The sequence below is a fragment of the Falco peregrinus genome, chromosome 5 (assembly GCF_023634155.1).
Source record: "Falco peregrinus isolate bFalPer1 chromosome 5, bFalPer1.pri, whole genome shotgun sequence".
NCBI classification, from domain to species: domain Eukaryota; kingdom Metazoa; phylum Chordata; class Aves; order Falconiformes; family Falconidae; genus Falco; species Falco peregrinus.
This window is the reverse complement of record NC_073725.1, coordinates 37337021-37458916: the sequence shown is the minus strand read 5'-3', so window position 1 is coordinate 37458916 and position 121896 is coordinate 37337021. Positions and strand designations below refer to the sequence as shown.

The 121896-nt window shown below is 39.3% G+C and overlaps 1 protein-coding gene across 2 annotated transcripts; it reads right to left on the bottom strand.

Annotated features, from left to right (window-relative positions):
• Positions 1-372: 372 nt before the first annotated feature.
• SLC25A13 (solute carrier family 25 member 13) lies at positions 373-101915 on the bottom strand. 2 transcript variants are annotated; one of them, XM_055804707.1, is made up of 19 exons: positions 101831-101874; positions 99567-99581; positions 77844-77897; positions 73699-73841; positions 67020-67135; positions 51246-51385; positions 44484-44630; positions 42760-42898; positions 41813-41906; positions 41557-41641; positions 39287-39371; positions 38677-38835; positions 31977-32029; positions 30853-30933; positions 18461-18601; positions 6569-6707; positions 2658-2816; positions 2487-2577; positions 373-1589 (listed from the first exon to the last, which is right to left on the bottom strand). In XM_055804707.1, the coding sequence occupies exons 1-19, from the start codon at positions 101840-101842 to the stop codon at positions 1400-1402; spliced, it is 2043 nt and encodes a 680-aa protein (XP_055660682.1). In that variant the 5' UTR covers positions 101843-101874; the 3' UTR covers positions 373-1399. The 2 variants fall into 2 exon arrangements, with proteins under 2 accessions (XP_055660682.1, XP_055660683.1); XM_055804708.1 differs by lacking the exon at positions 99567-99581 and having other exon boundaries at positions 101831-101915.
• Between the last annotated feature and the right edge of the window lie 19981 nt (positions 101916-121896).

Here is a 121896-nt window from a genome sequence, read left to right as displayed (position 1 = left end):
CACCCGCCCCCAAGCAGACAATGCTTCCTGGTCTTAAGATGCATCACAGAAGACACCCAACAGTACCTTCAGCTGACTAGGTAGTCAGACTCTTCAAAACCCATTAACCTCCCCCACAAAGCAGAGGTCAAAATATCAAAGCTTACGTCAATCCTGTTTTCACCTGAGGAAAAATGTCTTTTTTCAGTAACATTTACACCAACAGATGTCTTTTCTACACAGGGGTATTCAGGTAATTTGTTCTTAAGCTGCAGGTGTTTTTATAGCCTACACATCAAAGTATTAACTTTATCTTAAACTAAGTTTATAACTGGAGTTGAACAGGACATTTGATGTACTATGCTGTTTCTGTAACAGAATACCATGTGTGCATCTGTTTGAAACATTTATTTCTATCTTCATAAATACATAATCTTCTAAACACTGTGCAAGGCACCAAAAAATTAAGTAAAATCTTTTCTTTTAGAGTATTTTAATCTCTTTTGACTCAATGAAGTAAATAAGAATCTGAAACCACCTATTTGCCAATTACAAGCCAGCAGTTAAGGCAGGTACCATTGATACAGTGCATGAATTTTCTATTGCAGATATTTAAACAAGCAGCGTTTTACTATAGAGTGCATATACAAACTGAATTCCAAACACCAGCAACCCAAGATAGGCACCTAGTTATGAAACTTCCTTGTATGTGTAGTAGAATGCCAAAAGTTCTGCCGTAAAGTGCAAAGACCATGGACAATAACACTTTCTTCTGAGCATTTTGATACCAGTAACATAATACAATGGCTAAACATTTACAAATGTGGTTTCCATTACAAAAACATGTTCCACATAAAAGCTTCATAATACAATCCAGAAACAGAACTTGTGCGTGTACATATTTAAAAAGTTGAAGCTGTACTGGCATACATAGGTACCGGGTATGTATTTGCTGACCTCTACAGATACACACTAAGTTCATAACCAATTTACACGTACAGTCAAGATAATTCCACTTTGAGCACCGTGACATCCACTGAGTTCTTCCATTTGAATGACGATGTGTAGCATCCGCCCTGCTCATCTGCAGCTGAGCATTGCCTGTAAAATGATCTGGTTCGCAGCTCTCACCCAGCCCTCCCCAATAAACGGAACCTAAAATTAGTGTCTTCCCAACACAAGCACATGTCAGATGTGGACAAATACATTCATGGTCCCAAACTTAAAACAACTGGTAAGAATTTCACAGTGATCTGGTTAAGGAAGCACAAAGACAAATGATTACATTTAAGATGAAAACTGCCCTAAAACTCAAATGAAGCTAAACTGTTACATGATGAGAAGCTAAAGGAACAAAGTATTAACCAATTAGAAAAGTGGCTCTGTCCCAACTAATAGCAAAAAACCTACAGCAATAAACTTAGGGTCCTACTGCTGCAGCAGCCTTTGAGGTAGGTGGCGATGGCTTAAATCGAGGTAGGTAAAGTCCAAACTTGTTTTCGATCCCTGCAAAAGTGGCAACTGCCAGTTTGTAACCACCAACATGGTCAGGGTTAGGAGCAGGGAGCGTGATCCTAGATTTAGGAACTGGCTCTGATCCAGCTGGTTTTCTGCAAAATAATAAAAATGAGAAATTAATTTCCACAGAGTAAAAGTAGTATTCACAAAAATCTCCTCCATAAAGTAAAGTGAAGGAGACATCTGAGCGTATCTCTCAGTAACTAACTAAATTAAATGCTACAACGTCATGAGAAATGCCCTGTTTTAAAACCTTCCAGAACAGTTAGGAGCCTCCGTGTTGATTTAACTATGGTCAAATCCAAATAAGATTTGTAATGCGTTAATCTAAACTGCATTGTGGGGGAGGAGGGGTTCCTAAGTCTCTGCTACAGTGCACAACCACTCCAGGAGCCTAGCAAAGTCTAAGTAATTTTTGTGATGGCTTTCGAACTACTGTCCCCAAAGACTCATGAACAGTCTGCACCTGCTCCTGGGATCACATTCAACAGCAATATACACATCCATCTGTATCATCAGCAAAGGCAGGAGGCAGAGCTGAAGCTCCAACAAATAGGTTTTGGACTTGGTGACACACCTATAGACTGTTTTGGATGTCAAATGTCCTGCCTAATCAGGCACTCAGATCCTCTACCAAACTAATGAGGACTAATGCAGAGCACAGTCTAACCTGGCAGGCATGACATTTCCCCTGCAGTTATATCCCCAGCCAATTATTTAGCCTCTCACCGTCTCTGTTGACACTAACACAGGTCCCCAGCTTGAAACTGTGATACAAAATGCGGTAATGTCTTGCTGTGAAACAGGTACTGGAATATCATCCTAACTTCCACCAGCGTAGCGTGGCATAAATAAAATTTACAAAGCCTTTGCAACGTGTCCTCTGTAATAGCAAGACCCTGACTCTGACGTGTCAAGGAGCACCAAGAGCCACACAGAACCAAGTGCAGCTTCAAGGTCCCAAGCAGGTTCAGCGAGAACATACTTACACTCCCCCGAAGTCCACGTAAAACCATCTCTGCAGCAGCTCGTAAGTCACCAGAGTAACGCCAAACTGAGGAGAAGATCGAAACACACGAGCTTGAAAGAAAAGAAAAGAGTTCCTAAGTGACAAAAAACACGATTAGAAATTGCTTACTAATCCAAGCTCTTTTACACACCTCCTGCTCCTTTCCACAGAGCTTTTGGACCTTCCTCTCGAAGGATCTTCGCAAAGCAGTCTACAACACCGCTGTAGGTGGTCTGTCCTGCCCGGGCTGCCACCTGTAGCCTTGTTTTGATTACATCTGCAGGGGTCACCAGAGAGGCTGCAGGCATACCTACACAACACAAAAATCATCAGGTGGGTACCACTGACTTGCCACATACGCTACACACCTCATTTACCCAGGGACAGCTGTGCTTTGTGTCCTCACATCAGGAGAATCCAACAACATCTCATTTAAGCAGAAGCTGCAAAGGAAAACAAGCCACAAGAGGCAGCCGCTGTGGCTGTGGCTTCACCCGGAGAGAGCTTCTCCTAGAGGAACAACCGTATCACGTGCTTCCTGCCGAGCTGGGAGGCATGGGCTGGATTTTTCAGCACTAACCAGAAGCTTGCATAGTTAATAAAGCAGAAAGTTTTTGGAGGTGAGGTCGATCTTTCCCTTTCCTTTTCATGCCTCTCTGTGGTTCCTGGCATTCTGGTTGCACACTGTGCTAGAATAGCCTGTACACGTGCACACACACACCCCACCCTGCAGTAATGTCACCGAGAACTAGATAATGCTGTGCATGCTCAGCAAGGCATGAGAGCTAAGGTTTAGAAAAAAGGGTCATTCTTCTCATTAGGGATGGCAGACTGCTCAGCTGCAAAGCCACAGCTGACATCCTCAGCAGAACACTTGGAGAAAGATTTAAATTTACCCTGGCAGATAATCTTCTGAAAGCAAAAAAATCCAAATTACCAATGGGTGGTATTTCTAAAATCATTCCTATCCAAACTGGGGCTGCCCATGTTTAGAATTGAGGAAAAAAAAAAAAAAAAAAAAAAAAAAAAAAAGCTGCCGCTCCCCCTCCCCCTCCCCCCCCGCAAAAAAAGCACTAAGACTGTACCCAGAAGACACTGTCTCTTACGGTTTTATTACTTTTCCATTCTGCATCTGTTCCAAACCAACTTGGTCAGACATAGATGCATAAATCTCCTTTGCTTTCTTTTTTTTAGGCTTCATAATTCTGTAACAACTTTTGTCCAAACCAGCGTGGTCTGGCTGCAAGCACCAGAGCACTCTTCCTGCAGACTGCTCTGAGAGACGTAAGTGTGTGCGTATCACCAAAATAAGAACCCCTCCGCCTCTCCCAGACCCCCCAAAATAACGCACACGCTGAACTTGCACAGTTGTCAGTCTGGCAGGCAAGTGCTAAAACCCAGTAAAGGTTTCTGAACTCCAGAAATGTTGAAATTCCTCTTTGCTCAGCCTTACCCACACCAGGATATTGGTTGAGTCTCCAATTTAAAGCCGTACTTTTGCCCTTCAGAAGCCAACCAGTGTTTTCAAGGAAAACCAAAGGACGTACTTAGAAACAGTTCTGCTTACTACACATTGACTTCCATCTCCTTATTACTGAGGATATTTTGCAGTTAAAGATGTTTTTAATCCTGCTTTTAGGAGCTATGTGTACAGGACAAAAGACTTTACAGACAAAAGTTTACAGGTCTCTGCTGTGAGGAACTTACAATCAAACAGAGACAAATGGCACAGCAGGAGCTTACAATAAAAAAAGGAGGAGTGAGGGGAGGAGAAGGAAGTTCACGGAGGCAATAAGCAGATGGAGCAAATCAAGGAGAGATCCTGTAGCTGATATTAGGATTATCTCAGAAAACACCATGGCACAGCAGGTTGAGACATCTGGTGAACACTGAAAACCAGAAGCAGATCAAGCTAGATAACATGCATGTTGCGTATGTCCCTAACAGCAATGAAAAGGAAGAAAACAGACCCAGCAAAAGCAACACCCACTGGCAAAAGACGCAGGTGCGTATCTGAGCACGGCCAGCGTGAATGTGCCATTACCACAGGCTGTGGAAAGGCCGTGTTTCCCACACCCAGGCGGAGCTCATGCACACATCTGAAGTCTGACGACCAGGTGAGATTGCCGGCCAGAGCAGAGACATCAGCCCAGAGACCAAGCCAGCGTTTCAGAGATCGCGGGTTTCGTTTTGTCTTCCCCTTGACTTTCCTGTGGCAATACTGCGGACACATACAACCCCACCACGCTTTACTTGTACCCAATAAAACAAATTCCTTGGTTTTGTAAACAGTACGATGAGTGCTGTATCTTTAACAGTGTAATTTGCTCATGAGAGTTAACCTAGGATGGGATTCACAGGAAGCACTGGATAAAATTCACGTTATAGCTAGTTTGGTAAGCCGTATCAGCAACAATAAAGACTGCTTCTGTGCCTGAACTTCAAAGGGATGGTTATCTCAGTCTGCAATCACCTGACAATAGCTAGAAAGAGAAAAATAGGAAAATCTAAGAAATTACTTGGCTTAAAAATGCCAGCTTATGTTTCAAGTCTGTAAATATGATCTAAAGTTCAAAAATTGTTTTGTTCCATTAAAATGGGTGAGAAATAAGCTGGCTGTAAGCTCCTGTTGGGGGGCTTGGGGGCTGGCTCTGGTTTGGGGTGGGGGAGGGGAGAAGACAAGGGGGTTTTAAGCACCAGTCATTTGAACACAGCTGGTTCTCCTGGTGCCAGGTCAATTCCTTTGGACTACGAGCTACTGAATACACAGCTATGTGCTTCAACACGACAAACTACTTCTTAAGGCCAGATACTGGCGATAAAAGGTCCCTGTTCCTCAACAGACATAGCCCCATGTACAATCCTGATAAAGAACAGTTTCCCCAGGGAGAAGAAAGCTTAAAACCAAATGAGAAAACATAGCCAGACCACCTATCTGCAATGGATTCATGCCACTCCATCATTTTTCTCACCTGGCAGTTGCAGCAGCCTGTCAGAGGCCATGCTGGAGGAAGAACTTGGCTGCAGCTTGGTGAGACCAAGCAGACCTCGATGAACACGATGGAAATACCCCCTGATGTGAGCCCTCTGGCTTGCTACACACTCCCCCAAAGGTCCTGTTGCACAAATTTTCAAGCCCATTTGTTTCCTAAGGGGAAAACCCTGGACACAGCAGTACTCTCAAGCTGCCCTCTCTAGGAAGCAGCTACTAAACGGTGCTCCCCTTTGGGTGTAGAAACTGGGCGCCGTGCCAGGGACCAGCTACACATAGACACAGAAGCAAGCTGAGGCTAAAAAGTGTGTCTCTGACTTTTCCCTTAGGCTTTGGTGCACTCCAGTTAAATCTGTGACAAGTTAAGCATGGTTTGGGTCTCTTATCTGCTCTGCAGAAGACTAAACTAAGAAAGTGCTCAAGATGACACTCAGCACCTCTGTCAGATCTAGGTACACTAGGAATCGGCAACCTGTGGCACAGCAGAAATGTTTTCGAACTTTTCTGTTTTGTTTCATATTTTAAAAAAGCGGTAAGGGTAAAATCCTCATGAAACCAAGTAACTGCACAGGATACCGTGGGTAGCAAGTAATTGTTGTCGTTTTGTCACACTTTATGTCACCGTGTTTGGACAGCTATACTGCCAGCATGGCTTTTGGACTCTATATACCAAAATTCAAGAGTCTTCTGATCCTAAAGAAGTTCACAAATGACATGATTTTATTTATAAACCTCTTCAACAAAACTTTACCAGTCAGTCAGACACAAACAAAAACCAGCACAGTAACTTCAATAGGAATGATGATACGTGTTAACAAAACATCAGCACTTAAATCTTTCCCGTTCTTTTGCCTCCTGAACATTATGGTTATACCAAGAACTTAACAGTGTCTTTATTTTTAACCCCAATTCACTCTACAGCATGGTAGATGTCTGTTATTTAGGCACAATATTGAAAAATACAGTATAATTGCATATAGTTCGTCAGAGCTTTTCTAAGTTCTCACTGCCATAACTATTGCACTGCAGATGCAATATAGTGCCATGCAACAAGAAATTTGGGCACTTACCAGCTATTGATCCAGCTAAGAGCAGGTTTCCAGGGCTAACCCTCCCATCTTCATTTGCAAATGAAGCTTTCAAATGAGCATAACAGGGGAAGTAAATAGCAGAGAAGGGGATGTCACGCAAAAAACATGCCTTAGCACCCTGTGTTGAAAAAGAGAACAAGTTTTGAGAATATGCAAATTTAACACTATGGATTACAAACAGCAGAGAGCAGAGCAACATTGTATTTTTTTTTTGTTTTGTTTTGTTGCAAAGGGCTTATAGAAAAAGCAATTTCTTCTCTCAGAATTTTGAGATCCATGTTTTTCACCCTGCTGAGGAGACTCTGTATTGTTTCTTGGTTCAGTAATTTCTGTCATTGTATTTATCTTGTCTACTTGTTCTCCCTCACTCCCTAGTACTGTAGTTATTTGCTGATAATAGAGAAAATGTCATGTGTTGGAGTAAACTCTGATAACACCTTTGCAGAATTTTAAATAGTTCACACTGTAGCTGTGCACATGTAGTGGGAGTTCAAGATGTGTCTGAAGTAGACTGAGCCACAGGACAGGTCTGTCACCTCTCATTCCCACTTACAGTAAGTACTTTAAGGAAGATAGTGCTTAGTCCATGCATCTATGCAGATGCTGCAATTGCTAATGCAACATGTATCAAGGGAGAGAGGGAAAGAAAGAGCATAGGGACCTACCACAGAAAAGTGACAGGATTATTTACTTGTGATTTTTAAAGTACAAGCTATCTAGGGTACAGTTTGTTCCAAGTTTCAGTTCTTACTGTTGAATTTGCCCTGCTATCAAGTTGTGTAAGCAGTACAAACAGCCATCAAAGTTACCAGTAATGCATCTGGTTTCAAAACTTAAGAGGGTGGAAAATAGGTAAGGAAAGTTTTGGGGTAGTGGCAAGCAATCAACTCTGTTCCAAGCAGGGGGCAAAGCAAAAAAGCCACTAGGGGAGGTCAACCAAAATAAGATACCAAATAATACCCATGCTCTAACAGCAGAAGGGACTTGCACTCTGCCTTTCCTCAATATGGAGATTCAGAGGACGCCAGAGCCCGAACACACCAGGACTGAGACCAGCAGGAAGGCACAAACAGGAGGTAGCTTCATAAAATGGGTAAAATCTTTCAAGCTCGATCAAGAAATGGTTCACGGATGAACCTAAGCCTCTTCTCTTTGAAGTAAGGGTGGAGTCACGGTGAAACTGCTCGAGGTACATCCATAAGCCCTCCTGGGGTGCCCTTGTTACTGTACTTATCTTGTATACAGATCTACTGGGGCCGTGGCTGAGCACCAGACATTTCACAGGTGACATGCTAATATCCACAGAATTTAATTAAATATAATGATATGCCTGGACATATCTGTAAGCTTAGCTGGTACTATAACACCAGTTAAAATATAGTGCTTATTCAAGTCGGATGCTGGTTACCAAGCAAAGACACCAGAGCTGCAAGGTATCAGGACAACTGAAAAGCTGCCTTTCAGCAAGGCAAGGCAGGGGCGGGCGAGCGGGAGGTGTGGCAGGAAAACCAGGTCCTGCGAGCCAGTTCATGGGAGATGCTAATAAGTGCAGCCTGCAGTCAGAGAATGCCTCTGAGAAAATAAAGATTTCTCTAAAAACAGCCATTAGATCTTCTAGTAAGACCTTCTGTGTCACTGACTCACTGAACGCAGTGAGCGCGTCGTGCTCTGCTCCAGCCCCAGCTGCTCTCCACCACGCTGCCTCAGGTTATTCCTTGACATTTTCAGACCAAGAAGGGACTGCCTCCCCTGACAATCCCTTCGTAGGTTGATGACCCTGCTGTTCAGACCCTTTGCCTTGTTGCTCAGCTGGATCTGTCTGATTTATGCTGCCAGTCACTGGTTCTCGTTATGCCTTCCCAGATACACTAAGGGAGATGCCGCAGAGGAACCTGATGCGCTGCTGTTGCAGCCGCTCCGCTGCTCGCCTGCATGGAATGGCATGATCAGCCGCGGAACAAAGTGATGCTGGGCTGGATTCTCCTCATAAAGTTACCTGCAAAGCCCACACACTTTACCTTGAGGGCACAGAGATGGTAAAACCTTTGTATTGTATTCACCAGAGACACAAGAGTTCTGGCCTCTCGGTGCACAACAGAAGCCCATTTTACAGTTTACTTTTAACCTTCACATAAAAAGAAAAGACCAGGGGTTTACCAAGTTCTGTATGAAAAAACAATGTTTTAACGACCAAATGTCTGCACTGTATTTTATCTCACAGAAAAAAATCGTGAAACTCACTAATGAAACATTCACAGACCAACACGGTTTCTTCAGAAATTTATTTTTAGAGCATGCTTTTCCTCAGAACAAATCTCCTTGCTGCCTTTGCCCTCAGGGCACGTTACTTTTATTTTCTTGGCAATGCTGTCATTAAACACTGCACGCATTTTTCCCTCTGCACTTTTTTCATACCCTGAGATACCTCGACAAAAGTTAAAATAACTTACGGAAATCAATAAACTCCAAACGTGAGCAACTCTTAACTCAACCCGAGCTGCTAATATTCCTCCCCCTTCATTAACAGGCTCTTTTTCATGGGGCAGAAACAGCATACTGTTAGTATTGCTAATAATGTATGTTCAGGTACACAGGGAGGGAGGGATGATCCATGAACTTGGTTGGCTCAGCATAAACAAAACCTGGATCAAAACTCGGGTCCACTTTAATAATAACGCAGCTTGGCTCCAGGCCAGCATCGCAACAGTCTAAAGTTTCCCCCCATCGTTCAGTTTAAAGTCTGGGAAAGCAAGTTTAAAAGCAGGCCTCATTTAACTTCAAGTTATTCATCCGCAACCAGCCTAGGCCAATTAGGAAGGCTTAGGGAGATCGGCCACAGTATCTTGAAAAGCAAAAGAAACATTTATTTTACTTCCCGCACCTTTTTGATGTGGACAACATGCTGAAAGCCAAAAGGAGTTTTAATCAATCCCCAGAAAGCTGTAGGGATCATCTGCCGAGTTTCTTCTGGCAGCCAAGGTGCAGACCTGCCAGGCATGAAATTGTTGGGAGATCCTACACACCACGACATGTGCCTCCCTCACACAACAGCCAGTTGGCTCCCATCTTCAATCTCTTTAATAACCTTAAAGCTCTTAATCTCGGCTAGTATCTCACTGAATAAACCAGCAGAGGAAAAAAAACCCCGATTGTCAAAGATTCGGCTAAATAAGCCCAAGTCAGTGCCGGGGCAGGTTCTTTAGCATGCTAATTCCTGCTTATACCAGCTCTACCTGCAAATAAGGCTCTAAACAAACTATTTCTATTACAAGGGGAGGGTAATTATACTGACAAAGGCACCTCTGTGTCGGGTTGGGCAGAAGGAGCCGGCAGGTCTGGGAGACGCAGGCTTAACCTAGTCTCCTGCAGTGAATGCACATTGTCTAGTGCAGGGGGGAAAATGCCAGACTGGGGGGACCTAGCAGCATTCAAGACAACAGTGGTGCACCTTGTCTGAGAGGGTTATTTAATGCTTCTGGCACCTGTACTTACAGCCACCCCCTCTTTTTCTCCTTTACAGGTTTAGAATTTATTTGGCATGTGTAATTGTTATTTTGATCCTATAGCTACAAACAATAGGCAGCATGTCATTTCTTGATCATTTTGCATTCTTCTTGGGTTTTACTACAGACTTAACCCTTTGGAATCGGAGCCCTAACAGCACCTAACAGGTTTTGTAACAGTTAGTCAAATATTACTGGCATTTGCTTTCAAGGACTGTAATTTTTTCTACTGTAAAACGACATTACCTTAAAAGCTGCTTTAGTGTTTTATTCACATATATTTACACCAACCAAATATGAAACTGATTTAGCACAAAGTTAGAGGAATAAAATGCTGATTTGAAAAGTTGTGCCAGCAATTCAGATTCCATTTGCAGACAAAAATTATAGTCTTCTTACCTGGAAGGGCTTTTTTGTTTGTTTGTTTTCAAAGAAAAATTCTGAAGAGCACATTCCCATGTATGAGAACACAGTCATAAATAGGCATGGTGGATGCAAATTAACATAACTCAAAACTTCTACTACTCCGTTTCATATGTTCATCATCCTGCTGTAAACCCACAAATTCAAGAGGTGAAAAACCTCAGCTGTTATCAAAGCAACCACGTGGGAGCTTGGTACACATCCTGTCACCTGAGATTACACTTTCCAGCTCAACACACCAGAAGCCTTATGAAGTTGTCAAAAATAAAAGAGAGACTTCTGAAAGCTTTTCTGACTAGTTTTGGAAATGCAAACTGTGTTGGCCATATCAACCAAAGCACAAATCTGAGCTAAATACCTTCTAGTAATTGTAATCATAAACATTACCACAACCAATATATCCTTTCCTCAAGGATTCATTAACTACCGTATTATTTACCGTCATCTTGGGAGCACAGAACAACTTTGCTGTACAAAATTATGGAGTGGCGCTGTCTGTTAGGCTGTAAAGCACCATTCAGAATGATTACTTATAAAAAGAGTAATATTTTATTAAACTTTTTGTGGCAGATATTATATGGAGATGAGTTTCTATGATGTACAAAATTAGTAGGTGTACAATGTGTACTTACATGAGCACTTTAAAGAAGTCTTTCAAAACCAATACCATATAAATTCAACTGACTTTAATGGGACTTTATGCATATTACTGCGTAAGATAGGCAGAAGACAGAAACTGTATTAGCTAATCTTGTAAGATTATGTCAATATGTAACTGTGACCAGAAATTAAATAAAATCTATTAAAATACTGAAAACTAGAAATGCGTCCTTTCCCATTTCTGCCAACACAAATGACATTTTGCGTTAGGTTAAATGATATCTTCCCTGACTGGGATATGTTGTCTCTGTATTATTAGGAGTTGCTGTCATCTCCAGAACATCTGTAGCTAAAGAATTTACTAGTTGTAAGTTTTCATGCCCTGGTGCTTTCATAGCAGCAATTACTGGCAGAAAGAAGACAAACAGAGGAAACAAATTCCTTCTGCAAAAGTGCTGTTATGTGCCTCGCCAAAGGAGCAGCTGGGTTTTGAGAAGTATAATGCTTTAAAATACTTATTTACACAAGTAGCTCAGAAATTTAAACAAAGGCAGAAAAAAATATTTGCTTTCTAGCTTTAAAGAACTACAGGGGTTCAACCCAGCAGTTAGCCTAACGAGCTGTATGTGTCAAATCTTTTTATTGCTGGAATTAACAGGCATTTTATTTCTAAGCTGCGTATCGTTACAGAATTGCTAGTATCTGAACACCCAGTGAAGGCGCAGTGAATCTGGGAGGAAGTTTTGACTTTAAATTGTTCTACTTACTATGATGGACAATTAGTTGAAGTGAAAAAATCTTTGTTTTTCCAGTCCCCCTGGTCTTTAGTTCTTTGGGAGGGAAGGAAGAGAAGGAGAGGAGATCTAAAACATCTGACCTGAAACTCTATGCATCATTATAGTAATTTTCCTTCAAATAAAAACTAATTTTAGAGTTACAAAGGTACACCAGGATAATACTGATCTTCCTGGACAGTCTCCTCTAAGCACTAGGATGGTCTATTCCACTGTGCAGAAGGTTGAGCAACCATGTCAGAAGGCCAGCATGGATGAACAGGGAACTCATGATTGAACTCAAATGCAGAAAGTAAAAAGAAAACAGAGGTGGGCATGGGCTGCCCGGGAGAAATACTGAACCACTGCTTGGGCATGCAGAAAATGAGTCAGAAAAGCCAAGGGTCAGCTGGAGTTCCATCTAGTAAGCAATGTGAAGGGGGAGTAAAATGGGTTTCTGTAAGCACACCAGCAGCAAAACGACAACTAAACAAATTGTGAGGCTGTTGCTCAATGGGGGTAGGAAACCTAGCTACAAAAGTACATGGAAAAGGCAGAGAAATTACTTTCACCCTGGTTTTTACTAGTAAAATCTGTCCTCAACCCTCTCAGCTCCACAAGCTTACCAGGAAAGTCGGCAGAAGCAAAGCACTACGTACAGACAGAGCACTTAAGCCATCTGCACATACACAATCCGTGAGACCAGAAGAGATACCTGTGGTGGTGCTGAGATAGCTGGCTGGTGTCACTGTGAGGCAGTCATTACCTTCAAAAGGTCGTCAGCCAAGAGGGTTCTGATGACTGGAACAAGGCAAACCACACCCGTCTTGAAGAAAAGGAGGAAGGAAGATCTGGGAAACTACAAGCTGTTTGGGCACACCTCTGTCCCCGGGAGGTTTATGGAGCAAATGCTCTTGGAAGCCATTTCCAAGCATATGGAGGGCAAGAGAGAGATTGGGAAAAACCAATATGGATTTACCAAATCACGGCTGACCAACCTGTTTGCCAGACCTGTGGATGAGGGGACAGCAGTGGATCTTGCACGCCTTGACTATAAGCAAGACTTTTGGGATGGTCTGCCATAGTACCTTCACAGCTAAATCAGTGGAGCAGGAACTGCACTCTCGGTGGATTAGCGGATGAGACTGAATCAGGGCAGCAGCTAGTGTGCTACAGGGCAAGGCTGCTATCCAGAGACACCATCAGAGGATGGAGAAATAGGATGACAAGAACATCATGAAGTTGAAATTAGCAAATGCAAAGTCCTGCATCTGGACTGGAATAGTCCTATGCAGCAGTACAGGTTGAGGCTGAGTGGCCAGAAAGCCGCTTTGGAGAAAAGATCTGGAGGGTACTGGTGGGAAAATTGAGTATGGGTCAGCAACGCCTCTCTGCAGTGAAGACAGACAGCTGCCCCCTGGGCTGTAGTAGCAAGGGTGCAAGGGAAGTGATTATTCCCCTCCACTCAGCACTGGTTAGACCACACCTGCAGTCCTGTGTCCAGTTCTGGTCTCTCCCTTACAAGAAAGATGTTGCCACACTGGAGCGAGTCCAGTGCAGGGCTGACAAGCCAGCTGGGTAGCCTACGGTGTTATGAGGAGAAGCCAAGGGAACTTGGTGTGCTCAACTCCAAGAAGAGCAAGCTGTGGGGAGACCTTATTGCTCTCTTCAGCTACTTAAAGGGAGGGTGCAGGGAAGACAACTCTTCTTGGAAGTGCACAGTGGAAGGACTAGAGGCAATGGACAGAAGCTGGAACATGGCCAGTTCTAATTAGCCATTAGAAAAAGGGTGAGGGGTTTTTGAGTTATTTTGTTTGTTTTAAACCGCGAAGGTGGTCAAATACTGAGTTGAGTTGCCCAGATGACCTCCAGACTGGCTTTCAACGCAAATTGTTCTGATTCTAACATCAAGTCTGCAAGTAGAGCGCAGCACAGGTGTCTGCACAGTACTACTGTGAATTGTTTTGTGTCACTGGCACAGCAGAGCATCACACTAACATACCAATGAATGACCCAAAAGAATATTAATCTCACTAATAGAGAGGGGCACCAAAACTATGCAAAGCCAGCTTCTCAGTGATCCTCAAATGGCTATTAATTTGGACTACAATGCTGGGATAATTATGATCATAATCAATACAAGATTCACTCAGCTGAATGCAAAAAGGGTTTACATAGCATTTCCTTTGTGAATTTGTTGACATGAGACATAAGATTTATTTCTCCATGCCTTGGTTTTCTCTATTAATGCAAAATGGGAACATTGACATTACCTATATCGGGGTGTGTGGGCATTTTATTTTAAAATCCATACAAGGTGCTCCACAGGCAGAAATTAATACAAAATAGAAGAATTCAAACAACAAGCAGTAGATCTTATTAAGACACGCAGGAATTTGCCTTATGAAGCTAAGACCAATATAGGTAATTCTTCACATCTTCTGGCTGTAGTTACAATTAACGGAAGTACATTCCTCCTCGCCGACTACTATATGGAAGACTTACAGATTTTCACCCAAATTTCAGCATAAAAGATTCACAGGAACTAAGCAGAGCATGCTGCATTGATGTGTGGTGGTAAGAACAGCTTTCAAGATGATTTATTTCTGGACTGGGGAAAGAGAATTTTCACTGCAGTCCTTGCAATGCAGTAAAGGAACAGCACCAAAGCAGAGCAAGAAACAGAAAAGCCAGCGTGCAGCAGACTGGATGGCTTGTTCTGATTTAAGAGGTTTGTAACAACACAGAAGTAAACTCACATTGATGAGCAATGGAAACATTTCAGCTCGGCTACGAGCATGCAGACTGGTCATCACAAAAAACCAACTGCTTAAAAATATCAGGGCTCCCATTTTGAAAAATTATCATTATGATACTATTAGTTACAAGTTAACATCATGCCTTCTGGGCTCCAACTTCCTCTTAAATATGTGATATCCCTCCATTTATTCCATCTTCATAAGAAGCCTACTTTCTCCGCTGCCGGCAGTACAGACAAATCATTGATCCTTGCTCTCTGTGGATTTCGCCAGCTCACCATCAGGTTGAGGGAATGCCTTTTCTTCCCATCTCAACACAAGAGCTTTAAGGAAATGCTGTAAGCAACAGAGGATCCTGTCCCTCTGCACAGCTTCTCATACTATCCTGCCCTACTTGGCTTCATCTACACAGTGGCCATCTTCACCTTTTCCAGGGACACATCACCTGATAATCATTAATCAAGATATCAGAAGTTTATTATTTGGGTGGTCGGTGGTGGAAACTGCTGTAGTAAACTGCAGTCAACCCTTCTTAGAGCAGTTTTACAAGAATTTCTAGCAAGTCAAGTAGAAAAGGAGGAACATTATGGTCTTGAACCAAAACTGATGCAATAATTCATTTTTGTTGGCTTTGCTTTCTTTTGGTCACAAAAGAAAGAAAAAAAAATCCAGAAAATATGTAATTCAGGCCATACCAAACAGAAAAACATGAAAACAAAAATAATTCGTTGTCAACAATGAAATGAAATATTACATTTAAATTTTGGGTTGTTAAACTTTTTTTTTTTAAGAAAACTTATGGGGGGGGCGGGGAGAAGACATCAATTTATTTCAAATTAAAATCCCTGAAATGAAAAGTCTACAGAATTTTGCTTTCAACACTTGCAAAAGTAATTTAATCAGTTGGTCTGAAATCATGGCTAAGATAGACCAGTGTTTAAATAGCTGGCATACTTACATGAAGGCCCATTAAGTCCACAAACAAACTTTCAAGATCTACAAATAAAACTGTTTTCTAAACCAAGTATCTATTCTGTTCTTCTGCAGCAGTATGCATCGAGTTTTACTTAGATTACTAAAATAAGTACATTCAGAGCTTGAGATACAAGCCGTGTGTCTTGAAAAACAAAAGACAAGGCTAAAACAAAGACTTAAGATGCAAATGAGAGTTGCTCACATTAGAGTGAACAGCATGAAAAGTACTGATATACACAAAATCCTCATTCCTGTTTTAGTTTTAAAGCTAATTTGACTCATTAAGAGTAAGCATTCTAAATTTACTGAGACATTTCAGTTCTCATTAGTAGAACACTTATTATTTGATGGTCACTTGGTCATTATATTCATTAAATTAATCTACTAGAAGCAGCACCGAAGAAGGTAGCACCTATGAAATCTAGCCTCGTCTGAACTTCATTTTAAACCATTGATGTCTCTGGGTAGCATTTACTGGGGCTGGTGACTTTGATGAATGAGTTATCCCTGTCTGGCCTCACCAACGCTGCCAGCTTCAGCACAAGCATTCAGGAGGACTGGTTTTGCCTCTAACACCACTGTTCCACAAGCACCTCAAGGCAGTATAAAATTCCTCTGATACAGACTGATGGGTTCCCCATGCCGGGAAGCCACTCCTCCCTTTGCCTGGGTACAACCATCCTGAGGAGCTACAGAGCTGGTCTGGGTTCAAAATAAAGTAAGCCATAAGGAGGAAGAAGCTTTAGTTCTAACGCGTTAACTGTTCCAGATCATTGTGTGGCTACACCAACACTGCTGCTGGCATATGGGAGAGGGGCAGATAGGATTGCCATTGTTTTTTTGGCTGCAGTGCCAAAGTGTTTGGTGGACAACAGCACAAACCTGCCCAGTGACAGAGCTGGCCGTGACTAAGGGTGCACTTGGACGCACAAGCCTTCTGACATGGCCTGTGCTCTGCTGGGTGTATAACCGTGATCGCCAGGTTAAATTCTCTAGTTTTGTCAGATCACTCAAGTTTTTGTAGGCAATGGATCCAAACCGGATATACAAATGGACATAAACATAAGGAACAGGGTGGAGGGGAAGACAGACAGAGAGAGAGAGAGAGAGAGAACAAAAGAGTAAAACCAAAACCCTTCTGTGGCTTTTCTTGTGGAGGTAAATAGACTTAATGAATGAACCAACGAAATGCGTAGCTTGTGATTAAATAACTGCCTGTTTCGATGCAGCATAGTGCTGTAACCAGCTCCTGTTCAGGTGTATTCCTTACAAACATTCATCAATTATCTACTCTAGAAAACAGAAATAATTCATAATAAGACCCAAGACATTAATGCCATTTAAAAATGGAAAAATGGAGCAAATTCTGCTCAGCCATCAAAGCAGGTATTCAGAAAAAAACCCAATTAAAAATGCTAATTTTAGTAAGTCTTTCTCATTTTATGTTTCATTTTTACTAGTCCAAGTAAAAGTCAGTAGCTGCCCTCCATTCCTGCACAGTCTCAGGGATGCAGACTGTTTACCATAGCCATGTTTTCACTTGTAAATGTTGACCCAATCAACACCATAATGTCATTTACTAGGAGTTTACACAATAGCATCAGCTTCAGTAAAACACCTAAAAAAATTAGCAAGTCAATTTAAAGGCAAAACCAACTCCCCATTAAATCTTATTCAGACCTGCAACTTCTCTCCAGGCCAAAACATACATACATCTGCTCGAAGGCAGACTTGCTCTTTGTAATGTTAACAGAACAGTTTAAAAGAACGGGATGCCTAAAAATGGAGATAGAATTTATATATTTGGAGGAGGGGGACAGGGCTTATTTGGTGGTTTTCAAAGCATCTTCAATTTAGGTTACACTGCTGTAAATAAGAAACAGAGGAACACTGCCTGCTGCACTGGAAATACTGGGACAAAAATGGTAGTGTGAAAGCTTTCTACCAAGACGTAAGCTGCAGAATCTGAAGAAAGATCACACGGTGCCCTGCAGTATATGGCATTCATTACAACTTTTTTTTCAATACTGTGTGTAATTGCTATCTCAAAGTACTCCAAGAACTTTCATACTCCCCCACATCTAGTCTCCTTCATCTAAAAGTAGAAGGCAGTATGTTAATCCTTTAAATGATTTGCAATATACATCCTATTAGATTCAACAGAAGATGTTTCTAATCCTGTTGCAGTTTAACGTTAAACCTAACTTTGTTTCAACATATTTACGCGTCTATGTGAGGACAGTAAAGTAGAAAGCAGAACTGTTGAGTTTGTAGTATACACTTGTAAAAGCAGCTTTTCCTGATATTATTTGTGGCAATGTTCTTCTAAAGTAGCAAGAAGAAACTTGCTTTAGGAGCTTATTTTTATGTTGGGCTCACTGTCTGTATTTCTTTGCTATTTTTGCGCTGCAATTAATTCCCCATCACCAAATTAACAATGACAGCTGGGAAAGTTGCTGATTCAGACACAAAAAAGCAAAAGCACAGCTCCAAAACTGTAAGCTCTATATCATGAAGCAGATGAAAATAGGTTTATTTTTGCACCAGGCAGAACATCAGGAATCACAAAATAATCATCAATAAACAATACTTACACCTCACAAAGTGAGAAAAGAAATCTTAGTCAGATCCACAGGAACCACAGGCTCAAAAACACAAGACAGTTTCTTCCATAAGTTAGAAATGAAAAATGAGGATATAGTATCACATAATAAGGAAGAATTTCTTAAAAAGTACAATTATGTCTACCTATGAAAGTCTGTGAGAACAATGAAATGATCCCATGATTTGAAACATTCATAATTTGTTTTAATTCATGTATATATTAAAAAAACATACCTTGTAGAGACCAAAAAAGCCTAAATCCCGTAATACAGTGAGGGCACTAACTCGTGGACCAGTAGTAATTTCTCCAGCCACCTGTAATCGAATCTTGACAATTTCCAGTGGATTGGTAAAGATCACTTGAGAACCTCCAGCCTGAAATTAGAAGTGGAAGACAATACATTAACTCGCTACATTATTTGCAGTGTACATCCATCCCATTAAATTCAAGAGAAGACATTTTTAATCCTGCTGCAGTCAGTCAAGCTATTAGCAGACAAGAGTTTTAGTATTAATTAATCAACTGCAGCTCACAAGGTAAGAAACCTACCCCCTCAAGAGATGAGTTGTCAGGAAAACCAGAGAGGAAGCAGGTCAGCCACTGCAGCACTCTGCAGTATTCAGACAGACACGAGTTCAATTCTTGTTGCAAGGATACATTCCCCAACACCAAGTTATGCAACACTGACAACCAAGAACATCGTAATGCAAGTAATGAAGTGAAAGGAAGAATTAGTAACTTAAGTAAAGAAACTGAGATGTGCATGCCAGTACACAGAAAGTGAAAACGTACCACTGAAGAGTAAAAGTCTGGCAGAAGCTTTTTCAGTTTTGGCGTGAGTTCACAAAACAAAGAACAAATGGATTCCAAAGACCAGAACTGCAGATATATTGTGCTTTTTTTTCAGACCCCACTGAACTACCGGTTTCAGTGTCGTTAAATGCTGTTTGATTCAAGAGTCTTGAGCTCCACATCATTTGTGCACCAAGTAATAAGGAAAAGAAAGTCTACAGACTGAAGGATTCTGTTAATCAAGAACCGCTAGATGCTTTTAACATGTCAGCCTTGGCTGTCAGGTTGAGAAGACATCACTCAAACAAGTTTGAAAATTAGATTTGAAACACAACAGTGGCCAGCATTTCAAACTCCCCACTAGTTCTTGTAAAGTTCATTTAATTCACAATATGTAATTGAGGGCATATCCTTTCTGTTATACTGACAGATCCCGTTAAAAATTTGAAATGAGAAAAAAAAGGTAACATGAAAGTTACCTAAGTGTGTGAAAAAAAAATACTCATTCAAACTCCATCTGGCCAAAATTCAGCCGTGTCATTCTAACTTCTGTTAATGTCTTAATTATGTGGCCCAACAGCTATGCCCTTCTCTAGGTTCTGAAATCACAAAAACTATGCAAAGGGCAACCCTCACCCTCACCACAACAAAAAAAACTTTTTCTAGTTTTTTTCTAGAAGGTAATGACTAAAGTGAAATAGGCTGCATTTAAAAGCATTTGCATCTAGCCATGTCTACTATGTAAACACCATGTGCACATCTTTTTTAAATTATCCAAATGTTAAAAGAATTAATCATAGCTCAGATTAACTATCATTCAAAATAAAAAAATATGCGCAGTAATATGGTTTAAATAATGTGCTGAAGAAATGGCAAATCGCACGAACAACTATTCTTGTCTACCACTTAGACTGAGCGTACACGGTGTGGTTACAAATTAAAGTCTTTACATAACCCCCAAAATATCCCAAATGTTTCCTATTTCGACCAGAAGAAGTATGCTCTTGTGTAACTCAACGGGTTTTGACTTTCAAATTGGCATAATTTAATTTAACTGCTTTTACCAAACCAGAATCCTGGTACATATATAACTGCTATTCTTGTTGCCATCAGAAATTAGGCTGATAAACTATTTGGCACATACATGACTTCAGTTTTGCCCTTAAAATGAAATATATTAAGTAACTAAGTATTCAAAATAAAAAATGATCTTTTACTTGTCTACTCATCTAGCAAAGTCTCAAAATAATGAAAAAATCCTGGAAAGGTCCTTATGGTGAATTACAGATTCCTACATAATAAACATTTTAGTCTATGTATTATAAATATTAAGTGTTCCCACATGCCATCACACATATTTTCTTCTTAAAAGGATAAAATCCCAACTGCAGGTGATAAAAGTACATTTGCAAGTTTGCTATACCACAGCCCTCCTATACTACTTAAAAACTCATACCAACTGACCTATATTAGCACAAATAAACTACTTTCCCTCAGTATGATATTCTTGCAGTTCATTGTGCCATGATTCCATGGGAAGTGCTCCTTTAATTTTCACTACGGGAAAACCATATTAAGACGTAAAAGATGTAATAATAATAATAATAACAACAACAACAACAATAAACAATGCACCAAAACACTGAGCACTTTAAGAATCTATTAAAATGTTTATAAGTGTATGCTATAGTTAAAGACAGGAAATAGAAACATATCTGATTTTAATGGAGAAAAAGGGGAAATAATTTCTGACTTTAAACAAATGGCAAGTATTTCAGGTCCTAGCACATGTAATTGTTTATGGTTGCATCTCCAACCCAGCTGCATTGACACTTGCAGTATTAGATATTTGTGGCTTTGCGTAAGTGACACAAGACTTCCTCTGCTTCAGCTTTCTATTTGAAAAATGGGGATGCAATTATCTACCCACCTCACACAATCAAGTTTGCTGCATTCAAATTTCTATGAGACCTGCATGCACTACACATTACTAAAAAGGCTACCAATTTTGCTGCCTGCAAAGCAGGTCTGAAGAAAGACAATGGAAATTTCCAATGAAGTCTCGCTACAAAACTGTCCAGGTGCTAGCCCAGAACTCCCTGAACAACCTTTGTCCTCCTCTGAATTTGATCAAACATACACTAAAAAAATCAAATGGTGAATAACTGAGGGTGATGAGCCAGACAACACCTGACAGAGGGTCTTGGTAGGAGGGTTTCTACCACCTGCCTGCTTTGTGATGGAGAGGAAGGCTGGTTTATCAGCCTGTGCTGAGGCTTTTTTAGCAGTAACAAGTACAGTCGCCTGGTGGGGAGCTTTTATCACTCTGTTATTCAACCATCAATGCTGGCAACTACAGCTCCTTACCCTCAAAATGGGGGAGAAGCAACTGGAGACGGCTACTGTACTCTTTAATGAAATGATTTCTTGCTTATCTAGTACTGGTAACTCCTATTGTGTCATTCATCACCACAGTGTGCAAGTGTCTCATAAATATTAATGGTATTTCCTCCCAGTGCTCCTGTGAGGAAAGTACAATGACTCTAGTTTTACAAGAAGGGGATTTGAGGTAAAGAGGTTAATTGTATGTGTGTGCATCCCCCTCGCTCAAACACACACAACTTGTAAGTCTCCAGATACCCTGATCTCCAAATCAGTAGCTTGAATCACAATAGCATGGCTTCTGTCTTCTGAGTTTTTGCATATGCAATGAAAGAAATCTCATCAATCTATTTTTTTTCCAGTCTCTTCAAGGTGCTGGTATAAACTGTTATGGAAAAAACAGACAAAACATCAGCTCATCATAGCACCCTGCTCATTCATTCTGTTTGGCCAAAGGTTGAAGAACATTGCCTTCTTGTTTGCTAACTTTTGCAGTTGAAAGTGTATCTCATTTTAAGATTTTTGACTATGTTCTCAAAGGTCAGGATTTGAAAACTATGAGGCCAGAATACACATAGTTTAAGCTCAGGTTGCTCAAGCTTAATAATTTCTCCACTAAGTGTCACAAATACCAGCCTCATCAACAGTTTATATTAAGAGTTTCCAGTAGCAGCAGTTTTCTGTACTGAAGTTACAAACTTGAATAACCTCAACTCTGAATTCCTTATCACCTTTTACAATCATTTTTTAAAGAAACAAATGATCTGACTGTAAAAGCAAATCTATTACTTTTCAATTATTATCATGTGATTAAAATAAAAATGGCAATTCTGAGTTATTTATAGGAGTAGATACCTAGAGGTACTGCACAGATAGTTATCTATAAGGGCCCACAAAGGGCCCATATGATTCTGAAAGAATTTAACATTTGACCTAATCTCAAGCACTTACAGTCTTGTTTAATATAACCAAGAAAATAAAAGGGAAATACCTCCGTCATTCAAGAACTTCTCATACACACATAGCTAGAAATCTGCATGCTTATAAAATGTTCAATGTGTTTTAACACACAGCTAGCTATGCATACACACACATGAATTTTTTAAAACAAGCTTTCTTCTTTTTTTTCTTTTATTTTTGCACTTCTTCAACTCTGTACTTGGTATGATATCACCCAACACCTCTCGATGGCAGTATAGTCTTGTACAGTAATACAGTACTGTCTATCACATGCCTCCTTCTACTTTCTTACTTTACTGAACAGAAAAGGGAAGTAGAAATAGTTGAGGTATTTTTTTTTGTCCATGGGGAAATAAAACTCACTCTGTAGTGAAAAACAAATAGTTTAATAACTACCACTTAACAACACTCCAGTTTAAGAAGTCAGAATGGTTTCTACTTCTTCACATGTTCAAATCACTTTGTAATAAACTTTACTGGAAAATAAACAGATTTTCACCCCCTTCATTACACTAAGACAAGAAATTCCTGTTCTTTTTAAGGTTACTGCATTTTGTGCCTTTACAAGATTAGATAAGAAATGAGCACACAGGATGACCCTCTTATGGCTTTCACATCTCCATTTGAAAGCTTTGGTGTAGGTTCTGAAGAGCTTGCAATTGCTTGCAATTGAGGAAGAAAATTCTGTTTTCCATCCCAGAAGTACTAGATTCTTCTCCTTTCATCACTACTGACCATCAACTGTTCTTGTGCCTCGAATTAACCTTATTACCTACTTCAAATCATAGCCTTCTTCCTGTTCATTCAGGGTCAGCCTAGATCTTTCTTCTGCATCCCATCCAACTTGTCATATGTCACATTTAAGGTTTCAGGGATGAATAAAGGATTACTACTGCTATTAGAGTGTTAATATTTCCCAACAATATCACCCAGGGATAGCAATTATGACAATTAATGGCAACCATTAAAATACATAAGCAACATATTATATAATTATCCAAACTCAACCTTTGCAAAAGAAATAGTCTACAATGTCTCGGTTACTCATTCAGCCTACAAAAAGACAAGCAGGTGCAAGTTCCAAAATTTTTAGACAACTCTTTATTACATTCAGTCATACTGAATATCACACATGGTCCCAGGCCCTTACTCCTTGCCAGTTGCCAGATGCAGCTTGTTTTCCTGTGCATTTGCTAGCATCCATTAATTCTAATTAAAGTCAAAGTTCCTAAAGTGCTGAGCATTGTAAGACACAAAATAAAGGTTGTTCCCTGTCATAAGAAAAGATCTAAATTAAAAATGCACTCAAAGGGATGCAAGAATGGAAGAATTACCATCCTCATTTTATAATAAAAGGCAACGAAGACATAGATTCAACGATTTACCACAAAATCACATATTAACTCTACAACAGAACACAGCTTAGAAGCCAGATTTACGGAGTGCCACTGCAGTGCTTTAAAAAAGTCTTGGTGTTTGCATGGCAAAAGATCCCAAGAGCATCAGATGAATTACGTTGAGCTGCTGCAGAAGTGATTTAGCTATGGACTTGCCTGTTACCAGAAAATCCACCGAGTAACAGACATCTGTCCAAAGTAGCTGTTTTTCTTACAGATTTCAAGGGTTTCAAAAAAACCTTAATTACATGGTGCTGTATGTCAAAGATAAAACACACTGGGTTCTCAAAAGCTTGGTTCTATGTTAACTTTTTTTTTTTTTCCAATAAAGCCAGGCTTCAAAAATCCAGACAAGCCATCTCATGCTATTTTGTGTCCTCTTCTCTGTGGTCCTATCTATACAGGATTCTGATTATGCTCTTTAGCAATGGGAGTTCATATAGTAAATACCTTTTCTTCAGATCACGAGGAGATTTCCTGAGCCCTCAGTCATCTACTTTTCACTACCTTGACCAGCCCAGCACAGAAACAGCTTTCATGCAGAACAGTGTTTCTCTCCAGCTAATCTTTCTTGCCTTCTGAGGACAGCCTTCTCTTGATCTGGCTAAGGTTTTACTTTGGGCAGCTCAAGCAGCAAATGCTGATAGAATTGCAGAGTCTTGTTAACATCCAAGTGTACATAAAATGTAAAGCAAGCTCCTTCAAATGCTCACATAAAAGTGCTCATAAATAGAACTGCAATTAGTCTGAACAGAAGAACGTTTCTGCTACTGCTTCAGACAGATTTCCAAGACTCGGATACAAGTTGTGACGATTGTCCTATAATAGTATATTAATGACCTGGCTAAACAGAAACAAACAGGGCTATGGTTTGTTTATAAGCACTGATCAAGTCCGCAGTGGGAAAAAAATTAAAATTGTAGATTTGATATTTTTCACGTTATAGCTAATTCACCTCTCAGAAGCCTAGCCAAAAAATCAAAGTGGAGTCTACTTGATTGTCATTATAAAAGCAATTAAGTTACAGTCCTGTCAAATATGTTAACATTTGGCTCTGTCTGCTCTACTTGTCTATTTTGACTAGTTGTAGAATCATTTAATGATTTACAGACCTTTCAAGCCTTAAGACATGGTAGCTGTATTAAAACTGCGACCCATTATTTCTTGGTCACATCATAAATTACTGTGACACCATAAATATCTTCCTTTTTCTCCTAGAAAGCTAGATTTTAATTCCTGATTTGAGTTTGAGGCTTTGTTTTTTGGTGGTTTTTTTGAACCTGCACTGGTAAACACTAAAATATTTTACTGCCAGTAAAAGAAGTAGTAATAGGAGAAAGGGATGTGTAATAAAATATAATTGTCAAAAAAAAACCCCAAAAACTTTTGAACTGTAATGTATGCTTATTTAAAATTCTGCAGTCATTATTTCTAATATAATAGGAAAAAAAAACCCACGTTTCAAATGGAAAGAATAGTAAATATGCCTGTTGGAAAAAAATAGGCTTTTTAAGAGTTCGGAATTGCTCAGTTCTGCGATCAGAAACATACCAACCTAAAAGCTATGCATTCCTCCTTGGTTTACAGTTTGAAAATTTTATTCTCTCTCTTTTTTTTTTTTTTTTTTTTTTTTTTAATGGAGAAGGGAAATGAAAAGGAAGAGGGGAGGGCAAGCAAAAGGGGAAAGCACCTCAATTTATTATGGGAAAATACCCTTGGAAAAAAAATAAAATTAACTAATCCAAAAGCAAAATTCAAACCACAGGGAAATCATGTTCTGCATAACTCCTTACTCCTTTCAGGAAAGGCCAGTTTAAACAGGTATGACTGGGTGAAAATTTCAGCAAACTGTATTTTGAAATATTCAGACCTGCAAGGAAATATGGGCTGAGGTCAAAGAAAAGCAGGATCTCTACAACAGGAACTTCCCCACCCTTTGGTACAAGCTCTTGGAAGGGCTATCATATTACTGTATGATCCTTCCCAAACTTCACTGTAAGACTTACATCTAAGATCAGCTGAAAATTAATCAGAGACAATTAAAACAGAGCAGTGTTGATATACAATGGATTTGCAAACATGAAGTTAAATTTAAGCCCATATCTAGCTGGTTTTTTTTTGTATCAAAGGTTTACAATTAGTTTACATTCTTTTCAGTATGCTGAAAATAACTACAGTTACAGTGGTTCAGAGGAGAAAAAGACACTTAAAAAATACCTAATTAATTACAGTATATTTTGTTACAATATATTAATTATATTAAATACTTTAAATCTAATTAATTTAACAACATAAATTTTATGTAAAAAGAAAATTGCTTTAAATTTAATCCAGGAGGAAAAAAAAGTATTAGGAGCTGCTGAATCTTCCCTTAAACAAGAAACATGAATGTTAGGCTTTTACACATGCAGGTAGAAGTCCCCTTGAAAGTAAGGGAAGTTAGATACCCTGACTGCAGGGAGAATAGACCTCTGAGAATAAATCTGTTAAAAGTTCAAGGTATGTATGCCATTTGCTTTCAAAGCCAATATGAGCAATCATCAAGAAGACCATCACGACTTAACTACCTCAATAAATGATACCAAAACTTTTCTGTGTGATACCAGTTCTTTTCTTTTCTTTTCTTTCAGATACACAAGGAGAGATTTTTTTTTCCCCTGGCATACATAAATGCTCAGTTTCATTTTACCCATAGCTCACCCTCCCTTGCCAAACAGAACAGAATTTTATCAGATTTATGTTTCTGAGTAATGAAAGCAAGAATGACACCTTCAGTCTCCTTTAGCCTACAGCTCTGAAATGTCATTTTTTGCAAACAAGAAGTGTGGGAATTACAGTCCATGTACCCTCTGCCTCTACTGAGATGCCACAGAGAAAATGCAGCTCAGATGTGGACTTACCTTTATTACTCTCTGAAACATAAAATAAATGTTATAAGTAGCTTAATAAAACCATTTGCACTTGATCAGTTATTTGGCACGATTCATCTGGAATTTCACATAGTATTCCTTTATAAAAATTAATTCTAGGCAAGATTTTGCACCTTCTAAATGAACTCCATCTTAACTGTATCTGATTTTTACGTTCCATAGCAGAGCTGATGTTGTCCAAGCAGGTCCAATATGTTTTAACTTTATTACGATTACTATAAAGTCTCTAGAAACATGCCTAAAATTGTCTTGACAACTTAAATAGAAGCAGATCTGTACGGGGTCTGTAATTGTACTGTGCTACATGATTTAAACTGGCTAATAGTGAGCACACACTGAGCAGCTGGGAAGGAAAAGACTGTGTGTGCTCAAAAAGAGGAGGGAGAGCAGAAGGAAAGGTTAATAAAGCAAAATGTTTTTCTCTTTTCTTGCTGAAATTAAGCCTCCGATCTACCTATGTAATCGTATCACTGTATGCAGACAAGGCAACATATATTATATAGCTTTTTTCTTTTTAGTTACGCTATAATACTTCCAGTTTTCTTAATATTTTGTGTGTTTTATGATCACTCTTTATTTCGCATCTTTGCATCTCTTTCCCAGTTACTTCCACACAATGTAAATCTTTCAATTAAATGTGGAACTGCTTTATTTAAGGAACTAAGTAAAATGACTGTCTCATCTAAAAGCTTAAGTGTTAAAGGCAATACCTCAAAATCCCAAAAATATTATTTTACAAACTCAAGCTTTCAATTGGTTAATATAACTCAAAAAATAAGAATAATGAGCAGTGCCGTATCAAAAAATCTGGTGACTTTTAACAGAAGCTTTTAAGTGAATTAAGTTTAAAGGAAGCAAGCAGCTAATCTCGGTATGACTAGTTATTATTTTTTATTTAAAATATAAAATGAACTGAAAAACAATGTAAAAAAAGCTTACAGAAACTTCAGAATTATTGCCGCTCTAAAAAAAAAAGATTTCAAGTTTTATTTACAGCTTACTCAAGATCATCCTTTTATTAAAGAATCCCTGAAGGTAAGTTACAGCATTAGCAGAAATGAAACCTAGCATATTTGTGCACTTTTTCATTCAAGGAGACTAAGTCAGATTTGTGGTTCAGATGCTCAGCAGATCCTAGCTCTACAGTATCGTTACACTATGTCTTGGAACTGAAGCTTTTTACTAGTCTAATAACAATAAGGGCTATATAGGATCCACATGAGTGATGGAAGTGCTAAATGAACAGCAAAGACCAGAGTTCATGGTGGGTGTCGGGCATTGTTCTGGAATCTGGAAGTTACATGAATTTGTATGGGTAACAAATACCACAGTCAACAGGAAAATTTCTTACAAACAAAGGAGATGGAAATTCAGAGTTAACAATGTTCATAACAACCCTCCCTAAGATCCTGTATAAACATATAAAGGTTATAAATACTTTTAAGTATATTCTTGGGGGTCTCACAAAAAATAACTTCAACCGACTTATCACTTTCATCTTCACACAATAAAAAGCTATGAAACAGGCTGTTAACTGAACTAAGTGCCACAAGGTCACGAAGCAAAAGATCTATTTTCTTCTTTCTTTTTTTTTGTTAGGGAGAGAAAACAGTTTACAAAACAGAAAAAGACTTGTTCAAATGAAACAATCAGCTTTAGTTACAAGTGCAAAAGTCAGTCATGGGTACTAATTCTCAGTAATTATGATGCAAAGTGAACTCCTTGGGGACTCAAAAGTCAATGCCTGGCAATGGTTGGGCAAACAGCAGAGTGGAGCTACTCGGGTGATACTGACCCCTTCAAAGCCCTTTGTGTTACTGAACAACCTAAGCCATCCAAGCATCTGCTCAGTTCCTCCCTTTCTTAGGTATTAATGCTATACTGTACTCACAGGGTTGGTATTTAAAACATCAAAATCTAAAATGCATCCCAGCACAAAGCTATTGCATAGGCCATGAATACACTCCCAGGAAACAAAAGCACAGAAGAAGGACAATTTAACATGTGTTTGTAACACAATCACAGCTGAGAATTGGATGTGGAGAGCGGAAGGTAATAGGGCATGTGTCTTTTATAAAATTCATCTTAATTGGCTGCCCCTTTTTAGACTCTAACACATCACACACTCCTGTCTTCTTGCCTCTCACGTAAGTGATTACTACATCGTGAAATGAGGTAAAAATCGAAGGCTGAAAATTTTCAAAACCATTCAACGGTGTCCTTACTGTTCCCACAGTGAAATCACACGTTTCACGTTGGCCTAAATGGGGACAAAAAGTTAGCCCAATACAATGCTGAAAGCTACAGGAAAAAGCCTGTCTTTTCACCTTATATTTTATGCATATATTTACACCATGAGAGAAAAATTCACCCCAAAAAACTAGGCAACACTTGTAATGAGAGTCTCTGTTGCTAGTCTGAATTGGGTTTAAAATTACAAAAAAAGCCCAAAGACCACCTGCAGAAAAGGCAAGTTGCAACCCATCTACCTGGCACTGGACTATGCCCTTAAGTGGAGCGCTCCAGTTAAAAGAAAACTCAGGGCATTCTGCCACTGCACGTCTACTGCTACAACTTTATGCAGCATCTCATTGTTAATATGTATTTCAAATACCAAATAGGACAAGCCAACATTTACAGCACATTTAAAATATGTCTCAAACCACCTATCTCTTAAAGCAGATCCTTAGTTTACAATGAACTACTGGCAAAAAGCTTGCTGCAGCATTCTCATGAATGACAGGTCTCTGTAAAGAGTGCTTTTTGTACTGCATTAAAAAATTCACAGCAGTCTGTAAAAATAAAAACTCTAGATCAAATGACATTTTAAATGAAAATTTTGCTGAATTCTCTATGGCTGCTATGTTCATGAGACTTTTTATTAGTGTAAGGGGCAAATACTTTTTACTCTGCAAGCACTTTATTGCATTTTTCCTTCATTTACAGCATGCTTTTTATTTAGGGCTTTAGAGACCCACATTCTTCTCTCCCTCCCCTTCTTTTTTTTCCTCCCCTGAATGCTCCTAAAGTTACAGAACAAGGGGATCCTACCTGGCAGTCTACAACAGGTCAATGATCAAACAGAAGGAGCAGTGAGACAGCAGCCAAATCCTGCCCCATCTCCTGAGAATTACAGAAAGCCAGGGCTTCTCAGCCTGCAATGCAACTGAGCCACTGCACCCTGAGGCTCAGATAATCATAGTATGCTCTCTGCAAGCACATACAGCACAAATCTCCGCACCCAGTGAGGTTAAGACACAAGCATTTGTTTTTAAGTTGCTGCTCTCTGTAGTTTTTGACACAGGTAGAAGCTGCTTGAAAATGTGACCTCATCTGTCTTATGACAGCAGAAACAAAGATAGATTGAAAATATACCAAAATTGCTGTGCCCCAGTGATCAAAGCTGGTTTAAATAAACAGTGTTCTTTATCTCTAAAGTGCACTGGTCTTTGAACAACTATTCATTTTACCTAAAGTATTTACATTTGCCTGAACAAAATCAATACACCAGATAAAGTAAGCTGTAATATGAACAGACAGAACTAGACCAAACCATGAAGTATTATCATTTACCCAGTAATATGCCAGTTGTTCATTAAGATACTACTTTGTGCAAGCAAAACACTCTTAAATACTTAGCGGGTTTTAAATACAGCCTACACTCAGGAATGCATTATGTACTGAGTTAACATTACACAGCCTACGTCTGCTATGAACTCAAAGAAGCATGAGTAGTTTTTGCCATTTCAAAAAGCCAGTATCACTGCAAAAAGTGAAAATTAGTGGGTGCAATAACACATCAGGAAAGAAGTGACGTGGCAGAGTGGGTGCCACAAAGTAGTAACTAATTATTAACTTCTGGAAAGGTTAGCATGAATCCTCTTCAGGCCGTAAGCTACAACCAACATGAATAAAGACACATTCTTTATTAAGGAAACAAACTCTAAGCTGTGAGAATTATACAGTGCAGTTAAAAGGCACGATGCACAGAAACATTTACCCTTTCATCAAGAACGGCTGGCCTATCTAGGAAAGAATTGAGATGCTCTAGTAGAGTCTGCTCTTGAACCAGATCTGTGGTTAAACAGAAGCCTTAGTCCGCACAGTTAATCTTACACAGTGCACTTTCATCAATCTCATATGAAGGAAATGAAAGATACTTACACAGCCACCAGCAAGAATTTCTGCAGCCAGTGGGACAGAGCCATCTTTAGTCATAAACTTATCTCTCACAAAATCATTAACCTTAAAAAACAAACATTTATGAAAGGAAAGATGATAAATTAAAGGGTCGGAGAAAACACTCATCAGCTGCAAATTGTGTGCAACTGATACATCCATGAAGATAACAAACTAACAGATATCAAACAAGTCTTAGATTTTATTTGAAATACTGTAAAGCTGACTACATTTTTCTAACAAAGATATGCAGCATAATTCAAACAATTATTATTGGAAAACAGTAACAATCGCTAATGAAAGAATAAAATTATCTGAAAATTAATGATAAAATAATTTCAGATTTTAGAAATGCTCATTACATTTACAAATGTAAATGTAATTTCAAATCAATATTAGAATTTTCAATAATAAATTTTAACACAGTAGTAATTCAATTAATAGTATTAAGTACCTTTCTTTTTTTTAAATGCATCCTACTAGCTTTGGTGAACACTAGCTTATCAGTGAATAACCAATACATTAGGACTGGGTTATAATAAGAAATTCTTCAGTGCCTTAAAATCATTCAAGAAACAACAAAATTACAGAAGTAAAACACTTACAGGGAAAAAAAAAGCATGCAAGCAAGTTCCTTTCTTACCAAGACTTCACTACATGCTCATATTATCTCTTATTGCGCTAGATTTAAACATACAGGACCCACATGGAGATAAAAAAAAAAGCCCTGCAAGTCCCATAAATAATTACTCATTTTTGCTATGAAAAGAAACCAAAGGCCTGTGCTATTTACAAACAAGCAGACGAGCTGAACAAGTTGAATAAGCTTGTTATATTTTGAAGCGAGTCCAAAACTAAGTTTTCAGTAAGATTCTTAAACTGTACAAGCATATATCTGCATGTGACTTGTATGCCACTGTTCACAAATCAGACGCACACAGTTGCTTTGTGCTTTTTGTAATTAAGTTTGCATCAAGCAAAAAATGATAGAATACACTCTACCATGTTTCTGACACATTAAGGATAAAAAAAATCCTTAACACACTAATTGTACTTAGAAGAACTTTACGATGTGGAGAAATGTGAAAACAATCCATTTGCAAACTTACAGTAAGTTTTATGGCCTTCTCCGGTGCTACTCCTAATAGCTGTGGTAACAGACCTGCAACATGGAAACAGAGAATTCAATTCTTTGAGTAACTTGGTTTTAACTAAACAAATCAACAAATACACGTAAAGATCACCACGCAGAAACAGCCAATTTTTACAGTAATTTTGTGTTACTATATTTAATGACAGTACTTAAACATTCAATTTTGAAAACAAACGTTGTGCCACCCCTTCAAGTGCTACCACTGCCTATATGTATTTGTTACTTTAGCTTTTTTAAATCTGTGATATTAGCTTACTTTACACTTAAACATTAATACAGATTTGCCAACTACATTTCAGTACTCTGTCCTAAACCAACATCTATTTTCTGCATCTTCACACAAAAATTAAGAATTACTGATTAATTTTGTGAGACACACGATGCATTCAATGCAGATCGTGAGCGCAGTACCTTTTTCTGGCAAAACCAATGGCATTAGATGGCAGGACCCAAGAGGATAGGAATCAAAATAATGCAAAACATTCAAACATGTATGACTGCATTCTTGAGCTCTTTGCCCAGCAAACTCAACAGTTCTTAAAACAAAAAAAGTTTTTCCCCAGGTATGGAATTTCCTATTTTGTTGTGTTAGAAGTGATGCACTACAGAACTGGAAGCGGGAATCTCCATCAGCTTCACTTGCTTGAAGTGAACGGTTGATACTTTGTGAATTTTTGGAAAACACAACCTACAAATACGCAAAGCTTACCAACTAAGTCTGGGGCTAGAATGGTGTTGGCAAGCATTCATCAGCATGAAGAAACTAGGGCACTATTCAGAAATGCAAAAAAATCACCTTAGCTAGAGTTCCTGATGCAGACCCCCTTTGTTTTAATAACTCAGGCAGCACCTTTGGGTACCTTCTACAAAACCTGGCGTTTTCACCTCTCCATGGTTTTATTTTTGGGGAAAGCTGCCAATCAAGGTTTCAGCTCTTAAGAGCTAATGTGCCAAAAAGCCTTTTCCTGAAGAGCTAAATGTCAGACTAAGAAAGAGAAAAAACATATGTGCACTGGATTAGTGTATTATTCCATCCTGCTATGATCCATCAGCTTCACTGGTTACTACTGATGCTCTTAATAAGGAAATGAACTTGGAGAATATAACTATTTGGCTTGTGGCAACAGGAGGGCCAGTCATATTTATATACTAATGCCTTTAAAATTTTGCACCTGTATTAACATTTTTGTTTTTCAAGTGCCAAAAAGAGTAATTAATTGCATATACAGCTGATACACATACACATCTAACATTTGCCCAAGACAGCTATGTTGATATGGCTGAATATTCAAACAAAAGAATACACTAACACCCAGTTCATACACAGTTGCTCAAAAAAAGAGATTCTGCAGAGTAAGTTAAATTCCAAGATTTGAATTTCTCAGTTTTAGTTGCACAGGTGACTTGAATTCAGACTTCAGTAAAAAACCATTAAGACAGTCAAAACTGTGTAATTAAATATTATGTTTTCTGTAGCACTATGAAGAAAACACAAGGACATACAATGAATAGCATTTTTTTTTTCCGTTTTAGCCTTATACAGACAAAATTATCTTTGTAACTGCTATGATACTTACACCTTACTATAGGACATGTATAGCTTTGTACAGACATTATGGATAATGAATCTGTATCTTCAGAGATTCCATTTACTTTACAAGCACACTATCTGATCCTAAACCTAATCCAGTAGAATTAGAGCAGGTCTGTAAGCAGACATGTCATTCCAAAAGAAGCTGGAGATCATAAATTTTAAAATCACGTATGCATGTATTACTATACCTAAGCTGTATATAACATGACTTTGAAGTTACATCGTATCAAATAAATTACAGAAAAAGACATTCTAAAATATCAAGATACAAAATCATAAAAATAGTCCAGTTGGAGATCTGTATGAACCTCTAGTTTTGGAAGCAACATAAGCAAGAGAAATTTTCACTAGATTGATCTGAAGATGGCCTTTTTACTATTTCTCATTTTTCAGCTCCTAAGACTTTGCATTTCTAAAGGCATTTGTAAAATCACAGGAAAAACATGTTTATCTTGGCACAAGTTATTTTTTCCCCATATGCTCCATTCCTTTTGAACTCAAATCTGAATGAAACTGGTACAACTCAAACCTTTCCATAAAACTTTAATGTAGAAGAGAAAGATTAAACAGAAAAGGCAGATGTTACAACACCCCCAAGAAAAACCACCCCCAAAACCCCAACTGAACAATCAAAACTCCAGCGCATTTTCTCTTTTTTTTCTCCCTACTGCACACAGAATTTTGGTATATATTTAGCATTATATATCCAGCAGCTTAGGAAGGTAGAGGGACTATTCATCTGCCCTCATACCTATGTAATAAAGCCATCTGTAAGTGGTACCTGTGCATTCTAGAGGTTATGACCATCCAAACTAAATTCTCTTTTCTTTATTGTTTTGATGGGAGCCCTGAAACACTGTTGAAAGATTTCTGAACATGATAAAGGTGGTAAGTTTTGGAAGGAAGAAAGCACATCAAGGTACACATATGAAAATGTCATTTTTCTGTTGGGGTTATTCTGACATGCTAGAAATTTTTCAGTGTTACTATTCATTAGGAGATCAGCAATATGACACATACACAGATGTAGGACAGGCTTAGAAACATCTGACAGTGTCTCAAAAATGTTATTCTCTGATGCTATAAGTGGCATACGTTTCATTTTGCAGATAGGCAGCCTGCTAGTACAGTACACAGTAAACATGTTATTCAACCCATTTTCATATATCCAAGGCTTTTTAGTAGCAATTACCATGCACCACTTCATATTTGACACACTGTGTAGCAGGACTCTATGGGAAGGTGAAGGTATATGGGAGAGAGAGCACTAAGAACTGTATTCTGTTTACGACATCATACAAGTTACTTTCTGAAACCAGTCTAAATACATTGTGAATATACATGCAACAGCTCATCCAGCCCAGCTGTAGTGCTTGCATCTAGTAAAAAAAAAAAAAATATCTTATTTGGCTGAAGTATTTTTTCAGACATCTAACACTGAAACTTCAGTTTTACACTGTGCAACAGATGTGATTTCCCTTTCATATTAGAAAAAAATGACTGACTGAAGGAGTTGTTGCTCAGTGTAGATAAAATATTTGAAAAAATCTGGACATCTGATAGAAAGGTGGTAATGGAACATTGCCACATTTTTCTATTACAGGATTCACATGAGAAACTGGACAATTAATCACCAGTTGCCATTCAAGCACAGCTCCCTCAACTGGAAATGGAAATTTCCTGAATTTTGTGCTCTGACTTGGGTAGGAGTAGGCTTGTACTTCCTTTCTACAGAAACGGTACTTCACTGCATACTTCTGGAGGAAAGCTTCTGCCATGGTCTTGTATCATTAGCATGGGAATCCAGCAGTCATAATGAAGCTGGATGATGAATGAATGATTAAAATCTAAGATGAGATGGCATGTGGAGTCACTGCAGTGCTAGAAGCACCATCAGAAGAAATTAACAAGTTCTTTAACAGTTAATGATCACCGGTGACAGTGTCTTCCACGGCATTTCCTGTCTTTTTCGTCCTCTGGGAGAAGTGGCATTAACAGCATGGCTACTGAACATTTTCATGAACTACATTTTATCTCTGGTACTTAAATTTCTCATAAAATTTCTATCAAGTATAGGTGAAATTACTAGATGCATTGCCTAAGACTGTGAATTATTCTGTGACTCATCAGATGGACTTCTGATTAAAGTTATTATTAAGAAATGTAGGTGACCTCATCAGTTGGAAGAGATGTTGACAAATCACAGCTTCCAAAATGTTCATATATTTGCATATATATAAATATTGTGATTTTCTAAATACGTATTTCAGGTATAAATGTAGACACAACAGTAAATTATAGGTATATGAGATGTGTAGTCTTTTCAGCCATGCTGAGAAAGAGACAGATTAAAAATTTAGTTCAGATGTACACTCTTGAAAAAAAAAAGTATCTAACAACACAGCATTCAAAAAAAGCATATTTTAAAGATTCTACAGAGGTTTATATCATGTTTGGGTTTGGTGGTTTGTTTTTTTTTTTTAATCAATGTATCTTCCCAGTGGAAAGACTGATTTCCTTAGAAACGAACTGATATTAAACAAAATTTAGTCGTCTCTTCATATCCACAAGATGGTGTAATTTATCCTTATCTGAAATGGTGGTTTAGAACATGGTGGGTTTGTCCTTTGAAAGTTTGGAATAAAATAACGATACAAAATAGAAAAACCAGTTCACAGGATGAAAATATGTGCCTTGTATCAAAAATATGTGAAATGGCTGAGTTCAGAGTAGGGCTTATAATTCCTGCTTGCTTTCTTGCAGTGCGTCGTGACAAAGGGACCACTGCTCCAAATGTTTCTACTGTATTTTTTAAAAGGCTTGTATCACTATTCAGCTAAGTGGCAGAACTCTACCAATGACTACTCCCTCCTCCAGTGGGGACAAACCCCCACATTTACTTAACTGTGAATACACCACAGTGTAAGAAAGAGCACCAGTTACCCATGAGCAGCATAAAGTAATGCGCTCTGTAGTTTGTCTTACCTAGTGTAGTATTTAAGCCCAGAGCAAGATGATTCTCACTGTAAGTTTACTGCATTAAATTGGGTCAAGATATAAAAAGTTCCTTTCAAATTTTCTTGTCCTTTCAAGCTTAACTGGAAACCTTTATTCTGCACTCTATTGCTCAGCCTTCTCCCACATTACCTCCTTAGAAAGCAAGCAACAGCCCGAATTTGTAGAACTGCACAGAGGAAGCTCCAGATTTTCAAGCAGCTTTCTCTATTTGACTCTTTAAAAAGAGAAGTTAAATAAGGGTGCCCTTCAAACAGAGAATCTGCAGAAACATAGGTCTCAATTTGCCTCTGAAATGATGGTGTTCTTTGCCATCACGCGATTTCTACTATATAATCCAGAAATGAGATTATTGCCCAGGGCTTAGAAATTCAGCTCCACCAAAGTGAGATTTCACTATTCCATACTCCTTGGAAGCCTGAAAAGTAGTAAAGGGGATGGGGAATGGGAGGATAAGCTATACTAACAAAGGTTCCATATTTGCCAATGAAAAAATCGTTCCAAAACCAAGACAAGTAAATGGGAGTTAAGAATAAGCATTTATGACATTTCTGAAGGGTTTTTTTCCAGGTGGAAAAAAAATCACTGTGCTTCAGAGTTTTGGTAAGACAGAAACACATAACAGTGGAATTATGCATATCTATTTTTTCAGGATCCTGGAAAAAGCAGTCATCCATTTGCAGGGAATACATTTTGTTCTTTAGCCAATAACTGGGACTTTTTATGATTCTGATTGCTCTAATTCTTACAAAATAGAAACCATGTCAATACTCTTCATTAAATTATTAGGCCTACTCAAAAAATTGCCTCAAACTCAGTCAATAATAACTGAGCGTTCCCATCTCCAATTGTGCTGAAATAATTACAAAGTCTGTATTTTGCAGAGGAGCTACTTAGCCAACCTCCAGTAACTTGGGTCATACGTTAGAGTGCACATGTATCACACCACTTACTTTTAATGTTGTTTCACATGTTGTCTTACAAACTGTTACTTTTTTTCAGGTGCATATAGCTTTGCCAGATCAGAACGATATTTTACTGAAATCCTCCATTCTTTATTTCTGACTCAACTGCTTTTAGCAATTAATTTCTGTCATTACAATATTCTTATTTTCAAAAGTTAAAAGAAGTTTCTAAGCAAGCGGGCTAACAATGAGGTCACTAACAGAAGTTTCAAATCCTCCCCCATGAATATGCCAGAGGGGAATAAGAGATCTCAATAACTGGGATACCAGAAATATAACTTGCTTTACCTCTGTGACAGAGAAGAACTGTAGTCTCATGCAGTAGTTCATAATTCCTTATGAATACTCCTGTATTATCTGAACTTACAACATTGATGCCATAACTGGGACAAGGACAAAATAAATCAAAAAAGCCACCATGTAACTGCAAGCACTTACCTAAGATACCCAAAGTGAGGATGATTTACATCCTGAATAGAGTAAATGAGCTTTTGGAGCTTTCCCCATTGACTACAAGGGGAGTTTGGAGCAGCTAACTTCGTCATTGTGTGTATTGGTTACGTATATAAACCTAAGTGGGTTGAAACCCAGTTAATCTCTCTGGCTGACTTAACAGTGACAAGCTAAGAAGAGGTATACATAAGACTTGACGACTGTTCGCAATGATTAGTGAAGCACATGCAACTGGTTCAGAGAGACGCTTTTGTCACAAAAGATATCACAAAAAGAGATCTGGTTAATAACAAGGTACCGTATTTTCTCTATATTTCAATGTTTTTAAATAGAAAGAAAATAGATAAGAAAGAACACTGAAACAAAAAAACTAAAAATGGATGATCTAACTTCTTACCAAACGGGGCAAAACATTCTTGGTGGTACTAAGGACTACTAAAGAAATTAAAACTTGACTAGCAGTGTATTTTTTCTGTAGGATATTGCTATTGTTGCCCTATTGCTGACAAGGAAGGAAAGGACAGAGATGTCCTACAGAAATGTTCTCATTACAATGAGGTTTTAATTATCAAGAAGTTTGCATATATATTATCATTACTTATCATTACTACATACTAACTTAAACTTACCTCTATAGAGCCCAAAGAAACCTTCATAACGTAGCACTTTCTTGAAGCAATCAAAGCTGTTTTTATACATAAGTTCTCCCACGAAAGAGCCTGTAGAGCGCTGGTTTTGCATTCGAGTTTTTACCAAATCAATTGGGTAGACTGCAGTGGCTCCAACAGCTGCAAAATAAAAATCAAGCTATAAGAAAACAGGATTTTGCATTTGCAGTGTTTGACTGCCACTGTCATCTTCCACATTTACATCTCAAGTATCAGTTGACACCTTTTTCTCCAAGTTATATTCTGGATACTTTAAAGTACCTCCCACAGTTTTAACCAAAAGCACTTCCTGGCCCTACCTCGTTATTAATCTGATTCTTCTGAAACTGGTTTGGTGACAAATCAGATAGCAACACCACCTGCAAACTCCAATGGCTTGTAAATTCCAAAACTCTTGTAGACCAGATGACCCCTTCCTCTTCAATCTTATAGTCATCCCATCCCTTAGACACAGCTCCAAGGGAAAGACAGAGAAGCCTTCCACACTTAAATGAAAGGCAGAAGGGGAAAAAGGGCAGAAGAAGAAAAAACCCAGAGAAGACGAATACTCTTTTGCTCTGCCATGACTAACCTCCAGCAACTGAACCAAGGGCAAACCTGTACGCTGATTCTGCAATCTGGATGAGTATAGGTCGAGACACATCGCCTGGAGCTTTCTGTCAAGGCAGGATTTAAAACAAAAGGAAAAAAAATAATCAGAATATCGTATTTGAAAAGAATGTCTCACAATCAGACAAATATAAGTATACAGATACCTGGAAAAAATCCCACAGTACACTGGAGATCTTGTTTTCCATTATTATTGCTTTTCCACTGATTTCTAAGTGCCATATAATGTAGCCTCTTCAGAGTGGAATAGCAAAGAAAAGAAAGACTGATACTACAACAAAATTATACAACTCCAAAATCAATGGTCTAAATGTGCGTATGAGGACACACATATTGCATCTTAAGTCACTCATTTGTCTACAGCTAAAAGCAAGTCCAGTTTGGAATTTCTTTCTACTGTTGCCAAAACCAGGTATACATATTACTTCTCAGGCCATCAAAACAAGTATGCAATCATTGTTCATACATATTAGCTAAAGGAAAATAACGTTTCATAAAGGACCCCACAATTTCATTTTGCTCACCGTCTGTGACTGCTAGATTCAACCCAATAAAAAATAAATTTCAGAAGAGCTCCAGATGTCAAATTGCTATCTAATGAAAGAATTGGAAAAATAGAAGTTCTGCACGGGCGTTAAGCCTTCCATACTTACTATCACTTTTTGTAATTTTTTTTAAGGATACTAAAAATAAAACAACAAAATAAAAACATGGATGTATTTTTTCCTGACAATGGGTTTAGGTTTTAGCTAATATTCCAAGGTAGGTAGAGCTGGCCTGAAAATAAATTGAAGGGATCAGTGTAGCTGAAAATCTTTTCAGTCTCAGCATCAAGCAGTTGACGTTAAAAAGGAACTGGATGGAAAAATAAAAAGGTAGGACACATATGCAGAAGAAATGGTAAGATTTAAACAGGTTCATATGTCCTAGCCTCATAAAATGGCATAAATCATACTAACAAAGACACTGGCCCCAAAGCTAAAATTGAAGAAGCTGCTACTTTCAGCACCACATCTTTGGCTACATTTTACTGCCACCTATTGTAACTGATGTTACTTGATATTCAGTCCAATGCAAATGCTTTTAACTCCTTTAAGGAGTCTTCTAGGAATAGATGAGCTTTTGGGAGCCAACTCATTTGAATTCAACCCAAGATAGTCAACATTTAGTCACTGCTCAAACAAACAGAAAACCGCCACCCTAGGTACTGTCTTGGAGCAGTGGTGGGGGCGTTCACATGTAGGGGAGGGAGGAGAAGAAGAGAAGCAAAAGAGCCACATGGGTACACAGACACACAGGCCTGGCTTACGGCCTGGTAGTCCTAAAAATGTAGCCTGCATCAACTCATTGTGGTCAAACTGGCGTCTCCGCACAGACCCAGAGCAGGAAAAAAAAAAAACCAACAAAAAAACCCTTGGTCTCACAAGACACAAAGTTAAGACTGCCTTAAAATAGACACAGAAAGAAACAGAAACAGAGAGCTAGTTTTAAGTCTATCTGTAGAGAAGTTGTGTCAATGAAAACATAAGATATGCTAGAATAACATGAAAACTAAAAGATCAACAGCTTTGACATTTAAAAACCACTCCTCTTTCTTTTTGCCTCAAACACAACCAAACTTCATTCGCTGTTGTGCCATCGAAGTCAATATCCTTTAGTTTTTGGAAATGCAGAGAACATTAATGCTGTTACTGAAACTATGACGGTAGACAATCTATCATCTCTATTTCGAGACTCAGCAGAGCACAAGGCAAAGCAGAGAATATTCTGAAGCCAGGGACATGCATGTGTGTTCAGAACAAGGGCTGCCATTTTAATAGCCTATATGCTGAATTTGCCATCCATACTGGAAGCAGGAAGTCTTCTTTCCTCATTAAAAAGAACAGAGAGTAACAGAACCACAAAACATTAACACCTTAATTAGGTATACACCTAATATTTACTGGATGGCTGGATGACACTCACGTACATTTTATCTTTCTGAAGTAAATTACATTTAACCTGTCAAAATGCAGGCCAAGAGAAAGGGGCAAAGAGAAGAGAGGGAGAAGACATGACAAGTTTTTAAATTGATGTTTTAAATTAACAAAATTCTAACAAGAAGTTATTCCTCGCAGATTATTACAGAACACAAGAGAGAAGCAACTTGGCTGACAACACAGGAGAAGGTTGGCTATCAATTTACCTGGCACTGGAAACAGGTAATAGCATCATACTGGCTTCTGTTCTTACCTGCCTCTGAGCCTCAGCCAGGTTGTAGGGCAGTGTCCCTTCCTCCAGAGGAGCAATTCTTTCAATATCAGCTAACGTCATGCGCCTGAAGAAATTAATTCGGCTTAGTGTTTGCTTAGAGATGGGCTTTCAGATCACAAGAAGTTACCTGCATGCGGCTACTACACTACACTTCCCTGTTCCCCAACACCACCTCCCACTCCTTCCAAGGAGAGGAGAGGAGAGGAAAGGAGAGGACAGATAATTCTCCACTTACCCCCGTGGCTCATATAGATCTGCTAACTGAAACAAGATGTCAACTTCCATGGGTGTAACCTGACCAAATTTCTGAGCTGCCAGAACAAACTCCTCTGCAACAGAATAAGAATATAGAAAAAAAAAAAAACCAAAAAAAAAACAAACAACAAATCGAACCAGAACAAATAATCCAGAGCACCCCAGAGTTGTTTTATATTTTAGTGTTAAGTAGAAGATGCTGGTGGGGGAGGGAGAAGGGAATAAAAGTGACCCACCATAAAAGTGCTCCTGCCACTACATAAATGTATGTTTTAAATGGTCTATACTTCATGCAAATAAGTACAACACTCTGGTCTGAAAGCTTAGCACTATCAGCAGGATTTAGGATATTTGACATACGGAATCAATCAGTTGCAGGTCAGAGGGAAAAAAAATTTAAAAAAAGCAAACAGAAAAAACAAACCAGGAGTCAAGAGATGTGGAACTTTTCAGGCACAGTCCCAGTAGGCCACATTAATGAAACTCTGGCATTGCACGGGGTATTATCTATAAAAGTGGTTAGATATAGCAGATAACATCTTGTTCCAAGCTTGTAGATCAGCTTACTGTGCCGCCAATACAAGTTTATGGAATTCTTCAACTACCCTTGAAGGTCACTTTAATAGGCTGCCAATTTGGCAGGAGTCCTAGGAAGTTTTTTAAACTTTTAAATATCTTTACATGCTTTCTTCACCCTGCCCCCACTGCCAGTTTACTAGGACCTTTTTCTGATTGAAACAAAATGAAAAACCTGGAGGGCGGACTCCAAAAGCAGTGTACAAAACCGAGTGGTGCACCAAGGAATGCTAACGAGGCTGGCTTTCTCCCCCTCCCATAGATTTAAAAGTATACAGATGAGGTCGTTCCTTCCACCCACCCCAACCAAATGCTCAAGGATACTTCCAGACTGCAATCATTTTTACCAACCCTTAGTGACTTCCACATCTTTTCTATTTCCAGCCAGAGTACTGTAGATCTTTCTAATGAGCTCCATGTTGTTAAGGAGAGAATTAAATCCATTAAAATAGGAAAAGCTGACCTGATGGGAAGTGGTACCTCCAGCAGCCTAGAGTAGAGACAGTAAAAGAAGAAAAGAGAAAGGAGACTGTTACAGACTAAGAAAAATCTTGAAATAAAGGTTTTCAAACAATGTTACTTTGCAAGAGCAACAGTAGCACTTGCTCTTTAAAAGGCTTGCTTTAAAAAAAAAAAGAAACCAACACCCTGCAAAATAAAGAAAACTATGAAAGATTCTTATGTTACTGAAACTAATCATAACCAGAATGTAAAACTCTCCCCACCCTACAAACCTAAACAAATACATATGCAGGATTATAACAACATAACCAGTAGTAATTTACAAAGTTCAAGTTTCAGTAGTGCTTCAGTTGGAAATGTTTCATAAGCTGGCTTATTTCTAGTAATGAGGAAATCTACTTCTACATGTAAAGTATATTACTATACAGAAAATTTTAACAAAATCAAAACGCATTCTGGAAAAGGTCAACTGAAATATGAAATTCACAGGCACTTCAAGTCATGGAAAACCAGCAGTAAGCTCTCAGGCTTCTATCAGGCAGTCAAACAAAATGGGAACAATGAGGTTCAAACAGTTATTCATACTCAAATGTGAACTGAGCCTGAAGTTTTATTTTAAAGTGGTGTTGGGGCTGCACATAGAAAAACTATTGGACCAATTCCCTATTTAAAGTACATGATTCTTGATGAAGCAAATTTCTGAAAACAATACATAAGCTTACCAAAATTTAATTGACCTTGAAGGAGAATCAAAAATCTTATGTTTTGTGAGAGTATATGACCCAAGAAAGCTGACAAGACTGGGGAGAAAATCAACAAAGAAAGTATCAGATCTCGTTGTCAGTCCCCAAGTCTTGTGGCTATGCTTTTTGCTCTATGCTTCTTCCAATATTCTGTCCAGGGTATGCAGTTCTCATCACTTCACGCATCTCCCTGGAATCCTCCCTTGCAAATCAAAGCACAACAGATTTCTTTAAACCTGGATACGGCCAGACTTTGGATTACTTGGAAAGTGCTGCTACAAGTTCCCAAGATTAGAAACTGTGGTGAAAACCAAATGTACCTTTGTTTTTTCTTCAGTGAAACTGCAGAATTGTAATATTTAATTTGGTTTAGGTACTTCAAGCTGAAAAAAAGCATACACTCAAGCGTAACAACTATCAGTTAATATATAGTGAATGTCCTTGGCTGATGTTCCAGTTCATACACTGTCCCATGTTCTTGGAGATGACACTTGGGAGCTTTGAATTGACATTACAAAGCAAGTCCTTTGAGGATGACTTCCTAAATGGGATGCAGAGGCATTCTAACATATTTGACACAAGTCTACTGTGATGGAGTGACTGGAAATAGTCAGGCAAACTCTACATTTGTAGGCCATTACTAAGGTCCACCTACCTGCTTAGTCTTTTATCTCATATGATGAGGAACATTGAGGGTACGTATTCTGCAATGAGGGTTAACTTTTATATGTGTAGATAATAACCACTAAACATAAAAACATGCATCCGTAAGCTGGACTACATGCCACGTATCATGGTCAAGGTACATAAAAAAGGAATCCCACATTTGTATCTCAGGTCTTTGCCAGTTAGGATACCAGAACTACTCACAGCTACTAGACATTCTTCTACAAATGGTGTCAGCATGTGGGGCCGGATAGTGACCATAATGTCCCTGAAGTCCATAGCGGTGACTCTTCCAGCCTGAGCATTGTCTCGCTGCACAAAAGCTTGTTTTGCATGTTCTAACTGTATCTCCTGAAAACATATGGGGGAAAAAACCCAAAAGTTAAGTTCAAAATCATCACCTTAATAGATTTTATATACAAGATACCTCACACTTAACAAAACACAATTATACGTAATCTAATTTTAACTGGATATTGTATGTGTAACTTTCAGCCTTTCTACCAGTGGCATAAATGGTCTCCATCATTGAGCCCAGTATCTATGACAACCATCATGATTTCTTTGCTGTCTGGACATTAGGTCACACAATTCATTTAATTGAAAAATGAGGACATGTATCAACACACCAGTGCAGGTAATCTCCCACTCATGAACACTAAAATGTCCCATGATATGCATTAGCCATTTTGTTACGTGTGTCACAGCAGGTCAAAATACTTTCTGTAAAAGTATTCACGACTTCTTGAACAAGTACAATACAAGGATCAGAGATTTCCATGTAGACACCCACTAATCTTGAAAGCATCCCCTCAAAAAGCATCCTCATTTAAAACAAAGTTATTTATCTGCAAAAGACACCAGCAGTTTAACGTAGAATTTCTTGTATCATGACTGATGAAAGCTAGTTCTCAATATTTCAGCACTAGTAACAGGCAGAGATCAATCACAAGTGTTATCTGATGCAACCACCTGATAATCTCATTTTGTGATTCAAATGTACCCCTGAGAGGAGAACAAAGGCATTTGATTTCCCAAAACTATCTTTTCCTACTGTGACCCACACCCTTTTTTCACAAATTACTGTTAGACTACTCTCTTATTTTTTAATTTTTCATTTAAAAGGAAAAATCCTGCACAGATAGTAACTTGATAATACATATGAATTTTTTGTTCAGTTCTACAGGTTTGCCAAAACCAGAAATATCTTTTGGTGATGCAGTTAAGACTTCCCAATCTGTATTTCTTTGCTGAATGGAGGAAAACAAGTCGTTGCCATGTCCTCCCTTTAAATTTTCATAAAAGGCTTATAAAAACTTCTTCACTGGAAATACAGTGCTTAGTCTGAATACATATTCAAACTCAGTTATTCAGAAAATGGAATCAGAGCAAAAGTATGTCAACAATACTAAGCAAGTCTTGCAGTGGACCATGATGCTATCCTACTATTTCTATTACATTTGCAAACATATGCTTTAAAAGTCATATTAAGCCAAGAATCACCAGCACAATGTATTCATGGTGATTATGATCTCCTGTAAGTTGGTATTTATCTCACAGCAGCATCCAAGGGAACAGAGAGTGAAGGGCGAAAGGCAAATTCAGCCACTGTGGGATCAGACCTGCTGGCAGCACAGCCGCCATCCCTCCTTCTGCTCATTCAGCTCACGCCGACCACCGATGCACGCTGCCACTCAAACCATGCTTGTCTTTTCATTTCAGCCTCCTGACCTCTACAATTTTAGCCCTAATTTCTAATTAAACCACTGTACCCTGACCCGAAAGGTATGATGAAAAGTTCCCAATATATTAGGCAGAAGAAGGAAAGGGGCAGGGGGGTAAAGGACTGATCGATCCATGTTTCAACATTGCATTTCACTCACAGAATTATTCAGAAATTTCTGCTTTTGATGAGAAATGCTTGTGGGGGTTATAATTTGAAGTATTACAATTTCAGTTCTGTCACGTTTCCCTTACATTACAGCCCCTTATGTGGAGGTGTTACCATTCAGCAATAATATTCACTCTGGCTGGATGCAGCCATGTAAGTCCTTGCTTCACCCCAATTGTGACTATAATTTCAACAGAAATTTGAAAGCAAGCAATTTTGGGAGGCTTATGGTGGGAGGTGCACAAAAACAAAAAAAACTTTGTCAGCTTGAGGCAGGCAGCTACTCAGGAGGCAGAGAGCTCTGAAGAGGTGTTAGGTATAATAAGTCTTGTATGCCTAAATACTCACCACCTGGCAGGTGGAAACATATGAACAAACAAACAAAATGTTTGTCATTAAGTGGCAGTATCACCAAAGAAAAAAAAATCATTTAGCAGAAGGATTAAATGAGAATGTAATGTTGCTGAATGTGAATATTGCTGTTTTCTTCTCTCATTTGATTTGTTTTAACCACTGAAGCTGCTGGCAGAATCCGGCACTAAAATGCAGTAAAAAACCTGATCACCACCTGCAGAAGTCCAATGTGTCACCATCTGTGAACACCCATCAGCGAGTTTGGAGGTACGCACACCATCGGTGGGACCCTGGCTGACAGCGATGTCTCAGCCACAGAAACAAAGCAGGGTTCATGTTCCAAAAAGATTAAGTGCATGTTTCTTGTCATCACCCAGCTAACTGCAAAAAGTCTGTTAGTACTACAGTTGAGTTCAAGCCAAAACACCCCATCCTCTCCTTCCTCACGTGACTCGTTCAATCCTTTTGGTACGTGTGGAAACCACTACAGAGAATTTATCCCACTTGGTTAAACACAGTCAAGGACTCAGTGCTGTCATTTGCCTATGTTCTTGTGAGCTAGGAAAGAGCTGCTTAGCTGTTGATAAGACAGCAAGACAAAGCTGAATAGGATGATGTCAGTCTTTGGGAGTTCCCCATTTGCACCTCCTCCTTAGTTCAGAAATGAAATGGTTGAAGTATACTGCAAATAGAGAAGATTCATCCCACCTTCTCAGAAAGGTAGGGTCTTTTCAGGCTATGGTTATTTTGAGCTGTGCTACACATTTTCCAGTTGCACCAAGCAGAAAAAGGCACAGAGACCTTCAGCCATGTGACGTTCTCAAAAACCTGACCACGGCAGCAACACAGCATGTAAGAACATGCAGACCATTACATGGTAACACAGTCTCAAAACTAAATTTTACCTATAAAACCTGTCACACAAAAAACCAGACAGATGTGACTTCTCTAATCACTGTACCCTGCATAATAACATAATAAACTCAAAGTGTTTAACTCAAAAGAAAGGCTATCTATTCCCTCAGTCTCCAAGCCTTAAAGTTGAGACATCTCACAGCATGACTATGTTTCAAAATGAGGCTCAGTAGCTACTAACAATTTATCAGGGAAATCTTTATGAGATGTTCGTAACATCATCTATGCTGTGTATACACAGCTAGTATTAAAAATACCACCTTAAACTGAAAACCAATAAAGCAAAGTCATGGTGTTCAGAGATGCTATCTGATTTGCAGTAATTTTTATTGTTTCACCTATTTCAGTCCAGTATTGTTTACCTAGACAGACTGTTTAAAGAAATACAATCCCCACTGCTTTGCAATACAAATTACACATCCTAAAGTACCTTCTCTGACTAGACTTTCTGTAAACTTGGATATACTTCGAAAACAAGTTTCTCCCTTGATGCTGAAACTCTAGAATTGCCCCAGGTAGTGTAAGACTTTGTGAAAAATTAATTTGCACATCATGGCAGGCACACTGGCACCAGAATTTTCATTAAATTGTTTCCTATCTAGAGATTTTTCTCAGCTTTCACTTACAGCTCATTAAAAGCTTCTTTAGTTTCCACTTAGATAGAAATTTATGTTGGGGTTCCATCCCAATGGGTCTACAAGTCATCAGATACAGCACAATCCTTTCCACTGGAGTAGATCCCGAGGTTCAATTATGAAGAGTACTACTTCATCAACTAATATGCTGGGCACAAGTAAATTCCCAGACAGTGTGGAAATGGATTTACCAGGCCCACACATAAACATGTTAAAATTCATCCTGCAGAATAGGTTGTATGTGCTGAGAAAGGGGCCAATGTTGCTCTTCATGAAGCAGACTTGCCACTGAAAAGATGATGGAACATGACCATATCCAAACAGATACAGATGTGACAGGTATATAGTGGAGATACATGAGCTGCTTGTAAGCTAGCAAAATGAGAAGCAGGGTAAACCAAGACACCTTGAGCTCTGGGTTTATGCAAATAGATTGCTAACTGTATTCGAGCCAAGCAGTTTGGATGCTATACTTCTGGGTATCTCTGTCACTATAGATAAAAAAGTGTTGGCAGGATATAAATATTCAGACTCCCATCTAAACTCTTCTTATTTAAAGCCAGAAGAGATCCATCTTGCGCATGGATAAAATATACTAATGTTATTTTCCACATACCTTCAGCTTTGCCAGAAGTGATGATTAGCCCAAATGCTGTGACAGATAATGAATATGTAACAACTTTGTGTGGCATAATAGGACCCAACGTAAATGAATTTGAATCTAGCTGGATTATTTCATTAAAAGTTGCAAGTTGCATTGTACTTACAAAGCAGTACCTGAAGCAACTTAGAACACCATCTGGTCCATGTTAAGTACAATGTAAAGAGCATTCACACATCAGGAATGCAGAAAGGTAATTTGGTATCCACTGTGGTCTCCTGCTGTCTAAGGTCCAAGGTCTAGACATCCTACCAAGAAGACTGACTCACGCACAGGCAGAATGTCAGTTGTCAGAGTACCAAAGGTTTCGGAGCTTAAAGGAAGACTTCTATGCCTGTGAACATTAACTCTCCAATCTGTGTTAAGAGTCATTACTGTACCCAAACTTCAGTATCTGTAACACAATGCTGCAAGGCAAGAGTCAGCAGGGAAACTTACGTGTTGCAAAGATTTACAGCTCTAGACAGTGGGTAAACAGATGTACCCAATTATGGTGACTGACTGAGCGTCCTAACAGACTGTACCCGATAGCAGACAATTAATTTATTTGAAAGTTCTTGCTGCCTGCACCAATGCTGTAAGCATCTTTACTAGCAGCCTTAGAACTTTTCCTGAATGCTTCTCACCTCTTTAGAGGACACACAGAATTGTCATCCTTATTTCTCCAGGTTTATGCTCTTCCTCCCTCTTTCTGTCCTGTATGGATCATCACCAAAAGGGCTGTCTGCCTCATGAGGACCACTGACATGTTCCAACACAACCTTTTACTCTGCTACTTTTTCCTCTGTCAACCTTTACACTGCAACTAGCTAATACTCACTTTTGCAGTAGAGCCAGGTTAAAAAAAAAAAAAATAGGAAGAAAGAAAAAGAGGCAGGGACAAGACACACCAAAACCAAATACAACTTTCCTGAGAATGTGATCACATCCAAGAAAAGTAATTTCAGACAAGAAAAAAGGAACACCCCTCCACAGGAGAAAGCTTAGCAGTTAGGACTCATCTCCAAAGTCAGAGAACTCCTGCCTCAGCTCTTGCTTTTCCTAATTCAAAGAAGAAACACAGAAGAACCCAAAGACACAAAGGAAGAACTCAAATTCTCCAAATACCCAGCCATGAGGTTACAGGCTGGTTTAGCTCTGTGGCTTTAACCTCTCTCACCATCCCCACACTTTTGGTGTTTTTTTTAAATTGGCAAAAAAATGTCCTTTTTTCATTTTGGGGTTTTCTTCGGGTTTTCTTCAGACCTCTAAACAGATTCATGAGGCAAACGGGTCTAGTACTCTGTTATGACTGTGATTTTAATCCATACATCCTGGGATACATATACAGGGACTATTCTGTAGCTGTAAGGCGGTAACACCAGAATATGTAGCCAGAGGCACTTTCCTAATCAAGTAACATATTTGCTTTTTTATCTAAAAGAGGTTCTAGTACACTATTCTGTCACAAAACTGGTCTATGTCTCAGCTACTGAGGAGTTACAATAGTCAATACAAAACCTAAGGGAATATGTTTTAATCATGTGATACCTGACGTCCTCTTCATACAAAATTAATTAGACTCTGTTCTACAAAGTCAATTTGAAACATTTGTCTCAATAGCATTATCTTAATTATTCCTCATCAAAATGATACCACCTCCTACTGTGAACTAACATACTTGTGTAAACAAGAAAAAAAGAAACCTTGTAGTCTTGAAGCAGGTTCCCATTTTAAAACTCTCTAGTGTAAATACTAATACAGGCATTAAGTATTCAGAAGGAATACAAATAAGAAACTCACGTGTTTCACCACTTCAAGGATCATTTTTCCTACTGAAGACTATTTTTAACAGTACAGTTGAAATACAGGTAGGTCTTTTTTTATTTGCACAATATTTTACTTTCTGTAAGAAAGTACCCCAAAGTATGAATAGCCATATTCCTTGCAAAAGAAAGATGGTATTTTATTCTCTGTATACCACAAGCAAAGCTAAGTAGCATTACCCTATCTGAGATACTTTAATTCAAAAAAATCAAAAGTAAAGAAGTGCATGGAAAGGGCTTGCAGCAAAACATCTTTATTGGATACCGGCACTGAATTAAATACATGTTTGGTAAACATGCTGTTTACAGACAGAAGTACTTCTTAATACCAGTCTGGCAACTGGGTCCAAAATGTTCAATACTGTTATTTAACATTCTTTGACTCATGGATTTAAATATACAAGAGATTTTCAGGCTTAGAGGTCTACGTTTTTAATTTCATGTCTCTGTCTACCCAAGCGAAGAGATTACCTTCTGCACACAGCTGCCAAAAACAAAAGACTCCACCTAGCCTGAATCAGCACTTTTACGATAAGCATTTCCTATTTATCAACACACTATAGAAGTCCACAACTCTGACTGTAAAAGCCTGCACTTGGTCTACTTTCAACTTTCCTACCAGCATGGCATTGGGCAAGTTTGCAAATGCTTTGATTCTTGCATCATTCTTATTACTCTTGACAAACTGTACTCTATTAGACCCACCAGTAAAAACTGGGTGAATTCCGCATATGTTAGGTGTCTTTTTCTATCCTTTCCAAAATGCAGCTGTACGAACTCTGAATTCCAGTTAAAAGGAATGTGCTGATGAATCGTGGTCTGGCCAAAAACTTGTTTAGCATCCTCTGGGAAGAAAAGAAAAATGTTCATTTAATAATCAAATAAAATAAAATAAAACAAAACAACAATAGAGGCAAGCATATAAACAAATATGATATTTTCAAACAGGAAAGCAATACTGTTCATATAAATTAGCAACATATTGTAAAGCAAACCTGATTTTTTTGTTTACCAAAATCATCATAAAGTTTTGAACACGGTCACAAATTCTGTCTGAATAATCTTTTTATTTGTCAAGTTTTACATTCACAACAATTCATTAGAAGGGACTCAACTAGATATTTCAAGTTTCAAAGTCAAACAAGAAAAGATTAAAATTAAAACACAATTTATAAAAAGATGACTAAAGCCAACCAATTTTCAGCATAATCTTTTCAAGCTGCTAACAATGAAAGTTTTGTGCAACTATAATTCAGGCTTTTGTATTATTCCCAGAGTTCTCCAAATTCAAACAAATCAACTACAAAAATACCAGTATTTCAGGATCCACTTTTCTGTAGTTACCTTACAGAAGCATGCAAGACAGAGGTGGGAGGGACACGGCAGGCAGGAACACAAACTTACACCATTTCTAGCACTAAGCAGACTTTAACCCCAGTTCTCTGCTACAAGGAGAGGAGCAGCACAAGTCTGTTTGACCACATCTAAATGCAAGCCTCATAGTTTAGTTCAGTTTAGTAGTCATAACTGGGCAACAGTTTATTATGGGCTTGGCAGACGTTTTGGTAATACACAGCGTTTTTGGTGAAGAAACAACTGTTTGAAACACACCAAGTCTACAATCAGTAGAAAGGACCATACACTGCTGAAACAGGACAGTGCGTATTTTGACTAATAGAAACAGCAATAAGATCTGAGGAAGTACTTGTCTCGCACGACAGTGCCCTCACTTCGATGTGATAGTCTGTCTCGGCCAAAAATACAAGGCAAATATATCTTCTGAAGACAAGCTCAAGGCCAGAGCTTCCCAGCTGCTACACACCTTCCTAATTGCTGTGCGACTCCTCCAGCCACGCCAGGCAAGTGCCAGTTCTTGTCTCCTATTAGTTCCTGTGAGCGCAGAGAGCTGGTTCCCAGAAGACACTCCCTGCCCACAGGCAGGGCCAGGAGCTGTCTCCTGCTCCCTTCATGCTTTGTGGAAGAAAGACTAGGAGCCCAAACCCTCAGCTCCTGTCTGTCTCTGTAAGCAGCAGAGCTGGAAGCCAGTTCCCAAGCGTGGCTGGTGCCTGTGGTCAAGGAAATCAGTACAGCTTTGTGCTTGCCTTTGTCCGGAATGAGCTGGGAGCCACCTCGCTGGAGCCAGACTCTGGCTACCAGGCAGGCCTGGGAGATGCCTTCCAGCTCACCCCAGCACCACAAGCTCCTTGGGGCCGTGAGGTCCTGTCTCCTGCACAAGCTGAATTCTGGCTTCTGGTTCAGCCCATGCCAGCCAGGCACCGTGGCTCTGCTGACCTGGGAAAACCCAGCCAGGGCGGAATTCCCACTTTCAGGCAAGGAAGCAGGAAAAAGTGACGGTGGGATGGCACAGCCAAGAGCCAGGACGATGTCAGGAAGCGCCCAAGTGAATGAAAGATAAAGACAAAGGAAAAAATGGTCCCAAGCAGGTGAAAAGGGCACATGCCCTGCTGCACTGACCCAAAAGCACTGCAGTTGGTGTTACCCATAAGGACAGCTTGTTCTACAGTGAGGGGACTTCACAGAGAAACCAGAGATGATACTGCAGACCTCTTCCCATCCCTCGACATAGCCAGTAGTTTCATCTTTAAAAACACAGCACCCACAGATCCCAGAGAATCAGTAGCGAAACAGCAAGTTGGATTTAACTTACAAACGGAAAGACTGACCCTAGTTAACCTCAAATTCATAACATTCAGAACTTCAAGTCCTATTGTACTGTGAGAATTTTCTCCAAGCAACATCAGCAGCCCCAGCACAGCATTGTTCATTCATGTCTTCAAGCTCCACCAAAGCCAGCTTGGATCTTGTCCGCCAGCATTCTTCAGGAGCAAAATTCTGCTCTCAAGGCAACCGGAGGGAAAGCCAACTGGTTCAGGGTGAGGTCCTGTCCCTCTGCCAAAAGTCTTTTATTTAGGATGCTTCCTACTGACACAGCTCAAGGCACCTTGCCACATGTCATTGGAAATCACCTTTATGAAGTTCCTGCTTTTTGCCAGACTTCCTTCAAAGAAGGCAACCAGCATGAAGACGACAACCTGTCCTGCCCACAAACAAGAGGAAATGAAGGCTGTCTCTTCCTGTTAGCGACCACTCTTGCTTTTCCAGAGGAATGATGATATTCCCAGAACAGCTCCGGTACCTCTCTCTCACACAGAAATCGGATGCTCGCCAGTTTCCTCCTTCCCTCTCATCCGACCTCCAGAATTTCGCCGGAGCAAGACACTGATACTGTTTGGATGAGATTAGGAACAAGTCACCATTACCAAAAACTATGTTTGGTTGGACTCCAGATTTGTCTTTGTCAGAGAAAAAAGGTGCTTTATTACTTGATGTGAGGTAAAAGATACGAAAGTCTTAGCTAGTATAAAGCAGTCTCAAATTCCTTCTGATTGGGCCAGGCTCCCCACAATCTTTACTTTAACTGTTAAAATATGAAAGTTACAGAATGTCCTCTGGGTATGCCGCTGTAATTTTATTTTAATTCATTATTATACATTAGCTATCTTGAAGGAACAATGCATCTTGCTCCCCAACTCTGTGCCTTGTAAACCTTCCTTAGCTGGGGCCCAAAATAAAAATTGCAGCTCAAGAGAACATCAGGAAGTGAAAAAGCTCAAACATCAAGAAGTGAAAAAATGGTAATTTCAGACTAAACACAATGTTTAATTATGGGCATTATAAATGGCAAAGGAAGCCACAGCAATGGCACTTAAAACATCATCAAGCCAGCTAGGAACACAGCAAGGTCTACATCCAGGGCATCTGTATTTGCCTTGTCTATTTTAGAGATCAAAGGCTACACGTCTGCTTCAGAGGTTCACATAAGTACAAATATTCCTCCAAACAGTCCAAGCAGGAGAGGTACGCTTAATATTTCCTACGACTTGGAAAACACAGACTACCACATTAGTGTTGGTATTTAGTACAATAGTAAGAGAACTCCCTTACACTACTTGATCTTTTCAAAATCATACTGTATATTGATGTCAATATGACTTGGCAACTAATACCAGATGCTTTTCTGACAGACTGCATGTCGGACTGTAGTGCTGGCAGCTGACTGGAAGATTGTCTACTGTGCTTCTACTGATTCTTTGACAGCACAAGATGTGGTATCCTGCTTGCCACTACCTTTTTACACATACCCTGTACTTCCTTTTTGCAACTAGTTTTGGTTCACAAACTCTTCTATATACTCAGGGGACAGTGTTTTCCCTCTTTTCTTGCTAGGTGTCATCATCCATTCATCTACCACAATGTCACTGATGCAAGTCTCATCTTAGTAGTCAGATTGCCTGATTCAGACAATAAAGACCATTCATACTCCATTACAAACCTTAGGTGTTTTAACCTGTGATTTACTGATCAAAAGGTATCCGATTTGTAGAACTCACTCAAAGTTATTGATCAGTTCTAACAGTATCATCTCCTAATCATCTAAGTCTAGTATTAAAATAAAAAATGGATAATTTTAAAATGTACTTTTGCCTTAAACCTGCAGCTGAAGTTCCACAGCTACCCACAAGTCGCTGAACTAAACACAGTAAAACACAGAAGCAGCAATGTTCTTCAGTAGCCAAGAGTTACTTTGTGTGTATAGACCTTTTTTCAAAGGAACCTGTTTCACAGTGTTACAGAAGAACTCGTGACAGAAAGGGCATCTGGATATCAACTGGTCCACTCTCCTACCAAAGAATGTCCAACCACGTCAGGTTGCTCAGGGCATGGACAGCTGAGATTTGAGCGTCTCCAACGATGGACATTCAACAACCTCTCTGGGCAACTGTGGTTTGATGCTAAACTGATATTTTATCAATAGCTTTTAAATCCATAATAAAACAGTTCAATTGTTTTAGTTTCAGTTTTAAAAAGGCAAAATATTAATGCTCCTACACCTGGAGCCATAAGAGCACAAGACCTAAAGGTAGCAAAACATAAATTTCTGTGTTTGCTCTGTTCAAACCACAGCTGTTGGAAAGCAAAACGAACAACAGGTTGAAGAAATTTTTTAAATACTCACTTTTAGAAATCCATGCTGTCATTTTGTCCATATTTAAAAAAATTAACTTTGAAGCTCAATTTTAAAATAAATTGCAAAGTTCTAAAACAAATAGTTCTTTGTCCCTGCGCTGCCTCTAATTAAAAAATTGATACCTTGTCATTGGTTTCTGATCACTGTACAAAAAAGTTGTTCTTTTTCCTCCAGGTGAGTTGCCTACTGGTTTCCAGTGGGGGTTTTTGGTCCTTTGAGTCCTGGGGTCTTTCTTCTCTCCAACATACTAATGTCTATGTGCAAATGCTTACTGTATAAAGAAGTATACTGCATTCACATTTCCATACTGTGACTAAGAATTATAATAGAAATAAAGCAAGCTTTGGAATAACTACAGGCACTCTTGACGCAACACAGACCACTAATATTCCCCATGAGAATATTATCTATTTGGAAATGCGAAATTTTAAAAGGAAAAAACCTGAAAGTCATTATCACACCACATTTTATATTTAAGAAAGGTCACTTGACAGAATAAGCTACTAAAATCTTTACAGGGTACAGTCCATAAATACCTGATGTATTAAATCTGACTTCTTTTGAACTACTTATTTCCACAAGTACATAAATTTTTCAAGCAGCATCACTGTTAAGTCCAATATAGTTAATAATATCTCATTGTATAGCTAGAAAAAATCTCATGATCATCTACAACAATCTCACTGCCCTTACAAAATAGTTGCAACATTCTGTAGAAAAGCTGTCCTCATGGTCTCTATTTTATGTAAATTATAGGTTCTACACATTTTATATATGTTATACCTTTACACAATTAAGCTATCTGTGGTATAGAAAACCTGTACCAAAACCCTGGACCTTGAGAAAAGAAGATATTATCCTGATGATACTGGCAATGGCAACTACGAATAACACAGGCTACCTTCCGCAAAGAGGAAAACAAAAGACAAATTTGAAAGGACATGAATTATTCTAAGTTAACAAGAGTTCCCCATGCACCGATAACCTTTTCAAACCCTTCTAGCAGTAACTGCTTCTATATCCATCACACTTAAGGCCCTGAAGAGGAACATAAAAGCATCATAGCTACAACTTGGATTAATGAAGCAAAATTTATGCAAAAAGTGTGGAACAGATATTTTATATAAAGAGATAAGGTTTTTGAAACCTGAATGTGTAAATCCCTCTCACTCTGCTTAGACAAAAGGTGATACCTTTATAAAATCATGTCTTGTTAATGGTTAAGAACTTCTGTTCACGTGTTTGGCAACAGTTTTCCTTTAAATAGCTGTAATAAAAAGTGTATTTTTTCCCCAGTCATTTAAAATAAATCTTACACGAAAGAAAAGGCAAAGACGGAAGTCCAGTTGGTCAAATTAAACTACTGATGATAACAGCTGTTTCACCATCGTGACTAGAAAATCCCAGCACTCTGCCAACTGCCAAGCAAGACCTGACCTAAAGCTCAGCGAAGATGAGAACAGAATGATTTCCGCAGGCTTTGGTCTTCACTGACCATTCCAAACAACTCCACATTTTCCACAAGTTTCATGTCCCTGTGTGCACCACCAGGTTCTACAACCTCTTCTCCGTGACCCCCATCCATCAGCACAAGAGATCAGGGTCCAAAGAGCTGCAGGAGAAAGAGCTAGGAGAAGCCTCATCTCAGGTCCTTGATCCTCCTTTCCTGAGCCATACCATAAGGACACCTGCATCTCAGTGGCCCCAACCCCCTGACGTGACTTCCCAGCCCTACCCTGGACCTGCCTCATCCCTGTGGACTTCTCTAGCTGACCCCGGTCACTGTCACCAGACCTGCTCTTCTGCCCTTGCTCAGGTAGTGTGGGGTTGTGCCCCTCATCAGTGAGATCTGTGCCCATGCCCTGCTTGCTCGACTGCCAGCTCACCTGCCTGGCAGAGCAGCTAGCCATTGCTGTTCCTGGCCACCGAAAAAGTACAATAAACTTGTGCAAAACCACATGTGTACAGATATAAATATATACATGCCAAACACTCAAGTAATATTTTGTATCATCTTGTTTTACTGGAATTGTTAGGGTTTATCCAAGGTTTGAGTTGACTGGGTTTTTTTGTTCAGGTTTTTTGTTTTATTTTGTTGGGGTTTTATTTACTGATGTGAACTTCAAATACACAGCTAGTTAGGGGTCATTCCTATCCTTCTACAGTCTGGCACTAAGTGTTCTATAATGATTACTTTTTGTTTTGGAAAACAAATGTCGACATCACATCTGCTCAGCTAAGTTGTGGAATGATGGGTAGTCCAAGTACTTGACTGGGTTGTCTGTTTATCCCCATTCACCCAGAAGAGGTACAATGCTCTGGAAGTACAAGCACTAGTATCACCTTGATGTCCCTGCTACTCTGTCAAGGAAATGGGTTGAAATAGTTTTATAGCAGCCATGCTGTAAATGAAATAACACATTGGAATAGCTTGATTACTAAGGATTGCAAAGGAAAGGTACTCATCCCTCCAACTCCCCTCGACAAAGCAGTAAGGTCTGTCACAGCCACCTTTTCCACAGGTTAGAAGCCCTGAAATAATACACTGATGCTGTATCTTCACTGCTTCTTAATTTTGTGCAAAACATGGACCACAACCTATTCTGCAATTCTGAATAATAATAAAAAAATATACTAGCTCCTTTCCTTCTTAAAATATTACAAGGAAAGTATCTGGCAGAACACTCAAACTGAAGCTGGCAGAGTAGAAGCAGAGCACATAATTTGAAGATAATGGGATTGTACCACACGACTTGAGGAGGGTGAGGGCACTGGTACGAAAAAAGACAGCAGCTCAGGTCAGTGCAATTTATCTGCACTCTATCATGCAGCGTCGTTATTGTTTTAAAACAGATTCATTCACAAGAGTGCAAAACCCTCCATTAGTGCACCTGATCCATTTAGACTAAGAGCAGTTTCACCTGCACCTGAAAAATGTGGCTGCACATATACACCTAGAAAAATTCACTTCATTTTATAATTTTGTGTGTGCACATGCATGTGTAAGTGGTAGGTTATTTTTTGATAGGACTAGTTACTCCAAATTAAAAAAAAAAATAAAATCCCCAAAGATGAAATTAAGCTAAAATAATAAAAATGGTAATTTTAATCAATTTAACTATGTTGAGCTAGTCCAGCTGTGGACTAGTGCTGAATTGTAACAGACAAGCAGGAGTTTCCACTGCTTAACAGGAGGCAGCATTGCTTGTGTGCAACCAAAGCTGTCGTACCAAATTCAATGCCCCCGTTTCCATGTGGGTAAGTGAAATCATCATCTGGACTCATGTCTGTTATTCCCATCACAAGATGTTAAAAACACTGTACTTTCAGAATCCAGACTGACTCAACACCTTTTTCTATACTGGCAGAGGCTGACTTCACTGTAGCTGTCCAGGAAATACAAATTTACTTCAGAACTCATATGATTGTTTCCTACAGCAGTTTAATACACAACCAAAGTGATAAAAAGCAAACTCCTGGCTTAAACAAATTATCCTAAACTTTACTCTCCAGTACAGACTTGAGAGCTCTATTTCTTTAACAGCTATTTTGCTTAGATAGATGGTATAAAAAAAAAAAAAAAAAAATCACTTTCTTGCAAAGCATTAACATACATTTTCCCCCACTTAAATACTTGAATTTCAAATGCAGCATAAAATGTACTCCCACAACAGTACTGTATTAGTATAAAACTATTTTAGTTCAATTAAAATGTCTAACTATCTACCCCCAAACCTACCTAAACTGTAATTTTCACTTTGAGCACTTCCAATATGTTCTCAGTTTTGTTTTCTTTTATCAGCTTATCAAATCAGGTCCTGCATTCCAAATGTTGGAAAAAAATAGTCATTAACTGCTAGGTAACAGCAGATTTTCCAATTTAGAAAACTAAATTACACACACTGCAAAAGTACGTGTATTTTGCTCTCTGAAATTTCGTATTAAAATTTGTAATAACAAAACACTTTCTTCTAATCTGTAGTTCCAGGACAATTTGAAAAGAGGATAGGGGAAAAATTAAAATAAAAATCAAGATTAAAGTGGTATACTGCTGCTGCCGTAGTTTAAATATATTCTGGTGAGGAAGCTTCTGGTTCCTCCCCGAATGCTGCCTAGTAATCATGTTGGTATTTTGGGGTTTTTTTTCCAACAGGATATACAGCTATATGAAAGATGGCTAACCCTCAGCTTACTGTTAACCAAAGAGTGACCTCATACAGTGGAAACATACTCTCAAGTTGGCTTTTCCCCACCTTTTCCAGACTTTTTTTTTTCTTTTTTAAGTAGCATAAAGTAGCAGCAGAAAGCATAGTATTTTAGCCATCTAAGCATGCAGTATTCTTGAATTATCCCATCAACTGGAAGTGCTCTCTGTTTCCTCTGTATTTTAAAACTGGAGCCATTATAGTCAATTGTGCAAATCTACAGTTAGTCTTTCATAAAAACTGGATTTTTGACCCACTGAACTGGAACAGATTCTAAGCAGTTCTTCTGATCTCTGACAAGATACCATACAACACATACATGCCAATCTGGTATTGGTGTGTATCTACAGTCAGTCATTCAGAAAACACTGCTCCTAAGTCACTAAGAATGTTCCAAAAATCAAGGTCGTTCTTTTTGCAGTACAAACGGATTATTTAAAGAAGTGCAATAAATCTCCACATATATCAAAAAATGGCTGCCTTCACAATGGTTTTTCACCTCCAGGTAACATACTAACATCTGGAGCATGTCAATGGAAAGCAAAAGCATACGGTGTTTCTTGGGCCGCCCTCATAAAATGAACTGGTTAACTCGGCACATCTCCAGGCAGAAAATGTACTGTACTGTGTAAGGCCCAACGGAGTGCCAGCACCCTCAGAGACAGTCACAGCAGGGCAGAGAAGCAGGAGGCTGGAGTCTCTCACTAAAAGTGGCTTCCATTCAGATGTGAACCCCATCCATTAGAAGAAGCAACAAAGGCTGTATAGCACCTGTTATACACAGAGGTGAGATTAAGATCAGTATTCCTAACCAAATGTTTTTCAGATGTCATAAGCAGAGTTTAAAGATACCAACAACCAAAAAATCCCCCCAAAGCCCCCACCAAACCATGAAGTCAGTACGAATCCTAACAAAAAGTTCAGCATGCATCCCCCTTTAGGAGAGAGGCGCTAGCTACTGAACAAAATTCATCTGGTTATAACTTCCTTGCCCTATCCAAACTTTTCAACAAGGACAGAGCAGTCTTACAGGTTAATTTTATGTTTAATGAAAACATTATCACAGAGAACACATTTGTGCCTTCATGATTTCTGCCAATCAAAAGATCCACAATAAGCTTCTAGTTTCACCCCTCCACTGAAAATGTTCTTACTTTTTTATCTTCTTACCCTCCCCATGCTCTGGCTTTTGTGCTCTTGTCACTTCTAAGAACCGTGAATTCATTTCCTCGTGACGTAACCATACACTGTCCAGTTCAACCTGGCCCTGACTTTTGACTGAGATACGTGAGTGCTTCTGTTACCTCTGCTAAGCATTGCAAATATCCCCAAAAAAGCAGGCTCTTTCCAAGAGTACCATCACTCTCAGCGGTTAAGATTTTGGATCCAAGCTCGTCTGCTTCTTCTATCCTCCTTGGATGTAAGGGGAAGTAACACGAACTTATACACATACTATTGCATAATTGGCTTACAGAAATGTTTTTCAACATTCTTCCAAGATGCAGTCCCTTAAAAATATTTCTACTTGAGCTGCGGATATCCATAATTTCAGTTTACAGGCATCAGCCTTACACTTCTTTATTACCTTTCTTGGCCTCCTTAGAAGTAAGCAACAAAATACCAAAGACCACAGGTTTGGAAAGCACCAGATCCCATAAGAGCATAAAACCTAAATTTACCACTTTTGCCCTGAAAAAGAATAATAAAAAACCCAGATCACTTCCACCAAGGTAAACAGCATAACCTGGCTAACTAAAATAAAACACCACTTCTATGTTCTCAATATAAAATAGTCTGGGGTTGATGTCCATGACGTATAGAAAGGCTGGTGGTATGGGGTTTTCTCAGCCTGGAGAAAGGTGAGCTAAAGGAGGACATCATTGCTGTCGGCAACTACCCAACAGGGCAGTGAAGGTAAGATGGAGATGCACAGTGGAAGGACAAAAGGCAATGGATGCAAGCTGGAACATGGGAAATCACAACTTGGCACCAGGGAATTATTTTTCACTGTAACGGTGGTTGAAGACTGGAAGATGCTTGCTCAGAGGCCGCAGTCTCCATCCTCAGAGATACTGACTGGATGTTGCCCCCAGAGCAACCTAATCTTGATGGCCCTGCAAGGGTATGAACCTGCAAGGTGGCTACCACAGTCCCTTCCAGGCTAAACTGTTTGATAATTCTATGATCATTCCTTGGGTTTTGGTAATAAAGAAGAGAGATGCTCACCTTCAAGCTGATGTTTCTGAGTAGGTAACTTTGATTTTATTTTTAAAAAAAAAAAAAAAAAAAAGACAAAACAGAGCCAACAACAAAGAACAAATCAAAACACCACATTTCCTTTCTGGATTATTATAGAAAATTCAACTGTATTTTCTAGACCAAATGAACACACTGCAATAAAAGGATGGAGCTTCTCCTAATATTTCAAACGACAGATTCTCTTTGTGACTAAACAGGCTTTGTTTTACTTATGATGCCTTCATGAAAGCCTGCCTGGTTACATAACATTTTAGTTAAAAGAAAAAACAAAACAAGAAAAACTTGCCAAGTTGACATATGTCTAGAAATTAAATTCTCCAAAAACAGTAACAAGAAGATTTCAAAAATGTTTTGAAGAAAATAAATATTCTAACAAGTCCTCCTTACATCCTCTTTTAATTAAAACTGGCCATTATTTTGGCAAAAACTAGTATAAACAACAAAAAATATCAGACTAAACAAATTTTGCTTTGTAATGTTGCTGTTGGGATCATCATGTCTAGGCAACTGTCATTTATATACCAACAGATGTTTCACTGTATAGGTGTAAGCTAACACATCACTGGCAACAAATGGTTTCTAACCAATTTGAACCAGCAATGGAAATTTCACAGAGAAACAGAGAAATTTATCAAGTGATCGATGTTTACAGCCTCAGCCATTTATTTTGGTAGTTTAGATTTAATTTTTTCTTGCTTTACATGATATCCAGTGTACTAGGCTGGGCATCACTAACCTAGGTGTTGTAAGAAAAAAATACAATTAGAGATCCCATAAGGAGAGTCAAGTCATACCAAGCAATTACAGGGCAAAGCATAAAATAAACAATCCTCTGTATCAAAAGTAAGAGCTAGCCTAGACAGTCTGAACCTAATCCTTTGGTCAGGAAAGCAATTGTGAGACTCCTGTAATAATTCTTTGCATATTGAAAAAGTATCAGAGCATTACAGAGGAAAAACTCTGAAGCTCGTCACAATAGCTGTAGAGCTATTTAAACCTCTGTTAAGAGCTATGTGCTTTTAGAGAGTTTACAAACAAGTATTCAGGCAATTCCAAGTATCTGGTAAGTAAACAGGAGTGCTTACTAAGATGTATCCTTAATTAATGTGTTTATCTAAGAACTGTACTGATATAATTAATAACAGGAGACCCACAATAGCTGCTGTCTATATGTAAATAAAAGTTTTGTTTTGAGACAAAAGCAGAGTACATTGCTCAATTCTGCAGCAGTTATACTAAACAAACAACAATTTGGGGTTTGGGCTCCCTATTCCCTTCCCATTTTTGTTGGGGTTGGGGGGGGTGTGTGTTTTTAATTTTTTAATTTTTTTTTTAATTAAAGACTGACTTGCTTTACAGCATACTCATATTATCCAAGCAGCACAGCACAGCATCCATTTTGAAACAGCTTCAGGTTGAATTAGATGAACTTAGAAAAAAAAACCCAAAAACAAAACCAGGAAAACACACACTATACCACAGCTACATTTCATTAAGTACGAGAGCAAGAATTTCTGCCTGGTGGGAAATTCTACTTTAAAACAAATCAGAAAGAAAATCTTCAAAGCCAGGTTCAACACCAGTTGACAGCACAGATTCAGGCAATCGCATCCCTTTTTGTGCCTCTCCTTTCTCTGTGAGCAAAACCAACGTGGTCAATGCTTATTTTGCCCTTCATTAGTGCTGTGAGAATGGGTATAAGAAAAATTCCAGTCACTAGGTATCACCACTGCATTATTCACAGCTCAAAACTGTTAGCTCCCATCATTTCATTTATCCATCCAAAATTAGAGATGGAGGTTAAAATGACTTAGTTTTTAAACAGTGACATTTTTACCCAACAATCTCGCCTTTTTTTAAACACCATCTAGTAAAGAATTTCAAAGGGCTCTGCTTCTTTAATGAGGCATTAAAATACAGTCATATGACAAAAAAGCAACTCTACTAAGTCTCTTAAACCCCTGGACTTACATTATCAGCTTTTATGTGCCTGTCAACACTCAACAGTAAGAAGCAATGGTTTGCTCTTTGCCTCAAATTTAAAAGCCAGCTAAACTTCCTCTCACATTCCTGCTGAGAGCTTTAACTCCTTGCAAACTGTCAAAGCTTTGACACTTCAGCAGCAGGTAAATCTACGACATGATGCAACAGCCAGGTGTAGTCTCAATCAGGCACTGGTCACTAATTTACCAGTGGCCATTTCATTCACCTCGAAAAGCAATAAACTAGAAATACTTCTCTCTCTCTCTCTCTCTCTCTCTCACACACACACACACACACATACACGTACCCATGCTGTTTTCCGATCAGCCCTTTTAAACAGATGCTAGCTCTGTTGAAGGACCAGGTACAGTTAACTTCCAACTTGAAAGAAACGAAACATTTAAAATTGTATTGATGTCAACATATGGCTAAAATGCAAAGGCATTTCCAACCCAGAAGCTAAAGTAAGTGCAGCATTTTTCAAGAAAAGTAAATGCAAAGTATTAAATACTGGAACTTCTTTACCCAGAACATTCTCTTAAATATCCACAGCCTGGATGTGGCATTCAGTGTAAAAGTTCACTGATGCAAAGCCCATTATTTGTTTTACAAAGGTGCCAAGCTAAGTGCACCTGTGGAAGAATAAGACTCAGATGATTTGCTTAGTAGAAAATGTGAAATTCACAGCTGGGAAGCCCTATATTCCATTTGGTGTAAGCTAAAATATTTGTACCATTAACCTCAGTATACAGAAAAACAATGGCTGCACAGATAAGCCATACTGTTTCTTTACAACAATAAAATGAGATACAGACTTAAAATGGGATCCTTGAGATACTACACCTAACAGCAGTACAGTGAAAAACGATATTTTCCCTTTTCTTTCTTCTGTTCCTTTCACGCTGTAATTCCACAGTATACAAAACCCCTATTTAAGTCTCCTAACCTTGATAAGGACTTGATCCCACTCTCATTCAAGTAAATGGAAAAAGATCTCATAATTGACCTCTAAGATGCAGGACTGAGGCACTGAGTGTCCAAGTTACAGGATAGCATTGTAATAATTTATTTGTGAAAATATTAAGGGGGTGGGGTGGAAGTGTCAGAATTTGGGGAACAAAAGGTTTTTTTCTTACGATAGAAAGTAAAAACCAGCTTTGGCTAAAGGTCAACTGTTCCTGCTGAGAATGCGCAACACTGAGACAGTTCTCACATCCTCCTCACTCTAGACATTTGCTGGGTTGGTAGCCACAAGGTACTATATAGAAGTTACAAATGCATTTATGTTTTCAAAGTGGGAGAGGACAGAATTAAAAAAAACCTATCTGAGGTTCTGCCAATGTTGGCTTGTCTCCTCTTTCAAATACCTTAAATACAGCCTGGCATAGGAGTTTCTCTCATCACTAGAAGGACTTCAATGGACTTCAAACGCCAAACAAATCCCTTGACTCACTACGTCAAACCCCAAGGGAAGCATGTGCCAGCAGGAAAAATAAGAACAAGAATGCCAAGAGTTAAAAAAGTTAAGTCAGACTGATTCAGCATTCAGATCAAACAACTACAGTTTCTCCTAGATTATTAACGAGTGCTCCAAGCAACCGGAGGCTCTGATGAAGACAAGAACCTGCACATCACAGGCATTTCAGGAACCCTGGTTTGTCTGCACTGGAACAAAACCTCTGCAGAATACGTGTGCACTGCTGATTTAAAAGCATGCCATCTCTCCTTGCCTCTGTTCATACACATGCACAAGACTGTTAGGCACAAGATACTTCCTTCATCGAGGTTATGATCAGCAGAACTTTTTCCTGAAATTCTTTCAAATCTTTTAGCATCCATAGTAATTTTTACAAAAACGTTCTAACAAGCAGTATCGCACAAAAAAAGCACATCTTTCACAAACTCAACAGACAACCAAAACAATGAAAAAACAAAACAGACACAAGAAGAGACAGCAAGTCTTCTCACCAGCCGCAACTTCAAATACAGATTTTTGGAGATAGTAAAAGGAATATAATGATGTGCTTCAAGCAACGATAACAGGATCTTGTCAGTTCAAATGGAAAGGGAAGGGCTTTTTTAACAGAGTATAAAACATGTGTGGGGAACACTAGCAAAAAACAAAAGACATGTGAACCATGCATTTTGGAAAGACAAAGTCAATGTCATCCAACTTTCCTTTTACTTAAAAGTGTTTAACAACCAATTAATAAAAATTGAGACATATGGATAATTGTGTCCAAATGTAGAAGATTAGAAATAGCAGTTTTATCCAGCATAGGTACTGAGGGCAAAAAAATCCCCCATGCTTTTTGAAGTGCAAGCTCCATGTCTCGAGTTACTCAAAACTGCTAATTTCTGAATCCTTCTTTTAGACAGAACGGCCCTTATCATTAGGCAGATGGCAGACAGTCCTGCACATATCAAAAGCTAAACACTCCCCGTAATCAAGTTTTAAACTGGCCTGAGCATTTCTCATGTTGTCAGTGTAAACATCACACCTCCAACGCAAAGCTGAATTTTTGGGGGGAGCCAGGTAATAATGGATTTATTACTGTAAAACCTCACAGAAGAAAGTTTTAAGCCTTAAAAGGAAGGCAGCTTGAAATATAGCCAATTTAAACAAAAAATAATTCACGGTAATTTCAGACTGAACATTCACCCAAGTCTTCTGGCAACTTTCTTGCGGTTTTACAATCATTTCCTATAGTCACCTTTCACTGCTGTTCTGAAGACCTGCACAAGCACACTGGGGAAGAGAAAAAGAGAAGTGACCAGTTTCCCTGAGAAAACCACCAAGATGACCACGACCTTGAATTCATATTGTACACGTGTAAATGAGTTAAACTCAGCCAGAAAGTTGCTTGGCACTAGTGTAGTTCCACTACCAATCACAATGTTTCCTGCAGTAACAGAAGGTGAAATAGTTTGCCATAAGCAGGGGGGTTTACATTAACAGTGTACATTTAACAACAGTCTTACCAAAAGTAACTTCTCCTTTGCCAGTCTTGTCAAACAGCTGAAAGGCTACTATGAACAATGCATCTGGAGCACACAGGACTGATTCAAATGCCACAAACTCTTGAAACGATATCAACCTAAGGGACGAAGGAGAAAGCAGGAGCTATGAAACCACTTGCTTGCAGAAAACTGAAACACAATATAACATAGATTATATAAAAGAAATAAGATCACAACCAAAATGTGTATAAAATGTTATCTATAGGGATTAAAATTTATCCTAAAATGCCCTATCACCAGTGCTGTCAGGAGGCCTTTATATTGCAAGATGGAAATTACTTTGTTGAACAAGGAATTATTCCTCTCAGCAAGTCACAACAGAACACAAAACAAGCAAAGCACTCAGCGTGGCTACTCACCTCAGCTTTAATGTCTAACTGAACTGCCCTCTGGGGGAGCCTACCTCCCTCCTCTGGCAAGACAGAGAGCCAATAAAGATATGAGTAACTTCCTTCAAGACTCAGTACTTAAGGCTTCTGGAAAGCAAATCCACTCAAGGCCTGTATGCTGCCACTCACTTCTGAAGGAACCGATCAGAATGTGTTATCTGTTTGCTACCAACTTATTAGTCATCCATCGCAGCCCTCCAGTCCTGCGTGTTGAGTCACAAATTTCAAGCAGTAGTCTGCACGTTCTTCCTCAACCCAAGAGCAGTTTATTCAAATTCATCATTACAGCCAGGTTCCCAATACACCAGCGCAGTAGCAGAGCAAAGATAAAAGCAGAGGTGCCCTTCCTTAAGTTCATTAATAAGCAGAAATACGTAATTAGACAACTTGGCACTGTTTCCAGCTGCAGATTTGATACAGCAAACACCTTGAGCAGTTCTCATTTCTCTCGGTCACACCCAAGAGTTCAAATAGAGATCAAACTCATATTCATAAAGAGGCAAAGGCCAACCATTCTTCTGGTTCGCTACTTTAATGTCTAGGCAGTGTAGTTTAAAATCACCTTCAAATGTGTGGCTGCAGGGCCTACTTGCAGTCTGGGAGATTTAAGATTTGCCCTCTCTCCGGGCTGCTTTACGTCAGTGTAGCAAGAGTGTAGCTTTAATGGGTTCACATGGCAGTAGCTGAGAACAAAGATTTATTTCTGAGAAGCACAAAATTCAGCATAACAAATGTCAAGAAACACACACAAAACCATTTTTTTTTAATTAGAAACTAACTGTATCCTTAGAACTTTGACTTAAAATGGCACTGCAGCCAATTCAATGAAAACTTCCACTCTCTACGCAGCAACAGCAAAGCATAGTGTGTTTAAGTAGGTTGGAAAGGATGTTCATTCCATCAAGGTATGATGACCAATGACTATATATAGCAATTTCCAGTCACCCTGTCTTAAGGGAATGAATTTCAAGTCACAATGAAGTGCACTTGCTGCCCATCAGCAGCCAAACATCCACAGGACAACAGAAGCTGATTTCCATGAAGAACATGAAAACATGAGAAGATAAACTAAAGAGGACATTAAAAAAAAAAGCATGACACAGAGAGGGCCAAAAAGCTGTTCTACTTTACCGCCTCAACATATATGCACTAAATAAAAGTAAAAGAATGCATAAGTAGAGTCAGAAATAGTCTAACAAATAATTAGCTCTGGGAACTTGCCACCATAGGTTATTATGTAGTGTGAGAAATAAATAAAAAGAAACCTCCTCAGGTATTCTTAATATTAAACTCACAATTGATGATGCCAGTAAACATATAAGCATGCCTTAAGCTTTACTGGCAGAGAAGCCAATGAATTGCTACATATGCACGTTAGCACATGGGGGCCATCGAGTCATTTATTTTAAACTCCTTGGGAGCTCTCAGTACTCCCTACTGTTAGACGCAGAATACAGAGATACCGAGTCTTTAAATGGAAGAAAACATTCCTCTCTCCTAAGCCAAAATATTTTTTTTAAATGCAGCATCTTCTTCAATTTCAAACCAATGTATCACAATAAATATGCATAAATGCAAAACCATGTGATTTACAGGTTAAAAATGCTCACTATTACGGCTTACATGCCTGACAACTTCCACAGCAGCAAACAGATACAATGCACTGGTTCTTATGTCCCAAAGATTCTAAACCCCACACACAGAAAGAATGAAACAGATAGCAGGCGACAAGACTCTAGAATAGGATTCTTTATAATTAAAGATGTAAAATATCTGCCAACACCATTTTGGTAAAACCACTTTTTGTCTGAAACAACAACCAGCATATCCCAACACAGCGCTGAGAGCACAGAAAAGAAATACATTACCTATCCCAGCACCACACTAAGAACATATTCTATGTTATTAGGACTAGATTTCATTAAAACTCCATGTATTAACACTGTTACAGGATTTTATACTGATAGAAGCATTCTTTGCCAGTATTTGCAAGTAATAACCCCCCCTAATAAGTCAGTAAGCGATGCTTAAAATAATCCCATACCCATTTTTAAAAACAATTATTCATAGTACTAGGAAGATTAAAAACGTACAAATTGTGTGGTTCTAGCCAGACTGGTAAAGAAGAGACATTAATATCTGCTGTGCCAGCTGAATTCAAATTAACCCAATTTTTACATGTTAATTAAACCAGCTATTTTCTTCTTATTGTATTTTTGCTCCCTAAGTAGACTAGCCTGCTAGTGATTCCCAACAGATCTATTCTAACAACGACGTATTCATTTACTCCTATTATGACCATACAATACAGTAACTGAGCAGTAATTTTTCACAGTCAATTACACGTGTGATTCTTAATGCTTAAAGATGCTGAAATAATGTGTACCACATAGCCATATGCTCACTTCTCTATACTGCACAAGGGTAGTTGCCTGGGTAACACGTTTTCTCTCCAGTTTAGCATCACCCTTTTGGGTTTAGCATAACCCTTCACTGAATATCATTAGGTGTCATTAAACAGCACATACTAACATGGACTTCAATATACTACTTAAAGAGTTATTTCATCCACCTAAACAAGTGTTCATTTATGTTACAAAAGCAGAGAAAAGCCTAGTGATTTTAACAGTGCAAAGAGAAGAACCTGAAATGTTTACAGAATTTTACTTCAGTCTTGAAGATATCCTACCCAACCAGTCAAAGTCTTCCTTCACCTTCACATCAGCATTACCAGTGCCAATATTGCACAATTTATTTGGGAAGGCTGAAATTCTTGATATTTTCAAAACATCCACAGACAAGAGCTAGAGTCCAAATACAACAACTGGGTATGGTGCAGCAGAACCACTATTTACTCCTCTCCCCTTTCTTCCATGCTGCTTCTTTTGGTGCTCACACCCACGGTATCTGGGCACAGCATAGACACGATGCATTCTGAACCACAGAAAGTGCACATGTAGCCATGCAAAATAAAAAAGCCATTACCCACTGTAATAATACAAAAGCAATGATGAAGAGGCTTCCTCAGAAATCAATGCATATGTTTTTACTGTATCAGCAATTTAAACATGGTAACATAATGGGACACAAATTGAACCTACATCTATTATTTTTACGCTGCAACCTAGGTAAACTAAGTATAGTGTAAATTGGTGCATTAGAGGATAAATTTATATCCAATAATAATGGAAAATGCTGGCATTTCCAAGTGTTATTTTTGAATAGTTTGTCCTTTCTAAAAATAAAGCATACAGTATTTCTCAGTAAAGTGTTAGTTACAACAGTCCAAACAGAGATGTGCAGTAAATATTTATTTTGTTAGACAGATGTTTAAAAGTACAACAAAAGACTGAAACACAGTATGTTACAGTAGACAGGATGGAAAATGCCTGGCCTGTTGCTGATAGGTCTTGAGAAAGCCACTGTATTTTGGGGGAGTTTCTGATCCAGCTGACGCCAAAAGAAGCATTTTTTTGGAACTAAAATTAGCAATGAGAAGCTTAACGCCAGGAACCAGCTCTTAAGCCCATTTCATACAAAATACAGCCACACAATACAATTCTTCAAAAAAATCTGTGTTCTTACCAGTTGACCACTTTGAAAGGCTTCTCTGGCCACTGGCAAGAAAAGCATTTCCTTTTCTTAAAGGAAAACTTTAAAAGATGCCTCCGGAAGAGGACAGAAGGAAAGCCTACCTCCAAATAACCCTATGCCCTGACTTAACATGGAGGCAAAACTTGCTCCTATAGCAACAGATACTCACTGAAGGACAAAGTCACACCAACAGCAGGTTCGGTAAATACCTTCAAATTCTTAATCTCTGGCAATGCAGGAATTGTGCTAGACCTACACAAGAGATCTCATCCACAGCAACCACAGCGAGATTGTACGTAAGAGCTACTGTTCTTTATACTTCACACTCGGGGCTTCTTCAGCTCTGGGGTAAGCAACTCTTTGCCCATTTATTTGCTCTGCTCATGAATCAGAAGCTCTTCTGCTGTCTGTCTTTTGCTCACATGACTTACTTATTTTAGTATTTCTCACTGATTACACTTGGTACCTATACCTAACTTCTCACCAAAATCAGAAGGAATTAAAAAGCATTTTAAGAAGTGCTAGGAACAACCCTGGTGATTCTGGGCTCAGACCCTTTTAGTGAAGGGTGGTCATGCTCACCAGTTATGAAGAACAGATGCTTCTTCAGAGGAAAACGGGGATCCAAGACAGTAGATAAATGCTTCTAGAGGTATCCTAGCAGTATTTTCAGAACTGCACTACTTCAAGCTACTAACACTATAACAAAATTAACTTGTCACTGCTCTTGCAAGCTACCTTCTATTTTATACCAGAAATAAAGCTGAATTACTGAACAGACTCTTATGACCTTAAATACGTTTGAGTGTCTAAACACTGACCAGACTATTAAAAAAGATCACTAACAAAAGCAGTTTTGTACTAGGAGCTCTGGACTGCCAAGTTGGAAATAATTCAATACGAGAAGAGCAGCTGGTCCTACTGCCGTCCCTAGGAGATGTCATTCCAGGAACCAAAAGTGATTGATCCTTGCTTCAGGTGATCACTTTGTGAATTACTTTATGCCCCATTAGAACAAGGTACAAATGCCTGGCCACATGGCAAAAAGTGCTACAATGCCAGGTTAGAGAGAGATGGATGCTAATCACTTTCTGAACCTTCTCCATTCTTTCACGTATTAGTATAGCAGCTAAACAAGAAGACAGCCTTAATACCAGAAGAGACTCTCCGAAGACACATTAGAAACATGCAGTCCTCTGACACTGCACAGTCTGGACTGCAGAAACAGTCCTTACCCATGGCAGAAAGCAGCAATTAGAAGCCTCAATACTACACCGCAAAATTCCTACAAGATCATGCCAAGTTATGAAATCCCAACTTGTCAACAAGTTCACATAGGCTACAGTTTTACACTTTGCTCTTCCTGACACCAGCTTCTGCTTGTGAGGGAGAGATCCAAATCACAAGGTATGGATTATACTCTCAATCTTCTTATTACAAAATGGATTTGAAGCCATGTAATTTGGAAAATGCTGTTTTTACAGGCGTCAAACCAAGGCAAGTAATCTGAGAAATGTTTAACATTTTCAGTCCAATGCTAGCTGAAGCCACCACTTTCTTACTGCCATCATGCCAATGTGAGCAATGTAATCTTTTACAGAATTCTTTTACCAGGGGTAACAATCATCACATTAACTCATATGCAAGGTTTAAAGTGCCCAGCTGCCAGATACATAAGGCTGGCTGAGCAGAAAAGACAGCACAGAAACTACTGCAAAAGTTCTCGCTTATGCATGTATCTGTTCCACAGGAAGCCTGCATTCTCTAGTCATGCCTTATTTATCTCACATTTTGCTCTCTCCAGCCACTGATATGAGTCATGCCTGAGGTTTTCTAGTTTCTAGAAATGCCACAACTACAGACCTTAAGTCCATAGCTAATTATTCTAAAGTTTCTCTAAAGATACTTTAAAGGCAGGGTTCCAAAAATGCATTCATATAGGTGAAGAGACAGCTTGCCTGGGCAAGTACCAAAAGCAAAAGCTAGGATTTCATTAAAGAAAGGGGGAGGAAGATGGAGGGGTAGCTAATCTTGCCTATTGGCAAAGTCAGCCTTTCAAATGCAAACCATGTGCAACCAACTTCACTGCTGTCTTCCCAAGCTTGCAAAGTGGCTCCCTAAATACCTTAGTTACTCCTCCTCCCTCTTAAGGGAAAATACAGTGGCAAAAACCTTTAACAGTGCTAAGACAAAATAAAGCAGGGGCACTTTTTCCTACAACCTCTTCCTACACCACCTAAACTTAATTTGGATTGCTATTTGAATGTGTTTTTGACAGATACTTAAAGTAAACAGAGACAGAAAGACTCATGGAAGTAAAGAAGAGCAGGAGTTAGGGGAGCCAGCCAACAAACATATAAAAGGTTCAATGAATTAAAAATACACAGTAGACAGAAAATGGTTTGCTCAGCTAAATGGTACATGCAGTCCAAAATATTGTTTCTACTCTTTCCACTTAAAAGATACAGTATTCCTTCATGTATCTGCAGGCAAAAAAAAAAAAAAAACAAAAACCAACAACAAAAAGCAAAACACCACAAAAACAAAACCCTACCACCCTTCAAGGGACCAGACTGTTTTAGAAGAATGGTTTTGTATTTTTTAAACAAACAACAGAAAAAGAAGAGAAAAAAAAAAACAACACAAAAACCACTTACCCATCTTTTGTCTGATCCACCACACCTGCAAGGAGCTGTACAGTGCTTGCATTAGGCAAACCATCTCCAATTATCTTCAGGTACCGTGTGACAAAGTCATTAGGAGACATGAAGAATTCGCCATTCTTCTCCACACTTGCATACTGCCAAATGAATACAATATTCAGTGCCTCAAACACATCCTTCTCCGGGCATTTATTACCACCACCCATAGTTTCCTACCACGAGCAGGCTCCGAAGAATCTACAGCCTACAAGGCTACAACATAAACAGGGAAGAGTTAAGTAGGGGCTACTCAAGTAGCTGAAGGCTTTGCTTCCCAGCCAGAAAAGTGGCAGATACATGATTTTTTGTTTATCATGTCAACGTTTCTCCATGGTAGTCTAGAAATGCTCCAGTACCAAATGTTTTCTTGAAGTACACACACATTTGCCAACATGGATGTGGCACCTCAGGCCCACTGAAATTCTGACAGCAACGGGATACTCCAGCATATCTTATTTAAATGAAATGACTCCTTTGTGTAGCCATTCTACTTCGGAATAATAAGGCAGATTTACACCCACAACATGACATTGCAGTACTAGTGGAGTAAATGATCCCGTAGGACTGTCCACCTGGGGGTGCTATTTTGGAGGAACTCCACACCACCTTCAGCCACTGCCGGTCCCTAAGTAAAGACCGTACAGATACTCCTTGGTTGAACTGCTGAAAGGAGGCCAAAGAACGGCATTTGCAGAAAAATGTAAGAGAGAACAAAAACTTCGACAATTCAGCACACTGAAGAAACAAGAAAAGAGGTCTGACACCTCACCAAACGCTGCTGGCATACATTACTCCCACTTAATACCATAGTTACTGGCATATTACTCCAGAAAACAGCTATTGACAGACCCAAGCTTATTCACTCCCAAGGGAAGCCTCCAGTAACATGTTGCATATCAAGGAAAACGAATATTAAAGTATTTTTAAGATAATACATAAACAAATAAAATTGCCTTTGTTTCCACCCTTACCCTGATTCCTCAGTCACCCCTCAAAATTTAAAGCCTTCATTTTCTGTAGAAGGGTAAAACTGAAATTGACCCTAAAAATGTTTTTTAAGGGAAGAACACAAGGACAATAATTAAGAAGAAAAGAAATCCCAGGCAACATTTGCAAAACCACGTGTTTGCTCTAAGGGAAACAGGTTTGTCTTGAGATAACAAATGTGCATGGAGAACAGGAAAGCAACTGTTAATTTCTCTTTTTTTTTAAAAGGCAAGGTAGAATGATAAACCATTGTTGCAGCTCCCCACAGAGCATTATCCACAGTAAAGTAATAAATAAATTAGATGCTTATTGCTATTTTGTAGTGTACTTCAAAGACACGTGTTTTGGTTTACATTGCTATGGCTCTGCTAAGGGAAGGAAACTGCCAGTTTTCATTTCATAGAGCCACACTGGTGCCTGCAGAGTACCGTTATACCTGCTGTAGGCATGTACCTCTCAGAGGGATGCCAAAGTCTAACACTAAGTAGATTATTTTCTTCTAGTGCTATATAAATACAGTCTTCAGATACAGCAATATCTTCAAGAAACAAGGCTTCAGAGAAGCAAGACCAAACAAAAAATAACTTGCTTTGGCATCTATATATTGGTTAGCATTTAAGGATTCCTGTTTCAATAGGCAACGTTCATAATGCAAGCTTTCTAGCTGATACACTGCAAGGAATTGTGAATTGTATACTTTTATAAGAACTAGCAGATCAATTGATTTCAATGTAATCATTTGCAGGGAGACAGAACCTTTCAGAATCCCAGCCTCAGAAACTTTTTAACACAGCTGCTATTGAGAAACAAATCAAATAAGTCAGACAGCCTATGCTCCTGTATTTCTTTTTTTTTCATTCAGGCTAACCCCCTGCTAGGGCACTCAATAACAGAAAACAGTACAAGGTTTCAGTGTCCCCCTGTTTCTTGTCATTGTGATTTACTCAAGTGTATTTGAAATCCAATCACGTACTCTATACTACATATAGAAAATGACCTTGGAAAATGTCAGCTTGATCACTTTGACTAAAATCTAATCTCTTAGGGGTTATGGTAGAAGACTTAGAAAAAGTAGAGTTACTCTTGGAAATTATCATAACAAAAAGAGAAAAACATCAATTCTATTGGTTTTGGAGGAGAGACATTTAAAAAAATGGTTCTTCACAATTGTATTTTTCCCCACTTTGGCAATTATACCCACAGAGAATTTGATATTATACAATAGTACTTAATGGCTTTTTGGTAACTTATTTACATACATTTTAGATAGTCAAGTATTAACCAGTTCAACCCCATTTTAAATAAGATTTGCAAACATTATATTGGGGGGTTGATGTATTAAATATACTAAAAGTTGACTGTAATCAACTACTTCAGCTGGTAGCTTCACATTTATTTCTACACAGTGGGTACCACTCCTACCAGGCAACCATATTTTTTAATTCTTAATTGAAGCAGAATGAATGGCTGTCAAGTAACTTTACAAGTGAAGATCCCACAACCTGCAAAAGCAACTGTATTGGCCTCATCACTTACAACTGTCTGAGGCAGCTTAATTAACACCCCGGCTATCATTTATCTGTAGGGCACAAAACAACATACCACATTCACTCATCCTTTCTCCTCCTCAGCACTAAGCAGCACAACAAATTCTGTATTGCACTGAATATTTACCTCATATTTCATTACTCCACTTTACTGAGAGCCCTTCTTTTCAGTGAAAGGGAAAGCAGAAAAGGGAAAAAAATAAACTGGAGGTGGTATTTCGTGTGCTTAACCACGACCCACTCAATCCACCAAAACTGAAAGCTGAGGGAGCTACCATCTTCAGAAACACAAAACAGGTGAATACTCACAGGCAGATAGGAAACAATTTTGCCACTATTCTCAGCAAACCAACCAACTCCCCCCCCACACACACAACTGAGCATCACCTCCTACTGCAGAAGGGACCAGGCTTCTCTCCGCTATGTTTATTCCCTTCCTCAATGCTACCACCTTCTTGGGTCAATGGTCTACTCCCCATCTGCCTTTTCTGCTACCTTGCTCCTGCTCTTACAGCATTTACCCCTGAAAATCACATTATCCCATCTTTTTTCAAGAGCCTTTTTGCTCTCCTGACAGATACATGTTCCAGGACTTAATAAGTTAAATTCTGGCTTTCTCAACTGAAAATCTGATTTCAGAGCTATAAATACTGACAGTATATGATAAAACTATAAATACTGGCAACATACATAGTGACACCTACACATGTTGTTAATAATAGCTCACTAGGGACAATGGAAAACATGCCAAGAAGTGCACAGAGCGCGAGGCATGATGCTGGAGAGAGGGAACTAGGAAAGGTATGAGCTCTCTTAGGCATTCAACACCTTCATAAAAATAATTTGGATACAACAGCTCCCTGTAGCACTGTGGCACCTACCTCGTATATATATTCTCCAGACCCACTAATTTCTGTACTCTTTTTTTCCACACCAGATTACCAAACTAATACAGAAACTGTACTAATAAATCTTAGGAAGGTTAGGAATAGTTATTTAAATTTATGAAATGGGTCAAAGAAAGCCAATTTCCAGCAAAACACTAAAGCACACTTCTCTCAAGTATAGAAGCAAGTACACAAGTCATTTCTTTATTTGCATACTTCTACAGCAGGCCAGCACAGAAGGAATTTTAGTTAAATAATAAATACAGCCACCCCTTCAGAAGGTGATCTTACCAACACTTCTGCAAATTAAAGAAGTAAAAAAGCAAGGAAGGAGGGAAGGAGAAAGTTTCCCGAATGGTCTAACAGCAAGGTGTCTACATGAACATTTTACCATGTGCAGGAGCAATACTGAAACTCCCACCGCATTCTCCGAACAATGCAGGTTTTTTTCTAAGATAGTAATACTTCTTTCTGAGTCAATACAATAATCACTCAGGAGTGTATCTGACTTCTTGTTGAGCATTGTTCAATTCTGATAATGGTATTTAAATCTAACATGGTAATAATACAGTGAATGATTAATGGTTGGAAAAACTATCAAGAGTTGTATGCTGCAATAAAGGAGCAAAAGATATGAAAAATTTAAGCAGAAAGAGTAAAATATTTACTTTATACATACCTTCAAAAATATTGTTTTTAACTCAGCTGGATCAGCTCTCTTGGTTAGAGCCACCTACAAGTAAATAAAATTACATTAATATGCGTAATTTATACAAAAGATGTCAAAGTGTCATTTAAAAGGAAGCATTCAAGCAACAGAATGAGTGATGAAAACAAATGTTCACCTTAGATAAATTAGGTACTGCTTTAGCTGGCCATGCTTATTTTACTCACACTAAGTTATTCAACATTGTTGTTGTAAATGCTTCCCTTATGCAACCCTGCAATTCTTAAACAAGCACACATTAACAAGTTATAAAGACGTTCCAAGTATCAAATCTTTCCTACATACCTCTCTGCTGGGATTCAGCATTATACCATCTTTACCATATACATTTTTATACTTCCAGCATCTTTCCTCTACGAATTTCAGAGTACCATACGCAGCCCCCGACTGACAGATGGCAAGAATAAAACACTCAGACTTACAAACTTGTCCAAGAAAGCAACTCTGTAACAGACTGAATTCCAATGTAATTATTTGGTTTATTGGTACTTCTACTTCCAGCATTTTAAACTATTTAAACTTATAGCGTAGACCTTTTTGATGAGGAAAATTCAGAAAGCACAGTATCTAGATTTTTCTGCAGATCATAAAACTAGCCAGTTCCAACTAAATCCTGTTACATTTAGCACAAAAAACTCAAAATTAATTAAAATATTTTTTCCCAAAATACTGAATTAAAAAATATTCTATATCCACTACGGAGTAAGCCCATCAATATTTTCCTTGTTGACAGATTGTGCCATCCATTTGCTGCTTTTGGCAGTAATTGGATTCATCCGCTCAAGTCTGTGCCTGCTATATAGTTTCCCATTCCTTCTTCAGGATACTTTGTAAAATGTGCTTGCCAACATAATAACCATTATCTGAGAAGTCAATTAATCACATCAATCTATTTCTAATAAAATAAGAACATTACTTTGCCCGCAAACCTGGATTTTTAAAAAGCTTGCGAAAACGTCTCTGTAACGGGGAATAAACAGCCAAAGGGCAAGATGTAAAATCTCACCTAAGAATTGAACATCAGAAACATTATCAATAAAACATGACTACCTACTTTCTTGACTCTCCAGCGCAACGGCAGGCTGTAAAGGCAAATGTCACTGCTAGTACATTTCTAGTAGCACCCTAAACTACTGCAGAAAATGGTAGGAGTCTGTAAGTCTGTACCACAGTATTATAACCTCATGTACATTTAATGAAGAATCTTCAGTAAGTTTTTCCTTACCCTAAAATGGGTCATTTAAAAACTAAACAAAAAAAAACCAACCAAAAACCACAACAAAGAACACCCTCCAAAAAAAAATCTAGAGTATTTTAAGAAATCTGTAGGAATAAGGTTTCTTGTAAAATTTTAGAAGTTTTGTTTGTTTGTTTTTTATAAGGGAAAAACCACACCTGAAGTTATGCTAGGATTCAACTGACACAGTCCCACAGCTGGAGTCCCAATACTGTGTTTGCACAGAAATCTGTGTGGAGGCAGTTGCAAAAAAACGAAGTGTAATCGTGAAGCTGGGAATCTTCATAGAAAATGTGTATTTTTCTAAAGTACAAGCTATTCTAAACGTAAACATTGTGTAGTAAGCAGAGATTTAATCTAACCCCATTTGTAAAAATCTGGTTACCCTAGAGCAATTGGGAACTACTTTGTGAAAAGAAAAAAACCCAACATTTGTATATTGCTGCAATCCAGTATCTTGCCACTATACAGGCAAACAAAAGACACTTCAAACACCTATAGCCATTAAAAACAAATCACTGTCAAACTTCATCTGCATTGAAGTTTAAATTTTTCACTGTCCCAGAAATCTAAGCCTAAAGAAACCAGGGATGAAAGGGTACACGCTGATAGTTGAACTTACACTCACTTTCCTTTGGTTTCACTGACATTAACAATCTTGAGAAACTTGGGAGCTAAAACATGCTTTCAGCCCAGCTACCACTTTTCAGCCCCCTTTGATTAGAGGGGCAATTCTACTGGGTTTTTTACAGCAAGTTTCTTTCAAACGATATGCTGAAAGACAGGGCTGAAGTCGGTCAGGTCAATGAATGCAGAGGCACTGCAGACCAGCAACCCAAGCCATGGCTGCAGACCACAGCTTCCCTCCATTCCCCACAATCTACTTCCATATTCTTCCATTTCCTGGGAAACAGGAGAGGAAAGGGATGGTTAGCAGCACTGCATTATTTGGTTTGCCCACATCATTTACCAATCTCCATTTTGAAAGGTCTATTTGATCCCAGTTAAGGAACAGACCCTCTATTACTCTATGTTACAGCTTCAGGAGGACCAACGCTAATGCAGCAATACCAGTGCTAAGAGCAGAAGTATTTAATGCAGCCTTTCATCCATCCCCAGCTGTGGGCAAAGCTGGAGCTGCACACCCAGAAGAACTGATCCCTATGACAGGCATTACTAGCAGATTCCCCTTCTGGAAAATGTCAAAATATCGCTCTCAATACCATTCTGAAAATTGCTGTCAGTTACATTAGCAGTTGAAGGTGGGCTAAGTACCCTGATGCCCACAAGACTGCAAGCCAACAGGTAACATGCCTCATGAAAAGTCACCCACAGACACAAGCTGCTTCTTCAGTCAACTCAGATGATACTTATTGACCTTCATATAAGTGGGCTTAGGTGATGTGTTTTGTTACTGGAAAGACTTCTCCATTTTACTTTACCTTCTCTCCATAAAGACAAAAAACAGCCTGAGATAAAACCAGCATGATATCTCTCTAGTTGCATGACGAGGCATTTGATAAAGCAGATCCAAGGGAAATAATGTTTGTTACTGCTCTTTACAAAGAGGTGCTATGTAACAAATACTGACACTTGAAAAAAAACCCAGTAATTTTTATTAAGTAAGATTCAGTGAAGAAAGCTCTCCAACAAACAACATTTATTTTTAAAAAACAGGAGACAACAGGGAGTACAGAAACTAAGGTGCAGGATTATAACAAAGTCAGGACATACTACAGAAAAGACAGGGATAACATACAGAAAACATCAGCAGAGATTTTCATTCTTAAAGTGGATGTAAGTTTTAGCCAACATACTATGCGTACATGTGCGTTACAATGTATATGAAGAACCAGCCAGCACAGGCAATATAAGAATTGAATTTAAAAATGCCATATCCCTCCCATTAGCAATGACATTAAGCAAAGGGAGACAGACGGTGCACAGAAAAAGGGAAAGCTCTGTAAGTGACAGACAGTAACACACAGGTTGATTTGCACACTGAAGCTGTTCATATCCTTAGATTCCCTTGCTCTCTTGATGTTAATTTCAGCCCATTTTTCTCCAGTGGAGCTATTTTCTCCTTGTTGACCTATGCTCAATTTACAACGGCAGGCATTTTCAGTCTCACTTCCACCCTCAACAACACATGCAAACAGACTCTTCCCAGACAAATTTAACTGCACAACTGCAAGAAAATAGAATCCTGTGGGAATCAAAGAAAATTGTAGTACATTTCCAATCAACTCTATTAGTATTTTTGTCATACACAAGGCAGAACAAACAGGTTGCCAGATGGTATATAATATCAGAAGACACAAAAGGACTAATAAAGCAGTGAGTGTGCTCCACCCAATAAAGAGAAAAACAACATGGGTGGGCAAGAGAGAAGAGCAGTAGGAAAATCAGAATTAACGCCAAAATAGCATTATTCTAATGGCAAATATAAAACGTCTGACTTTCTCACCTTTATGGTTAAGATCGCTTTAGTACTAGAAAGGTGATGGGGATCCAGGAATACTTAGGAATTGCTATAATATTCCAGAAGTCTAATGGGACAACAGTAAGTCCTAACTCAAGGTAAAGAGATAAACATCTCTTACCTTGTTTCTTCTTCTTTGTTTAACCTGAATAGTGCTCAAGTGCGAAGGAGAAAGTTGATGGAGGTAAAGATGTACCCCTCCACCTCATTATCTTTAAAAACTCTTGACACCGATCAGGTAAGGTGCTGGAGAGCAGCCCTTCTCCAAGCAGAGAACTGAAGCTGTGGCAGGGCTACCTCTCTGCTAGGCTCTGGTGAGCTCAGTCTGTTTAGTTCTAGAGGACACAATCTATAGGCATATACAGAGAGATATTTGATGTAAGGCCTAACAAGTGATCACAAGCTCTAGTAGCTTCACGTTGAAACTAATACTGTTTGTTCTTCCATTCCTAAACACAACTAAAGAATGCAATGTATTTGACACCACAAAAAGACCTCAAATCAAGATTGAAATCTCCTGTCTTCTAGAGGTATTCTTGAGTTTCATCACAAGTTATTGAGTCCACCTGTAAGACTCAAACACATGTGGCCCAGTTTATGTAAGCGGTCCATTGTAATATTTCCTTCTGGCTAAAAGTATGTGCAACTCAAAAGGAGATCACACCAGGGTCTGACCTTACATTCTTGTTTAAATGAGTGACTGGAGTATCAAAAAACAGTTAAAGTGCAGTTACTGGCCAAGTTTGAATCAGACCAGTAATTTATTAATACTGTGTAAGTATTTGCTAAAACAACACTCCAGTTTCTATTTTAATACAACTAACCTGCTTATTTAGGTGAGAATCACCCTTCTCACACATTTACATTAATACTACCACATACACATACCATTTTTCTAACCTAGCAACTCCCCTTGGTCACCTTCCATCATCACACACAGCATCCTAAGTTACAAGTGTTTTGCAGCAACATCTGTCCAGGGCACTGTCTCCTGTTTCAGCTGCCCCAATAACCATTTTTCATTAGCCCAACATGCTTCAGCATATTCTGACCTCAGTAAAAGCACTGCCATTCCTTCTGTGCGACAGAATCCAAGTAAAAGAACTTGACTGTGATCTGCAATGGATAGCAAACTACACAGACCTCAGCATCACAGGGAAGTTTGCAAGCAAGATGTGGACCAGCTCACCAAGAAGGGAAGCAGATAACTGCAAGGATTGCTGGCACAGAATGCAGATCAAAAAGATCTTCTCGCTAGACCTTCTTAATGGTAAGTTGAGTATTTCTCCTCGAAAAATATAATCAGATGGCATTTGCCATACCTACCTAAAGGCTTAGGGTAAGAAGCACTGTAACAGAAGCTGATAACTACTAAGCAGGTACATTCAGTCTGACCAGTCTGACTTGAGACAAAAACATTTATTTTCTAAAAACAGTTCTCATCCTCCAGGTTGAACATTACAATTACATTTTGCAAAAATGTAATCCTACACTAAGCAGCAGTTACTGCGTTCCTTTGTCCAGTAACACCTAGCTAAGCTAAGAAAAAGAAATGTTATTAACACTAATCAACAAAGTCTTCTCAGATCCTACAGGCTGATTCAGTGTGCAGAAATACAGAATAAACACTACCAAAACTGGACCCTTGTGCTGAGTCTACTCCACACAATAGTGAAGCAGAACAAAGTCTCCTAGCTAACAGAGGCAGAAAATCTCAAGCAGAACTATTCGCATCCATCTTCCCTCTGTCACAATTATAAATCTCCAGGCAATTCCAGTCCGTCTTCTGCATCATGGTAAGTGAAAGGTTCACTTCCCCCAAGTGCATCAAAGCTAGACCTACTTTATTGGGCAATTACCTGCTAGCTTTGATCCTACTTTCAAAGTCCCAAAGCAAATGCAGCTGGCTTATTCCTAAGATAGTTCTCACACACAATATTCCCAATAAACCATAGTATTTTTGCAAGCAAATTGATCGGAGACCAACACACAGTTATCAATTACATACATACAGGAAAACGCTTGTCCATTTTGTCCAATGCTTCGAAGTAGGTTACAGAAACCAAGGTAAAAGCAGTATATTTCTTAAGGAAAACCACTACAAGAATTTCCAAGAACGGCTAATTAATGCTATGTAAAAATACATTTAGACTGTGTACTTCTAAAAATTTCCTACTTAAAGACCTGGAAAACAGAAGGACCATAAAACTAGCCCAATACCAAGGTAAAAACAGCTAGGCATTGTCATTGCTCAGCAAAACTGTTTAATAAAAGGAAAAAGCATCACACTGTGACCAATAATATCCATTCCAAACTTTAAGCACAAATCAGAAGATGCAGTTAGGAACTAACTGGACTATTAGTTTGTAGTCTGCCTCAGGATGAGGACAAGGATGCAATTGCTGTCACTCCTACAACAAAACATGATGCACTACACTACAGCAAGAAGCTGAACCTGAAAACCAACTCTTTGTGAAAACCAGAAACTTCTCTTCCACTTTTCTTTCATGTTGCTAACAGAAAAAGCTCAGCTCTCCCATCATTTTCTATACCTATCATAAAGTGCTACAGTCATCTGACTGCATCAGTCCATCTTCTTCCTCAAAAGTAGTATTCCCTGTTGTCTCACAGCTCCTCTACAACACATTTTTACTCAGATGATCTTCAGGACTGTGATTCAAAGATACACAAACAAGCTACTTTGCTATGGCCATTATGTAATATTAACATATCCCAATGTATCTCAGCAAACTAGAGCTCACCACTCACTTGAAGAAATGCAATAATTATACATAAGATATATTAGGGGGTTTTCAATTAAAAAGTTTATTTCCACATGAGCTACTAAAGAGAACAGTCAAATGACTTTTCCATCAACTCTTGGGTATTTTTCAAAAATACCCCCCTCTTGCTCACCATAGATGGTTGGGATGATAAGATGCTAACACTGTTACTCTGCTCTCCCTTTTGCTTCCTTACACTTTTCAGAACTGGAGGCATACCTAAGCATCACCAAGGTCAACCTGCTAAGACATACTTCTTTCCTACCTCAGCTCAGTTTACAGACTTCTTTTCATTGTCCTAGGGCTTGCTCTGTTACTACAGTGCTACTGTATAACCACTGCATTGATCATCAGCTCAAAACAACTGTCTCCAGTCCATCTTCCAAAAGCAGTCACCCCAGTGCTACTACTAGAGCTCAACTTCAGGCTTGCATCTGACAGGAAAACAGTCATCTCTCCCAAAAAAGCAAAGGATAGGAAAATTCTCCAGGGCAACTCCCAAGATCAAAAGTAGCTCCTGGAGGAAGCTGAAGATTAGATACCTGTTACCATTTAAAAACTGTCAGGGAGAAGCGGCAGACTATCAGGGCAGCATGAATTTTATTTGGCATCCAATGTTATTAGCATAAAACATGTATTTGGACCAGAATTAAGCAATGCGTAAGCCACAATTAAGACAGAAGGCCATTTAACACCATGGTTTGCTTCAGGAAGCATCATTTCACAGCTGTGCAGAGCCCCAGTGAGCTCTGGGAGAGGCATCACTGAATGGAACACACAAGCCACCAACGTGCCTCTCCAAGGTTCCCACACTCGTGGTGCTCAAGGTTCCAAACAGCTCACACAGCTCAATGGAGACAATCACTCCCAGTTTCACTTGGATCCCAGCTCCAGCCCCCAACACCCAAACACTCACTCTGCCTTTGGCATGGCACAAAGTAGCTTTTGCAGCCTGAATGATCAGGTGTTCTACCAACACGAGTCACAATCAAAAAATTCAAAACAATAGGTAGATAAAACAATATAAACAGATATAGCTGCACTACCAAGGAACTTCTTGAGAGTCCTGCACTGCACCTGCTGCCTTGCAGTGCACACAGCGATCTAGAAAGTGTCCCATGCTTTATCTGGCACCTTCACAATTTACAGAATGAAGACAGAAAACAATGGCAGGAATAGACAACCTGAACAGTGTTACAAAAGGTTTCTCTGTGATTTTCTCTCCTGGATGTCAATGCAATGGAAGTTACACTGTGAAACAGGTTCCAGCAGCAAGTGAGCAGGATCGTTTGCAGTGATAAATAAAAACCTGCTGCCCTTAGAAGAAAGCAAACCTGGAACACAGCCACACACAAGCATCATAACAGAATGGTCTGCTCTTAGAAAACTACTAATTCTGTGATAAGGGGAAAAAAATTATACGGATGTGCCATCAGTGCCCATAAACTTGTGGAAAGGTCTGTCTCAAGTTGTTGCTAGAGTAACTGTTGTTATTTGCAACTTCACGCTTGTGAATGAGCAAGTAAAAGAAACGTGCTGGAGAAAAGTTCCTATACATTGTATGTCTTGACTAATAATTGTGTGACAGGAATTATGTAGGAATAACTGACAGGTACATGTATTTTGTTTCAGTGTTGTGTTTTGTTCTTTGAACACAGAAGTTCACTTTTCAAGATCCTATTTATAATCAAATCCATCTATTCAACTCTATTCAAAATGCTACACCTCAGCAGCTCAGAGAACTGGGAAGGGTGTGGGAGTGGGCATGAATCCCTGTGTGTGCATGGATCCAATTCTACAACCTTAAAAAGAACAAAAGACAACTGCACAATGGAAACAGCATCTCACACACAAAGCAAACTTACTAAAGGCTACGTTATGATAAGACTCAAAGAAAAGCTTAAGTCCTGCAGTCAGGAGCCCTTCCTCATAGCTAACAAAAATAACAGCAGCATTCCAACACATACTTGGACAAATAATGACACTGTATTACTTGAAACAATAATAAGAAAAAAGGGTTCTTCCTTTCTTTTTTGTCTGTACAGCACTCAGCACAGCAGAATACTGGGTCACGGGGAACATGCCAATGCTCTGTGAAAGCTGAGTCACAGTAACTACCCACCTTTCCTCAGTAAACATGCTAGTCGACCTCTGACTACAGAAAACCTGGATTTTCAAATAAGTTTGTCTCTCTCCCTTAAAGATTTTCATCTGTCATCTCAAAATACATATGCCAAAATATGAGTTTGCAAACACGCTCTCTTTTGCCTGCAAGCAACAGTATCACCATTTGTCCAATTCCCATCATACGGGTTTTAGTTCTAAATTATTAGAACATCTCCCTGAAGACAGGGCAATTACAAAGCAAAGGCACCTTCTTTTACAATTCTTATCTTCAGTATTAATAAACAAATGCTTGGTGCTTAAATATTAGCAGGTTACACAGTTGTCACAAGCTACTGTAGGCAGGTGACCTTCATTCTTGCTACGGACCTGAATGGGAAGTTGAAGCTATCAAAAAGGGAACTTGGAAATAATCTGCAGTTTCGCATGGGAATATAAAATAATCCAAAGACGACCTAAATCATTTACGTAAGGCAGTGACTCTAACACTAAAGGTTTACCTGCCAGTGACTAGCTGCAACTCAATCAAATTATTAAAGACTTCACAGTAACCCTCCATAATTTATGAAAGTTGTAAGATACCTGACAACAATAACTAAAAACTTCTCATCTCCTTAAGAAACTGCAGAAACATTTCCAGCATTTTAATACATTTTAATTATAAAGTATTCTGATTTTAGCTTGAATGATTTTGGCTTGTCATCTGTGAGTCTATTTTATCACATATATTTGCATAAAGCAACAACTGTTTCATTAAAACATTAAATTTACTTCTGCTGCACTGCCCTCAGAATATTTTTGTGAGATCATTTGGTTGCAGTGGAAATTATGATGTTGTCAAACTAAGCATTTTGATTTAAGGACAGGAATCTAAAAAAACAATCCTAAAATTACCTTCAGGCATGTATGTATGTACTTACACACAGAAATAGATTTTTTTATTGATTTTTTTTTTGATTTTTTTTTTTTGCCAGAAAAGAGAGTTCCATTTTCTTTGGGAGCACTGCAGTTAAACTAAAATCTAAACATACCAGATTAACCAAACACAGAGCAGAGTTTAAGACACTAGAGAAATTTTAGCACTATTCTTTCAATGTCTCATTAACCAGGAGTTCTTTCATTTCATGCCTTGGACACTTGGGTTTATGTCAGAACCCTGACAGCACCAAATGAATTCAGAGCAATGTCTGCCATCCCATAGTAAGCTACTGGTTATCAGCAGACAACGCAGTTCACTTTTTGTCATCAACTGTCAAAAACACAGTTAAATTCCAAAACCTTCTTTCTGACCAGTTGATCCAGCCCTTTACATACAAAAAATTAATCCTTTGCCTCATGAAAATACTGGGTAATCAATCAGCAGTTACTCCTTGCAGCTTTCACAACCTGTCCAGACCAGGAAGTCTTCAAACAGTGAACAGAAAAGCCAGGAGACCTCACATTAGTTTTCATTACATATCCCTTTGTTGAATCAAACTGTGGGCCACACACAACATGAAGTACCCCCAGAGGCTTTCAAAGCCACAAATGAATTGTGGATACGTATTCTGTATAAAACTTTCTAAAAACACTGAAGGAAAACAGCGTATTTGACAGTCCTTTTGTGCATACTTTGCAAAGGTCTTTCCATCATTTTCAAAAGCTCAGTGCCCTCTTTCCCTCCTCCTCTCCCGGCTCATTCACAAGAAAAAGGGGCAAAGTTGGTTTACTAGCCTTAACTTGTCAATGACACGAAGAATAAGGAACTATTAACTGATACTTTAATTATACAGTATTTGGGTTGAATGTTTACACACTTGAGAATTAAGTATTCTGGTTTGGGCTATTCTCGTAACTGACATACTGTATCTATAGGTTACATGGAACACCAAAAGTAAATTGCAAGATGTTTACAGTCACTATCATTTTCTTTACTGCGAGAAGAAAAGAGAAGCACAAAACTTTTGTAGTACAATGTTCACAATGCACAACACACTGAACCCACTGCTTCACACCAGTCGGTCTTGAAAGAAAAGATGCAGACCAAGTAACTAACTGATTTGGGCATGTGAACAGAGTAAAAGCAATTGTTGAAAGTTTGTTGTTGCCATGTTTTTCTTCCTTTTGAACAGCATCAACATGGGACTAATTCATGATCTTTACAAAGTAGTTTCCAGTTAGACTGACACACAATGGCAAGCAGCGCTAGACAGGTGAAATGACAGGAAGGAGGAAGGCTGACTTGATGTCAGTGACAAAAACTATTTTAATGGAAATGTGAAATTATTCAAAAATTTCTTCCCCGAAACACGTGAAGATTTCTCTAGTCAGATTCAGACTGCACAATGGGCTGAGAGTAGGCACCTGCCAGACACAGTATTTTTACATACCATGTTTTTTCTAATGGCTTTTCATATTCGGTGCCTCACTTAAAGTTGTTTCTTCTGCCAAAGATCTGTTAAATCAGTGATGTTCATCAAACAGTGGTTGTCAAACATGATAAAACCCTACAATAATAACATACGTGACCAAGAGGTTTTAGTAGCCAAGGATTCAGGGAAGAGCAGAAATAGGTCGTATTTCCAAGGAACAGAAAGATGACAACAGTAACGAACAGCCTGCTGTTCAGTCATACTAATTTTCAGACCTCTTCTATCCTAAAATCAGACCTGTGTTATCAGGTCACGTGATGGATAGATGTGACAGGGAAGTCACATAATAAAAGGATAGATAATAATGCTTGACTGCACTTGCAGAACATACCTTTCAACTAAGTCCTTTAAGTAGGGAGCCTCCCGCTCTGGTACTGATACAGGACAACATCCTAGTCTCTCCCCAGCACTGTAACATCACATATCAAACCAGAAACTCAACTAAGAAGCTGTAGTGGTCACGTGGTGTAAAAGAACTGCAGAAAAAATGCAAAGCAACACCACAAACACGTAAAAGTAGGAACCATCAAGGCAGGAGATCTCATTTCTCAATGTAGGAAACCATGTGTGCACACGTTTGAACGCAGACCTCTAAACCAGAGTTGCGTGCACAGACATAGAATCTTTGTGTCATGATCCTGCCGACAGCCTTTTATGTTTTGGAGATGTTACCTGCATTTTGATTAACACTTATCAGTCTTTGATGAAAGATGTAGTCAGATGCTGCTCAAGCTACTCCAACACTGAATAATTAGCTCTAATTTATTTCTTAAAAACTATTCTAATTTACTGCTTTACTTAGATGAAATGGTACCTTTGCTAACTTCCCAGAATGAAATGTCCATTGACTGAGACAAAACCCCAAAACCCTGAGTAAGTGATGGCTTTATTGGCTGAGAGAGTTCAGGGAAGTTGGGATAGGAAACAGCAACTTAAATATAAAGACAATTAGAATTTCTTCCTCCTACTGGCAGGATGGCTGGCATTTGGCTCGGGATCACCCTTGTGAAAGCATCTTACCCTGTTGACTAAGTGCACTTTTAGGCAGTATGCAAACTCTATCAAGAGTAAGGTAGAAAAATGTGTACCCTTCTATGACTCCATATTCTGAAATCTACAGAGACTTTTCCCATCACACAAGGTCAGAAAGAAAAACAAATAATAGAGAGTGCTAGTTGTTGTTCTCTCCCCATCTCCTTGCAAACCCAGCACTAAAAAAAGACTCCAACCTGCCAAGGAACTTTCTTTGAACCTTCCATTTCCTGATAAATTTAAACTTATCTGCTCAGACAGAAATGAAGGTCAGCTCCAGGAAAGAACATTTTTAAATCTTCAGTGAATAAAGAGCAGGTAGTATTCATCTACAGAAACTGAAATATGTGAAAAGATAAATACAAAATTGTGCATGAAGCTGAAAAAGATCTGTGGTCAATTGCATTTTACAAAACAATCTGAATTCCGGTAAATCAATTCCAATTACAAAGGAAGTACCAACAAGATTACAGTGTCACAAATAGAGAGTGGGAAAGAATAAACTCCATTGGGGAAATAATAAATGGAATTCAAATAAATCAAATCACTGGTTTCGCCCTTTTCCTAAAGTCTTCAGTTTTAGAAAAATTTGTTCAACTATATCAGAAATGTTCAGACTTCAATCCCCTATGCTTCCCCTCTCCCTGTGCAGTTCCACAACTGCACAGAAATGTCACATTTTAAATTTGCTCAACTGCTGTTTAGCTCAACAGCCAAGGTTTTAATACTCCATAATACTAATTACGTAAAGGCATCTGAAGGAGTAGGGGGAAAAAAGTCTGCTTCTACCTATTTGTAATGTTGGCTAATAATTATGGTCATCTAGCTACACAACACCTCCTGTATTCTGTCTTTGGAATTAAGGTTGCTCTTTGCAATTCTTCAATTGCCCTAATCATCAAGGACACAAAAATCATAGTTGTAAAAAGCGCATCTATTATTCTCCTGGTAGGTCCCCATAATTGCAAAAAACAGCCTTTAAAAGCCTTGAAATTTTTATACTGATGAGAATTCTTTAAAAAACTAGACTTTAAGAGTTTGAGGGTACATTATCTTCACATGGGATTGAATTATGTTGGGACCTGAAGATTGGAAAAAAATTATAAAGACTACATGTTAATATCCTTCAAGTAAAACTATTCTCTTAATATTTGTTTTGAACGAAAGACATAATCAAGTTCCAGCTACATAATTTGTGTCTAATCCCCATATAACTTAATGACAGTTCTACAGGTAACTACAACTCTAAGATTATCATTGCCGGCTTATGAAAACTTAAGACCTTAGCAGGTAAATTTACTTCTATATTCTGGCAGCTTTTAGAAAGTAACGTACACTGGTCAAATGACATTTAATGGGCTTTAAAAAGGTCAGTTTCTAAAAGACTCTTCTTCAATTTACAACATATCATTAACCATCTGCCTCCCTGATCAGTCTGTTTTGTTGTCAGACACTCCTGTCCCAGATAACTGAGAGAGGTGCTGGAGCAGTACCTTCTTTATCTGCTTTCTGTGAAGCACTGCACTTCACAAAACAGGTTATCCTACATGTCTGAATAAAGACACATGTCCATGCATTTCTTTCCACATTACATCAGATTTATCTAGCAGTATGCGATAAGATGCAGTGTTAACATCTTTTTTCACTATTTGCACCTATTTTTAATCAAAGAGAGATAGTAGTAATTCAAGCAGCACTAATATGGCTGAGAAGTCCTCACCTGTTACAAGGACAGTTTGTGGAGCAAGAATTCACATTTCAGGAGTGGTTATCTGTCCTATCCATTGCAATCACAGCCACCTAAAATATTAACAGTAAGAATGCCAAAATTCTTAAAGGAGACTAAGGAGACAAGACAGGCTCATATGACAATTTGCAACATCTACTGAGAAAAAGAGGCTATTTGGACACTAGCTTACAGACAGCTCAGGTGAGAACCAAAACTGTCACCTTCTCAGCTTCCACAGCAAACACTGTGTATTTCTATGCCCTACCTAAAATGAAATGATGCTCTTGCTGATCCTCAAAAAAACCTACATTTAAATTCAGTAAACTCAAGCGATGGTGCTTCAGAAGCAACACAAACTGTCAGGCATAAGAAAGCCTGCTGTGGGGACAAAAACACTCTCTATTGCATAGACAGGAGACACTGAAAGTAAGGAAAATGTATCACTTAATAATGGAAACATATTTTAGAATAACTAAAGCAATCACAAGTTGCAGTAGCACTATTTATTACAATAAGTTCAGATTGTGTAAGTTTTCCCAATATGATACCTGTGTTAAAAAAAACCACAAACCCACCACCACAATGATGACCCCCATAAAAGGTCCCAGGTGCCTGTTCCCAGAGGGATATCAACCTCCCTCCGGCTCTGGTCCAAAGCCTTTGAGATTGGGTCTCATGCTGAAGGGATGAACAAAGCACCAACATTATTTATGCTAACATGGGCTGGCTGGCAGGGAGCAAGACTGAGGCGATGTGGAGATCAGACTGATAAAGGCAAAAGTAACTTAAAACACAAAAGCATGAAATCTCTTATGGCTAGCTTTTTAATTTTGTCCTTTATACATTTTAATATGGAGAACTCATAAATTGCCATAGTGCTTAACAATTCAAAAAACACTAGTTAAGAAAAAAACGTAAGGATTACTGCATCACATGCAAGGTTCCATCATCTTCACCACCAAGGTCGCTCCCCTTTACTCTCCCACATTTCTAAAGGGAGAAAAAAGCCTCAGAGCTAGGATTTCACCACCTGCCTGACTCCTACCAGCGCTGACTGCAGTCATCTTCTCTGTGTGGTGCTGAGCTAGAACTGATCAGCACTGTCAGAAAAACGTGTAAGTTCCAGCTAGGCTAATCAAGGCAAATACAACCATATACTTGCCTAGAACAAGAGGCAGTTATTCCTTCTACTGCAAAAATCAGTTCATGTTCAAATACATAAATAAGCCAATCAGAGACACAACTTTTAAAAAACAAAACCAAAACCAACAGAACAATAAACCATTTGCAAGGACAGTCCGATTTTTTTCCTCCTGCTTCCATGGGAAATTCACATCCAAGTTTTCCTTTTAAAAATGCTCCTATCAGTCCAGTTACTAGGCTATATACAGAAAATGGACAAAACACTTTCAAAAATGGTGACAAAGTTCTCTTGGTGTTTCAGTACCATTTTTTACATTCCCGCTTCTGAATATTTAAACTGGCTGCTGCCCCACGGCATTTAAATAACCAGTGGGTACATTAGTTGACCAATTAGTTCTAGAACAATCTCACAGTTTTGCCTATGCAAAACTTGCAGTTACACCCCCATGGCTACATTCTTGTACCATGCTTCTTACATTTAGGGAAAAAGCCCTAGCACCTCTATAGTTATCCCTTTGTGAGCCAAGCATGCAGGGTTGTCAATGAACAAACCACCTGATCCACACAAAACTGCATAGACCTAATTTTTGTGAAAAACAATTCCTTCTCATTTCTCTGCTGAGCAGTAGAAAACGCTAAAATATCTACAAATGCAAGGCAGTAAAGCCCTATGGTTGCCATATAAAACAACGCCTCGCAGGTTTCCAGCTTAAGGTATTTCTGTGCTGAATGCTACATTAGAGCATGCCACCCGCATAATGCTTTATGCTGCTTTGCTGTGAAACGTATTAGGGAACTGATCTGATTTAAAGGAAAATAAAACAATTTATATAGATTTATTTAAAAAGAAACCGTGCTACTTTTTGCCAAGTCCGTTACCCACTCTAATTCAGCCCAGCACCGTTACATTACCCTCCTAGTATTGCTACTGAAAGTTTAGTATTATCCAAGTTGAATCACAGCTTCATGGCTACCACTGGCTTTTAACCAGGTGGTTCAGGAAACAAACAGGTACCCCTCCATGCCAACCGAACCAACAGGACAGCTACTGTGAGTTCAACCCTATCATCAGAGCAGAGACACAGCCAGCCTGGTATCAGGAAGGCAGAACAGGCACAGAATCAGTCCCAGAGAGCTGGTTGGTCCAGCCTAGCCTATGACTCTAAAAAAGAACCAGTAACCTCCTAAAACTATAAAAGTAGTGATGACAGTAAGATTTTTAAACTGTTTTTAAAAGGTTTGGCTGTCTGGGCACAAGTCTGCCAATCTCAATGTGCTCTCTACAAATAAAACGTGTTTGTGCATTTGCAAACTCCACTTTGCTCGGCCTCTGAGGGTCAGACCCATTAGCACGCTCCACTACCTCAGTCACAGCATGATGCAAAAAACCAATCTGCCCATGAGCAGAAAGGCACATGCAATTTAAGATTTTCAGGATTCCAGAAGATCCATAAAGGTGCACATCTAGAACCACCACAGCCATGGCTGAGTATATACAGACATATCAGACATGCCGACCAGGTGTTCCCAGTCCAGCCCAGCAATCATGCATGCAACAAATCTAATGTGCATTGGCTGAACAGGAGTAAGCATCAAGCACAGGAACCCTCCAAAACTGTAGCAGGTGAGGGTATGATTCATGCAAAATGTATAAGTGCTGCTGGCAACAGAGAATCCAAATCTCCCCTGTCCCAGCAGGGTGCCCTAGTTGCCAGCAACTGAACCCTGTTCTGGCCCACACCTCTGTCCCCACAGTCCTTGTGATGCTAATTACACAGCATCCCTGCCTGAAACAGAGATGCAAGCCTTGCTGTTTGAACATCCTCCTAGGACATCCCTATCCTTTCACTTCCCACTGGCTGACCTAGATGCTCCCTAGTCAGCAAGCTGGCTGTTGTGGTACCTGTTTCTGAACAGCTCAGACACGTTTCCTAATTCTACTTCCACAGCCAAGTGGATAAAAGTTAGGCATGGAGATCTTAATCAAGAGAAAACCAAAAAGTCAACTTAGCCTCAATTCCAGGCTCTGGTTTTCACATGGCCAAGAGTAAGCCAGGGAGTAAGACAGATCTTCAGGGAGACCCAAAGAGTGACCTTACTGGTCAGCACAGAAACAGTCCTTGCAGGCTGCCAAGGCGTGCAAGACATCAGAAGCATATGAATCCAGCAGCTGAGATTAGGGGCCTCACAAGTATCCAACAAGAGGAATTCGATCATGCTTGCAACTAGTTCTATTTCTTCTCTAAATGTATGTAGTTTGATGCACTTGCGTTTGCTTCTCCACTGTCTCTCAAGTGTTTCTTTTTTTCCCTCTTCAGAGAAAAAGAAAAATGCCAACAACCCACTCCTTCTAAGCAATTTCATCCTTTAACACACTGGATTTTCTGCAGGCCAAGTAACAGTTTTGGTTAAGAATACAATTGCAATTGCACGTTTCTAAGGTATTGTAAATAGCATGAAATTATTTTAAAATGTTATGAAAAATGCATTTGCAGTGTTCCTTTAAGTTTTAACAAAGCTTTGGTTAAAATTGCTTTATTCCAAAGCAATCAAATATAAGAGTATTTTTATAAGGACCTCTTTATCTCCCTGCAAATGACTGAGATACAGATACTTTCCAGAAAGGGAATGCACCAGAAAATATGTAACCTTTCGTTTTATTAGCCATAGTTATCTAGCACCATAAAACATCAGCTGCTGTTTCTGAAGACTGTATTGTAGCTAAAGCAAACCGGCATGATTAGCAGAGCCACAAGCAGTGCCCAGAGGCCTTATGCAAGTTTAGATTTGGTGCCATACAAATGTAACGTACAGGCTCTATTCAGTATGGTGAAGCCATTCTATAGCCAAAGCAGCAGCAATTCCACAGATGAAAAGCAAAAATTAAGCTAAAATTAAGCAGCATATTCATGCCATCTTCCAGGAAATACGGTATCACATACCTCCTTGTCATACTCCTTGGACAACATAGATAAATAAAATAGATATTGGCCTAAACAAGCTGGTCAGAAGACACATTGTTATCATTCAGGGCTATAAGCTTGTCTAGGTTACAGGATCAGGAGAAGCACCTTTAACATATTGTTTGAAACACACTTGGAAGAGCTTCTCTAACCTCCTGGGACACAAAGCTGCATAGAAAAAGGAATAAATTTCTTGATGTGGTAAGATAACTTCAAATACTTTTCAATGCATGTTACAACAACACAACAGACAAGACACACATAATGATGTACACATAACTGTTGGGTCGAGCAACACTCTCCAAGAGCTATCCATTAAGTGAGATTACCCTGCTATTCCTCTTACAGGGACACCATAATGGAAAAGAGCAAGTTCAAAAAACTTGTTAAAACCACTGGCAGTTGCAACATGCAATCCCATTAATACCTCTCCACTGTATTAAAGACATAAATCAACCTCTTTCACCACCTCCTCCCACTACCACCTTGCTCTGATAAAGAAAAGGGGCAGGGGGTGGGTAGAGAAACAGTAGTACAAAGGAACAGGTAAGTCAATTGAGACAAAAACCCCAGTGTAATAAAGCTCCTTTTCAGGGTAACTTGGCCTTCACTGCAGAAGAGAGCTGTGTGTAATTTTTCCACAAAAGAGTTGCTCCACAAGTGCTTTTCCTGGGATTTTTCTTGCCAGTGGGCCCCGTAACCTGCTGTGCACCTTGTGGAACTGAGACTCAAACAGTCCTCCTAAGAGTAAATGTTATAAGCAAAGACTTATGCAGTAAAAGAAACCAAATGAAAATAAACACACAAACAATAGCAGAGAGGACAGGGAAGGAGCATAAAGGATTTGCTTTCTCCTTCATTTCAGCTGCAGTCATCATACATGCTACTTTGTACTTAGAAACAGTTTGAAGTTCTCAGCACTCATACAAATTCAGCGTCCCTTCATCAGGCAAATTCTGGTCTCTTAAGTCAAGATGCAGCCATAAGTCATAAGCAGCATAAATACTTGTTTTTTTCTGAAGGGGGAAGCGGAAGGAAGAGTCTTATGATACATAAGGTGTTTTAAGAATTTACACACTTACACACAGTTCCAAAATGTAACTACCTATCAGCAAGCACCGCTGGATCTGTACAGACTAGTAAAGGTCCTTCTACACAGATCTTACATTGTGTTATCACATCCAAAAAAAATCAGCATGGTGCCACTAAGTGTGATGACACTATAAAGTTTACAGTACACAAACTCTGTGATGGATCAGGGAAAGAGAGACTGCTTTCTCCTTACTCACCAACCACTTTACCCCCACAATGTTGGTCTCACCGAGTGGCTGGAGCCTGTCCGTAAGGGACTCCACTCCTTTCATGGACACAGTAGCCATCATGATGCTAGGATCCCTCACCTGTTCCCTTCTGAGGACTCAATGAACCCACATGCAACGCAATGCAATTCTTCTCTTCCATTTGGCTGGAGGAAGAATGGCATTGAGGGCAGGAAGAATGAATTCAGTCTGTTCCCAGGCACACCCCACCCTACTGCTACCGTAGGGGAGAAGAAGCTGAACAGAGAGGCATGACGGAGCTGTGTGATGCACAAAGGGACACAATGGTGTGCATGACAGCAAAATATTTGATGTGGCATGGTTGCACCAGCATCTAATAGTTGTGGTACTGTTTGGAATCAGTATTCCAAATTTAGAATTGCATTGCCATGGTGTTTGTATTTCAACCATTGCTTATCCAAACCTCATTAATTCACACTGCCCAGTGCAGGCACTGGACCATTTCTGCACTCAAAAAGGCCCATAGAGCCAGGGCAGCAGCATTAATCCTTCACAGAACTCCAATTAATTCAGTCAAGGTGATGCATCTTGCAGGACCAGGATGTTCAGTGGAAAATGTCTGACTATATTAACACCAAGACATACAAGGCGCCTGTGATGGGAACTGATTATTTTTGATATGACAAGGTTTAGGATTTTAAAGGTAAATACAGCAGTAACTGGAAAGAACATGTAACTCCACTGATACAGCTTCCATAGTAAACAGTTCCAGAAAAAGACAAGTGGAAAGAGAATTTTAAAATTGTTAAATATACAAAAACTGCACAACAAATTTTCTTTAGTTTGCATTACAAACATCTCAAATATTCTCTTGTAAGTAAAGTCAGCAACAAATCTCTGTGTTACCTTATTGCTATATTTCTGACAGGCACTTGTTCTTCAAAAGACTTACGCATGCACTTAAAATTAAGCATGCAGGTAGTCCTACCAGCTACTGATGTAAGGTTCATGCCTTCACTGGAACAGTCATTTCACAATGAGCCCTTTTAGCATGTGATATTTGTGTTCACTTCGTTTGTAAGACAATGATTTTAAAATAACTTACACATTCTGGGTAATAGAGGCAACCAGTATGTGCTCAATTGATTAAAGTTCACACATGTACAAAAAAAAACAATTAGGATCAGAGAGATATTCCACAGTATTTAATAAACAACTCCTATATCAGTACTATGCAGTTCAATGCAAGTATCAAAATTTATTCACATGCTATCTATAGCAGAGGTGGAGTTTAATGGTGTACAAGTGCTTCCATGATAAGCCCACTGTTTTTACAGTTTTTAAGTTTTAAATTACCTATCAAAATTACTCAAGTTTAGAATTTTCATTAATGCAATTTTTAACTGTTTTGAATGTAGCTTAGTGGTCATGAAACACTAAGTTTAAAAATATTATATATATTAGCTCCTATTACAAATACCAGTTTCTGACCTTAAATTGAACAAAGTAGCAGAGTGGTGAAGGCAAAATCAGCTATGGAAATAGGTCTCATTGAGAAGTACTTTAGAACTTCCCACTGAAAATAAGTTTATATTTTACCAAGTAGTAGGACCTTAAGAAGATAGCAAGTCACACTTTGCACATGCATGAGACAACAGCTACGCCTAGAATTGCGTAGCAGTATGAGGACCAAGGGTAGCTTACAGTCACTCAACAGGCCCAGTTAATTTTGCTGCAAAATACACACTGCATGAATGGCAAGGGGCATTAGCTAGACTAGGTAATTTTTCTTTAGAGTATCTAGCTAAAGGGCAGAAAAAACATTCTGATTGCATTGTTAAACACTCAAAATGAAGAAATAAAGCATGACGCTATATAAAACATCATTATTGCTCTGTACATGCACTACCATAAAGACTTTCCACATAGCCAGTTTTCCACGCCATTCATAAAAAAAGCCAGTACCTATGATGGTAATTTAGTTACCAATGGGGTAAAAATCGACTGGAACATCTCACCTGCAGTTTTTACTGGCAATTTGTGCAAATACAATTTGCAATGCAGTTTTCACAAAACACTCTCAGAAAGTGTTTTCAAAGATTAAGAAAAGACAGTGATGTACAATATACATTGTTTAAAACATTGTATAAATTGCAAGACACTGAGTAACATACAAGAAGGAAAATTAAATGGCACTGTAATGGACATTAAAGATTCCATGCATAAAAGCTTTGCCTATTTCTTGATACCTGAGTGCTTAACTATGCAGCCTTAACAGTATTCTGTTTGGGTTTTCCTTTTGACAGACTGAATTCCTAGAGTCTGCTTAAAATGTCAACATTTGAAATCTTGCAAGCAAAGAACAATTACATTCAATCCCAAAGACTTGTATGCCTAAAAGGGTATAATTAAAAAATTAAAGGAAGCGGTCATGCAGGATACTGGCAAGGAAAAGGTACCAAAGGGATTTTAGAAAAATCATTTGACTCACCAGTCCATTGTTTGGCTGAGGTGAAAAAGGCAAACATTACTGAGATGCATCAGTGAGGAAGTCAGAACACAAGTCAAGGCCCATGCCTGTAAGCACATGTGAATAACTTCAGGCCCAGAAGCTCTTTTACGTGGCAAAGTTATTCATATGTGTGCTTGCAGAACATGAGCTCAGACATTACCGTTAAAAAGTACAAAACGCTACTTACATTTTGTCACTGACTTCAATAAAAATAGAAATTCACCCATATTTAACAGCAATTATTTCACCTCAAGAAGATAAAAATCCTTTTAAGTCTCACAAGATAACTTAATAATTAACCTGTTCTAGCTGTTTCCAGTTCTACTTCTTGGGGTTTTTTTTAAACACAAATCTCTCAAAACACATTCAAGCCTGCAACCAGAAGCCTTCCTCAGAAGCTACAGGAGGGCTGTAAACCCTGCAGCACAAAGTGCTGTATCTGTCTTGCAATGCACCAAGGATGCTTATGACACTGGTGACAAGCCATTATTCTTTTTATCAGGTATCTCTCTGCCAAGCCTGACGTAATTGGAAACTTACGATATTCAATTCAGTTTGTCTTTAAGTGTTGAGTCTTTCCAACATATGCTTGTATAGATTTTGGTGACCTGAACTGTGCAATAAACCAAGCCACAAGAAAAAGCACACCACACAGATGTGTAGCATGGAGCGCACAGGTCTACCTGAGTAGAGAAACATTAACTACATATACAACATTTTTAAAGTATATGGATTCAAATGGATTGCAGATTAAGAACTGCTGCTTGGAGAGGAAAAGATAAGTTCATAAATTCAGGGAATGAAAGACTTTTAAGTCTTTTAAGACCAACAGTTCAGTAAAATGAAGCTGATATGCTGGGTGTATGGGCCAGTGGGCAATCAAAAAAAAAAAATAGAGCTAGACAGGACAGCTAAGATTTATAAATAAGAAACATTTGGGGATGAATGTCTCATATACCCTAGCAAATAAGAATCACACATTACCCAATCCATTAAAACAGCATGCAACACAGATAACCCAAGTTCTTTCTGAGGAAGGTGCTGACAGGCACAGCTCTATCACGGCCTCACTGCAATAAAGGAGTGCACAACTCGGCCAGACCGAGCACGTGCTGCTTTGCGTTGCTTGGGGAAGTTTAGTTTTCTGATGTTTTCTTGATGTAACTTTCATCACTGACTTCAACAAAAGCTGGATGTGGTCCAATATTTTTTAAAAGTCTCAAAAAAGAAACCTAATGAAAGCCTAGGAGTAAGTTTTGAAACACCAACACTACATGTAATTTTAACTGCCACTGGAATTAGCATACCTACTTTTTATATCGCTTTGATCCAGCTAATGGGTAATACTATTTTTTTTCTGGGATGGAAGTGTGTTATGAAACAATTGATGAAAATATTTCAATTTAGTATCTTTCTGAAGCAGCAGCAAAGCCTCACTAACAGGTATCAATCTGACAGGAGAGCACCAAGAAGTGAAACCGGTTGGAAACTATAATCAAATATGAAAACAGAAGGTAAAAACAGGTATATGGAGAAAATGGGAAACAAAGCAAAAAGGGATTATCACGCCAAGGCCTGTAAGCGGGGCAGGGCCAGCACCAGCGCCCGCCCCGGGCACGGCGAGCCCCGCCAGGCCCTGACCCGCCAGCCCCGGGCACACACAGCGTGTACGTACTCTCTTCATACACCGACGTGCCGTGTAAGCACGAGTGCGGCAGGGCGCTCTCCGGGGCACAGCTGGGCCTAACGGCGCCGTGCGGGTACCGGCGGGGCAGCAAGCGGGCCGGCCCGGTGAGGCCGCACCACCGCGGGCACGGCGGGACCCGCCGCCCCTGCCCTCCCCGGCGGCGGGAGGCGGCCGTGCAGATGGTGCATCACGAGCAGCGCGCAGGCCCGCTCCCCGCGGCTGGCAGGTGGGGAGCCCCGCCGCGCCGGCTCTGTACCCGCCGGCACCCAACCCTGACGGCCGGGGCCGGGGGGAGGCCGCCCCCGCCGCGGGCGCTCGCAGCCCAGCAGCCCAGCCCCCCTCCTCTCCCCTGGGGCCGGCGGCGAGGGGCCGCGGAGCCGCGAGGAGGAGGAGAAGACGCCACCCGCCGAGTTTCGCCAAGGACAGGCCCGAGGTCAAACCCGGCAGCCGCCCGCCTCCCGCCGCGGCCCCTTCCCCGCCGCCAACGGCCGCGCTAGTGCGCGTCGGGAGCCCGCCGCCCGCGCCGCCTCCCCGCCCGCCGCCGGCGGTGACTTACCTTGGCAGCCATGCTGTGCCCGGCGCGGCCACCCCCTTCCCGTCCCTTCCCTTCCTCCCCTCCCCTCCCCTCCCTTCCGACCGCGGCAGGCAGCTTCCCCGCCTGCGCACCAGCCCGCCAGCGCCGGCCGTCACCGCTCTCCCAGGCACGGACGGGGCGCTCGGCGCCGCCAGCCCATTGGCTGCACCCCGCCCGGCCCGGCTGCAGCGCGCCTGATCGCCCGGCCCGGCCGCGCCGAGGGTTGCGGGGTTCGCGCTGGCCGAGCCGGGCCGAGCCGAGCCAAGCCGGCGGGCGATGCGTCCTCTGGCACCGGCCGGCCGCGGGCGTTTGGGGCGGCCACTGCCTCACCCCTGTGAGGGGAACCCCGTTTACCTCAGGTTTTCTCCGTTTACGGCTGCTGGCCTGGCAGCCTCCGAGCCGCCTCAACGGGGCTCCGAGCTCGGAGGGGCCCCATGGCCCCTCCAGCCGCTGGAGAGAGGCCTGAGTGACCGTGTCTCCAGCGAGTGTCTCGTACCATTAACCCGAGGAAATGCCTGCGGCGTGCTCGTAGGACGCCAGGGCAAGCTGTGGAGAGATGCCACACACCTTCACAGCAGCCATGCTGGTGTGCCTCAGCAAACCCTGCTCTCCTGCCTAGAGCTGTTTTCTTCCCCATGAGTCACGCTGCTGTTTGAGGGATGCTTCATCCCGTTGCTGTATCCCAAGGCTTCGTTCTGGGATGTCCCAAGAACGAGCCATGCTTCCAACCAAATTTTTTAATGCCGTTTCAGTTTGTAAGTCGGCATGAACGTGACATGTCAGCAGCCCCGCTAGAGCGCACGGCTGTACCCAGGATGACCACAGGCATGGCACGCTGCGCCTCACAGACAGTTTGCAGACTGTCTACAGACAGCCTGTCTGGGCATGTTTGGCAGCAAACCATTTGGCATGCAGGCCTGCGGCTGTGACCAGGGCAAGCACCAGCCCTTCGATGCCTGTTCTGGCTGGCCTGGGGGCTTCTGGCTCCTGGTGGGATTCTAGGTGGGCCTGAGGCTGGTAGTGCAGGCAGGGAACTTGGCACATGCCTGTAACAAAAGGTTGCTTATCAGAGTAGCTCGGGGGTGAGGTTTTTGTGTTTATAATGGGCTATAAAGTTAGTCATAGCTTTGAGGAGGATCTTCCAGCACTTCCCCTAAAGTGAGTTTCATGAAGATACTGAAAAGGCAAAGGATTGCAAAGACAGATATATTACAATATAAACAGAACAATTAACTCTTTAATTGTTTTTAATTGTCTTAGAGGGAGACAGTAGAGAAATGGTAAGGACTGATAAATGCATCTGTGCCTGCCTGCTATGTATCTTTGCAGGATGGCTCTTTTTATGTTTGTTCTCAGTCCAATGAATTAATGACTGTTTTTCAGCAAATTGCAGTCTCCTCTATGTCCCTTGGAAGTTTCTTCCACCACCTGTGAGGCCCAGCAACATATCTGCCTCCTTCACTTCTCAGCAGTCTTCCAGCCTCTGCTTCATGTAAAACCCTACCACTTGCTGGATTCTCTTTCTTTCTCCCTGCCCAACATCCATGTGCCTGCTGCACGTGCTGAAGCTGTTCTGTGACACAGCACAGCCTTTCTCCCTGCATCTCTCTGACCTAGAAAACAGCAGTTATAGCAAAGCAGACTTCAAGCCTTCCTCCAACCACACCTTTTGAAATGAACACAAAAAACAGATTATGCCATGCCTATCTGCAAACTAGATAAGTAAATACTGTCACCTTGTCATAAATGAATAGATAATAGCAGTCCATTTATAAACAATGGAAAACAATCTCAGATTATTTTAGTAATACCACTAAGAAGAGAAAAATTACAGAGCGAAAATAGCATAACAATTGTCTTAGAATACAAATACAACATTCTGTGAATATACAGAAGCCAGAATATTTAGATGTGAGGCTGCAAGTCTGTCCTATTGAGCTTAAATTTTGTGAAAGCAGGCTTCCATGGGATTTTTTTTTCCATATTAAGACTGCTAAGAAAACAACTACAGTTCCCACATTGTACTGACACATGGTCTTGAGCCAATTTCCAAGGAAAAACACAAGCAATAAACCTGCCTATGTTCCAAGTAGACTGGTGGTAAAATTCAGAAAGGTAAATAAAAAAGGATGACCCTGGAAAGCCTCATTCAGCTGCTCCCCAAATACGACGTCATGTGAGCTCTTCTAGCATTTAGAATCATGAAATCATAGAATGGTTTGGGTTGGAAGGGACCTGTAAAGGTCATCTAGTCCAACCCCCTGCAATAAGAAGGGACATGTCCTTATTCTATTCCTATATTTATTCTGAATCTACTTATTTCCCAATCTTCAACAGCTCCAGGTGCCTCAAGTCCTGAGCATGCCTTCAGGAGTGCCTTGGTCCTGACAAGGCTGGAAGGCCATTGCCTAGCTTACATGAAAACCTGAGTGTGATCAGCATTAAAGGTTTGGCCTGGCAGGTCTCTGACATTGTCCAACACGCACATACAGGCCTGAGTTCCTTATCTTTATAGAAAAGGCACGGAAGGCAAATGTTCACTTTCTAAATGGCACGCAGTATGACTGCAGTGGATATCGGCACTCTCTTTGGCTACATAAGCAAATTGTCTTCAAAGTCTGCTGTTGACTGAAGATTCAGAGCCATGTGTCATACTCCTTTCAGTATGTTTTAACCACAAAGCCCTATAGTCTGGGGAATAGATGAGGGACATTTTTCATTCTTTCTAGTGAAGCTGTGTCATTGTGCAAAGGAGAATCCAAGATCAGCTGGACTGGAAAGAAGCATGACTCTTTCCATCATATTTTATCATACAGTAAAATGCAATGGGGTGAGGGTAAAATTGTGAGTGTGTTTTCATTACAAAGCATATAAGCATTTCTTGGAAAGTTAGGAGATTGTTTCTTCTCAACCAACGTTTTTTTCTGTCTTACACATAACACTCAAGAAAGAGAGCGCACAGTCATTCCAGGGCTCCCCTCTGCAATGAGAAATGACCTAGTTTGCTCCTTCTTGTGCCCTTTTCTGATACAGGGTGTCTTGAGTTTGTTTGTACATATGGGGATGGGTTTTGCAGGAGGAGCTGTAGCTTGTTTCCAAAATAAGCCACAACCTAGTATCTGGACACTGTCCTTGAGGTGAAAAATTAGGCTTTGATTGCTTTCATGTAGAAGAGAGAATGAGAGCTGATGTACTACTTGGTGTTTTAACTATTAGGGTATTGTATAGCAGGGCAACTGTATCTCAGTAGGCACATATGATCTTTTCTGAGCTTAGTAAAAATTACCTTGGGAAGACTGACAGCGTGGGTCTCATGATTTTGTAGACTTGATAAAAGGCTGATAAAGAATCAACATTTCCTATTGACTAGTGTAACAAAATGCTCAGTGTGCTAGCTATTTTGGATCTTTTTCTGACATTCATTACTCTTTCTATGATTTCTCTTACAATGTTCTGGATTTTGCATTGGCAGACAGATGTCTAAAATGTAGGCATTGCACTATGTAGCTTAAAGGCAAGAAAAAATTTCTTGGATCTGGAAAGATCTGAGTGCATCTGGAGAGATCTGAAAAGGACTGGATCTGGAAAGACAAGATATGGAAAGATCCAAACACGCTGAGTACCTTGGTGAAAGGCTGAGGTAAAGCAAAGGTCCTCAAGACCTATGATACTATCCAAATTATTGAGCTGTTTTCCCCAATATTCTTTCTGACTGCCCCACAACATAGTAACAGTCTTCCAGGTGGCTTCTTTTGTGTTGTAATATACATACAGCAGCATGGCTAGCATGCTGTATGTTAACTTACCACAACCTTGCACCAAGTATGTCGTCCTAGAAGTATAGCTTGTAGTAAAAATAAAGAAGTGGCCTCATTCCTAGTTGGAAAGAGCTGAATGTTCAAAAGAAATGAGCACAAAGGCTTCCTGAGCAGATTTTGTTTAAATAGTTATTAAAATTTTTTATTGACTCCTCTACTTTAGTGAAGCCTCAAGGAAAGGCATGAAGCAGTATCCTCTTCCTTAGGTCAAAGGTTTGGTCGGTTGTTCTGTTGTTTCTCTAGTTTTGTGTTTTGTGGGGTTTTTTTTCAATGAAGGATGTATGGCTGATGTGAGTTAGCACATCAGTTTTAGCCAATCTTGGCCAAGAATTTGTGCTCACACAGTAGGCCTAATCCTGAGTATTTCTCTAATAAAATAAAGTATGACTCAGTCTGAGTGAATCCATCACAATTCTTCTTTCCCTGTTGGAAAAATATTCACAGCAGATCTGTTTTCCTCAAATATATTTGCCGTTTTTCTGGTTATTTTATAACATTGTCTGACGATTATCAATGTTTCCTTAGTGGCTGTTGTTTTTACAACATATTCACACATATTTGCAATTTAAGCCCTGTTTGTTTATCTGTGATTGCTGAGGAGGTCAGCCAAACATGATCTTGTTTCCTGTTCCTTAGAACATAAGATTTACAAATATTTTCACACACATGTCTAAAATTCATTATCTATCAGTGGTTCCGCCAGTGAAAAACCAAACTGGTCATTTAAACAGTTCAAAGAAAAGTGAACATTAAAGCAGCATGTAGAAGTACGAATTCATTTAAAGATCCATACAAATGGTAGTATATTTTCATGGCTTTCCCATCTCAAAATATGACACTATCCCCCACTGTGTGTATTACATCTACCAGGAGAGTAGAATTCACAGAGTTGGAAGGCGACAGCTATGATTCTGTCTTACAGCTGATAATGGCATTTACACAGACATTACTGTTAAAATGGAACAGTTGGCAACACTTTACCAGGGCTGTGTTTTAGAAATGCATGTGAATAACTCAGGAAATACTGATGCTGCTGCTGATGAATAGAGGGTTAATCCTGTTGGTGTAAATCAGCATAGCTGGTAGATTTGTGCAGATTTACGTTGGTAAAACCCAGAAAGTAGAGAGGATATACGACAAACAAAAGATGCTATATTTATTTCATAAGTGAAAAGTACTTCATAACTAGGCACACCATTGGCATGAATAAGTTATGAAAAATCTTCACAGCCAAAAGAACATAATCATCCTTCATGTATAACAGATTTGTTTATTCTGTAAAGATTCATTTCAGTTGATTAATTATCAGTATCTGCTGATGGTGGAGGTAACAAGCCATCTCTGATGAGAGAATCATTTTAGGACATGCTCAGAATATTTTATCACCCAGCACAAGTTGTGTATGCTTAGAATATTCATCATACTGTGTACTAATAGTATCACGTTTTTAAAGCTAAGTAGTAAATGTGAATTATATTACAGATATAGGCATCATCTATATTTTTCTTGGATTTTTTTTAATAAAGGGATATAAAAAAATAAACACAATAACAGTTGTATTTGCATGTCAAGTGCCAAACTGTGCTGCTGCATTAAATCGTTGTTATTCTGAACCAGTAAAAAATTAGCATATGTGCAAATGCCAGCTCCTAACAATAACATCAGAATTGTTTCTGCTTACACCAAATCCAATCTGTACCAGCCACATTACATGCTCACTGGCCATTATTCACAGATGGAAGTTAACAAGATGGAGGTTTATCAAGGGGTAAATTACCTTCTTTTTAATGCAGTTTTATTTATTAAGTAAACAAAATTGCAACACCAAGTTAAAATGCCAAAAGAGGGGTTGGATCTTCTCAATTCTGAAGCATTTATGAAGAGGAAAAAATTATAAGACTGTCAATAAATGCAAAATATAGAGCAAAAGTAGATCAGATTTTCAACATGGTGTATTAATGTGCTATTTCTAAAGTTAACCTAGTTACCAAAATACTGAGAATGGAAAGCATTATCCATAACAAGATGGGGTGCAATCTGTTAATAAATACATTTGCCAAGATGTTGGCCATATTTGAATAGACACACTACTTTAACCAGACTTTACTCACAGAAGAGACTAGGCATCGTTTAATAAAACACGTGTATGTCTATAAAGTGTATGTATGAATATCTGCACACACTGAACATACATTGTGTGAAAGAAGACAGCTGGATTTTAATTAGTCAAAACTTTGCGGAAAGTAATAGAACCTCTGCAAAGTTTTGTACAAAGCGCTGAGTTTCTCTTAGCTTCAACAAACTTAGGTGTTTGAAAATATAAACATTTGGTCATCTTGAAACTCAGTGTTTTCTTTCATTCTCCAGCCAAACCCCATCATTTTTTATTTTCCATGGAGATACAACATTTATTAATCATTAGTACACATTTCCAGAGGACCCACTATGAGCTAGTCTTTTTCCATAGCTGAAGAAAGATGGTCTATCTCAAAGTCCATTAAAGCCAGCTGGAGCTTTTCAATTAGTTTCAGTGCTTTGCTTAGACTCTACGAATATCACCCACCTAGGTATTTACAGCTCTCCATTATCAGTGTATGCCAGCTTTTGGTATTTGTTTTGTTAAAACAAGCTGCATAAAGACAAAAGTTCAAAAGGTTTTTAATGACTTACAAGACTGGAAGCATTGATAGCAAGCGTGTTTACCTAGGGAAGATTATAACTTCTAATTATTTTGAGCACTTGTATTTGATTTCATTACCAAGAAAAGCAGGTCACATTGCTTTTGTATGCATCTGGTCAAAAGTCAGCTGTCAGCCGGTTTCAACAAGGCCTGAGAGAAAAGTAGCAGTCTCAGAAGTATTACATTCCTCCAGATACTGTAAAAAAAAACAGCAGCCTGATAAAGAATAAAGGCTTACTGCTTCCACTGAAGAGCAGGCTACACTGTAAGTTTGTCTCTTAATAGACTCCAGAGAGAGTCTCTCCAAAGAGAGACTAGGAGAGCCTAACCACAGAGGAAGACGTCAGCCCAGCTACTGATCTCTTTAAACTCCAGAAGAATCCATAGGAAATCAGACTTTCTGGGTTGCTCGGCTCAAATAGCTGCTTGTTTGGTAGAATGTTTCTCTCCTCTTTTCTCTTTTCATTTTATTTGTTGTTGTTTTCAGTTTGGTTGGAGCCAGCCTTGGAAAGGTGGGAAGAAACCATCTGCATCTATGGTTTCATGCTTCAGAAGCAGGCGTGATATTTCAGGATGAGTTGTATGCATTGAGGTGACAGTCAAAATGTGTTGTGCAGCTTTTGTATTCAGTGGCTCAGAGCTTTTCCGGCCAGATATCACACTGTATTTCAAAAGGAGATTTTAGGGTCTTTCAGCTAAGTTCCTGAAAGTTGAACTGCAACAGATATTTTGATTGTTTAGTCCACTATTTCTGCGGGTAGCAAGATTTAAACAATAAATGCAGAAAATCCCCTGTTATGCTCTCTGAAATCAATAGGAAAATTCCCATCTGAGAATATGATTTATCCTCTGTTAGGTTTTGTGGGTGGATAGTGATGTGTGAGGCAGAAAAGAATCCAGCTCTCTACTCCTTTTCTACTGCTTCTACTACAGTGATGGCTAATAAGATGTGAGTCAGCAAAGCATCCTTTCCCAGGGAGAGGAAAACCTGCAAAAAAGAAAAAAAAAATTTATCTCTGCCATGGTGAAGAGAACCACTTTGTCATATACTGCTTTGCTTGTATATATTAATATAGAATGACTTAAAGTGCACATCATTTAAATGTTCATTTTCTGGTGAGGGAATCCATTAACTTTGCCTTTTGTAGGAGAACCAGGGAAGTAGTCATAAAATGCTCTTGAGTTCTGTGCACTTTCCTCTTCTTCTGGTATTTCCCTGTCAGTGCAGAGCATGTACAATCACTGTGAGGCTCATTACTAGATTCAGCCAGATAACACAAATAGGTAGGATATATTGAGAGCATACGTGCAACTTCTGCTACTGAGATTTGAAAGCAATACCTTTCTCAAATCTTCAGCCACAACTTGGATGCTAAGATGATAACCAGCGCTAGAGAGCTACAGGTCAGTTGTTTTTTCATAAGGGACTGGCATTTTCTTTGAGCATCGATCCACTCACTTTTGTTTTGCCTCTGACACTGGGCTTGGTGAGGTCCACATAGAAGTTGAACCTGAAGAACATTTGGAACTTCAGAAGAGTATTGGTCTCTACTTAATAGCATGGCTCTTGGGGGAATTGTATCTTTACGAGATTCCTGAAGGAGCCTGCTAGTATTGTTACATTTATCAGAAACTCATAAAGAATAGCAGTTAGCATCTGGAACTCTTGCAGTGTTGAATCTTTCAGACTTCTTGACTCTAGGCGATTGCAAAATGCAATGCTTATCTCCCACTCTGTCCGGCTTGTATTGGCTCCCAAACAGTTCCTAGGTACATAGTGGAGGTTCTGGTCTTGGTATATTTGCCCTTAAGAACTAAGCAAACTAACAGCCTTTGGTCTGTTCCCTTGTTGTACTTGATAGCAAGTATCAGACCCATATCCTGTGAAGGTTGAGCATGAGCAGAAACGACCTTCAGCTCCATGCTCTCCTCCCTACGCTGAAAGGCCTGAGTTTTCTGACCTGCAGTGCCTGTTGCAGAGCCTGTTGTTCAGTGCTTTTTTGGAAAAGAACCAAGGAGATGAGTTCTGACCAGTTTTTGTGGGATTGTCAATCTAACTTTGCATTGGCACATTTTAAGTGAAGCTTAATGAATCACATCTCTTGAGAGTCTTATTAGTACAAGTCAGAGCATAATCTCTGGAGAAAAGAAAGTATTCCACAAGTGGTTATGTAGACACAAGCTGAGCCTGGGCATCTAAGATACCACTCTGTATTTCAGGGAGGAACTTTAAATACTCAGGTCAAGTATCACAATAGCTGAGCTTTCAGTTTCCCTTCAGGTAGATCTATATCGTTGTTGCTAAAACAAAAGATACTCATTTCAGTGCCGCTAAGTTTGAAGTGCTTATGTAAATCATTAACACAAACCATTTATTCTGACCACAGCTGCATGGTCTAAAGTTGATATCTGGAATCTGTTAATCATTACTCGTCAGCTACTTGCTGCATATCAGAAGGTGATTCCAAGTGGTCCTGCCAGATTTTCAGAGGTCAGTACCTCTGCCTCTCTTTGCAATATTAACCTCCACCCAGCTCCTGTTAGAGGACTGAAGTGCCTAGTCAGGTCTTTTTCATAACCTGTCTACTGCTACCTGAAAAGAGACCCTCAATTCTCTGGGTCATATCCATGAAAGGATGGCAAAAGGGTTGGGAATGTGATCCCAAATCTGTGTTTTTAATAGAGTCTGGTGGTACCACGGTGCCACAGAAGCCTCCCTGTACAGCTTTGCAGGTGACCAAGGTGGTGTCTCCACTCGAGTCCTCACCTGGACCATTCATGTTAGAGCTGAGCAGCTTAGTTCATAGCTCAGCCAAGGTTTTACAGGCCAGGAACTGGCACTGCCTCAGAGAGCTTGGTCCAGCAGGGATCCAGCAGGGACACTGAACAGATTTTCACACAGTGTGATTTGTAGTGGGTACGTGACGGCCAGTGAAAGATTCAGAAATACCTGCAGAAGGAAATGGTGGTACCCCCCGGTTGCTTGGTGGCTGCAGATTTTAATTATTCCTAGCAAATTTTACTCTTGTGCAGAAAATATCTTTGTCTTTCCCCAACAGCTACGCCTCATGAAACTCTTTATCTGACCCATCAATTTTCTCTTCTTGGTCCCCATTTTATTCTTTCTGCCACTGAGCAGCCTTCTCTACTCTGACTCATTTCTATTCCTGGTATTTCCAACCTCATCCCTCTACAGTTGATCTGGTTTACTTCTTAGCCCAGTGCTTGAAGTCTTTGCCATTCCCTTTACATTTTTTTCAATGACTTCTCTTCCTCGGTCTCAGTTTTCTTACTTCAAACTCTGCTTCTGTTTCCGAACACATCAGTTCTGACTCATTTCTCTTGTGCCCTAATTGAGCCATTTTATCTTCTTTTGTGCACTGAAAGCAGAAAAGAAATTCCCTAATTTAAATTTGAATCTAAAGTGCTGCATTAGCCAACAATAGCAAAAAGTAGTCATCCCATGGAAATGCGGAGAGCCTACATCCTTCAGCTGCTGGCTCAGCTTAGAACAAATATTTAAAGAATTTAGGCAGCAACCCTGAGCAAACCATTACAGCAAATCTGCAGATTTCAAATTTTCCTAAGTTTTCATCTTGTCCAAATTAAATCATTTTACTGGCATGAGGTAATAAAAAAGTACGTCCCTAATACAAGCATTAGCTGTCTATTAGTTTTCATCCATCTGTTCCAAAGTCCGGTGGATGCCATGGCTAACTCTGAAAATTTTCTAGCACTGAAAAAACATTCTTTTATCTTGTTCCTCAAAAAGACTGCATTGGTTTTGTTAAAACTTTCAAAAAAAGGTCACTGTGAGCCAGCCAGCTACCGTGAAATGTTCCAGCCCAGAGTGATGGGTTAATATGTAAGCAATTGAAAATAAGATACTATGATGGAAAATGCTGAAGAAAGTTTATATTTTATTTCCAATTGTATGATGAATTAGTTATTTGTATAATCTCTTTTTTTCTTTACTGCATTCTTTTCTTTTTTGTGACATAGAATGTAAGTAGATACAATTAGAAACAGTACATCAGCAGAAAAATAAATGTGATAGCTTGTTGTATCAAAGTTCTAGATGAGAGAGTCCACTTGCTTTGAAGAAAAGGACAGGTTACAAAAAAATAATTCAGATAGAAAAAATGTTTTTTGTCAGAATTAAAGTGCTTTGTATTTTCAGTCTTCTAGAAACATAAATGACTGCACAGAATGGGCTGCATAGGCAGTCTTGACATCCTTGAAACAATCATTGATCAGACATTAAAGCCTCAAATAAAGCCAGGTACGTTGGTGCTTAGAGAATGACAGAAAATTAGAACAGTGTAAGAATATTTACTTTGGCAAGACAGAACCAAAGTTTCTGAAGCAAGATGTTTTTTCACACAGTTGAAGTATTCAAGTAACAGCAGAAAGCATTCCAACTAGAAATGGAATTTGTACAAATCACTGGGTTTTTTGTTGCCTTTTGCTTCAGCTGGTATCCAGTTTTAGTGCTGTAACTATTCTTTAATTTGGAACTAATTGTAGATATAGGGTATGAACGGATCACAGATTTGTGTCTGCAAATGCAAAAGAAATACCAATTCTACACTACTGGGAAAATAAAATCATTTACTTGAGTACAACTTTTGATGTAAAAGTTATGATCCCAGATTTAACAACAAAATCTTATCGATTACAGATATTATTTCAACACTCGTGGTTTAGCAGTGTAGGGATACACTGTAGTGATACACTGTTTCTGAATGGTTGTGTCAGGAATTCATTCCTCAGATGAGCAGTACCCTAAAGCATAATTGGTTTCATGGGGGAGAGTGGTGCTCTCCTGAATTTAGGAGTTATTGTTCATAAGGGTCACAGATCCCACTTTTAGGTTTGCACAGTCCTTTTGGTGAATAACTAAAAAAAAAAAAATAAAAAAGAAAGTTTGCATTGACAATATGTACCACTCATTTTTAATGGGAACTGAAGTTTAGTGTGCTACAGCATCCTCGTACAGTTCTCCTGAGTGGAAGTGACATATATATGACTGTTTTCATCTGATGCCTGGGAGAAATTCTGAGTTCAGGCTGCAGTAGTCCTGCTGGATTAGCTGGAAGTTGAGGGAAAAGATTTTGAATAGATGCACAGAAAATAATTGGCTAAAGGCTACTGCTGTCAAGAACAGAGTTCGCCAAGAATAAACCAAAGGCTGAACTGAAAGATTTAATTTTTAATTATAGATCAATTATAAATTGTTAATGTTCACTACTCCTCAAGAAACACAAAACAGTGCTTTAATTTTAACCTGAAGGCGACATTAACTGTAAATCCTAGTTGTCATTAATACAAAGCAAATACAAAAAGTATTGTTCCACTACAGAGATGTGTTGGTAATTCTGAGAAATTCTGTTATCTTCAATGTACCCTACTTTGTAAAGGACTGCTTTTCAAGCTGAAGGACATTCCTGAAAACTTTTCTTTTTCTTCGGAATGTTTTTTCTGCAATCCGTTCTGCACAGCTTTGACATTTTTAAGGTGCAGATCTCCAGTGTTGTTTTCCAAGAGAAGCTATTTCCGTGGCCTGAGCTGTGGACTGTGCAAAACAGGCCACAGAGCAGGGAAAGGAGAACGAGCGTCTGCAGGAAAACAACCACAACTATGAACAACAATTGCAACAAATGAACTGGAGGAGTCTGAGGTTTTATGACTCTCTCAAACTAGCCTTTAGAAAGCAAAAGTAGATTCAAGTCACAAACATGTTTACTCGCTGGGACAGTTTTGTGATGTGTATTTTCCTTAAGGTCCCAGTCAGGCAATTTCTGCCAAGGGGTGTATGGCAGCATAAACAATGGCTTAGAATTCAGATTTCAGTTAAAGATACCCACAGCAAGACCTCATTAAGGAAACTAATCACATTCTCCAGAGCAGATCCAGTAGCCTTGATTCATGCATGTTAAAATCCTTCTGAAGTCAACAGAATTATTTGCTGGAGTGGAGAAGACTAAAGAAAAATGTGCCATCCTGTATTCAGTCTACAGCTTTAGATAAAGCTGGTATTTGCGTACACTGTGTGTTCTGGCATTTATAGCAGTCAACTGTTGACTATGAGCATGCAGACACAGGGGTATCCTCTTCTTCTTCACTCATGTCTCTTCTCCTTTGCTCATGTCATACCATAGTCATTACTGATTCAGGAAGCAATTTACAGAAACGTGTCTCCTCAGCTGAATAACCATGACCTCCAGCATCTCTCTGATTATTTGCTGTGAGCTTTGCTTAGACAAATCCCCATTCATATATAGGATCATGTCTGCTTGTCTGCAAATTGTCTGTTGTAAATCCTAGAAAGTGGAGATAACAAAGAGTATTCAAGCTCTTTTCATCCCGAGGATATCCTATTCATTTTCATTGTGGTTTGTCTAGTCCAGCTGGAATGGATTCAGGTGATACAGATGTCAACATTTTCCTTGGAAACTGGTAAGAAATTCTGCTAGTAGGAGAATATTCATAGTATTACACCTAAATTTTCTTTTTTTTATGTCTGCATTTCTTTTACTGTTTCCAGCTATGGCTACCTGAAACTTGGCATCCATAGGGGCTCCTTTTTGAGGTAGAACAGCAAGTGGTAATAGGACACGTGCATGGAAGGAATGGTGAGGAGATCCCTTCAGAATTTTATGAACTCCACTCCTTAGGGTATATGGGACAAAGAAGTGATGGTAAGCAGGAGGAATGTATTTTAAATGCTGGTCTGTCTACTTTTTCTCTCTCCATACAGGCTGGTGTATAACACTTTGTGAGATTAAAAGAAAAGCAGAAAATTGTTGTGAAAGGGCACCTGCTCCTGTTAGCCCATTCCATCTCGCATAGAGTCCTTAGGCTGCTTTCAGCATCCTCCTATAAACATCAAAGTCCACCAGGGAGAAAACAGAAAGCAGGAGCAAACAACATGGTAGGTTATTAAGAGTGAAAGCAGCTAATGGTCCTTAGAATATAACTGGAATTATAGAAGTAAACAATTACGGCATTTCTGATACAGTTGCATTTGTGGATATCTGACTGTGGATATCACATCTGATTTCCATCACGTTAATCTCCAAACACTGAGCAAGCAAAAGCAAGCAAAAGACAAGATGTCAGAGGACCGGAAAGGGAAGAGTCTGAGGGGACACTGAAAACAACTAAAGGTCTTTGTTTCATGAAGGAGATGATAGTTACATTGTAAGAAAAGGATTGTTCCAGGAAAAAAAAATATGAGCTTGGTAGTCTCTGTTCTCTCAAAAATGCAGGAGCAGACTGACTTTACAAGAAATTGAAAGGCAATAAAGCTAAAACTACACAAAGAGATGCCCTTTTCCACTGCACATAATTACATTTTAGAACACACCGCTACAAAATGCTGCTGCATTAAGGTACTCAGTAATAAGTCCAAAAGGATTATTATTTTTTGTTATGAATACTAAGGATCCCAGCCTGTTACATTTACTAGAATGAAACTGTGTTGAGCCCACAATTTATGTTTGAATTTTAGGAAATTCTGCTGAAGCCAAGAGAAGATAACTTCTCTCCAGTGATTTTTTCTTTCCGGGCTTTCTTTTTACTTAAAATTGTGTTCTGTGGGTAATTTTTATTATGATTTGAAACAATGACTACTTTTGAGTAATAAGAATGCTGTACTGCCTGAGATGGAAAGACTCTATTGCTGTGCATACATCCTGAAATAAGAAATAAGTTTTCTTTTTTATAATGCTTCATCATTTTTTCCCCTCTTTTAGGGAAACGCTCTGTTCATTAGACAGTTACCTCTTTAGATTCAGGTTTGATTACAAACATTTGCATTACTTCAAAAGAGGTTTCAACTTTATGATCTCTTTGGTTCCACTTTTTCCTAAAGCCCCTTGGTTTCTAGCATTTGAATACTCCAGTCTGGGTCTTCAGCTGTTCTTTGTTATTGGTGTTATCATTCATTCATTTTATATTAGTAGCAGTGACTCCAGCAGAAATCAGGGCTTCACTGTGTTAGGTGCAATATAACAAATCTGTAGGATTTTTTAAAATTTAATTATTTATTTGTACAGGAGGCACAATTTATAATCTATTCATAAATTGGTCTTTCTCTAAAAAATATTAGAGAACTGCTTGTCATTTTCTTTGTCTTTGAAAATCACTCTGAAATAACTTCTGTGGAGTGTTTGGCCCTTTGTTCACAGTTTTTGTTCCATCCAGGTTGGGTTTGAGCCATGCTGATGAGACAAGGGTGTTGTACTGCTAGCATCAGCATTGGAAAATATGCTTGTATTGCTTCTGACATGTGAGTTGGCTTGTTCGGAACAAGCAGGGGTCTCTCTGCCTCGTAGTATGTTACACTGTGCAAGAATCACCTTTATGCTGATGTAAAAGGGATTTCATTCTATGGAATTATCAATAGGTAATTATTAGCCACGTTCAGTAATGAGAAACTGTTGTGATAGGCCCATTTTAGGCACATATTGGTCCTTCTATCATCACATCACGAGACGCTTGTAGCGGTGTGGCTGTGCAGCCCAGATTTGGCTCATTGCCTCCCTGGCCCCAAGAAGCCTCAGCTTCTGCTTGTCTTCATTTACAAGGTGCACTCGGTTTTCAAAGGTGCTGAGCTGTATGAAATGTCAGACTGGTTTCACAGCACAGTCCAGCTAGCCTTTCGCACATAAGATCTTGAGGGTAATGACAAAATGGTCTCCAGTGTGGCCAGAACCCACATATGTAGTCCACTGAGGTCTGCCGAGGTCATTCAGGATCAGATCTCTATATAGGAGTGACAGAGCTTTTTATAAACTTCAGAAGAAAGAATGAAGCTTTCCACAAAAGCCCGGAAGCCACTTTCACTGTAAACTAACAAAAAGTAGATTATATAGCTGACATTTTAGCGGACTTGCTATTTTGGACACGAGGATGAAAATGATGCAGTTCTTCCATTTTCCCTTTTTCTAGACTTGCATTGGTTAGAGTGTGGTAGCCAGCAGACCAGAGCCTTTTCTGTGTAAAGTGAAGACCTACCACATGAAGTCCCAGTCCTGCAATCAGACACGTGGGGAGAGCTTCCCATGAGTCCAGAGGGCCATTACAGCCAACAGAAACATCAAAGATCACTTTTGAAGGTATAAGTTCAGAAACTGAGACTTAAATACTTTGCCATTTTTCTTCCATCAAAATGCATACAGATTTGATATTTCTTTTTTCATACATCTCTTCAATTGTTAGTATTGTTAATTATCTAAAAATGTACAAAATTTTCTAAAATATGACATGAGATGTGATATAAAAATGTGTTTTAATTCCTAATATAGAGGATTATAATTATGTGATTCTATGATATTTTTTTTCTCCTTCCCTGATGTTTTCCAGAATGTGCTATAAAAATAAAAACTTACCACTGTCTCCTGGCATGTGGTAACATGGTACTGGCTTTCTTTATTTTTCTTTTCCGGCCAATTCAAAGTCACTATTTTGAAAAATCAAAGTCTTTTTATTTATCTTCCTCTGGATCACTTTGTCCAGAATAAGTGTCCAATATCAACAAAGAAGAGATGTAGTAACTTAGTGTGTCCCTTTGTTCCCTCTGTAAAAAACAACAGCACTATACATCTTTGCTCCCACTGGCTGCATGGCTGTCAGACATCAGCATACCAGCGTTTTTGGAGTCACTTTCTCAAATGCAGTTCGTATTTATACAGACTAATTTATGTGTAACAGAGGAGTCTTACAGTAAAGGAGGTAGAGCTCCTGAATAAACCAGCATCTCCTCTCCTACAGAAAGCTGGAAACAGGAGTTAACGGAGGCCTTTTTGATCAATGTTAGCTTATAGAAAACAGCACAAAACTAAATCTAACTGCTTGTTTTTATTGATATCTTCCTGCTGGCAAGGTGTGGAAAACCATGTCATTTCAGAATGAGGTCATTTCAGGCACTTAAGAAATGTATATATATTATGATAAATAACCTCAAAAAAGAAAGGAAAAATAATGCTATGGCCAATGAATGACAAGTTATATGGTATAAATGTCATACCTTGCGATATAAGGTACAGTAAGCTGTTACATACCACATGACCCTTTGGAAGATGAGACCTTCTTCATCTCAAGTGCCTGAGGGGTCTAGTCTTAATGACTGTCCATATTACTGAGATACCCTAAGCCCCGAGATTTCAGTGGGCTAGTGCAATGCAGTACACATACCCCTTCTCAAAAATAGGTGCCTGCCCCAGAGAACCTCCAATTTCAAAAGGCCTTAATTTGCTGTCAGGGAGAGGGCTTGAAATTCAAACACTTGATTAAGTCATTAGCAATTATACAGTAAGAGGCTTTGTAGTGATCGTAACATACAAATAAGCCTTTAGGCTTTAAGTATATGTTGGTTTTATTATACTGTAACTAGTTTACCATTATGTTTCCTTGTGACAGATGGTTTTCTTCCCTGAGGGACACAGCCATCACTAATATTTCCATTATGCTAATATTCTAAGGGCCAATTATTGATATTGACATCACAACCTTTTTGAAAAAAAGTACCATTCATGAGTCCATGCCATTCATTTTCCTAGAACGAGTTAATTTTTTTTTACCATTAGCATGTCAATTACTTGAGTCTCCATTGATTACCCAGTTCCTGTGGATACTGCTGTTTGTCATTGCTGCTGAACACTGATTACTATTCAAGAGCCTGTCATACCATAGAATATTTTTGTAAAACCAAACTGGTTCACTTCAGACACACAAGACCTAGGAATTCAAATGGCCAACCCCAGTCTCCAAGAACTAAACAAACCACACAGCTGAGCTCAGATATGGAAAATCCTGCAAACCAAGCAACCAACTTAGCATGCAGAGCAAGCCAAAAAGTCTCACAGATACAGAGCCAGGACAGCCAGCCGAGAGTGGCTATTGCTCAGCAGGAAAGCGTGCAGGCAGGAGCTGCTTAAGCTAGCAAAAAGTAGGCAAGAATGTTTGAGACAGAACAGGGCTTAGCACAGCAGTGATGTACTCTGAATGTCTTGCTTTGCAAAATATTGTGCGTTGTCAGGATGCTTCTTCTTTTGCCGTCAGTGCTTGTGGAGCAGGAATTCTGCAGAGAATATGCAAAGAAGTGGGTGTGAGGACAGCAAGAAGCCTCAGGTGGAGGTGTCCCCCTGGGCATACACCAGCGAGGTCAGGAAGAGCCCTACTTCTCTGGATTGCTGCACCAACAACTCACAGCAACTGTTAGGTTTACCAGCTTCCTCACCTGCCTGGCCTGAAGCTGAGTGCCAGGATCATCTCACAGTATTTTCTGGTATTGGTGGTTACCTGGGGCTGGAAAGCCTGGGAAGCAAATGAGGAATAATATGGCTAGCATGTGTGAGGGACTGCAGAGGAGGCCAAAAAGCTGGATTAGGCACCGCCTGTTACCTTGAATAGCCTTGGAAGGGAATGGTTGCAAGGATTAAAAATTAATGTGATTATTCTAACAAGTTAGGTATTCGAGAAGAGTAAGAGGAGCAAGTTCCAAGCAAAAAGGTCTATGAGACTGTGAAACAATTTCCAAAGAGAAATGGTTCCCAAAGATCCCTTGTTAAGAGTTATTTTAAACTGCTTTGGACCAGACACATAAACAAGGAGGAAATAATGCTTTAAATAATGAAAATAGTTTCTTAGCTAGTAAAACAAATGCCTAAAGAGCAAGATAAAGCCAACTTTGAGTATGTCAGATTGAAAAGAAATATTCCAGTTTTAAGATCTTGTTTGTGCCAGAGGTCAGTATCTCTCTACATCAGGAAGAAATTTGCAACATTTAGATTCCTATTCTTTGTGCAGATTCTGCAGACCAGCAGTGAGATATTTTGCAAAATAGAATAATGTCCTAAAAACTACAGTGCACATAATTTCTTGTGACCAGCACATAACTTTGCACAAATAACTGTCACGTTAGCACAACAAATATACTGCTCTCTCCGATGACGAAAGACTCTTGAGGAGCCATTCTTTTGTGATATGTGGCACCTGTTTGCTCTAATTTGTGGGGGTTTTTTAAAATATTTAATAGCTTAGGAGAAAAGGCAATACTCATGTCCAAATTCCTTGAAAATTTCAGAGAAGGACCAGTATATTAAGGTGGCCATTTCATGGCAGTTCCTTATCAGTGTGTAATTTTAATTCCTAACACTTCCTGGGGCTGTTCTGTACTTTAAATTATTTTTAAGGTAACATGGATTTAACTAGGTAGCATTCAACCAAAACTAATCTGGTATAGATTTCCATTAGTTCCTAGGAGCTACATGTATTTTAATGTACTTAGCTAGCATAACAATTTGGTTAGCAGGGAAGAACCTTCAAGCCCCTTTCACAGATGAGTAACTGTGGTCCAGAGATACTGCAAGTAACATCACCAAAAATATGTAAGTCACATCTTCAAAAGCAGGTTATGCATCCAAAGAACAAATCTCAGAATTGAACATGCTGTCAGCTCCTGCTAAAATAATTGGGAATTAGACCTGGGAAAATGTGAATACCTTGACCTTGTTAGTTGAAAGTCAATTATATTATCACTTACAAGCCCAGAATGAGAACAAAACAAGTGCCCAGTTCCTATAGTCAAACCATTGGGTCTTTCATTAGACATCTATTTTCCATATACACCTCTAAAGGACATTTGTGTGCTTCAGAATGGGTGTCTTCATGTCTTTTGCAATACCTTATGCTTCTAAAGCACTTTAAGAAAAAATAAGAATTCAGGCCCATATGTTCCTTAGGTGCCTCTGAGGTTAAGCTGTAGTTGAGCAGGAATTGGCAGGATTACAGTCTTGGTCACAGGTACTTAAAACCTCCCTAAGTTCCATTTTAATCACATAAGCCCTTTTCTAGATCTAGGCTTAATGTCCAAATCCCTCTTGGAAATTTTATCCTAAGAGAATGTCCTGAGGTCATGCAGAAAAACTATGAGAGAAGGAATTGAAATTAGGTAATGTCCTCAGATAATGCTTTGCCTCTCTGAATATCCAGCCCCAAAAAGTTGCTTTGTGTTGTAATATACTAACGGTGATTTTTGGTGTTCTAAAATGTATCAGAAAATCATTAGGAAGCTACCTATTTTCAGAGCAGATACAAGATGTCTTTAAAAAGGGGTAGATATTTACATCCAAAGGCTTTTTAAAAGCAGGAAAATGAACAGTTCCAGATTATTTAGGGCGTATTTACTTTGCATGAAAATCACAGATAGAAAGCCAGATGGCATCAGGAGTGGGTTTAGGATGTCTTAGTGTGAGATACTCACTGCGGCTGTCACAGAGCACGTTGGCAACTGTGAATGAAAGGGAAGGTGAGAGGACTATCTGGAGCTGGACAGCAGTGTTAAAATAGGTGATGACTTCCATGGTGTGCATAGCTAAGCGAGTATAGAGCAACATTGTTCCCGTTGCCCTAGATAGGAGGCATGGCTGAACACAGAGAATGAGCAAAGTCACTTGCTGTAATTACAAAATACATTAGAGGTGGTTTATGCCTCCTTTCAACTAAATTAGTGTAGCATTCTTAATGGTAGAAGGTAAGAATAC

Coding starts and splice junctions, on each gene's coding strand:
- SLC25A13 (XM_055804707.1), bottom strand. Junction 38,836..39,286: donor CCTTGGTTCAGTTGCTGGAG/GTTAGTCATGGC, acceptor TTTATTTTGCAG/CTGTTGGAGCCACTGCAGTC. Junction 2,817..6,568: donor CTTAGCTGGATCAATAGCTG/GTAAGTGCCCAA, acceptor TGTGTTGTGTAG/GTATGCCTGCAGCCTCTCTG.